The sequence below is a fragment of the Dasypus novemcinctus genome, chromosome 11 (assembly GCF_030445035.2).
Source record: "Dasypus novemcinctus isolate mDasNov1 chromosome 11, mDasNov1.1.hap2, whole genome shotgun sequence".
Lineage (NCBI taxonomy): Eukaryota > Metazoa > Chordata > Mammalia > Cingulata > Dasypodidae > Dasypus > Dasypus novemcinctus.
In genome coordinates this window covers 84,015,604-84,137,499 of record NC_080683.1, presented here as the reverse complement: position 1 = coordinate 84,137,499, position 121,896 = coordinate 84,015,604, and the positions used below count along the sequence as shown (strand labels likewise).

General features: G+C 42.5%; 2 protein-coding genes across 2 annotated transcripts; one reads left to right on the top strand and one right to left on the bottom strand.

The window, feature by feature from the left end:
- Positions 1–5,004: 5,004 nt before the first annotated feature.
- On the top strand, positions 5,005–67,189 carry SNX3 (sorting nexin 3). Its single transcript, XM_004468417.5, has 4 exons — positions 5,005–5,483; positions 54,426–54,521; positions 64,267–64,391; positions 66,424–67,189. Exons 1-4 carry the CDS (start codon positions 5,322–5,324, stop codon positions 66,527–66,529), a joined length of 489 nt encoding a protein of 162 aa, XP_004468474.1. The 5' UTR covers positions 5,005–5,321; the 3' UTR covers positions 66,530–67,189.
- Positions 67,190–95,747: 28,558 nt separating this feature from the next.
- On the bottom strand, positions 95,748–116,468 carry NR2E1 (nuclear receptor subfamily 2 group E member 1). Its single transcript, XM_004468420.3, has 9 exons — positions 115,764–116,468; positions 111,081–111,226; positions 107,788–107,875; positions 105,945–106,180; positions 104,469–104,615; positions 101,911–102,007; positions 101,374–101,523; positions 101,013–101,118; positions 95,748–97,225 (listed from the first exon to the last, which is right to left on the bottom strand). Exons 1-9 carry the CDS (start codon positions 115,786–115,788, stop codon positions 97,063–97,065), a joined length of 1,158 nt encoding a protein of 385 aa, XP_004468477.1. The 5' UTR covers positions 115,789–116,468; the 3' UTR covers positions 95,748–97,062.
- Positions 116,469–121,896: the final 5,428 nt, after the last annotated feature.

Sequence of the window (121,896 nt, the reverse complement as noted above, 5' to 3'; positions counted from 1 at the left end):
TAATGTATATTTGTCTCAGTTTCCCCATTTATAAAATGGAGCTAATGGTACGTACTCATAGGGTTTTATTATTTATCTTTCTTTTTTTAAAAAAAGATTTATTTATTTCTCTCCCCTTCTCCCCCCCCCCCCCCGCCCCCACTGGTTGTTTGTTCTCTGTGTCTATTTGCTGTGTCTTCTTTGTCAGCTTCTGTTGTTGTCAGCAGCACGGGAATTAGTGTTTCTTTTTGTTGCGTCACCTTGTGTCAGCTCTCTGTGTGTGCGGCACCATTCCTGGACAGGCTGCACTTTCTTTCGCGTTGGGCGGCTCTCCTTACGGGGCACACTCCTTGCGCGTGGGGCTCCCCTGCGCGTGGGGCTTCTCTACACGGGGGACACCCCTGCGTGGCAGGGCACTCCTTGCGCGCATCAGCACTGCACATGAGCCAGCTCCACATGGGTCAAGGAGGCCCGGAGTTTGAACCGCGGACCTCCCATGTGGTAGACAGACACCCTAACCACTGGGCCAAGTCCGCTGCCCCTCATACGGTTTTATGGAGAATTTGATAAGTTAATTAATTGAAAAGTACTTAGAACAGTACCTGTTCATATTCTTTGTCCATTTTTCAATTGGGTTGTGTTTTTCTTGTCAATTTATGGGAGTAGGAATAATAGAATTTTACTATTAGATGTGTTTCACATATATAGTTTCACAATCTTTTTTTATTATAGTCTTTTGCTATATAATTTTTATTAAAAATTTATGTATGTTAACTTTTTTTCTCTAAAGCTACTGCTTCCCATATTGTTTAGAGAGCTCTCCCCTACTTTAAGGTCATACAACTTTTCTCCTAAATTTTCTCTGAGTATTTTCATTTTTTTAAAGATTTATTTATTTTTAAATTTCTCTCTCCTTGCCCCCCTCCAGTGTCTGCTCTCTGCATCCGTTCACTGTGTGTTCTTCTGTGTCTGCTTGTATTCTTGTCAGCGGCACCAGGAATCTGTGTCTCTTTTTGTTGTGTCATCTTGCTGCATCAGCTCTCCATGTGTGTAGCACCACTCCTGAGCAGGCTGCACTTTTTACATGCGAGGCCACTCTCCTTATGCAGCGCACTCCTTGTGCGTGGGGCTCCCCTACGCAGGGGAACACCCCTGTGTGGCAGGGCACTCCTTGCGTGCATCAGCAAAGCTCATTACATAGGTCAGGAGGCCCTGGGTTTGAATCCTGGACCTCCCATGTGGTAGGCAGACACTCTATCAGTTGAGCCAAATCTGTTTCCCATGAATATTTTCATTTTTTAAAAACAAATCAATTTTATTGGTACATATTAATAAAGCATACAATTCATCCAAAATGTACAATCAATGGTATTTGGTATAATCACATAGTTGTGCACTTATCACTTTAGTCATTTATTAGAGCATTTTCATTATTTCAATAATAAAACTAATAAACAAAAAACAAACAAGCAAACAAACAAATTCTTCACCCTCAATCTCTCTATGCTGCCCCTGGTGTACATAGCTGCTATTTCTGGTTATTCTTGCATATTTATTTATTTAGCAGTTTTATTGAGATATATGCACATACCACATGATCTATCCAAAGTGTATAATCAATGGCTTTTAATATAATCACGATGTGTGTATTCATCACCATAAAAATTTTAGAACAATTTCATTACTCCAAAAAGAAAAACTCCATACTCCTTAGCAGTCCTTCCCCAGCCCTACATAACCACTAATCTAATTTCATCTTTATAAATTGATTTATATTTATATTTAATATAAACGGAATCATACAATATATAGTCCTTTGTATCTGGTTTCTTTTACTTGGCATAATTTTTTTTTTTTTGGTCTGATATTAATATCTTGTAGTATTAACATACTCTTATTCAGTTTCAAAGAAAAACAGTCTTATATATGCAATTTTACCCATATTCATTATTTTGCATGTGGTTTTACTATGCTATACAGCCAAAATGAAACACTTGTTTACAGTGGCTTTATAGTAAGTTTAATATTTGTTAAAGCAACTCCCTCTTTTTTTTTCACTTTTATAATCTTCCTAGCTATTCTCCAACATAGGAATTAAAAAAAAAAATCTTGTCCAAAACCACCCACCCACCCAAGGAGGGGGGCAAAGACAAATCCAACCACATTGGGATTCTGTTTATAATTGCATTTAATAATTAATTTTGGGTGGATTGACATTTTTCTATAAAGTACTACCATCCCAGAACATGGACTCTATTTGGTTAGGGTTTTTTTTTTTTAATTTTTAAGATTTATGTTTAAAAAATTTATTACCTCTCTCGTTTTTTTTTTTCCCATTTGCTGTGTGCTCTCTGTGTCTGCTAATCTAAGAAGCATGAGGAACCAAACCTGGGACCTCCCATGTGGGAGAGAGGTGCTCAGTCACTTGAGCCATCTCAGCTCCCTGCTTTGTTGTATCTCTCATTGTCCTTCCTCTTTGTGTCTCCTTGTTTAGTCAGCTCGCCATGCCTGCCCATTGTACCAGCTCACTGTCCTGCTCATCTTCTCCAGGAGGCACTGGGAACTGAACGCTGGACTGCCCATGTGGTAGGTAGGAGCCTAATCACTTGAACCACATCTGCTTCCCTATTTGATTAGGTTTAACAAAATTTCATCATTTTGTCCCTATAGGTCAAAATGTGTTTTCCTTGTTGAATTTATTCCTAGGTATTCTTTACTTTTGGTTGCTTTTTCAAATAGGGTATTTCCTCCATTTCCATTCTGACATTGCCTAGACAAAGGAAAGATATTACATTGTTTTCTTGTATCTAGCCACCAAATTCTCTTATTAGTTCTAATGGTTTATTCTTCTTGGAATTTTCTAGGAATACAATAAAATCTTCCGAAAATAAAGACAATTTTTATTTCTTACGTTTATTCCAGGAAGCTCTTCAACTGTGCGCTATCTTTTGTAGCCATTTTCCCAATTTGGGGAATTAGAATTGCTGCCTAACACCTCCAAGAAGTGATACAGAAGTTTTTGATGAGACTATCCTAGAATTGCTCTATTCTGGTGTCACAGATGAGAACACAACATAGTGGTTCCTGGTGCCTTAGCGCTTACTTAGCTCAATTCAAAAAGTCCTTTATACAGAGAGTGCTTGAGGTTCCCTGCTACTAGTCAAGAGACAGGTTCTGCAGGGAATCCTGTCTGGGAATACTTATCCTCATATCACCCTTACTTTTTGAGGATTTTTTTTTTTTTTGACTCTTACCAGTAGAGGAAATAACTTGGACTTTGGAAACTCCTAGGCTCCCATTTTGATTCTATCTACCCTAAACCTTTATAATGATTATTCCATTTTATTGTCATTATTTCAACTTAAATCTATAGAACAATGTCAAAAAATAACTGTCACAAAGACATACCATCTTGTTCATTATTTAATGGGTATGGCTCAGAGATGACTTTTCTGACCACTCCACTTCATGAGTTTGTCTCACTCACTCACATTATCCTCATAGCACCAACATACCAATATACCATAGCAGGTATTTATTGTTTGTTATCTGTTTCCCAAACTAGACTATACACTTGATGAGATCAGAGGATTCCAAAGTCTTACTCCCTGTATCTCCCTAGTACCTACAGTGAGAACACCTAGGCCTTCAATAAATATTTGTTGAATGAATGAGAGTTTTCTGTAAACTAATTTACAACGTGTTTAAGTAATTTCTTTCTATTCCAACTTTTAAGTATATTAGGAATGGTTTCTATTTATCTTCTGGAAAATCAGTTTAGGGGGATGGGTCAGATTATTTAAAGTGAATGGAGTTACTTAAGTTCAACATATTAAAAAACGCAGAAGTAGTTTTGGGACTACAACATCAAGGGGTAGAAATTTATTCTTCTACCATCCCTTTTACAAAAGTTTTACTACATGCAATAATATTCAAAAATCTGCATTTGCTGTTGACCCTTACAGAGGCTACGGCTCCCCCCAAAATCTACTTAATTTAGTCTTTTGTTTTTTAACTCTTACAATAATGAAGTTGGGCGATGATGGATTCCTCTAGTTTCCTGGCCCAGATGTAGGTGTGGGCTCCTCCAGGTAGAAAGCGCTGTTCTGGGCTTGGGGTACTATCTTTATTAAGCTATTACTTACTCCTACCTTTCATAATGTTGTAGAGGGGCCCCAGCTATTTGCTCTTCTGATTGGTTATTCCAGCCATCAGTTCCCCAGGGGGCCAATGGTGAGGCTCCTTGAGGATAGTCTGGGCTTTCCCTTGACCAAAAATGAGATCTTGTTCCCTTATCTTCCAAATGGGGTTCTCTTGGGGTCCTTCAAGCAGTCTTCTCAGTAGCAGTCTTTCCCTCAAGGGGTTTCCAGGTAGGGTTCTGTGGCCATGTGTTTCGCTGGCACGTTTTTCTGCCGGGTCTTAGACTCCTTTTCTACTTTCCTAAACTAACCTGCCTCAATAGCATAACTGAGTTCCATTTCAAGTGCTGTAGAGATGCGTTTACCTTTTTTTTTTTTTTACTTGCTGGAACTTTGTGTGAAATGAGGAGTAAAAGGTCACCCAGATCTAGAGTAGTCAAAGCAGGTTTCCGCCTGTCTACAATTCTTTTGTTGCAGATGGCCAAAGACAGGTCGACCTTACCACCCTAAATTTTATCAAGGCAGACATGGGTATGGTGAAACTCGCCGGTTTGTGTCAAATCATTATTTGAGGCATTAAAGGTTATCTACAAAGGCATTTTCAGTAATTCTTTGGTAAGACGGAGACCAGATCCGCAGTTAGCTCAAAGCAGTTTTGTTTCGAGTTGCAGCCAAACCTTCCTATTTTGCCGTCAAAGTTTTCTCCCGCAGCTTCCAATGCCACAAAAGCCGTTTCCGGCTTCCTGTCCGTCGCTAAAGGCAGCGGCCAATGCAGAAAGAGAGCGCCCGCCCTAGGGCCTCTCGGCCTCTCAGCTCCTCAGCCGCTGCTGGGCTGGGCGGCGCTCTCGCCCGGTGCATTGTGGACATTGTAGTCTGGCCGGAAGCTGATCGCTATTACGGGTCCCGTGACCCCGCCTACCTTAATACCCCACCGCTCAGTCCCCATCCCCTGCCTCCACTGGGCCTCCAGGGTCCGTGGCGCGTCGGAGCGAGTCAGCTGTTTCTCCCCCGGCCAAAGAGGCGGAAGCCGGAGGGGTGCGGGGAGGGGCTTCGCGCGCGGGGTGAGCGAGCGCCCTACGTGCTCGTTCTCCTCGCGTCGGCTGCGCGCGAGCCCGGTGTTCCAGCGGCGGGCGGCTGCGGCGGAGGTGGGACACGAAGGGGGCGGAGGGAGTCCGCGGCGGCCGCGGCAGCTGCAACAGCGAAATGGCGGAGACCGTGGCGGACACCCGGCGGCTGATTACCAAGCCGCAGAACCTGAATGATGCCTACGGGCCGCCCAGCAACTTCCTAGAGATCGATGTGAGCAACCCGCAGACGGTGGGGGTCGGCCGGGGCCGCTTCACCACCTACGAAATCAGGGTCAAGGTGAGGCCGTCTTTCCTTGCTCCCGAGAGCCCCCTCCCGCCGGTGTGGTCGCTCCTAACCCACCCAGGAGCGGATCCCCCAGGCAGCCTCGGCCGCCCAGGCCCAGAGCCGGTTGGCAGACTCGGCGGGGCAGCCCTGTCTATGGGCGGGGGTCGTGGGCCAGGACCGCCCTTCGTGGGGGTTTGTATGAGGCTGCAAGGGTGATCCCGGCGCTGGCACTTGGAGAAAGTGCCCGAAGAAGAGGGAGTGGATTGAGCGCAGCTGGCCCCTCAAGCCGCTGATCTGGGAATGACATTTAGGTTGTAATGGAGTAGATCTTTCGAGAACACAGCAGCCCTTCGCCGGGAAGTGAGACGTGACTGAGGGTTTGCGCAAAGTTGAAGTCTTCCCGGTTTTCTTTTCCTTGAGACACTTTTCCCAGAGGTGGCCAAACCAAAGCTGCTTGCTCCAGGCTCCGTTTGAACCACCAGAATAACCTAGGTTTTTACGCCTCCTAACAACTTAAAGGGAGTTGACACAAGCCTGACAAATTTGGTAGGGCTGAGCCAGGCGTAAACGGTGATTGAAAATGGTTTAGCTGTTGAGCAGGGCCTTAGCATTCTGGGCCACCCTCGTGCCATAGGTTTGGGTGGGGCGTGTTGCCTACCTCACAATCCAAAACTACAACTGCTTTAAGAAAAGCCTATTCATTTAGGGATTTTGCTTTCTAATTTCAAGATTTGCACTTCACTGAATGAAGGAATCAGCTGAAGTAGAAACACACACTTATAATTTCATAACTAGTATTTGTTGGCAATAAGTAATTCAGATGATTTGAAAGATGCTAATTGAGAATAGTGCTTCACTTTCACTCTTTAGCTCAGGATTAAAGAATTTGCCCATGTATAGCAGTAAGTATTTTAAAAAATTAATGACATAAAACTAATCCAGCTGTTAAAGACGGCAACAACAAATTACCTCATTAACAATTAAGCATAATAGGATTTTGGATTTAAAGTAACCAAAATTTACATATCAATTTACTATTAACATTTAAGTGGGGTATTTTCTCATTAACTTAAGCAGATTGTTAAAAAAACAAATTACTTGTAGTTTGTGTTGCTAAAAAAAAATTTCATCATGAAGCCTTAGTTTAAGATATGAAGCTAATGTTACAAGCCACCCTGTGTCCATATAAATGTGTAAAATTTGAGGGATCAGCAGTTTTGTTTTAGTGAAACTGAAAAATCCAGGCAACAGCATACCTAGTGAGTGTGTTTTTACATAAGCCTAGTGAAAAAATTAGTTTTCTGTTTTTTTTTTTTAAATTTTTGGGATAATTTGGATTGTAAACCTTTATGTATGTATAGTTCATTAAAAAGCACTTCCTCTTTTGCCTTTTTCCCTGCTTTTTTTTTTCCCTTGTGCTAAAACAGAACTTGGTATTCCTGTTTCTAAACTTCCATAGCTAGTACTTCCTGTCACACAATTGAATCTGAATCTCCTGCCTATACTTCCTTCATTTAATAACTGTGTCTTGCTGAGTGTATTACATTAAATGAATTCTGGTACAAAAATGTGATTCTTTTTTTATACATCTGATACCTTGTTACCAAATAGTTGATATGACACTTAACAGTAAATTGTGTTTTTAATGCTATCATTTGCATTTTAAAGAAAATAATCCTTTTTAAGAGTGATAATGGGTTAGGGAATTAACAAATTATACACCTATACTGGTTTGTGTTTTTATATAAACCAGGTTGTTGTGTGTTAGTGGTTGTTACAATCATAAATGCAGATGCCCTCTAAGAAAATAGAATTAAATTCCTAATGCTTATGAGATGCTGTTGGGCTTTCTCTTAGTATGTAATATGCTAATATCAAACTCAGGACCCATGTAGACATTTAAATATTTCAGCAGCATATGATTTTTGAGAGTGATTAGTCATGAATTAAGGTGAGATGAATAGGTTAATCATTTTGTAATTTTATGTATTACTGCCTTCCTAATCTGTCGCTCTTCTCCCTCCTGCCTGCCTTTACTTTTGAATTGGTCATGTGGAAAATCCTTATATATTTCAGAGTTTGGGTCCTTAAACTATTTTATAGTTATTCTCTAATTCTGGTCCTGAGAAAAATGTTCAATTTTGTAGCATCTGATTGAAATTACTCTAATTCACAGAATAATTTTATCTGGATGGTGGCACTTTAGAATGCAAGTTTTTCAATCTCCATTTATCTCTTTGGTTTGAGGATAGTTTTTAAGACTATTAGGATCACTTGATTAGTATCTCTGGGCTTTTGAAAATAATTGGCATAGTATTAATGTTTTTAAAAATTGTTCTAATGGGTGGATACAGCACAGAGTACCATAAATGATTAAAGGTTTAGGAAAGCTCAGGGTCTAGAATTATTTTTGCATATTAAAGAGAAGGCTGAAGGGGAAGTTCAGTCTCTGTTTATGAAGTTTGTGCTATAATGTAACTTTCAATTCCAAGAGATTTTAAATGAATTAAGATCTGCTTTTGTACATGGAGGCAACTATTTGAAACAGGAGTGGAGTTCAGGATCTTGAGCTCTCACATGGCCCTGGGTTCAAATAGAAGATTTATCACTCTCTAGCGGGGTATGGTGTACAAAATCTAAGCTCCGTTTTCACTCTGTAAAATAGGTATGCTAACAATAGTACCTATCTCATAGGACTAAATGAGATATACCTTTTTTTGGCATTAATTCACAGTTTACTAAAATTGTCAATATTTCCTTATCAAGAACTACTTGGCATGGATTTATACCTTCATTGAGGCAGGTGCAATGTGAAAAGAAGCCATCTTGTTTAGTAATTAACTAAATAGCCCTTTAAAGTTGAGGTATATTAAAACATGAAGCTAAATAGCAAAGTTGGCTGATAAAAATTTTGGCAAGGAAGGTGCCCAGTAAAAGCATTTTGGCAGTGTTTGCCATTCTGAACCTCTAAAGGTGATTTTTCTCTGGGTCAGTACTCTGTTCTTAATTGGGAGTTATTTATATCTAGATTTGAAGCTGAGAAATAATTATAGGATTTTATAAACACATATTATTAAAGGATCAAAAAGAATACTGTAAAGAATTAAGCATTTTGATGCCAAAGGGCATCTGCAGAATCTCTTTATGTAGCCCCATCAGTTGGCCACAAGATGTCCTGATGTCCATGTCTGCTGCCAGCTACAACTGACTTTGCCAGGAACTCCATCAGAGAGGGGCATATTAATGAGCAGTGAGGATTCTGCTCTTACCTGTAACCATCTCTTAAGATGGGATGGGTATAGGGCTGGGGTAGGGTGGAGTGGAAGGGTGGCGGTGGCAATTCAAAAGTCCCCCTGTTATTTGGATTATGAGGAACTCTAATTTGTTCATTTTAACAGATTTGAGAACTGTTTTAGTTTTCTAGTTGCTAAAACAATACCATACAATGGTGTTTTAGTTTCCTTGGCTGCCCAAGCAAATACAATGCAGTGGGTTTGCTTAAACAATGGGAATTTATTAGCTCATGGTTTTGAGGCTAAGAGATTCAAATCAAGGTATCATCAAGGCAGTGCTTTGATTCCAAAGACTGGCATTCAGGGACTGGCTTTTGGCAATCCTTGGTGCCTCTGTTACATGGCAATGCACATGGTGGCTTCTCCTGGCCTCTCTTCTCTTCTGGTTCCATTGACTTGAAGCTTCTTGGTTCTGTGGCTTTCCCTCATTCTGTTCTTTCTTTTTACTTTTAAAGGACTCCAGTAACAGGATTAAGACCTATCCTGATTAGGTTGGGCCACACCTTAACTGATGTAACCTCATCAAAAGGTCCCACTTACAATGGATTTGCACTCACAGGAATTAAGTTTAAGAACATGTTTGTCTACAGTACATACAGGTCCAAACCACCATAATTGGGCTGGCTTAAACAACAGGAATTTATTGACCCATAGCTTTGAGGCTAGGAGAAGTAAAAATAGAGGCGTTAGCAAGGCGATGCTTTCTCCCAGGAGACAGCAGCATTCTGGGACTGGCTGCTGGTGATCCTTGTTCCTTGATTTTTCTGTCACATGGCAGTACACATGGTGGGGTTTTCTCCTTTCTCTTCCAGATTCCATTATTTTCCAGCCTGTCAATTTTCTCTCCTGTCCAATTTCCTTTGCTTATAAGAACTTCAGCCATATTGGATTAAGGGCCATCTTCATTCATGTGGGGACACCTTAATAATATCTTTCAAAGGTCAATTTACAAATGGGATCTGAATGTGCCTTTTGTGGGGGACTTGATTCAGTCCCCAGTAGGAATCTAGGCATAAAAGGTTGTCTCTCATTCAAAATAAGTTATCTTACAAGTTATCTAATTAGTGTCAGAGCCAAGATTGGATTTGAAGTGTTCTGGTCTTGGTCCAGAATTGCTTCACAGCTGCAGCTAAGTTAATTAAAACCAGTACATTAAACGTGTTATCTACAGCCGAGTCTTGGGGTACTGTATTAGCCAGGGTTCTCTAGGGAAACAGAATCAACAAGAGATATCTGTAAATAGTATGTGATTTTATGAGTGTCTCTCACACAGCCATGGGAGTGCACAAGTCCAGGTTCTGCAGGCAGGCTGCAACCAGGGGCTCCAATGACAGTGAAAATTCTTTGGAAGAGGTAAAGATGAGCTCATTCAGTGCTGGAATCACTTCCCCTTTTAAGGCATTCAACTTATTGGATAAAGCATCACTCATTGCTGATGGCAATCTCCCTGTTGATGTAATTGTAATCAGCTATCTATGATATACCACTGCAGTAAAGTCAGTGGTGACTGAAGTCCATAAATGTCCCTGTATTAAAGTTAGCCCAGTGCTTGCTTGACCAAACCACTGGGCACAATTACCTGGCTGAGTTGACATATTAGCCTAACCATCACAGGTACCCGTAAGTGTCTGAACCCTTTGAGGAAAGCTCAGTGTTGGCACCCTTGAGACTTGGAAGTTGATTCTTCTGTAATCTTCAATAGGTAAGATACACCCAGGAAAAATAACAACTGAAAAAGCTTATTACTTTGATGTGTTATGAAATGACCTGAAGAAAAAGTGTTACACTTAGCTAGTGATGCTTATAAAAGGTGAGCTTTTTGTTGTGTATATTAAAGCTAGAAAAGTGTGCAAGGCATTGTGCTAGGTCCTTTGACACGCACATACATGCACATATGTTTCATTGGGTCCTTGAGATAACCTAGCAAAGGAGATAATATTCCTGTTTTGCGGATGAAGAAGTTGAGATCCCTTTTGAGCCTCATCTTTTTTTTTTTTTTTTTTTTTTAAAGATTTTATTTATTTAATTCCCCTCCCCTCCCCCGGTTGTCTTTTTTTTCCGTGTCTTTTTTTGCTGCGTCTTGTTTCTTTGTCCGCTTCTGTTGTCGTCAGCTGCACGGGAAGTGTGGGTGGCGCCATTCCTCCGCAGGCTGCTCCCTCCTTCGCGCTGGGCGGCTCTCCTTATGGGTGCACTCCTTGCGCGTGGGGCTCCCCTACGCGGGGGACACTCCTATGTGGCTCGGCACTCCTTGCGCGCATCAGCACTACGCGTGTGAGCCTCATCTTTTGTTACTTCCTCGTTCTCATTTTAGACTCTGTTCCTACTGAACTATTTGTACCTCCCAATTATATCCAAGCCATTATACACACTACCTGCTCGACTCAGAACAGCCTTCCTTTACCAGCCTCAAGTAGCTACCACTGCTTGTCCTACATACTTAGCCTTAATGTCACCTCTTTAGAGATTTTGCTGATCCCTTGAATCTAAACTGGATTTCCTTTCTGTGTGCTCTTGTTAGCCCTGTTAGAGCACTTTGCACTCATGATTGATTTATTGTGTCTTGTAGTTCCTATATCTTCCTCTCTGAATTCCTTGAGATCAGGGGCTGTCAGAATCATCCTTGTGCCTCAACACTCCTGGACACAAAGACACTTCAGAATGAATGAAGTTTAGGAAAGTTAAGTAACCTGTCTAAGGTCACAACTATTAAATTGCAGAACTGGGATTTGAATCTAGATTCTCTGTTCTTCAAAATCTATATTTTCTTCCACCTTCACTGAACATTCAAATCACTTGGGAAGCTTTTGAAACCATCAAGAGATTACTTACTAACTGGGTTGTGATGAAGCTTAGGCAGTGCTAGTTTAAAAAGCACCAGGGGAGTGGATGTAGCTCAGTGGTTGAGTGCCTCCTTCCTATGTGCAAGGTCCTGGGTTCCAAAAAAAACCATGCCAGCAGGGGTACTTTACTAATAGGCAACAAGGATAATCAGTATATACACGATGCTGACGGTCTCACTGAGGAATTGACAGGCAGCAAAGAAGTGTGAGAAAAATATATGGAGCCACAATTGTTGATAGCCTTAATGGGTTAAAAAAAAAAAAAAGATTTGACAGCAGAGAAGAAACAGTGACATTTGTCAAAGAGAGAAAATTCTTTTTTTTTTTTTTTTTTTTGTAGGGAGGCAAGCAGTTTCATGGCTGAAAGCATGCCAGTCTATAGCTTTTTGGGAAGAAGGGGAGGCAGGGCTACATTCAGCCAAGACACATCTTTTTTGCCCTTTCACACACCATCCACATCTGTATCCCTGTATAATTGTGAAAATAAACCAGATGTCATAAAAAGATCAAATATATATCCATTTTAAAAAGAAATCTTTGTATTTTGTAAATATTGCCATTCTAAAGCCTTAAAGTGGAATGTGTAAAAGTGCTTAACTTAGCTCTCCTGGTGATCCCATGTAATAGAGTTTTTCTTTGTGGGTTTTCTTTACCTTCTCACCCTCATAAATGTACATATAGAAAAAAGTAGTTATTATTACATACTATGATGTTTGTACCATATCATGCTATGCTTCCATCTAAGCAGAGCCAGCAATTTGTGAAACATCAGGTAAGATAGATGGTGTCGAAGAAAAGCAATACTATAATCTTGGTACTGCTGTTTACTGATTTGATTCCTTAGATAAATAGACTTAAAGCTTCCAGCCAAAGTTCTAATACTTTCAAGAAATATTTAACTTAGAACCTAGGACATTGGACATGATAGTAAAATTTGATGTATGCTGTAGCTTGCCAGAAAGATGCTATCAATTAGTAAACAGTTTGGGCTGTTCTAACAGAGACCTCAAAAATAAAGAAAAGAAGTTTTATTTTGTATTGTTTTTCATATGTAAAAAGTCTTGGGAGCAGTCTAGGGCAGGTATGGTGACTTTATTAGCAGATTACAACATCATAGCAACATAGGCACATTCCTGCCTTTGAACACTACCCAGAAGTTGTCTTTATCATTTCCATTCCTGCCCTGTTATCTGAAGGAAGCTGGGAAATTTAGTCTGTCTGGGCAGTCATATCATGAAGAACAGACATTGGGCAACTAAAAGGCAGCTAATACGCTTTGCTCCAAGTCTCAAGCAAGTGATTGGGTTTGACCGTTGTAGTATATGGCTGTAGCAACACTGATAATCTCTCTTTTATTCTTTCTTCTTTTTGCTGATGACAGAAATTTCAAAGTTTAGAGTAAACTTCATTTGATTTGCATGAAATAGAATGGAGGTCTTAGAAATTTGGACAGTCTTAAGTGTGGATTAATTCCTGAGAACTTATTTTGATAAATGAAAAAAGAGGAGAGCATGAAGACATAATGTATCTGAAAGGGGTATACCATGGGGTTGAGATGGGGTTAGAGGTACCTAAATTAAATGGAAACTTTTTTTGCCTTCAGTGGTTGTTTAAAACCAAGCAGTTTTATTTAGGACCAGTTTTGTAGCTGTTGACATTGGATGATGGGGTATGTGGTTGGTACCACCAAAATAAATGAGATCGGTGTTTCTGAACAGAGAATCATAGGCGGTCTTCACAGAATTTTTGTAAAATTGCTCTGTCTAAGCACTCTTGGAGTGGTTGCTTTCTAATTCTTTGGTCTCAAAACTTTAACTTATCACTGATATAGTACCTGGTGTGCATGGTTTTCCTAAAATTATTTCAGCACCTGCCAGTTATGGTTTCATTTCCCCCCGGCTTCTTTGTTCTGTAGTAAATTTGGGAATTCTAATCCATATAGAAGGACAAGGAATCTCCAAGTTCCCTTGCTTGCATTTAGTTCTCAGTATCTCACCCCTCCCTTGCTTTGATGTTACTGGATACCTTCCTTTAGCTGAAAACAGAGGTACATAAAAGTCTTGTTTCATAAGCATATGTACATGTTTAAATTTATACTCAGAGAATCCCTCAAACCATATAACCAAGGATGTTCTTATGACACTAATGGATCTAGAACAGGAGTCACCAAGTTGTAGACTATCAGTTTTTGTAAGTAAAGTTTATCTGAAGCCAGCCTCCCCCATTTGTTAACATAGTATCTTTTTTAAGAAAGATTTATTTTATTTATTTATTTCTCCCCACCCCCTCATTGTTTACACTCGCTGTGTCTGTTAGTCTTCTTTTATTTTTTTAGGAGGCATGGGGAACTGAACCTGGGACCTCGAATGGGAGGGAAGCACCTAATCGTTGTCACCTCTGTTCCCTGCTTCTGTTGTATTTCTCATTATGCTTTTTCTTTTTGTGTCTCTTGTTGCATCATCTTGTTGTATCAGCTTGCCACACCAGGAGGTACCAGGAACCGAAACACGGACCTCCCATGTGGTAGGCAGAAGCTCAATCACTTGAGCCATATCCGCCTCCAACATAGTGTCTTTTTGCAGTTGAATAGTGTGACAACCTAAAATATTTACTATTCCAGTAACATATATACAATCTAAAATTCCCCCCTTTAACCACATTCAAATATATAATTCAGTTATATTAATTACATTTAAAAAGTTGTGCTACCCTCACTATCCATTATTAAAACTTTTCCATCACTCTAAACAGAAACTCTATACCAATTAAGCATTACTTCTCCATTCCCTACCCGTACCCAAGCCCCTATTCTAGTTTCAAACTATGAATTTGCTTATTCTAATTGTCATATGGTGAGATCATACAATATTTGTAATTTTGTGTCTGACTTATTTTCAGTCAGTCCATGTTGTAGTATGTATCAGAACTTTGTTCATTTTTACAGTTGAATAATATTCCATTGTACGGGTATACCAAATTTTGTTCATCCATTCATCAGCTGATGGACACCTGGGTTTCCATCTTTTGGCCATTGTGAATAAAGCTGCTATGAACATCACTGTGCAAATGTCTGAGTCCCTGCTTTCGTTCTTTTGGATATATACCTAGAAGTGGGATTGCCAGGTCATATGGTAATTCTTATTTAACTTTCTGAGGATCCACCAACTATTATCCACAACACCTGCACCATTTTGCATTCATACCAACAATGAACGAGTGTTCCTATTTCTCCGACACTTGCTATTTTCTGTTTTTGGTGTTTTTTTTAAATAGTACTCATTCTATTGGGTGTGAAGTGGTATCATGGGGTTTTGATTTTCATTTCCCTATAGCTAATGATGTTGAGCCTCTTTTGGTATATTTTTTCGCCATTTGTATATCTTCTTTGGAAAAATGTCTATTCAATCTCTTTGCTCATTTGTGTTTTTTTTAAAGAGTTAAAAAATTTTTTTATTTCTCTCCTCTTCCTCCCTCCCCCTTGTCTGCTCTCTGTGTCCATTCATTGTGTGTTCTTCTTTGTCCACTTGCATTCTTGTCAGCGGTACCGGGAGTCTGTATCTCTTTTTGTTGTGTCATCTTGCTGCATTAGCTCTCCATGTTTGCAGTGCCACTCCTGGGCAAGCTGTGCTTTTTTTGCGCGGGGCAGCTCTCCTCGCGGGGTGCACTCCTTGCGCATGGGGCTCCCCTACATGGGGGACACCCCTGCGTAGCACGGCACTCCTTGCGCGCATCAGCACTACACGTGGGCCAGCTCACCACACGGGTCAGGAGGCCCTGGGTTTGAACCCTGGACCCCTCATATGGTAGGCCGGTGCTCTGTCAGTTGAGCCAAATCCACTTCCCTGCTCATTTGTTCTTAATATTTTAAAATTTATTTTTATATCAATGTTACAAGTTACTCAGTTACTGCAAAATAATAACTACAATAACAATAAATCTGCTTTAGTCAGCAGTTAGACTCCCCTCTTATTTTGTTCATTCCTCAGTCATTTATCTGTTGATAGACATTCCTTTTGCTTTTATCCTTTGGCAATTGTGAATAATGTCACTATGAACGTTGGTGCATATGTCTGTTCGTATCCCTGTTTTCAGTTCTGGATATATATCTAGCAGCAGGATTGCCAGATCATATGGCCTTTCTATACTTAGCTTCCTGAGGACCTGCCAAACTGTTTCCCACAGCAGCTGCACCATTCTACATTCCTACTAGCAGTGAATGAGTGTTCCTCTTTTTCCACATCCTTTCCAACACTTGTAGTTTTCTGCTTTTTCAGTAGTAACCAGTCTAATAGGTGTGAAATGGTATCTCATTGTGGTTTTGATTTGCATTTCCCTAGTCCTTTGCTCGTTTTTTTTTAGTTATTTGTCTTTTTGTTGTTGTGTTGTAGTTTGTTGAGTCATGTCAAGAGTTCAACAAAGTACAACTCAAGGGGAAGTGGATTTGGCTCAACTGATAGAGCATCTGCCTACCACATGGGAGGTCCAGGATTCAAACTCAGGGCCTCCTGACCCATGTGGTAAACTGGCCCATGTGCAGTCCTGATGTTTGCAAGGAGTGCTGTGCCACACAGGGGTGTCCCCCACATAGGGGAGTCCCATGTACAAGGAGTGCGCCCCGAAGGAGAGCCACCCCGCATGAAGAAAGCATAGTCTGCCCAGGAGTGGTGCCGCACACATGGAAAGCTAATGCAGTGATAATGATGCAACAAAAAGAGACACAGATTCCCAGTGCTGCTGACAAGAATACAAGTGGACACAGAAGAACACATAGCAAATGGACACAGAGAGCAGACAGCGGGGGTGGGGGGAGAAGGGGAGAAAAATAAATAGAAAAAGCACAAATCAAAAATAAAAAGTTGTCTGGGTTGTAGACAGAATTAAGTTAAGAATTGAGGAACTTTGAGATCATCTCTCTACATGGGACTATATAGTAAATTGATAAACTATCTTAGTTTAAAAGGTCAAATATACTTTCAGTTTGTATAAATTGCAATTTTCAGGCTTTTTGCTTAAATTTTTTATCTACAGTCCATTTACTAGACCAGTTCTGTTCTTTCCAGACTTCTAATCATTTTTTTTCTCTTAAATCTCTTATTAGATTTGTTAACATTTGAATAGCACTTGTGGACCAGCTGCTTTATTGAGCTCATGAAATGCTAAGTTTAATAAGATGTACCAACATGAAACAGTACTAGAAAGTTTTTTTCTGGTCAACTTTCCCCAAAACTGTAGGCCCAACAAATAAATATTTATGATCTGCCAACTACATACCAGATTCTGTGCTATATGCTTGGATACAGAGGTAAATAATATATACCTTGTCCTTAGACACTTACAGACTGTGTGTTGTTCTCTGTCTGCTTGCATTCTTGTCATCGGCACTGGGAATCTGTGTCTCTTTGTTGTGTCATCTTGCTGTGTCAGCATTCCATGTGTGCAGCACCACTCCTGGGCAGGCTGTGTTTTTTTTTGCACAGGGTGGCTCTCCTTACAGGGTGTACTCCTTGCATATGGGGCTGCCCTTGGGGGGACACCCTGGGACACCCTTGCATGGTACAGCACTCCTTGCGCACATCAGCGCTGCGCGTGGGCCAGCTCACCACACAGGTCAGGAGGCCTGGGTTTGAACCCTAGACCTCCCATATGGTAGGCGGGCACTCTATCAATTGAGCCAATTCTGCTTCTGTAATCTATTTTTAAGATGTCTACATCCATTTGTGGCAAGATAGATTTTAAAAATCCAATTTAAGATTATGAAGTATATTTAAAAAATTATCAAATATGTAAGGAGGCTAGGGCTTCTGTATGAAGAAAATTAATGTCAAAGCTAAGGGAACATTGTAGAATAGGAATTATAATTATATAGAATCTGATAAAAATATCAAAGTTATTTAAGGAAGGCTTTATAAATTAAAGTAGGCTGGCCATCAGTTATGAATATAGTTCTTCAGTGGATTATTTAGAAAAATAATAGTCATTGTAGTCGCACACCAGGTGCCACATGCAGTTAGAGACTCTACCATATATAATGGCACATGGTAGAGAACACTTCCATCGTTACAGTTTTGAACAAAACTGGAGAAGGTGCTGTTTGGTATCAAACAATTTTGTTTAAATTCTAGTTTTCAAATTGAGTTTGAATCCACTGCTGTTACAATAAAATCTCTGCATAAGAAACTAAGAAACAATAGACCTGATTATCATCTGTGCTCTAGTTCTACAAGTTGTTAGAATTGGGCCCTTTCTTCTCTAAAGGTGTGTTGTTTCCAGGAGGTAAGTGACTGAAGAGGGAGGTGAATAAAGGAGAAGAAACATATCCAAGGGAGATTCTTTGATGTAATTAGTAGTTTATAGATAGCCATGCATTTGAATATGCCCTCTTTAATTTGGGAGCTGGTAGAAGATTGATAACCCATAAATAATTGAGTGCCAGATATATACAGGCATGGTGGCTAATGAAGAGAATGACTATTTACCAGGTGCTAAAACTCAGTTATTCCAACAACTTGATATACATTTTCTCATTTGTTCTTTACATTTAGCTTTATTTAAAAAGAAGGAAATTGAGGTTTAGAGTGCCCAAATAAGTGGCCCAAGGTCACTCTGCTGGTAAACGGCAGAGCCAGGATTCACATCTGGTCTGTTTTACTCAGCAGCCTGGGCTCATAATCATTATGCTCTCTACTGCCTTAGGTCACAGTCCCAGCCCTTTTAAGTCTTTTTTTTTTTTTTAATTTATTTTTAATGTATTTATTTTTTAACATAAAAAGGCTTAAATGTATTAGTAAACAAAGAAAGGCAAATTAGGGAAAACTAGAGATACCATATTTCAACTGTATCCAATTGGAAATGACATTTTAAAAGAGACACTATTTTTTAGAACAGTTTTAGAGTGACAGAGAAATTAAGAAGCTATTATGGAGAGTTCCCATGTATTCCTCATGCACTTTCTCCTGTTCCATCTTACCTTATTACCATTTACCTAATCAAACAATATTGACACATTATTATTAACTGAAGTCCAGCCTTTTTTCTTATTTCCTTAGCTTTTGAAATAATATATTTTTTCAGGTCCAGGATCCTATCTAGGACAGCACATTACGTATAGTTGTCACGCTCTTCAGGCTCCTATTGATGATGACAATTTCATAGATTTCCTTGTTTTGACCTTAATTTTAAGTCCTTTTATGGTATAAGATGTTTATAGGTAAATGAATGAACACAATATATGTATGAACATTTCCTGGTCTCCTGATTGCTTCTAGGACTTACTTTAAAGATTTCCAAGATTAGCCCACCAGGTGTTATTCCTAAGGTCCCTTCTGCTCACAGCTCTTTTGTACTACATCCAGTACTGACGACAATATTTTGTTTGTCCTCTTTTAAGTAAACTGCAGAAGCCTGATTTTGACTGTCTCTAGATACAGATTGCTATTTCAGCCTACATTTCACTCATTTTCCTGTGTCTTATGGTAGTGATCTGATCTCCAAACTCAGTTCTGTGTTGTGTTTCATCTCTTGGATAGGTAGGATTGAGGGCCTCTCAGGGCAAAAATCCAAAAGTGATTTGCTTAAGTGTTAGACTCAAACTATCAGACATCTATTTCTTCACTTTTGTTGGAATTGAAGTTGGTTTGTTTGACTTGTCTTTAGTTGATTACAAGAGACTCTGTGGAATTTACAGGATGGCTTCTAATAAAAGGGGACCAGTGTATGCAGAGGGCCTTTTTTCTCCTGAGTTTCTTTGACCATTGGCCACATTTTATAGTGTTTCTGATGGTATGGTCACTGTTAAACGTGTGCTGAACTCCAGGTGTGCATTGATTTTATACACACCCCATTCTCTAGAGGAAAAAAAATTCTAATCTAACCAAAGGTTAGAGACTTATTTTCTTGATAGAAACATTTTATTATTAAATCAGGAATTGAACACAAGTTATTGGTTATAATTTAGTTAATATACCTTAACTAAAAGTGAATTGGAATGAGAATAAATGGTACTTTTTTGGAGTGTATATATCTTCTTTCTTTTCAGTTTTTCCAGGTTAGATGTTAAGGATGTGAAAATGTCTAGTCCCTGACACATTTCACTTGTATGAGTTTTCTAGTCTATTGAGCCATGGTCCCTCTACAGGATCTTTAGCTAAGGGCCCCTGAGGACATTTCCTGTTCTGCAACTGGTTTGGAACTCTTATAGGTATTTTGGTGACCCATGGAAGAGGAAGTGTCTCCCAAATTTTCTTCCTACCTCACTTCATGCCCCAGTTTATCAAAGGTTCTTTATAAAGGCCTTGAAACTTCTGTTAGATTGAAACATTGAATTCTTATGACTTATGTTCTCATATAGGCAAACTTAAGACAAATAACTGATGGGAATTAAATTTTACAAATTTTGTCCCTGAGTATACACATTAATACGTTCATTTCATAAGCACTGTAAATGGGTAAGGAGTCAGGGTTGGCCATCTTTAACAACCTGCAAAGTAAAAACAGCTTCAGCTGTGGTTGCATTGAAATGCCCTAGAGAGCTCCCATTTTTATTGTCTCCTAATTTCATTTCTTGGTTGTTGAACAGGTCACCTTGTGTAAAGATTATTTGAATTGTTACACTTTCTTAGGTGAGTTTTGATGGTTTGCTGTTCTGATTAGTGTTTGTCCTACTTTCACCTGACTTTATTTAAAGAATACAATTCCTTGTCAGTTATTATGTGGTTTCAGAGTTATCTTGGCAGTTTTTGATATTAGGATTGCTAGGAATTCTATATTCTATGCCAAAATCTATATGGGAATGTTATTATTTTACTTCATGGTTGCTATTATTTATTACTGTTAATTCCCACACTTGGCCCTGATATTACATTTTGTTTAGTTTTCCATTAGCCTCTGTATAGGGCTCCTATCCTTACCCCACCAACGGAAGACCTCACCCATGTCTCATTTTCTGGTTGGGTTTGACTGACTTCAAGGTTCCCTTTTGAAGAAACTAGCCTTTTCTAAAAACTCAATTGATCTCAGCGTTTGGGCCCCACTGGCGCCATATTTCTCTAGCCAATGATGGTAGAAAAGGACTAGAGGGGAGGCAGACTTCAGTATTATGGGGGGGGGAGGGATAGAGGTTTATGGCAGAAGGCTTGTAGGTTTATAGAAAAATCATGCGGAAAGTACAGAGTTCCCATATGTCTTTCTCTCTCACACATAGTTTTCCCTATAATTTTACATTTTGCACTGATGTGGTATGTTCATTACAATTGATGCAACATTATTATTACTATTGTACTATTAATGAGAGACCATACTTTACATTAGGGTTCAGTCTTTGTGTTTTACAATTCTGTGGATTTTTTTTTTTCTGATAACTATATTCAACCTGAAGTTTTTCATTTTATCCACCTTCAAATATACAATTCAGTGGTGTCGATATATTCACAAAGTTGTACCTCCATCACATCATCCATTGCCAAAGCATTTCCATCCCTCAGACAGAAACTCCATATCAATTAAACATTAACTCCCTATTTCCCACCCCTCTCTGGCCCCTGGTAATCTGTATTCCTGTTTCTGACTTTGTGAATTTGCATGTTCCGCATATTTCATATAAGTGAAATCATATAATAGTTGTCATTTTTGTGCCTGGTTTATTTCACTTAGCATGTTGTCTTCAAGGTTTATACATTTTGTACCATGTATTAGAACTGCATTCCTTTATATGGCTAAATAACTCTTCATTGTTTGCATAATAACACATTTTGTTTATCCATCATTTGACAGACACTTAAGTTTTTTTCCAGCTTTTTGCAGTTGAGAATAATGCCGTTATGAATATTGTTGTGCAAAATCTGTTTCAGTCTCTGCTTTTAATTGTATTGAGTATATACCTAGACAATGAGATATATGGTAATTCTATACTTTTTGAGGAACTGACAAACTGTTATCCACAAGGGCTGTACCGTTTTACATTACCAACAGTGAACAAGTGTTTCTGTTTCCAACATTTGTTATTTTCTGTTACTTAAAAAGTTTTTTTAAAAGATTGATTTATTTCTTTCCACCCCTGTTGTTTTGCACTTGCTGTCTGCTCTCTGTTCATTGTGTGCTCTCTGTGTCTGCTCATCTTTTTAGGAGGCACCAGGAATGTGGGAGGGAGGTGCCAGATGCTTGAACTACCTATGCTTCCTGCTTGTTGTATTTCTCGTTGTGTTTCCTCATTGTATCATCTTGTTGCTTCAGCTTGCTGTGCCACCCTGTCATGTCAGTTCACTGTGCCAGCCCTCTGTCTTGCATGTTTTCTTTAGGAGGCACCTGGGAACCGAACCTGGGCCCTCTCATGTGATAGGTGGGCGTCTAACTCCTTGAGCCACATCTGGTTCCCTGTTTTGTTTTGTTTTTAAATAGTAGCAATTCTAGTGGGTGTGAAATGGTACCTTGTGTTTTTGATTTGCATTTCCCTAAATGGCTAATTATGTTCAGCATCATTTCTTATGCTTACTGACCATTTGTTTATCTTCTTTGGAGAATGTCTATTCAAGTCCTTTGCCCATTTTTTAATTGGGTGGTTTATCTTTTTCGTTGAGTTGTAGGAATACTTTTTATATTCTGGACATTAAACACTTATTGAATATATGGTTTCCAAATATTTTCTCCCATTCTATGTAGTTCATCTTTTATTTTCATGAAGTCCTTTGATGCACAGAAGTTTTTTAATTTTGAAGAAGTCCTATTTATTTTTCCATTTATTGCTTGTGCTTTTGGTGTGAAGTCCAAGAATCCATTGCCTAATACAAGGTACTGAAGATGCTTCCTTGTGTTTTCATCTAGGAGTTTTATATTTTTAGTTCTTACATTTATGTCATTGATCCATTTTCAGTTATTTTTGTACAGGCATACCTCATTGCATTTTGCTTTATTGTATTTAACAGAAATCACGTTTTTTTACCAAATGAAGATCTGTGGCAGCCCTGCAATGAACATGTCTACGGGTGCCATTTTTCCAACAGCATATGCTCACTTTGTGTCTCTGTGTCACATTTTAATTCAAGTATTAAAGTGTGTGCATTTTTTATACATAATGTTGCACACTTAATAGCCTATTGTATAGTGTAAATATATCTTTTATATGCACTTAGAAAGCAAAAAGTTTGTGAGACCTGCTTTATTGCAATATTTACTTTACTGTGGTGGTCTGGAACTGAACCCACAATATATCTGAGTATGCCTATATATGGTGTGAGGTAGGGGTCTACTCTCATTCTTTGGCATGTGGATATCCAGTTTCCCCAGTACCATTTGTTTGTAGACACTATTCTTTTCCACTAAATAGACTTTGCACCCTTATAAAAAATCAGTTGGCCATAGATGTGAGGATTTATTTCTGAACTCTCAATTCTATTTCATTGGTCTATATTTCCATCCCTATTTCAGTAGCACACTGTTCTGATTATTGTAGCTTTGTAATAAGTTTTGAAATTAGGACATGTAAGAGTTCCAACATGATTCTTTTCCAAAATTGTTTTGGCTATTTGAGACCCCTTGCCTTTTCATATGAATTTTATGGTTGGCTTTTCACCATTTCTTCAAAGAAGGCTATTGAAATTTTGATTGGGATTGCTTTGAGTTGTGTGATAGGTTGGATTATGTGCTCCAAGGAACATTCTTAGTCCACATCCTTGTAGGTATGAACCAATTGTAAATAGGACCTTCCCCCCCTTCATCCACCTCCCCTCCCCTGCTGTTTTTGCTGTCTTTCCATTTGCTGTGTGATCTTCTGTATCTGTTTCTCTTTTTGTCTTCTCGTCTTTCTCCTCTAGGGTTCACCGGGATTTGATCCTAGGGACCTCTGATGTGGAGAGAGGTTTCCTGTCAATTGTGCCACCTAGTAATTTTGGACTGCTTCTAGCCTCAAAGTTAAGAGCCAGGGGAGCAGATGTAACTCAGGCAATTGAGTGCCCCTCTGCCACATGGGAGTCCCGGGTTCAGTTCCTGGTGCCTCCTAAAGAAGAAAAACAGTGAGCTGGCAAATTGATCAAAATCAGTGAGCAGACATTGAACAAAAACAGCAAGCAGACAATAAGCAAAAATAAACGAGCAAAAACAAATGAGCAGGGAGTGGATATGGCTCAAGCAGTTGAGTGCCGATCTCCCATATGGGAGGTCCCACGTTTTGTTCTTAGGGCCTTCTAAAGAAAAAACAGACAACGAGAAAAAACTAACAACAACAATGAGCAAAAACAACTAGCAAACACGTGAGGGAGCCCTGGGGGAGGAAGTATGAGCCCGTAAATTTCCATTGTTTAAATCAGCCCATTGTATGGTATTTGTAATAGCAACTGAGGCAAACTGACACAGGTAATCATCTTCATTTTTCAGCGATAGTTTGTTGAGTGTATTAGTTTTCTATTTTGCTGTGTAATAATTACCATAAACTTGGCAGCTTAAAACAATAGCAGATATTATCTCACCAGTTTATATAAGTCAGAAGCCTGGGAATGGTTTAGCTAGGACCTTTGCTCAAGATCTTACAAGGTCCACAGTCAAAGTATCAGCCAAGGTTGGGTCTTATCTGAGGCTCAGTGTCCTCTTCTGAGTTCATGTGGTCGTTGCATTTCCTTGCAGCTGTGAAACTTATGGGAGCTTTCCTTTTCAACACCAGTGGGAGAATCTCTTTGATCTCAGGAAAGGCTTAATGCCTCTTTTTTAAAAGCTCTGGCCTGATTATGTCAGACCACCCAGGATAATGTCCCTTTTGACTAACCCAAAGTCAAACTGATAAGGTACTTTTTTTTTAAAATTTTATTTATTTATTCTCCCTTTCATTGTTTGTGTTTGCTGTCTGCACAGTGTCCATTTGCTGTGTGCTCTGTGTCTGCTTATCTTCTCTTTTAGGAGGCACAGGGAACCAAACCTGGGACCTCCCACGTGGGAGAGAGAAGCTCAATCGTTTGAGTCACCTCCACTCCCTGTTTGTTGTGTCTCTCATTGTGTTTCCTCTTTGTGTCTACTTGTTGCATCATCTTGTACTGTCAGCTTACCACATCAGTGTGCCGCGTCAGCCCACTGGGCCAGCTCACTGCACCACCTTGCTGTCTTGCTCGTCTTCTCCAGGAGGCACCGGGAACCAAAGCCAGGACCTCCCATCTGGTAGTCAGGAGCTCAGTCACTTGAGCCACATCTGCTTCCAGATAAAAGACTTTAATTTCCTCTGCAAAATCCCTTTACCTTTGCCATATCATTTAACCTAATCATGGAGGTGATAGTCATCACATTCACAGATCCCATCCAAATTGAAGAAGAGGAGGTATTTATATAGAATCGAGAGGCATCTTTGAATTCTTCTTACCACACTGTATATAGAAATTTGGGGTGATTTTTTTTTTCCTTTCTGTTCTTTGAATATGCAGTCCCACTGCTTCTCATCACCATTGTTTCTGATAAGAAGTTAGCTGTTACATTTGTTGTAGGTCCCTTGCATATGATGAGTCATTTTTTTCTATTACTGTTTTCAAGATTTTCTGATGACTTTGGCTTTCATCCCTTCAACTACAGGGTGTGTAGGTGTTGATCTCTTTGTGTTTATCCTACTTGGAGTTCACTGAGCTTCTTGGATGTGTGTATTAAAGGTTTTCATCACATTTGGGGACTTTTCAATAATTATTCTTTCTTTCTCATTGTGGGACTCCCATTACATGTGTGGTAGGGTTGATGGTTTCCCACAGGTCTCTGAGGCGCTATTCTTTTTTTCTTTTTGTTCTTCATAGTGGACAATTTCTACTGATCTGTCTTCAAGTTTGCTAAATATTTTGCCTGCCAGTTCAAATCTGCTGTTGAGCTCCTCCAGTGACTTTTTCATTTCAGCTATTGTTTTAGTTTGCTAAAGCTTCCTATTTAGTATACCAGAAATGGGCTGACTTTTATAATGGGAATTTATTAGGTTAAAAGTTTATAGTTATGGGGAGTGGATGTGCCTTAGTGGTTGAGCACCTGCTTCCCATATATGAGATCCTGTGTTCAATCCCCGGTACTTCCAAAAAAAAAAGCTTAACAGTTCCTAGGCTGAGAAAAATGTCCGAATCAAGACATCAGGCAAAGCTCTCTTCCCAAAGGTCTTCCACTGGTGATCCTGGATTCCTCCCATGTTGCAAAACACAATGGCAGTTTTGTCAGTCTCTGCCTTCTCCTCTAGGCTCACATTCTCCCCCAGCTCAGTTGTGGGGCATCAGGCACATGGCACAGGGCATAATGATGGCATCTCTTATCTATCCCCTCTTCTGTAGGCCTTATTGCTAGTTCTGCTTTAGGCTGCTCCATCTGTGACTGTTTTCTCACTTCTGGAAGCTTCTGTCATTGCGACTTTTCCCCCATATCTATGGCTTTTTATTGCTTCATTTATAGAGGACCCCAGTAAGAGGATTAAGACCTACCCCGAGTCCCAAAATCTAGTCAGAGATCCTTAACTGAAGCAATTTAATAAAAAAAGTCCCACCCATGATAAGTTTACGTGCACAGGAATGGAATCACTTTAAGAGTAGGATTTTTGGGGGTCCACCCAGCTTCAAGCCACAGTTACAGTATTATTTAACTCCAGAATTCCAGTTGGTTCTTCTTTATGATCTCTTTCTATTTATTGATTTGCTCTATTCATGGAGTCATTGTCATCATACTTAATTCTTTTTTTAAAAATATTATTTATTTTTTAAATAAAACTTTTTAAGTTAAAGTTAATAGATCACATAGAACGTTACATTAAAAAAAATAAGAGGTTCCCGTATAACCGACCTCCATCATTTTTTGTAAATTGTGTTTTTTTAAAGATACATACATCACAAAAAAGGTTACATTATAAAAAACATAAGAGGTTCCTGTATACCCCCATCTCCCCACCCCACTCCTCCCACACCAGCAATCTCCCACACCATTGTGGCACACTCATTGCACTCAGTGAACACATTTTGGAGCAGTACTGCACCACGTGGATAATAGTTTACTCTGTAGTTCACACGCTCCCTGGTACGTTCAGTGGGTTATGACAGGATATACAGTGTCCAGCATCTGACCCTGCAATATCATTTAGGACAACTCCAAAGTCCCAAAAATGCCTCCTTATCACATCTTTTCTTCCCACTTCTGGCCCTCAGCAACTACTGCGGCCACTTTCTCCCTGTCAGTGACACAATTTCTTCTATTAGTAGTCACAAAAGTTTTATAGTAGAATATCAGTAAGTCCACTCTAATCCATATTTTATTCCTCCATCCTGTGGGCCCTGGGGTGGTGATACCCACTCCACCTCTATATTGAGAGGGGGCTTAGATTCCACATGGGTGATGGATGCAGTTCTCCTGCTTGCGATTGTAGGCACTCTCAGTTCCCTGGTGTGGTGATTGACCATCTTCACCTCCCTGTTAGATGACCTGCATAAGTCCAATGAAGCAGAGAGTAGGAATTGCAACTCTGCTGAGGCTCAGGGCCCAGCTGGTACATGGACAGTCCAGAGATTCAAGTCTCCTGAGTATACACCAATGCTAGCACCAACCAAAGGTTCATTAAAAGTGACAGAAGAGGCATGTGTAGAAAGGTCACATCTGAGTCCAACTCCATCACACTCAGGGACACATATTCCAAAGTAGGGCCCACTGACACGGTACTGAGCTCCAGAGCTATCTGCCATGACTATATCCCTGTGGTCTCCTTAGTCCTCGGGAGAACCAATACCTGGGGTTGTATCTACTTTGGCTGTTTCTGGGGTCCTCCTGAGGGGTGCATAAGCCTGACCCCTCTGATGACCTCCTGACTTTTTTTTGAAGACTCTTAGCCATATAAACTCATTTGATTTTTCCATTTCCCCCTTTTATTCAAGATCAAAAAGCAGTTTTTAACATATGATCCTGCATGTAGGCTGAGATATTCTGCTGGTCTGAGTTGATCCTTTTATTCATGGTCTTTTTCTATTTACATCACCAGCCGGTACTTGCTAGTAACCCCTCAGCATCAGGGAGGCTCATCCCTGGGGGTCATATCCCACGCTGGGGGGAATGTAATGCATTTACATGCTGAGTTTGGCTTAGAGAGTGGCCACATTTGAGCAACATGGAGATTCTCAGGAGGTAACTCTTAGGCATCTTGCAGCTCTAGGCCTAGTTGAAATTTCAAGCACACCAGCTCATAAGTGTAGCCTTTCAGACGACCAGGATGAAGTGGGAACTTTTCCAAGGCCACCATTACCGTCTTACTCTCTGGCTCTCCCTGCTATACTTCTGGCAGGTCTGCTGGTTTGTTCCTTGCCCCAACCAGTATCACAACTGTAGGGTGCTGCAAATACTGTAGGGTGCTGCAATGTTGCCCTTCTCTGATTGTTTGCCACCAGGATCCCTATTGTTTTTAACAGTGCCCGGGATATAAAGCTTTCTGCACTCTGCTCCTAACCATTCAGTCCCCTCTAGCTGTGTCGCTGGTTTTCATAGCTTGAATATGCATATGCTTATTTTTTATTTCTACCTTGATTATTCTAGTACTGGTTTCTGTCATTTCATCCAAACATTGAAGATCTGTACACTGTGCACTTGTAACTGCTACATGTATTAACTATTTGAAGAGTTTTCTGCCTGTTTTTTCCAAAATTCATGCTGTACATAGAACCTCTTGAGGAGAATGTCTTTTGAGATCCCTGTAGTTCACTGGTACCTGATACTGTATTGTACAAGTTTGGAATATACTTACTAAATAGAGTTTCTCAACTAATACTCTTTTACTGATTTCTACATCATAGTTTTATTTATAAAGACTGCATTACATTCCCAGTTTAGTGTTCTTATAGTGCTAGTTTCAACATCACTATCCTTTAGGAAGTAAAATATTATTCCTGTTTCAACCCAACTCCTGAAGGGCATGAGTTTGTGTGGCCATGAGACCCAAGAATGCACTGGGTAGAGAATCAGACATAAGCTTTATTGGGACTTACAAACAGAAGAGACTTCTTTGATGGCAGCCACTCAAAGAATGAATGAAATCAGCACTCCGCAAAGAGACAGAAAAATGAGGGGTGATAACAAGGACATTCCATAGCATATGAGAACAGAGTTCTTGCTAGAGTCCCATGATGACACACATGTGGTTTGGTGATATCACAGCAATGAAGTTTTACCACTCAGATTTCATTTAAGAAATTCTCTCCGCTTGGGGAGGGTTGGTAATAAGTGGCAGGCCTGCCATTGGAAAAGACTTTCATTTTCTAGTTTGACAGTAAAATTACACAACTCAGAAGGTAACCACCCCATGTCACTGATTCCCTCCTGTCATTCCATGCAAACAGAGCTATGCCATCTAGGGTGACAGACTCAGCTGTTAACCATCCTAGGCCATCATATACAGCATATCCCAATAAAGACCGGGGTTTATTTTCCTGTTCCCTTACAATGGAAAAACATAATTATGAATCTCACTGAAAGACGACAGTTGGATTACAGTCTTAGAAGGTCTTGTTCCAAACTTGTCAAAGGATCATATTCTGTCACACTGCCCCATTTGCAGAAGTTACAGTCCAAGGAAGGCCAGTAACACCTAAGGATGGTAAGTCTGTGCAAACCCAACATTGGGTTCAATTTTGGGTATGGGTTACTGCCAAAGCCCACTGTAGAAAGGTATTGGCCAGGGCGCTATGGACGAAAAGAAAGATGTTTATGGGGAACAATAAGGGGCAGATCATGCTGGTCCAGTAGTCTATGAGCAACGTTTCCATTAGTAGATAGCAAAGTACCAACTAGGGGAGTCCTATGAAGAGGCTACCAATACCATATATTTTCCCCTTCTAAATTTTCTGAGCTTTCTGTGGTGGTATCAAACACTAGTTTAGGCATAAGGAAGGTCCACATAGACATAGGGCCCTAGTGGAAATAGGAGACCCCACATTATTAATAAAGATTTTTACTGGCATTTTTGTAAAAGCTGTTGTTTTTTATCACAATGTTTTGGGGTGACTCCTATTCCCCAATGGTTTAAAATTCCCAACCAGCGAGGCTGCATAAACCAGTACCATGGCCAAAAGACTTCATTTTCCCCTGTTTGTATGGTTTGAGGCATAGGCAACAACAAATTATTATTACTTCCCCTTTTGGGCTGGCCCTTTAACTTGTATTCTCAATGCCTGCATTGGTCCTGCTGTTAGCGTTTCGACTGGATTAGCCCATTGTTGTAAAGATCCCTGATCGCCTTTTATTTAGTTCTTTAAAAGGCATTCATCCTTTTTATGAGGCCAGATTATAGGGCAGGTGGAAAGTCCAAACAATATCTTGGTTCATCATCCAAGACTGAGTGAGGTGACGGGTAAATGGAGTTCCTTTGGTCCCTGTCAATTTGGGCTTGCACCCCGTGTAGGGGCATATACCTTTTCGAGGCAGTGAATAACTGGCCTGCTGGTTGACCTTTCCTACTGGGAAGTCCAACAAGCATGGCATAGCTGTGTCTGCAGCAATGAAAGCATACCTTGCCCCTTCCAAGAGCAGGAGGAGACCAATGTAATCTACTTGCCATCATGTTACTATAGGGTCTGCGCTTGGCCAATATGTCCTATTTTATGAGGTAATTATCGCAGTCATTGTTGGAGCATGCATGATGGGCACTTGTGGGTAATGTCCCTGAGCTGCTGGCAAGAGGGTCTGGTAACCACCATGTCTGCTTTTCCTGTGGAGCCATTCTGTGCTTCTTGGCTCCAGACTTTCATGAGGGCATCTGCCTCAACAGTCCCAAGGGGTGTGTTAGAGGAGTGGGTAGGGATGTGACAGACAATTACCTGTGCTGCTTGCAGGCATCCCAGATGTCCTTCCATAGATCTCTCCTCCACAGAGGGTGGCCCATGACAGTCCATTGTTCTTGTTTCTAAGTTGCCATCCAGGTGGGAAGGCCTTTGTAGACTGCCCAACTATCAGTACAGATTATTAATGAATCTCTAGGCTCATGTACTATAACCATCCACATGGGTCTTAGCCTACTGACTGCTTTGCATGGTGCCTGTTTCTTGCCAAATAGTGTCAGTGCTGGGCTACACAGCCACAGCTGTCCACATGGGAGGTTCTCAACTAGCCAGACTGTCCGCATACCATACATTCTCTGGAACTGTACCCTTGCCTTCTTTAGTGGGCACTTCAACGGCCACCTTAGGAGTTGTAATTTGGGCTGAATAATCTTCCACATCAGACACTGGGCCTAGGATATCATACACTTCAGTACTTAAAGGGCTGGTTTTGAAGATACTTCGCTACAGCAAGTAAGCTTTCTACTTTGTTAAGCTATTTAATTGCATACTTCCAGAGCAGGGTTTGTTCCCAGTATCTGTGATCCACCAGATAAGGATGGCAGTCTTCAGAATGACCGGGCACTTTTGGGTTAAACCTTTTACTTGCAACAAGGTATTGTATGCTGCACATAGATGTTTCTTTAAGGGGTTATATCATAATTCAGTCCCTTTCCATAATTACAACCAAACTCAAGGGTACTTGCTTAGAATATTGCCTTTGCCACAAACCCCATCCATAGCTAATGTCAGTGCTTGCCACATCCAATTCACAGGGTCAGTCAGGGTCCATCCCCTCAGTGCTTGAGCCTGTGCCATTGCCTGTCCCCTTTGACTCTTCAAAAGCGGCCTGCTGGGAGTTCTCCTATGCCCATGGACGACCTTTTCTGATTAGCATATACAGTGGTTTCAATATTTGAGCTACATGAAGGATAAACAGTCTTCACCCCAACCCCAACAACCCCAGAAAGACCATTTTGTTTTGGAGTTTGTGGCATGGGAAAACATTGTTCTTTATCGATTATAGCAAAGGGTATAGCTTTTGTTTGACTTGACCAAACAACACCGAAGAATTTGACAGAACAGCCAGGGCTTTGCAACTTGTGACGATTGATTACCAATCCCCAGCTTTCAAGATGAGATACTATTATCTCTGATGCTTTTGATTCTGAAAAAATTACTGGTTAACATAATATCATCAATATAAAGCAGGAGGAGTGCATCCAGTATCCATGTGGAATCTAAGCCCCCACTTGACATAGATGTGCAATGGACACAACCAATCCAATGTCCACAGAGAAAATGTGGAATGGGTGTGGGAAGGGTAGCCATGGTGGCTGCTGGGTTTGGGGAATGGGAGGAAGAGTTGAGATGTGGAGGCGTTTTCGGGACGTGGAGCTGTCCTGGGTGGTGCTTCACGGACAATTACGGGACATTGTAGATCCCCCCAGGGCCCACTGGATGGAACGTGGGAGAGTGTGGGCTATGATGTGGACCGTTGACTATAGGGTGCAGTGATGCTCAGAGATGTACTTACCAGGTGCAATGGATGTGTCACGATGATGGGAGAGAGTGTTGCTGTGGGGGGAGTGGGGGGTGGGGGCGGTGGGGTTGAATGGGACCTCATATTTTTTTAATGTAATTTTTAAAAATAAATAAATATTTAAAAAATATATATATATATCATCAATATAATGAAATAGGATTATAGCCACAGGTTTCTTCCACTGGGCCAAATCCTTTGCCTGGAGGCCATGACAAATGACCGGGTTATGTATATAGCCTTAGGGAAGCACCAGAAAAGTCCTTTGTTGGCCTTCCCACATGCAGGCTGTACTCATCTAAGGAGCTACAAAGAAAGCATTAGCCAGATTCAAAACAAAGTGGTGGTGACATAACTGGGTACTAATTTCTTGCATTAAATGAGCAGTGTTTGGGACAGCTGTATACAGTGGTGGTGGTACTTATTTAATTCATGATAATCTACTGTCATGCATCATGTTCCATCAGGCTATCATACTGGCCATACAGGACTATTGAAGGAGCTATGGGTCATTATTATCCCTGCCCTTTCTAAGAATTCCTTAATTGTAGCAGTAATTTCCTGGTGTCCTCCTGGGAGTTTGTACTGTTTGGTTGCCACAATTTTTGGGGGTAAGGGCACCTTTACTAGGGACCATTTAGCTTGTCTCCTTAGCACTGCCTTTATTACTGTGCATCAGAATTCTCCTATAGTAGTCTGTAATGTGGCATTCTGGAGAATGTCCATTCCTAATATAAATTTGGGTATAGGAGAAATATACACTGGATATCTTTGGGGAGGTAATCTTCCAGTTTGTAAAACTAAACTTCGTTGCTTAGCGTAAATTGTTTCCCCCCCATAGCTGTCTATAGCCAGCAGTGGCCTATGGAATCATGCTACATTGCCATGAATTAAAGTAATTTCCTATGTCTATTAAGGATAATACTCTGTTGATTAGTACAGGACCAATAAATAGTTAACTGTACATGTGGCCTATGATCCCCAGGATCCCCAGTTACTTCTCTTCCCTGGGGATCTTGACCCCTCCCCTATGATAGGGGGAAGGGTGCCTGCCAGGCTTCTGAGAGGGGGGAGCAGAAGGTTCCCTGAGTTGGGGCAGCAGCTTTTTTTCCCTACTTTTCCTTCTTCTTCAGCAGTCTGAGGGGACATTTTCATGAATCTTTTGTCCTTAGGGAGCTTGCTCCGAAGTTTCACTAAAACTGTGTTGGGCTGCCTGTCAGTTTCTAGCTAGCTTGGTGCCGGTGGCAGGAAGGTCTGCCCACGTTTGCTTGCGGGACACATGATGAAGACCATCACATCCCTGGGGTGTCTTCCTTACTCCCTGGACCCCAGCCTCCTTTCTCTGCAACCTTTCTGATTCCCCTAAGTCTGCTATAACATGTACAGCTCGCAACACAGGTTGCCCCACTAGGGGGCTCAAGATTGGCACCAGAGGTCCATAATAATGGTTGGGAGCAATATGTAGCACAGTATCTGCCATTCCTGCAGTAGAAGCTCTGGTGTCAGGCCCATGAAATTGGCAGCATAAATGGCATGTTTTGTCCCCAGGCCCCGTAAAACATCCTGTAACTCTTCTATGACTTGCCAGTGAGGGCTGACATGAGGTATACCCCCTTCATTAGGCCATGTAGCCTTGTATCCATTAACAACTATACCAATACAGATGCTGTTTCTGTTCATCTAGAGGCAGTATATAAACGCTGATTGTAGAGAAGGGTGTACTAATTTCTACCCCAGATAGCACAACTCCTTCTGCTTCAGTGTCCCATAATCTTAGAAGCTAGTTAGGCGGGAGCTGTCTAGATCTCTGCCTGTACCTTTGCCCTAAATCACCCAATTCAGCAGCGGTATATTCCCTCATGGTTACAAGTAACTTCTGCTCTGAGGGTTGGAAGTGTTTGACCCAAGGGGTTTGGTCTTGTAATACCCCCACTTCTGTTGTATTATAGGGTACACCCTAGGGGGCTCCTTGTCTTCCATCTTCCATTCTTCCTCTTTCTCCTCATCTGAGAAGGAGTCCATAGGACCCCATGCCTTAGGGTCCCACCTGGGAGTGGTTAATACCCTCCAGATTCTAGGCAGCCTACGGCCCCTAACTTGAGCATATCTACAAGCCAGGGCATCAACTGGGTGCAGGCGATTGGTTAAACATTCTTTCATCTCTGCCTGTGCTAGGTGCAGCTCTCTTTCTAGTTTTAACTTTTCTTCTAAGCAGCTGCGCAGAGACCTTAGCCCCTTGTTCTGCCTCAGTGGCCATCTGCAAGGCTTCTAACAGGAGCCATGCAATAGGTGCCACTATCTGGTTGTCCCCATTTTTCTTATTAAGTACACCTGAGGGCATCCCCGTGTTCTCCCAGCGGCCCCCACTCAACCTGGAGGGCAGCCACCCCACCACCACCACCACCACCACATGGACTTTATAGGCCAGCCCAGAATTTCCCCTGTGGATTATCCTTTGTCTGAGCTCATTCCCGCAACTGCTTGTGGTCCTTTAGTCTCCTGGCTCATGCCTTGCCAGTTGTTCCAATCCAGCTCCTGAAAGATACAGAGTTGGTGTGGCCACGAGACCAAAGAACACACCAGGCAGACAATCAGATATAAGCTTTATTGGGACATTCCATAGGGGTGATAACAAGGATGTTCCATAGGATATGAGAATAGAGTTCCTGCTATGGTCCCAGTGAAGGTGCACATGGGGTTTGGGATTTGGTAATGTTATCACAGGAATGAAGTTTTACCACTCAGGAGATTTGATTTAAGACATTCTCTCCCCTCCGGGAAGGGTTGGTAGTCTTCCGTTTATGTCTAGGTCATGCAGGTCGCTACATGCTGAGGACTTAGTGGGGACCTGGGCCCTGGATCCATACAACTGCCCATATCTGTTCAGCTACACAAGAACCACTTGTTAATCATACAGATTCTTGAACCCTTACACTGTTTCACATTTAGTAGTCTAGAGGAGTGGTTCTGAACCCTCATTATCACCTAAAAATACTGATGTCAGAGATTCTATCCCAGACCAATTGAATAAGACACTCTAGGTGGTAGCACTCGTGTGTGCGAGTGTCTAAAACTCTCGAGGGGAAGCAGATGTGTCTCGAGCAGTTGGGCACCCACCTGGTACATGGGAGGTCCCAGGTTCAGTTCCCAGTGACTCCTAAAGAAGACAAACAAGACAGCAAGCTGGCACAAGAAGATGACACAAAAAGAGACACAGCAAGTAGGGATCGGATGTGGCTCAAGTGATTGGGCACCTCCCTCCCACCTGGGAAGTCCCACGTTCAGTTCCTGGTGCCTCCTAAAAAGAAGAGCAGACACAGAGAGTAGATAACAAGGGCAAACAATGGGAGGGGGGGGGGGGTGCGGCGTAAATCTTTAAAAAAAAAAATTCTGGAGGTGATTCCTATAAGGAGGCAAATTGGGAAGGCATAGAAAATAGTTTTATACTTTAAAAATGATCCAAGAAGGATCTGATTTTATTAATAGGCAGCTTTCTTTCAACATAAGTCTGTAGGATTATAAAAATGTTCATGAACGAATTTCCTCTCTAGTAGAATTATTACTGTGAAATTCCACTAAAAATTGCTTACTTAAAAGTTTACAGATGGGTCTTTCTGCCAATTCACAAATGAAGAATATAGACAGTAGGAACTGTATATGAATTTTCTTGGTTTATTCATTAAACCAGTCTTAGATAATTTCTTCTCTACTGTTTTATAAATTATACCATAAAGGATATTTCTTTAAACAAAACAAAGCAAAACAAAGCAAAAAACCCTGGGAATTGTATCACTGGCAGGCTATGTCCTTATTTAAAAAGAAAAGAAAGAAAAAAATATAAGAAACTAAACTAAATACTCTGGCTTAGTGACAATCTACATTTCAAAGGGTCTCCTGACTAAAAGCTTATTCTTCACTTAAATGACTTCTCCCCAGCCATATTTAGAGTTCATCTAGGTTATAAACCATATCTCTAGTTATTCATACTCTTCCAGATTGGGTAAAACAAGTATCAAAAGTATTGAAGGGTGAGGTAATTGCTTAAGCACTTCTCAGCTTATCCTTTATCTCTAGATGCAGATATTTGGAGAAATGCAACCATTCAATGAGAACTGTAGTGGGGCGTCCATTTACATCTCTTAGGACTGATTGAATAGAGTATGGCCTATTGAGTGTACTTTTGATGTCCTTGCCAGTCTCTTTTTTCAAATGTACACGTGATGCTATCTGAAGAAATACTAGAAACACCTAGTAAACATTTTTCTAATATCTATTGTTAAGCTATATTCAGGTGATCACATCTTGAGGCTTGGTTTTCTCCTTGGCTATCAGTGATAATCAGGTTACATATAGGGTATCTGTGAGCTGCTGACTTTAATAGGTCAGCCTATTAAAGGTCAGACCTGCCTTTTTGGAGGCCAATATGATGGTGGTTTCCTGTGTTAAAACTTGAAGGGAGCACTTGTTTTAGTGCTCTATACCGCAGTTTAAGAAAAACCTGTTCCTTAGTATGTAATGCCCATTTGGATTCCTGATGATCTTACCCTGCATGATTAGTAGGACTTTGTAGAAAATGGCTGGCTTCTCTTTTATATAAGTAGCTGTCAGGCATATAGACTTCTCTTATAACAATATTTCAGCCCTTTGGAGTTTTGATTTCTAGTATATTATTAGAACAAACAAACAGTAATAAAATAATATTGAACACTTCTTTCCAGGTTTTTAGTCTGGTTCTTTTCTAGTTTTCTGAATGCCCCAGGTATCTTACTGTAATTACTTCCTCACCTTAAGCTGGCAAAATATATTCTCATCTTGCAAAAGAAAAGACATGCCCTGAATTACTCCTAGAACAAGTACAATTATCATGACTTCATTCTAGCCAAGTGGACTATAAACCCTCTTCTTATTCTCTTTACTAAAATTAACAAATTCTGAACATATGTACTTACAGATCTACAAAATCACACTGCTATTTGGCAGGGAGTGAGGCTTTCTTAGAATAAACCAGTCTCTCTCCTGACAGTTACAGTGAGGCAAATAACTTCACCAAAAAATGGAATTCTCTAAGCAGAGTTCATTCTAGGCTCTGGCACTTCTGTAAATTTTTAATTTAGCAAATTTTAAATGGTGTGAAATTTTATTATGAAAGGCAGGTGCAAGAATAAGAAAAAATTATAAAATTAATTTAAAAGCTATTATAAAGTTATGTTTCTTCACATGGGAGAAATCTGGTTGACCTCTCCTTAACCAAGTGATCCAGTAATGGGACAAACTGATGTCATGTGCCTCCTGATGTGGTATACTGAGAAGGCTTCAACATCCCTTAGGCACATCCCTGCCCAAAATGCCTAACATGGAACTGGTCATGAGGAGAAGATCAAACAAACCCAATGTAGAAGGTCTCTCACACATATCTGACTTAGATTCTAAAAGTATCAATGTCTTGAATGACAAAAAGTCTGGGGGACTGTTCTTGATTGATATATACTAAAGAGACAACTGCATGCAGTGCTTGATACTTGATTGGCTTCTGGTTTATGAAAAGTCATAAAGGATACTTTTGGGACAACTTGTAAAGCTTGATTGTAGACTGTAAGGTCAATGTTAACTTTTCTATTTTTAGTTATTATATTGTGATTATATATGAGAACATCCTTTGTAGGAGATATACTTTGAAGTACTTACGGATAAAAGGTTGTGATGTCTGCTACTTATTCTCAAATGGTTCACCAAAAATAATTGTGTCAATTTACAAAGCAAATGTGGCAGAATAATAAAAATTGGTAAAAGTTTATTATATTGTTAAACTTTTTTATTGAAGAGTTTATTATATTAAAATTTTTGCTTAAGTTTAAAAGTTTAAAAAAAGCAAAATGAGTAATATAAGAAAAATAAAAATAAACTTAGACTTTGCAATTATTGTGTGCTAGGTACAGTTATAAGCATTTTATATGTATTACCTCATTTAATCACTGCAACAAACTATATGACACAGGATTACAAGAACATGGCCTTCCAATATTTCAAAGCTTATTTATTTATGAGCGGGCAGCAGACTTGGCCCAGTGGTTAGGGCGCCCGTCTACCACAGGGGAGGTCCGCGGTTCAAACCCCAGGCCTCCTTGACCCGTGTGGAGCTGGCCCATGTGCAGTGCTGATGCGCGCAAGGAGTGCCGTGCCACGCAGGGGTGTCCCCTGCGTAGGGGAGCCCCACGTGCAAGGAGTGCGCCCCTTAAGGAGAGCCGCCCAGTGCGAAAGAAAGCGCAGCCTGCCCAGGAATGGCGCCGCACACACGGAGAGCTGACACAACAAGATGATGCAACAAAAAGAAACACAGATTCCCGTGTCACTGACAACAACAGAAGCGGACAAAGAAGATGCAGCAAATAGACACAGAGAACAGGCAATGGAGGGGGGAGCGGTTAAATAAATAAATATTTTTTAAAAAATTTATGAGCAGTTATCCGGATTTCTGAAGTATGATTTCTGAAGTAGTAGAAAAGAAATCTTCTAGGTTAGTTTAACTTCTAAATCATCTAGTTCAATATACCTTCACACTTACCTTTGCTATAGTTGAGAAAACTGAGAAACAGAGAGGTTAACATGCCCAACCTGTAAATGGCATTGCTAGGATTTCAACCTGGATTGATAGATAACTGATCTCTTACCCAGTATTCTAATATTGAATATTAGGGATTATACACGACCCCCCCCCCCCCCCGCCACACACACACACACACACGCACGCACCTCCCTTGTCATTGTCAGCTTGTCTTCCTCAAGAGGCACCGGGAACCAAAGCTGTGACCTCCCATGTGGGAGGCGGGCACCCATTGCTTGAGCCACATCTGCTTCCAGGAAGTGTACACTTTTTTTAAGATTTCTTTTATTTATTTCTCTCCCCTTCCCCCTTCCCCCCATTGTCTGCTCTCCCGTGTCCATTTGCTGTGTGTTTTTCTGTGTCAGTGTGCATTCTCGGTGACACTGGGAATCTGTGTCTCTCTTTGTTCCATCACCTTGCTGTGTCAGCTCTCCATGTGTGCAGTGCCACTCCTGGGTGGGCTGCGCTTTTTTTTAATTCACGCAGGGTGGCTCTCCTTGTGTGGTGCACTCCTTGCACATGGGGCTCCCCTATGTGGGGGACACCCCTGCGTGGGATGGCACTCCTTGCACACAGTAGCACTGTATGTGGGCCAGCTTACCACACAGGCCAGAGGCCCTGGGTTCAAATCTTGTACCTCCTGTATGGTAGGTGGATGCTCTATATCAGTTGAGCCACATCTGCTTCCCTTATACTGAATGAATCGCTGTGAGATTTGAAGGTAAGAAAAAGAAGTAAGAGAATTAGTAGGGTTACTCACTTTTATTTTCTTCTTCCATAGAATTATTAGTGTGACTACATGTCAAAAACTTTGTAAAATGCAATTTTAAAAATAATCTGAAAAATGATGGAAATGTCCTGTTTCTTTGATTGAAAAGTTAAGGAGCTTTCTCTGTTTTTTTTTCTTTTTGCTATTTCATTTATTTTGACTCTGATCTTTTATTCCCTTCCTTCTCTGAGCTTTGGGTTTAGTTTGTTCTTTTTCTCATTTTCTAAGTTGGAAGTTTAGATTATTTGAGATCTTTTTTAACATAGGCATATACAGCTATAAATTTTCCTCTTAAACACTGCTTTAGCTGCTTGTGTGATCTTTTAAAGCAGTCAGATATGTGATATGGTAATAGTTTCTAAACCTTTTATGCATTAATCATTGGAGAATTTTTTAATGGGCCCCTTCCCCTAGAAATTCTGACTTGACCAGAGGTAGGTGTCAAGTGTTTTGTTTTAAGACTTCCCAGGTTGATATATGTAAACTAATTGACAGAAGTGAATGTTCTTGTGTTCTCAGCTTCTACCTTCCTTGATCATATAGGTGATATATTTTATAGTTTCCCAAAGAAACATTATTAAGTAATAGTAGCAAATTAACTAGGATATGGCTTAGAATAATTAACAAAGGCATAATTTGAGTGTGGAATAAAATAGTTTTTATTATAATTATCTGCTTTTCAAAATGTTAAGTTTAGGACTTAGCCCTGCAATAGCTTTAAATGTTCTTACTGGATTTCTTGTATAGATTCTGTACAAGAAGAATCTTGGTGAGAGCTACCCAGCTTATTTTAAAGCAGGGGTTCTTAACCTTTTTTGTTCCATGGACTCCTTTCCAGTCAGGTGAAAACCACAGACCCCTTACTAAAGTCTGTACTATACTATGTATTATTTAATAAATATATCACACCCACACCAACACGTCCCCACAATAATAATTTCTTTTTGAATTTCAATTCAGGCTCATGGACCTTGTTAAGAAGCCCTGTTTTAAAATTTTGAGTATTTGATAGAACTATTTATAGGAACCTCTTTTCTTCAGATGTGTACTGAGACATGATTTGAGATCTTTTATAACTCCATGAAATTGAATTGAATTGTCTAATTGAAGATTCTAAAGTTGACCAAGATTACTCATATTCAACCTGTTCAGCATTCTATATATACACTTGTAAGCACACATAAAAGACAAAGGCTGTGGCTCCCTTTGTGTTCCTTGCCTGATGATAAACTTTACTTTTGCTTGTTTCTGATCATTGTGACCATATTATCTGATATTTTGTCTTTTCCTACAAATAGCAGGTAAAATAAATATTTCCTACAAATGTTATTTCATACAAATGGCTGTGTTTGAGGCTTTTGTGTGTTAGGAGATAAAATGAACAGTAGCTAGGAGGAAATTAGTGGCATTTTAAGTGACAGCTAAAATAAAACATCTAAGGAATTTTTGCTATCATTTGTCTCAGTGGTTTGACTCTTATCTATATTCTTCAAGTAAATAAAGCTTAGAATTAGCCAAACCCATTTAGAATGAATGATCTTAATGCTGCCCCTCACACATAAATGTAGCTAATCTGTCCATTTCTGGGTCTTCTACTACTGTGCTAACTCTCTGTTCTGTCAACCTCCTTTGCTACAATTAGCCTAGAGTTCTGGGGCATCATTTTACAATTCAAAGATGTTTAGTTGCTACAGGCATATCTTGTTTTATTGTACTTCACTTTATTGCACTTAACAGATAATTTGCTTTTTACAAGTCAAAAATTTGTGGCAACGCAGCATGGAACAAGTCTTTCGGCATAATTTTTACAACAGCTTGTGCTCACTTTATGTCTCATTTTCATCAAGGTATGTACATTTTTTATGCATAATGCTTTTGCACACTTAATAGACTATGATGTAGTATAAACCTACTTTTATATGCACTGGAAAATGAAAAAGGCCCTGTGACTCACTTTATTGTAATATTTGCTTTATTGTGGTGATCTGGAACCAAACCCGCAATATCTCTGAGGAATGCCTGTACCGTTGTACAGATAGATACCTTTGCCAGATATTTAGGGCCCAGTTTAACCTTTTCAGTTTTATTTTCTATCATCTCCTATGCACAGAATATGAAGAAATACTTTATAAATATATCCTGTACTTACTGCCTCTCTACACTTAGTTCATGCTATTTTTCCATTTTCAACTGTCCTATAGTATGGCTGCCTGTATTAAAAGAATCCTAGCGTACTAATTGTCAATTTCTTTTGTGCTTTTTTTATTATACACATGGTTCATGCTATATATATATACAGACACACACAGAAACACACTTTCCTGAAGCTTCTTATACTTAAACATATCTTAGTTATATTTTTTAATTTTTTGCTTTGAAATACTTTTTAAACTTATAGGACAGTTACAGAATAATACAGACCCCATACAGACAACTTGAACATACCCCTATTCTTCCCAGATACCCAGATCCATCAGTTTTAACATTTTGCAACATTTGCCATGTCATCCTATCTCTCCATCTATTAATCATTCCATCTGTTCATCTACTATCTGTCCATCTATGTATTTATCAATTCATTTTCTGAATACTTGAGTGTAAGTTCTATACATCATGCTCCTTGCGCATTTAATACTGCCATGTACATTTCTTAAGATCAAGGATATCCACTTATGTAATTGTCTTAGATGCAGTTATCCAGTTCAAGGAACTTAGCACAGAAATAAAGCTTATCATCTATAATCTATATTCTAGTTTTCCCCCTATGTTCCAATAATGTCCTTGCACATGGGAAGCAGGTGCTCAACCATTGAGCTACATCTGCTCCCAGTGATAGGTGGGTTTTTTAGGAGGTACAAGGGATTGAACCCAGGACCTTTCACATGGGAAGCAGGTGGTCAACGACTTGACCTACATCTACTCCCTAATAGTGTACTTTTGAGCCATTTCTCCTCCCTTGTTAGATCCCATACATGTATTGGATTTAATTGTCATTGCCTCTTTAGTTACACTTTTATTTTCTTATTTTATATTATTTTGTTGTGGGAACATATATACAACATAAACATTCCCATCTCATCCACTTTCAAGCATATCATTCAATGGGATTAATTATATTACCTATATTAGAGTACCCTCACCACCTTCCTTTATTAAAACTTTCCTATATCCCCAAACAAACCCTATACCCATTATTCATTGACTTTGTATTCCCTGTCCCCATCCTCCAGCAATCTGTACTCTAATTTCTGTTTCTATTAGTTTGCATATTCTCCAATAATTTCTTTGTGGTTATTATTGGGTTTGATTTAACATCCTAAATGTATAGCAATCTTGTTTGCTTTTATACCAACTTAGCTTTCATAATATATACTGTGTTCCTATATCCCTCTGTCCCCACACCTTTATGTAGTTTTTGTCATAAGTTATATGTTTATACATGGCATCCAAATCCACTGATTTCTCATTACATTTTATGCATTTTCCTTTTAGATCACATAGGAAGCCAAAGGTAACTTACAAACCAAAAATACAATAGTACTGGCGTTTCTGTTTACCCAGGTCATTACCCTCATCAGAGATCTTTATTTCTTTATGCATGTTAGTTATCCTTTACTTTCAACCTGCAGAGCTCTCTTTAACATCTCTCCTAGGGCTTGTCTAGTGTTGATGAACTCCCTCAGCTTTTGTTTACCTGGAAATGTTTTAATTCCTCCCTCAATTTTGAAAGACTGTTTTGCCAAACATAGAACTATTGCTATTTTTTTGCTTTTAGCACTTTGTCTATGTCATCCCACTGCCTGCCTTCCTCTGTGGTTTTTGACAAGCAATCAGTACTTACTCTTATTGAGGTTCTCTTGTATGTGACATGTTGCTTCTCTCTTGCAGCTTTATCTTTCTCGTTGGCATTTGATATGATATGCTGCAGCATAGGTCTATTTGGGTTTATCCTCTTTGGAGTTTGTTGAGTGTTTTAGATATATATGTATATTCACATCCTCATTAAATTTGGGAAGCTTTCAGTAGTTATTTCTTTGAATATTCTTTTCTTCCCTTTTCTCACTTCTCCTTCAGTGATTCCCATAATGCATATATTGGTATACTTGATGCTATCCCACAGATTCCTCAGGCTCTTTTCACTTTTCTTTCCTGTCCTCAGACTAGATCGTTTCAATTGTCTTGTCTTCTTTTCTGACAACTTCAATCTGCTGTTGAACCTCCCTATGATTTTTAAGTCCTTAAATCCTTTTACCGTGGTCTTCAGCTGTTTGGTTCCCTTTCATAATTTCCACCTTTATTTTGGTATTCTCTTTGTGTTCATCTGTCCTTGTCCTTTTTTTTTTTTTTAGTTCTTTGTCTATATTTTCTTTTAGCTCTTTGGCATATTAGGATTTTTTAAAAGTCTTTGGTTTGTACCAAGTCTGGTCCTCATCATTGATAGTTTCTAATGCTTTAATCTTCTCCCTTGCCATGGCTATCACTTCCTGTTTTTTTGTTATGTCTTGTAATTTTTTTTTGTTACCTGAGCATTTTGATATTTCAATGTGTTAACCACTGGAATTTAGACTCTGAGGTGTCTGTCCTTAAACTTGTATCCAGCTAGTGTTGTTAGTGTTGTGACAGTTTTCCTTGCATGCCAGGAACTAGGAAAGAGAAAAAAAGGAAAGAAAGAAACAGGGGGTGGTGGGGGGAAGAAAACCCCTTTTCCAGTCTTTGCAGATTGACATGTGCAGGTGTTCTCCTTCAGGGCTTTCAAACAGATAAGTTTAGAGGATAGCTTAGGGACCTCCTTGATCCTTTCTGCACATGCATCTAGTATCTTGTCTTGGACGAGCATATCTGGCTCTAGAAACTCCCCCGATTACAGATACAAGTGTCTCCTTTTCCCTAGGAAACAGTTTCCTCATGATCCTGGGTACTGCACCATAAGTCCTATAGCCAGCAAGCAATCCCTTGCCCCCCAAGCAGCCACAACTTGTCTGCTCTCCTCCAGTGTTCTATTGGATAGCACTGTGAACTGCTTTTTATACACAGGGCAAGTTCTGGAATGGCGAGCCTATTCAATCCCTCAGGCTACCACCAGCCATATTGTGCTAAACATGCATGCTTGTGATATGTGCATGAGGATTATTCTGATCCTTCCAAACTAGGATCAGTGACCTGTGCTGGGAGTGCAGGCAGGCTCTATGCCAAGGTGGTGAGGGAATGGGGATGGGGCCAGCCAGGGTACCACAAGATCCAACCACTTTTTTAGGTATTCTTTTTCTTGATTTGGCACTTACTTTGTTACTGTGTGCCTTCAACAGTTTTCTAGAGCTTTGAGAAAAGTATTTCTGCCAGTTCTTCCTGGTTGTCCAAAGTTTCTCGGAGAGGACTACAGTGTCTTACTCCACCGTCTTGATCAGGACTGCTAAGTTATATTTTTGAAAACCTGTAGAGACAACCAGCAAGATGGTGGCGGAGTAAGGAGCTCTTAGAATCAGCCTCTGCTACAGGGCAGTTTGTAAACACCCACAGCTATCTGGAGGTAGCTGAAGCACCTGTTTAGGGGCTTCAGGAGACCAGAAGAGCATCCTGCAACATCCTTGAAGGAATGGAAGGAGGAGACTGCACATCTGCAGAGAAGATTCGTAAGTAGAACACGCCATGCCATAAAGGCCGGTGCCCGTCCTCCACTGGAGGCATAAGCTGCCTCAGGGGCTGTTCTGCAGCGGGAATTGAAAGCTCCACTTCCCAAAAACAGGAGAGGAGGAGTTGGTTGGATACCATTTTCAGCTATTGACAAGTAAATTCAGTGGGTTAAAGTGTAATCCTAAGAACAACTAAACTTTGAACATGTCCAAGTCAGAAAGAGGCTGATAGCCACTATCTTAACTCCACACCTGAGATGAGGGAAAGCAGGGTGGACTGAAAAATCACAGTGTTGGTGGGGACTGGTGTCTTTCTCTCTAGGTTAGATTGCAGCTCTAGCTTAAGCCCCAGCCCCACCTCTGGCAGGGAGGAACCTGGGGGACCTGCGTGAGCCTCTTCAGGAAATTACCAGCCAAGCTGCAGAGGCTGGTGATTATCCTACTTTGGCAATGCAAGCTTCCTGAAGAGCTATTCAGTGGCTGGAATTGGCAGCCCCATTTACCAAAAACAGGGGAGGAGGAAATGGTTGGCCACCAATTTTGGCTACTGATTAGTAGATTCAGCTGGCTAAGGTATAACCCTAGGAACAGCTAGGGTGTAAATCAGTCCAAGTTGGAAAAAGTCCGGTGGCTACCATTTTTACTCTACCCCAGTATAAGGGGAAGCTGGGCTGACTGAAAATCACAGTGATGGTAGGAACCGGTTTCTTTCACCCAGATCGGCCTGCAGCCCTGGGCTAGGCTTCTGCCCTACCTCTGGCAGGGAGGAGGCTGAAGAGCCCTGCACCAGCCTATCCAGGTAACTGCAGGTACCTTTGGCTGGAAAAGACTGAATAATCAGAAGTCTTCCAGGGCAACTGTGGTCATCTTGGACCTGTACTACATAGATTGCTACCCACACCTGCAGCTCCATCTCTGCCCCAGGCAGGGGAGAAAGGGGCATGAAGCTTCATCAGTCTCTCTGAGCAACTACAGTCTAGGCCTGAATGACTTGGATTATTCCACACAGCTGTGACTCTGTCCCTACCCCTGGCAAAGGAGAAAGTTGAGAGAAGCTTCATTGGTCCCTGGGGCAATAAGTGCAGCTGAGCCTCCACAGCTTATAGCACCAACTACATCCTTGGCTCCTTTTGCACAACCAGCAAGGGAGAAAGGGCGGGAAGCCCTAAACTAAAGAGAAGAACTATACCCAGAATAAATACTCTAGTAATCCAGATACCAAGACACCAACAAAAAATTACAATCCACAGCAAGAAACAGGAGGATATGGCCCAGTTAAAGAAACAAGTCTCCAGATGACATAAAGGAGTTGAGACAACTAATCATAGATATTCAAACAAATCTCCTTAATAAATTCAATGAGATGGCTGCTGAGACTAAGGATATTAAGACATTAGACAACCACAAAGAAGAATTTGAAAGCATACATAGAAAAATAGAAGATCTTATGGAAATGAAAGTGCAATAAATGAAATTTAAAAATCATTGGAATCATGTAATAGCGGATTTGAGGAGGCAGAAGAAAGGATTGGTGAGCTTGAAGAAATGGCCTCTGAAAGTGAGCATACGAAAGAACTGATGAAGAAAAGAATGAAAAAAATTGAATAAGGTCTCAGGGAACTAAATGAAACCAAAAGGTGTGCAAACATACATGTCATGGATTTCCCAGAAGGAGAAGAAAAGGGAAGAGGGGCAGAAGGAATATTTGAAGAAATAATGGTAGAAAATTTCCCAACCCTATTGAAGAAGCACAATGTACTCCCATCCAAAAAAATCTGAATGGACCAACTCTGAGACACATACTAATCAGAATGTCAAATGCCAAAGACAGAGAATTCTGAGAACAGCAAGAGAAAAGCAATGCGTAGCATATAAGGGATACCCTATAAGATTAAGTGCTGATTTCTCACCAGAAACCATGGAGGCAAGACGACAGTGGTATAATATATTTAACATACTACAAGAGAAAAAGTTCCAGCCAATAATCTTATATCCAGCAAGATTGTCTTTCAAAAATGAGGGTGAGTTTAGAGTATTCACAGATAAACAGAACTGAGAGAATTTCTAACCAAAAGTCCAGATTTTCAGAAAATTCTAAAGGGTGTGGTAGAGCCTGAAAAGAAAAGACAGGAGAGAGAGACCTGGAAGAGAGTCTAGAAATGAAATTATATTAATAAAAGTAACCAAAAGTGTCAAAAGAGTGGTAAAATAAAATATGGCAGATAAAACTCAAATAGGAATAAACTTAACCGACAATGCAAAGCACTTGTATTCAGTAAACTGCTACTCAGTGTTAAAAGTAATCAAAAAAGACTTAAATAAGTGGAAGAATATCCCATGCTCACGTATTGGAAGACTAAATATCATAAAGATGTCAATTATGGGAAAACGGACTTGGCCCAGTGGTTAGGGCGTCCGTCTACCATATGGGAGGTCCGCAGTTCAAACCCCGGGCCTCTTTGACCCGTATGGAGCTGGCCCATGCGCAGTGCTGATGCACACAAGGAGTGCTGTGCCACGCAGGGGTGTCCCCCACATAGGGGAGCCCCAAGCGCAAGGAGTGCGCCCCGTAAGGAGAGCCACCCAGCGCAAAAGAAAGTTCAGCCTGCCTAAGAATGGCTCCACCCACACAGAGAGCTCACACAACAAGATGATGCAATAGAAAAAGAGACACAGATTCCCATGCCGCTGACAACAGAAGCAGACAAAGAAACAAGATGCAGCAAATAGAAACAGAGAACAGACAACCAGGGTAGGGGGAGGGGAGAGAAATAAATAAATCTTTTTTAAAAATGCCAATTCTATTCAAATTGATGTAAAGATTCAATGCAATCCCAATAAAAATCCCACCAGCATTTTTTTAAAAATTGAAAACACAATTATGAAATTTATTTGGAAGGATAAGGGGTTCTGAATAGTAAAAACATCTTAAAAAGGAAAAGCAAACCTTCATCTCCAGACTTTAAATCATATTACCTAACTATAATGGAAAAACAGCATGGTACTGGCATAAAGACACACATAGACCAATGGAACCAAATTGATGATTCAGAAACAGACCCTCACATGTATGGTCAAGTGACACAGCTCAGGCAGAACAGTCCATTCAAGAAATGATACTGAAAGAACTGGATATCCAAATCCAAAAAAAAAAAAAAAAGGAAAGAGGACTCCTATCTCACATTTTTTCCAAAAATTAACTCAAAATGGATCAAAAACCTAAAAATAAAAGTAAGAACTATAAAGCTTCTAGAAGAAATTGTAGGAAAGTATCTTCAAGACCTGGTGGTAGGTGGTGGATTCTTAAAGGAGATAAGAGGAGGACTGAGATGGACTACTGATGTTTAATGTGTGTAGAAGTTTTAATTAGCTTACTGTAGAAGTGTGGAAATGTGTAGACTGGATGGTAACAAATAGTGAGTAACAGCTAGTTTGTAAATAGGGATGTGGCTGAAAAATGGTGGTCTAGGTATGCACATCTCAGTTGACAGAATGCTAGAGAATTATCTAGGAACTGAATAGCACAGTAAACCAAGAGGTGGATGAGAATTGTGGTTGATTATACAGATGCAAGTGTGTCCTTTGTGAGCTAGAGCAAATGTACATTGCTACTGCAGAGTCATGAGAATGTGGATAAACATGGGAAAAATACAACTGGAGTAACCTATGTGCTGTGGTTAGCAGTAATAATATTCTTGAATCTATGCCAAAGATGTACTGTGTTGATAATGAGGCAGTATGGAAAATATGTGCCAAATGTACACTATGGACATGGTAACAATGAGATGATTATATCTTACCTGTAACAAATGTCCCACCACAGTGTGGTGTGTTGATAGAGGGGTGTTATTCAGGAATTCTGCACATGTGCATGATTGTTTTCTAAGTTCACAACTTCTATCATAAAAAATACATTTAAAAAATAATAATAGGGTCAGTTGGGGAAAAATACAACAAATGTAGGATAAGGACTATAAGTAGTAGTAAGATTTTGACAATATTCTTTCATAATTTGTAATGAATGTCTCACAACAATGCAAGGTATTGGTGGAGGGTTGGTGTATGGAACCCCCAGTATGATGTTATGCATATTCGCTTTGTAAGTTCACAACTTTTACTATACACTTATTGTTTTTTTTTCCTCTAATGTTACATTCAAAAAATATGAGGTCCCCATAAACCCCCCACCCCCCTCACCCCACTCCTCCGCCCATAACAACAACCTCCTCCATCATCATGAGACATTCATTGCATTTGGTGAATACATCTCTGAGCACCGCTGCACCTCATGATCAATGGTCCACACCATAGTTCACACTCTCCCACAGTCCACCCAGTGGGCCATGGGAGGACATACAATGTCTGGTAACTGTTCCTGCAGCACCACCCAGGACAACTCCAACCCCCAAAAATGCCCCCACATCATGTCTCTTCCTCCCACTCCCTACCCCCAGCAGCCACCATGGCCACTTTCTCCACACCAATGCCACATTTTCTTCAATTACTAATCACAATAGTTCATGAACAGAATATCAGTAAGTCCCCTCTAAGCCATTCTCTATTCCTCTATCCTGTGGACCCTAGAATGGCCATGTCCACTCCACATCTATATCAAGAGGGTGCTTAGATTCCACATGGATGCTGGTTGCAATTCTTTGTATGTTCATATATAAAAAATGTAAAGATAATAATAGGGTGGGTTTGGGGGAAAATACTTTGGTTAATAGTAATATTTTGACAGTGTTCTTTATTAGTTAAAAATGTTTAACAATAATGCAAGGTATTGGTGGTAGGGTGAATTATGAGAGTCCTGCATGATGCTATATATGTTTGTTTTGTAAGTTCACAACTATTACTATACACTTATTGTTTATGTATGTTTATGTATGAGTGATATACTTCAATGAAATTTTTTAAAAAGCTGTAAAACTTCATTTTGTGCTTGTAATAATCAGTTGCTAGTTTTTTATTTTGTTTTGCTTTTGTTATTATAACAATACTAAAGTAAATTTCTATGTACTGCTACATTTCTGTACTTGTAAAAATATTTATAGGATTGATTCCTACTGGAATTGTTGGCTCAAAAAATTTGCATTTAAAATAGTGAATAGAGATCACCAGATGCCCTCATTAAAGGTTGTATGCATTTCGACTACCTTTGGCAAATTTTAAAAATGCTTTGGGAAGAGCTCATGTGGTTCAAGCTGCTGAGCTCTTGCTTCCCACATGGGAGGTCCTGGGTTCAGTTCCTAGAAACAAAAGACAAACAACAAGCAATCAAATGAAAAAAAACAACACAGGGAAGTCCTGGCTTCCCACTTACGAGATCCCGGGTTCAATCTTTGGCCATAGTACCTCAAAAAAATAATTTTAAAAAAGCTTTGCTTCTCTTTCTCCTATCAAGACCTGGTATTAAAAATTAATTCCTGCCTGTCTGGTAAATTAAAATGAGATCTTACTGTTTTAACTAACATTTCTTGTTTTTCTATCTGCCTCTTTTATTTGTCAGGTTATTCATCTTTATCTCATTGGTTCCTAAATTCTTTGTTATATGTTGTAAATGTTTTTCCTCAACTTTTTCTATGCTGTCAGCTTCATGGTTTATAGTATTTTTAACCATACAAATTTTACTTTTTATATATTTTTCTTCTAAACCTCCCTGTTACTGTTTACTTCATGTTATTCATCATTAGTTTCTTCACCCTACCTAGCACTTTTATAGATGCTATGTAAGTAATAGTTGAATGAATCCTTTCAAAACTGTAGGGAAAAAATAAGTAAATTCTACTTCTCCCCTCAGAAAACCAAAAGACAACATTTTACAAGGGCCAAATAAGTTGAAGGTGACCAACTAAAAGAGTTTGTAACCAACTGTGATAGTTAAGTGGCTTACACAAAAACCTTAGCATTTTTTAGGTGTTTATTTTGATCAAATATGTTGAAATTAAAATCTTTGTTATGCAGGAGGACACTAACAGGTAAGTTTAATGACTCTAAATGTAACGGGCAAATAATTAAAAAAATTTCTTGGTAAGACATTTTTAAAACTCTAAGGCAGGATAAATGAGGACTGAGAAGGACTCCTGATGCTTAATGTATGTAGAATTTTCAATTAGCTTGACTGTTAAAGTATGGAAATAGATAGAGTTGATGGTAGCATATTATAGTGAGTATTAACTAACACAACTGGTTTATAAATGGGATTGTGGCTGAAAGGGGTAGTCTAGGGATGTACACATCAGTTGAAGGCAGCTAGAGAATTAGCTAGGGACTGAATAACTTAATGGACCTGGAGGTGGGTGAGGGTAGTGGTTAATAGTCAAATACAAGAATATCTTCTATGAACTAGAACAAATGTACATCACTATTGCAAGGTGGTAAGAATGTAGTGATACATGGGAGAAATACAATTAATTTAACTTATGGACTATAATTAACAGAAATATTGTAGTATTCTTGCATCAGTATCAAAGAAGGTACTATATCAATGCTAAGGGTCAATAATAGAGGGTATGGTATTTTTCCTTTTGGACTAAGGATAACGTTCAAAGGTTTACTAGTGCGAGGACTGCACAGCTCTGTGATGAAAGTGAACACTACTGAGTATACATTTTGGATAGACTGTACAAGGCATGGGACTATAATACAGTGAACCATGTTGTAGAAGATGGACAGTGGTTAACAGTGCTATAACAAATGTACAGTGCTATTACATAGTGTTAATAATAGATGTATAGAAAAAATGTACCAAGTGTACACTATGGGCCATAGTTAGTGGTAATAGTCTGATAATGTTTTTTCATAATCTGTAACAAATGTTCCTCAACAATGTACAGTGTTGGTGCCAGGGTGATGTATGGGAATTCTGCACATTATGCAGGATTGTTTTGTAAGCTCACAACTTTTCTAATGTAAACAAACAAAAACCTCTAAGGCAGTTCTTGTACAAATCATGGCCAGCTCAGAAAGAATATATTAAAGAATTTTCTTAAAGTAAATCATAATCCTTTTATATATGTGTATGTGTATAGTTAGATAGATATAACCTATAAAACTATTAGCTAGTAATAGAAAGGAAAGGACTTTGTCTCCTTTCAACTTGCCTCAAAAAGGGTGGATCTACTTGCTCTATTATAGTCAGTCAGATATAATCATGATTGTGTCAAAAGTTCAAAAGGGAAAATGCAAGGTAAAATGAGCTGAATTGGCACTCTTTCCTCAACATTGTACCTGTAAGCTTGATATGTTGTTTCAGAGATTAACTTTATAGACTTCCGTACCCAGAAGTATGAAAATTCTTAGGGAACTCTTTTCACAAGCTTGATCTTAACATATTGAATAAAGAGAGCAGTTAATCCCTTTTGTAAAGTAATTTGAGAGGAGGGAATTCAAAATGTAAAATCTCACCTGCAGAAAACACTCAGTTCTGTAAAGACCTTTCTATCTTTAGACACTTACAAAGACTTAATATTTTAATGCGGAAGGGTGAACTTAGTTAAAAAGCCAATGGATGAAATTAGAGAGAAATAATCCAGTGCTTTCTTTCTGGGAATTATCATCCTGCTCTCCAGGGGACCTAATTTTATTCCCTGTGGGGGATGAGAATACACCCCTCAGAACAGCAAGCCAGTATCTCTAAATACAAGCTTGACTTTTAGTATAATAAGAGTCTTGTTAGGTGCAATTTTGCTCTTAGTCATTAATACAATGAACAAATGTTGTGGTTACCTGGGAAAGAAAATTTAAGTGCTTTTAAACCTCTTGTGAGATTTGGTTTCGTGCTTGAAACCTATACAGTGTTATGCCCCAATAGCACTGGTGGAAGATTCCAAGCTGTAAGATATACAGCATAGAAGTTAATACACTTTGCAAAAAATTGAGACCTCTACAAAATTGGTTTAAGATCCTGAATAAAAAGCTTTTATTTTGCTGTATGGCAATTACTTACCAGTGGCATTACGTTTAAGTAATGAACGGAATTTTCGTAGGAGTGAATTTTGTAAGATGTGTGCCTGTATCCAGAGTAGGAAGCCAGTTTTTCCTTCAGGCCGCATTAACTTTCTTTTCAGCTGTAAAACAGTTTATAGTTCTGTAAGCACAAAGACCTAATTAAGGACAAAATATAATGTAAGAAAATATATAGTATGAAATAAGCATTTTTCACAGGGTTTGATGTGAAATGTGGTAGGTAATTTCTGTCCCCTCTAAACTCTAAAGTGATATTATACACATTTTAAAAGCTGTTCTTGATAACAAAGTAGTGTTATTAAACTGTTTCTGCTAATAGCCCTTAATCAAAAGCCATTTTTATTGGATTTGGTAGCATATTTTCTCTTTAAGAAGGGATTCAGTACAAGGTAATAGAAATCTGTTACTTTTCTTTTTCTTTTCTTTTCTTTTCTTTTTTTTAGCATTAAAAAGTTCACAGAAATGACAAGTAAGTAGCCTTTGCAAACTTGTAAGGAACAAAGTCTCCAAGTTTTCTTTCCTTTCTATCTAACCTCAAAGTGCTAGACATTATGTTTCAGTTCTTGAACTTGCCCTCAGCCTATAAAGCTCTGGATCTGCGAACCTAATCTAATGTGTATGACTTGATTTCCTGTTAATGGTAAGATTGCAGACACTGCAACTTGTAGGTCTAATCTAGTCCTAATACCAAAAATATTTTGCATTTCATTTAAAATTTGTTAATGTCTCTTTTCCCTATGAGCATTGTATACTAAGATACTAACTAAAATGGATAGCACTCAGCTAGCATTTTCTCATTCCTGCTCAGTTAACTGTTTACAGCTCTTCAAAACTATAGAAAAATAACCTATATTTATGTAAATAACCTCAGGCAGAATGATTAACCAAAAGTTTATGTGCATACATGCATATTACAAGTTGTATTCCAGTGTAAATAATACACTGTTTAACAATTAGCAAAGTTTCTGTTTTGTTAGTGGTAAACAGATAGGAAAAAAACTTCAAGTTTTCTTATCTAAAAGTAACCAGTTTTGTCATATTGTTAATTTTACAGAGTTCCCTTTTTATGATTCCCTTAACTTGATAGTGCTTCAGCTCAGGAGTGATATCTTAGTTTGTTGCTGTAACAAAGTACCACAAACTGTGTGGCTTCAAACAACAGAACTTCACTGCCTCACAGTTTTGGAGGCTGGAAGCCTAAAATCCAGGTGTCAACAGGGCCATGCTTCTTCTCAAATCTGTAGGGGTCTGGTGGTCCAAGGCATTCTTTGGCTTGTGGCATAACTCACTGCCTTTATCACATGGCCGCTATTTCTCTCATTCTGTCTAAATTTCCTCTTCTTGTAGGGTCACCAGTAATATTGGATTTCAGGGCCCACCATGCTCCAATATGACCTTGTTTGAGTTTGCCTAATTCTGCCTTTAATGACCCTAACTCCAAATAAGGTCATATTCTGAGTTCCTGGGGTTTAGGACTTCACCATGTCTTTTTGGGGGTCACAATTCAATTTAACTAGTGACCTTTTTGTTTCAGACAAATCTTCCTATTTTCAAGCTAAAGGAATCTACCGTTAGAAGAAGATACAGTGACTTTGAATGGCTGCGAAGTGAATTAGAACGAGAGAGCAAGGTAAGAATTCTTTGCAATAGTACTTTCAAGCAAAAATATTTCCAAGTTTTAATGTTTAAGACCTCAAGAAAATGATCTTGAATAAAATGGGTTAAAACAAATATTTCTTTTTTTCAAATAGTTTGATTTCATCTTACGTCAAGGATATGGGAACAGTCTTTGTCATTTTTTCTTGGAACTCTTTTCTTTCTCTTGTCTGCTCTAATGACCCAGTTGAGACCTGTTACTTACACTTGGATTATAACACTTCTTAGAACTTGCTTTCTTACTTCCTTCTCTCATCTTCCTTTTCTGCCTCCCCCATCTCCCCCATGCCAGGTTTCTTTTAGTACATCTCATATGTCACTGCCAGTCTTTTACTGACAAATTCTTTCATCTCACACAATACATACAACAAACAACGTTTCATGAAACAGTACTTACTTTGTGATATATGCTGATATCCTCTTCAGATTAGCTTTTTTTTTTTTTAATTTTTAATTGTGACATGTATACAACATAACAGATTGGCTTTTTAAATGATGACCATTGGGAAGCAGACTTGGCCCAATGGATAGGGTATCCGCCTACCACATGGGAGGTCCGCAGTTCAAACCCCCGGCCTCCTTGACCCGTGTGGAGTTGGCCCATGCGCAGTGCTGATGCGTGTGAGGAGTGCCCTGCCTCGCAGGGGTGTCCCCCGTGTAAGGGATCCCCATGTGCAAGGAGTGCTCCCAATAAGGAGAACCGCCCAGCGCGAGAGAAAGTGCAGCCTGCCCAAGAATGGTGCGGCACACACAGAGAGCTGACACAGCAAGATGACACAACATAAAGAAACACAGATTCCCGGTGCCGCTGATAAGGATAGAAGCGGTCACAGAAGAACACACAGCGAAGGGACACAGAGAGCAGACAACTGGGGGGATGGGGGTAAGGGAAGAGAAATAAATAAAAAATAAATCTTTAAAAAATAAATAAATGATGACCATGATCTACTAATGGGTTGCTACCTGCAATTTGAAAGACACTGTTGTATGCCTTGATAAATGTTTTATGTTAGAAAAAAAATTGGTGGCTTGACTACAAAGTAAATCAGAGGAAGCAAGTTCTCACTAATGTCCCTCATTCTAGCCCTACATGAGAATGACATCAAAGGCATGGAGTCGTGAAAGTATGCTCACAATGTGAAAAGTTACTTGTGACTAGTAGGAAAGAAGTGAGTGTGGTAGAAGTCGTGAAGTGCCTTAGTAAGCTAGAAAGGGAAGGGAAACTTCCTAATCCGGTAAGTGTGTCTGGATATGAGAGCAACATCCACAAATCATAGTACTCCACCAAAAATGTAGAAAAACAGTCTTATTCAAAAGAGGATCAGAGTATAAAGTACTTATGAATAAAAAGTCCCCACTTTTATGATGTTTACATTCTATTGGATAAGTCAGGGTGGTAGTGAAGGGAAGGGAAAGCAGGAAAAAAATAGTAGAATATATAGTATGTCAGATGGTGATAAATTCTTAAAAAATTAAACTAAGGGGAAATAAGCAAAGTTAGTTTCATATAGTTTGGTCAAGGGAAGGCCTTACTTGCAGGTGGCATTTTAGTATAGATCTAAAGGAAATAACACAGTATCTCTTAATTTCAGAAATTCATAATTCTAATAGAAATTTTAGAGGGGTTCTTTATAAATTTGCAGATTTATATATGAGGTTCAGGATTTAAAAAGCTTCAATAATCAAAAATTATTTTGGGAAGCAGATGTTGCTCAAGGGGTTGAGCACCTGCTTCCCATGTATAAGGTCCTGGGTTCATTCCTGGTACCTCCTAAAAAAATTATTTTGAATAAATATTGAGCAGGTATTTGTTCTCTTAGACATCAGAACATATCATAGGGTTACAGTAATTAAAATAATTGATATTACTTTAGGGATGGGCAAATAAATTAATGGAATATAATTGAGAGTTTAGAAGCTATTTATAGGGAATTTAGTGTTAATAGAGATTAACGTTGCTCAATGGGTAAAGGAGTATATATTCAGTAAATGGGGTAGAAATATTTGACCATCTATTTGGAAATAAAAATTAAGAACACTGTATACAAATTGCAGATGGCTTAAAGATCTAAACGAAAAACAAATTAAGAGAGTTTTGTGCAACAAAGAATAACTTTTTTATCATCATGGGGAAATGCCTTGATAGGTTTTGAGCACATTGAGGTGTTTAGTAAATTTTTGCTGAATGTATAGTTTATTTTTTTAAAAACTGCATTACTGAGATACAATTCACATATACAATTTACCCATTTAAAGTGTACAATTCAATGGGTTTTCTTTTTTAGTATATTCACAGAGTTGTACAATTATCACTATTTTAGTTTTTGAACATTTTCATCACCCCAGAAAGAAACCTCTTACCCATCAGCAGTCACTCCCCGTTCTCCCCAGCAACCACTACTCTGCTCTCTCTCTCTCTAAATTTTCCTAGAATGGACATTTCATATAAATGGAATCATATATATATAAGTGACTTCTTTCACTTGGCACATCTTCAAGGTTCATCCATGCATTAATCAGGGATCTCTAGGGAAACAACCAAGAGGATGGATATATAATATATGAATATATTTCAGATTTATTATTGAGATTTATTATTATAGGAATTGTCTCGTGTAGCTGTTGGGATGGGCAAGTCCAGATTCCGTACTGCAGGCCTCAAGCTGGGAACTCCAATGAAGGTTTTTGATGAATTCCCCAGGAGAAGCTGGCTGGCTGAAGTAGAGATGGAAATTTTCCCTTCCTACTGCTGAAATCACCACTTCTTTTAAGGCCTTCAGATGATTGGATGAAACTTCCCTCATTGTTAAAGGCAGTCTCCTCAGTTGATTATAGATTTAGTCAACCATAGTAATAATTTAAACCCACAGAGTATCTTCACAGTAACAATCAGGCACCAGTGCTTGCTTGACAAAAAAAACTGGTTACCATAACCTAGCCAAGTTGACACATGAACTGTTGTAGCCTGAGTCCATACAGGCATACCTCGTTTTATTGTGCTTTGCTTTATCATGCTTTGCAGATACTGCATTTTTTATAAATTGAAGGTTTGAGGCAATCCTATATTGAGCAAGTACTTTGTCAGCACCATTTTACAACAGCATGTGCTTGCTTTGTGTTTTTGTCATATTTTAGACATAGAATTCAGTAAAGTATAAACATAACTTTTATATGTACTGGGAAACCAAAAATTTGTGTGATTTGCTTAATTGGAATATTTGCTTTTGTGGAACCAAACCCACATTATCTTTTATGTATACTTGTACATCATTTCTTTTTATTGCCAAATAATATTCTATTGTATGAATATACCACATCTTATTTATCCATTCATCAGTTGATGGATATTTGAGTTGTGTCTCCTTTTTTGGCTGTTAAGAATAATGCTGTGGGAAGCAGTTGTGGCTCAGCTGATAGATCATCTGCCTACTATATGGAGGGTCCAGGGTTCGATACCCAGGTCCTCCTGACCCATGTGGTGAGCTGGCCCACATGCAGTGCTGCTGCGCTCAAGGAGTGCCATGCCACGCAGGAGTGTCCCCCGCGTAGGGGTGCCCCACGTGCAAGGAGTGCACTCCACAAGGAGAGCTGCCCCACGCAAAGAAAGCACAGCCCGCCCAGGAGTGGCACCTCACACACGGAGAGCTGACGCAGCAAGATAATGCAACAAAAAAGGTGACAGTTTCCCAGTGCCGCGTGACAAGAATGCAAGCGGACATAGAAGAACACACAGCAAATGGACAGAGAGAGCAGACAACGGGGGGGAAGGGGAGAGAAATAAAATAAATCTTACAAAAAAAAAAAGAATACTGCTATGAACATTCGTGTCCAGGTTTTTGCATGTACATAAGTGTTTTCATTTCTCTTGGATATATACGTAGGAGTGGAATTGCTGGGTTATATGTAACTGTGTTTTAGGAGCTGCAGCAGCACCAGTTTACATTCCCAACAACAGTGTATGAGGGTTCTAATTTTACTCACCACCACTTGAGTCGATCTTTTTATTATAGCAGTCCTAGTGGATGTGAAGTGATATCTTACTCTGGTTTTGATTTGCATTTCCTTGATGGCTAATCTTTTTTTTTTCTTGTTTTTGTTGTCCATTTGTGTATCTTCTTTGGAGAAAGGTCTATTCAGATCCTTTGTCCATTTTCCAATTGGATTATTTGTCTATTATTAAATTGTCTCTAGACTATATTAAAAAAACTTACAAATTCTTTATCATAGATATGATTTGCAAAAATTTTTTCCCATTCTATTTTTTAAAATTCCCCTTTCTTAATGTTTCAATGTTAAATCAGTAAATATCTTGGGAGTTTGACCTGTTTGAAAGTTATACTCTATTATAGTATTGCTAAGAATATATATTCAAAAATTTTTGTTTATATATTAGCACTAGTTTTTAATTTAGGGATTAAGTTCTTTTTAATATATGTGTATATATATATATATATATATATATTTTTTTTAAATATATGTGGCAACAAGAGATACATGGAGGAAAACTTAATGAGATATACAGCAAAGCAGGGAGTGGAAGTGGCTCATTCAATTAGTCACTTCCCTCCCACATGGGAGGTCCCAGTTTTGGTACCCAGTGCCTCCTAAAGAAAAAGAAGACCAGCACACAACAGACAGACACAGCAAATGCAAACAACGTAGGGTGAGGAGAAATAAATAAAATAAATTTTTTTTTAAAAAAAGGCAATTCAGCTTCTGCCTCATTTGCTAGAATACTTGCTTGAAGCCTTCAGCTACCTGTAAGTAAATAGTTCATGAGGCTGCAGTGTTAGGAAGAAGCCTCATTTAATCCACATGGAGAACCACATAGAGAGGCTCTGAGCCTACATCAGACCCATCCATCATCTGAGTGTAGCACGAGAGACCCCAAGACAGAACTTCCTAGTTGAGCTTGTCTTAAATTTCTGAGCCAGAAAGCCTTTAGAAATAATAAAAGATTGTGGTTATTTTAAGCTACTAAATTCTGAGGTGTTTTGTTAAGCAGAATTTTAACTGGACCAACCCACAATTTCATATAGGTCAATTTTATAAATAAATGAAATGTCAAAGATAATTCAGTGTTAGAATCTAGTGGTGTATTTTTCATAATGATAGGTACTATAGAAATTGATCAATGTCAAAACGTACTACCTCAGTAGTTTAAGAAAAATATTCAATACAATTCAACAACTTAATTCTGACATTTGCATGAAAGATTATAGGTCTCATCTGTTGAAGACATTAATGAAAAAGCACAATTAGAGCTTTCCATTCTGTTTGTTTTTTTTTAAAAAAGATCTATTCCTCCGTCCCTCCCTTCCTCCCTCCCTCTCCCCACCCCCATTGTCTGTTCCCTGTGTCCATTCACTCTGTGTTCTTCTGTGTCTGCTTATATTCTCATTAGGCGGTTCCAGGAACCCATCCTGGGACCTTCTGGAGTGGGAGAGAGGCGATCACTCTTTTGTGCCACCTCAGCTCCCTGTTCTGCTGTGTCTTCTTATTATCTCTCCTCTGTGTCTCTTGGCATATCATCTTGCTGTGTCAACTGTCTGTGTTGGCTGGCACTCCTGTGCGGGGCGGCACTTCTGTGCGGGGTGGCACTCCTGCGTGGGCCAGCTCACCACATGGGCCAGCTTGCCCCTACCAGGAGGCCCTGGGCATTGAACCCTGGATCTCCTATATGGTAAACAGGAGCCCATCTGTTTGAGCCATATCTGTTTCTCTCCATGCTTGATATTAAGAGATTTTATAAAGCTATAATAATTTAAAACATATAGAGATAGGCAAACAGGTCAAAGGAACAGAATAGATAGTCCAGAAAGGGACTTTTGCACATATGAGAACTTGAAATAAAATAGAAATTATTTTACAAATATTGACAAATAGACTTTTAACTACTTGAGGTTAGGAAATTCCCTTCCCATGTGAATAAAATAAAATAAAATTAGATCAACATCTCAAACTACATACTCAGCACCCAGGCAGGAACTGTATATATACATGCACACACACAATTCAGAGAGATTAACACTTAACTGTCAGAAGCAAAGCTCTAGAACTATTAGAAGATAACATAAGGAAATATGTTACCAGGGAGGAGAAAGATTTCTTGACAAGACACTCAAAGCAGAAACAGTAAAGGAAAAGTTGGGTAAATCTTATGTCAAAATTAAGATTTATGAGATCAACAATTTTATAAACAAAGTTCAAAGACAAGGAATAGTAAAACTATTTAAAATGTATATTGTAGATTCGGGATTAGTGAATAATATTCTTTGAATTCTTTGAATCTGTTAGAGAAAAATAGCCCAACAGGAAATGGACAAAGGATATGGATTGATAGTTCATAGGTTAAAAACCCACATGGTCAAGAAATTTTTATAAAGATGTTCCACTTCAGTAGTGATCACTGTTACACAATATCTATATTTTCTGCATTTCTAATATTAGTCCAGTTTTAAAAATCTGATCATATCTTATTCCTAACTCCTCCTAGTGTTCCACTGTTAAGCAGCATGGATAAATGCTACATTTTTGTCATGTTAAGATAGCATATAAGTATTTCTACTTTATTTTTTTTCAGTATTATTTCTAGTAAAGAAGTTATAGGTTTACAGAAGAATCGTGCAGAAAATAGTTTCCATATACCCTCACCACACCCACAGTTTTCCCTGTTGTTAACAATTTGCTTTAGTGTAGTACTTTTGTTACAATTGATGAAAGAATATTATTATAATTGTACTATTAACTATAGTCCTAGTTTACATTAGGGTTCACTGTGTTGTACAATCCTATGTTTGTTTTTTTCATTCTACCAACAACGTATATATACCACCTAAAATTCCCCTTTTTAACCACATTCAAATATATAATTCAGCAGTGTTACTTACATTCAAGGGGAAAGTTTTCATAGTGGTATTACAACATTGTGTATAGATTATTACTCTGAACTAAGATCTATTAAATTAGGCTAGAAACTAAGTGATATTTATTGAGTTTAATCGTCATTGTGATTAAATCTTTTAACTTTTATTCTAGCTTGCTTTGGCTGTCAGTATATTATGCTGACCAAATTATCTTCCTGGCTCCTTCCTCCCACCATGTGCACACACATATCTTTAGATTCATGACTTTTAAATTCATATAAGAATTCCAGATCTTTTCACACTGTTTAAGCAAAACAATTTGATGTTGAAGAGGAACTTTGGGAATCTTAGCTGGATATGCCATTTGTGACTTTTGTAGAGTATTACCTCTGTGGACTACAACCTCACCATCCATTTCAGTGACTGTTTTGAATCTTATGTTAGGGAAGAATGTAGCTCTTGATAATCTGTAGTAATCTTTAATCTTAAATTTCATGTTCTACCCTTAATTAATTATGGTTATTTATTTAAAGCACTGGTTCTGGATTCCTTTTTTTTTTTTAATTCTTTTTTTTTTTTTTTTTTTAGCTTTGTAGAGACAGATGGTTTTTCCTGACCACCAGATTGGAACTCAGTTGATTCCCCATGATCTCTGTTTCTCACTTGGAATGTCCCTGCAGATTTTTGTTTTGTTTTGTTTTGTTTTTTTAAAGATTTATTTTATTTATTCATTTCTACCCACCCCCTCATTGTTTGCACTTGCTATGTGTGTTCATCTTCCTTGCTCTTTCGGAGCACCAGGAACCGAACCAGGGACCTCCCATGTGGTAGGTGGGAGCTCAGTCACTTGAGCCACATCTGCTTCCCTCCTGCAGATTTTAACTTTCAACTTGACAAATGCTAATATAGGGGAGACATTCTGGAATACTAAAGCAAACTTTGGAGACAAATCCTTAGATGTCTTAATCATTGGTCATCTGGGCAGAATGGATGGATCTAGGAAGAGATTATAAAGTTTATGTTGGACATTTGGTTTTCTGTTTTTTGCTTCGTTCTATGAAGTTGTATTGTTCTTTCCTTTTTTGCCATATTGAATTACTGTCTTAGGATGAAAGCCTAGTATAAGAACTCTTCATCAAAAGTTTAAAGTTTTAACTCTTTTAGAATATGTACAATTTGTATTACTAGTGAAAATGAGTACTTCCGTATGTATCAGTTTATTTTTCTCCTTATTTGAATGGTTTGTTTCTACTTTTTCTCTTTTTTGATATAAAATAAGTATCCAACTAAGTGGTTAGTCAGTTAATACATATTTGAGCTTCTATTGTATGCCCTGCTTTTCTTAAAATAACCATGAGAAGCCAGATGACACAGTCCTTACTTTGAAGGCACTAATAGGATAGATTTGTGGTTCTCCACCAGGGGCAGTTTTGCCTCTCAGGACATTTGGCAATGTTGCAATGTCTACAGACATTTTTTTTTTTTTGTCCCAACCTACGGGGTGCTACTACTGGCATTTAGTGGGTAGAGGTCAGATTGCTATGCAAAGAATTATCTGGTTCAAAATGTCAATAGTGCTGGGTTGAGAAACATTGGGATAGAGAAATCAGATTAACCTGTGAATTAAATAGTGTGGTGCTATTTAATTGAAACAAATATTTGAGCTAAGCTGATTTCCAGAAGGAAGAGATCAGTATAAGTTGACCCTGGAGAATAGGTAGACTTTGAAGGGAAGATTTGGGATTTTTCTGTAGTGTGGGAAGGAAGAAATGACAGGTCTTTCGGAAAAGATAGAAGGATAGGGGATGTGGGAGAAAGTTGCCATGCTTCTCAGCCTAGAAAATGGAAGAGTGTTGACAAGTAGGGTTGTTGATTATTTTGTCATCACCTCAGATTCAGTTAGAAAGACCTATATGCAGATGGCAAGATGTTGAAGAAATTGACCACAGAATTCTTATCTACCCATGTCAGAAAAGTGTTAACATTTCTTCGTATAATTGAGAGTCAATTTTGGGCTCTGCATTTCCATTGCAGTAAGGCATTGTCTTCCCCAAGTATCATCAGAGATATCTGAGTGGTATGGTAACCTTTATTTCAGTATTGCTTGAATGTTCCCCTTTTTTTTTTTTTTTAACATTATTTATTTATTTATTTATTTCTATCCCCTCCCCCTCCCCACCCCAGTTGTCTGTTCTTTGTGTCTATTTGCTGCGTGTTCTTCTTTGTCCACTTCTGTTGTCGTCAGCAGCACGGGAATCTGTGTTTCTTTTTGTTGTGTCATATTGTTGTGTCAGCTCTCCATGTGTGCAGCGCCATTCCTGGGCAGGTAGAACTTTCTTTCGCGCTGGGTGGCTCTCCTTATGGGGCGCACTCCTTGCGCGTGGGGCTCCCCTACGCGGGGACACCCCTGTGTGGCACGGCACTCCTTGCGCGCATCAGCACTGCACGTGGGCCAGCTCCACACGGGTCAAGGAGGCCCGGGGTTTGAACCGCGGACCTCCCATGTGGTAGGAGGACGCCCTAACCACTGGACCAACTCCGCTTCCCTGAATGTTCTCTTAGTATATGTGTGCTTTGATAAGGCTGGGAACAACATTTTAATTAAGTTATGGGCCTACCCTTGCGGAGCTTTTAGTTTGATGGACAATTCTACATTTGGTTGTTGTGCCTCCAGAATGTTGAGTCTTATTTCAGAGTGTTTTTCACTGAATCTCCTTCATATTTAAGCAAGTTTGAAAGTGATATGTCTCTCATAGTGAGGATGTACTCTGTCTTCCTGTTGTGTTCTATAAATTTTCACAACCCCATTAATAAGTCAAACCATCAAACTTTCTTCCCTAATGTCTTTTTTAGGTTGTAGTTCCCCCACTTCCTGGGAAAGCATTTTTGCGTCAGCTTCCTTTTAGAGGAGATGATGGAATATTTGATGATAATTTCATTGAGGAGAGAAAGCAAGGACTGGAGCAGTTTATAAACAAGTAAGTGCTTTTTATCCCTCAAGGTGTAAGAGCACACAGAATTCTGCAGTTACCTCATAGATTCACATTAGGGTAGCTATTAATAATTTAGATATTAACCTAAACTGTAATACCACTTTTCCTTTTGGCCATTATTTTCTATCTAACTTTTTGTATAGTTTAAACAAAGTGTTTAACAAATGGAATATCATGTGATATTAACACACTTGAGTGACTGAAATGAGTATCTTTGTGTTGACCTAAGTTTTATATTTGTTCTTCTTGGTTAATTTATGCAAATTACATTTAAAATTGCAGCATTTAAAAAATACAGTTTTACTTATGATTCTTTCTGATTTAAGGTATGTTCTAGCACGAACAATAAAACTTACAATACATTCGCAATCATTTTGTTTGATTGCAGATGGAGATGATAACAGCATGCCTTGTGTAAAGGTTCACAATTTTAATTTTCATGGTAAAATGTGTTCTTTTGAAAATGTAAAAAGATTTGGGACTGTCTTTTATGTTAGGAAATCTTAATAAGCTACAAACCAAAATTTCCAGCTTTCTATTTTATTCCCATTTGAAATATAGCTATTTTTTAAAAGCCAAACTAATAGGGAGAGTTATGGCAGGAAAAGGGCTCACTATAATTGTGCTCAGCCTTAAGTTTGATCAAATGAAGTCTCCTAGAGAGCATGCTTGTGTGAACTCACTTATTTTAGTGCACTTGACATTTTATCTGCTGATTTGAGACTCTGCAAGTAGTAAATAGAAAAAGGGAAAGGGTTATACAAAGCCTTTGCTCTTGCTTTCCTACAATAACATGAAACCTGCACCTGTCTTTTTATGACCATGCTTTTCCTTTTGGAGACAGCAGTGCTATAGTAGACTTTTTAAAAAGTCTGAAATAGAAATCTAGCTGCCCTGTTTGGTCTTGGTATAGCCTGTGATGGAAACTTAAAAGCAAGCAAATAAAAATATAAAACTTGGACACTTGTGCCCATATGTATCTGCTCTTTTTTTTAAAGGAATTCTTAGAATCAATGATATGTATCACTTTTTCTTTTCCCCCCACCCCTTCATTGTTTGTGCTCGCTGTGTGCCTGTCTTCTTTTTTTTAGAAGGCATCAGGAACTGAACCGGGACCTCCCATGTGGGAGCGAGGTGCCCAATCACTTGAGCCGCTCCATTCCCAGACATGTATCACTCTTAATGTTAAAAGTCGGTTAGGATATGGGAGGTCCGCGGTTCAAACCCCGGGCCTCCTTGACCCGTGTGGAGCTGGCCATGCGCAGTGCTGATGCGCGCAAGGAGTGCCGTGCCACGCAAGGGTGTCCCCCGCGTAGGGGAGCCCCACACGCAAGGAGTGCGCCCATGAGGAGAGCCGCCCAGCGTGAAAAGAAAGAGCAGCCTGCCCAGGAATGGCGCCACCCACACTTCCTGTGCCACTGACGACAACAGAAGCGGACAAAGAAACAAGACGCAGCAAATAGACACCAAGAACAGACAACCAGGGGAGGGGGGGAAATTAAATAAATAAATAAATCTTTAAAAAAAAAAAAAAAAAAGTCGGTTAGGGGGAGCAGAGGTGGCTCAAGTGGTTGAGCACCTGCTTCCCACATGGGAGGTTCCAGGTTCAATCCCCAGTACCTCCTAAGAAACACAACAAACAAACAAAAAACCAACCCAGGAAAGTCAGTGTGGCTCGGTGGTTGAGTGCCAGTTTCCCACATATGAGGTCCCAGGCTCAATCCCCAGCCTGGTACCTCAGAAAAAAAAAAGTCATTTAGGTTTCTTATGAACACAGCAGTTAACATCTAAAGAAGCTAATCTGGTATTAATGTTTTCTAAATTACTCTTGTGATCTAAAGGGAGGAAAAATGTACCATTAGTTGATAGAATGTAGCTTTATAGGCTGTCCAGAATAACACTTATTATTTCTGAATTGCACATGCTTCCTAACCTTAAAATACGTGTTTGACACCCCCCCACCCCACCTCCATCACTTGGGCTAAATACTCGACTAAATTTGTGTTTTTATTCCTAGGGTCGCTGGTCATCCTCTGGCACAGAATGAACGTTGTCTTCACATGTTTTTACAGGACGAAATAATCGATAAAAGCTACACTCCATCCAAAATAAGACATGCCTGAAATTTGATGAGAAGGGAGCAAAAAAACTTTCTGTGACTTGTAATGATTCATATGCACCAATGAAGTTCTAACTAACTTCTAGCATGCTGCACCAAAAATGGTATAACATGCCTTCAGCTACTAACACTCATGAAGCTCAGTTTGCTTGTTGTTTGTTTGTTTGTTTTGGCAGTTGACAAGAAGTTAATTTGCTGTAGTGAAAATCTCTCATTCCAGCCTTTCTCTAAGTAGCTCTTCCTTGCTGTTTTAATGTGGTGCACACTATTTTATAGCCTCACAAACCTGTTACTCCAGTATAATCTGCAGTGTCCTAACTAAAACTTCTGCCTTGGTCTTATTTGCACAATTTTATGTCATGTTTGCTTCCTGAATCTGATGAATTAGAATATTTCTCTTCTCCCCTTTTAATATGTAGTGTCACTCGTCCTGATTTACGTGTAGGAGCACTACACCACTGGTTTCCGGCCCCACACATATAAACTACACGTTTGTATGCAGAAAGTATCTTCCTTCAGGCTTGTTAAACCCTTCATATGGAAGATTAATGAAGGAAATCTTTATATTCTGTATAAAAACAAAATCAAATTTATATACTAAAATCATTTGTCTAAAAATTTAAGTTGTTTTCAAATAAAAACAAAAACGCATTTCTGAAATGCACTGATTGTGTTGCCTCTGGCTTTTCTTTTCTCCCTTCATGGTTTTACTACTTAACTCACTTGTTGAGAAGGATTATTTACTAATTATATACTTCTCATTCCTGTAACTCCATTCCTCTTTAAACAGTGGTGATATCAAATATGCTACCACCCTTTGAATGGGGTATTTTCTTTTAAACAACAAGAAAAGTGATGTACTAAAAAAAAAGCATTCCTTAAGGCTTATTGAGTCGTTCATGAAGCACTTTGTGCATTTGAAAAATGCTTTATAATCTCAAGTCACTCTTTAAAAGGGCTTTAAAGATAAGTCAATACCATGCCTCCTATTTTTCAAAAGAATTTTTTTTCCTAGTTCATCCAAGTGACTTGTTTAAACAAACTTAGCAAGAGTATAATAACCCTTTTCTTTGTCAGCAGATTCATACTTTCCCTTTAATTTGGCTTGGGGTAGCGGCAAACTTTTAGTATCTTTAACCAAGGAAGAAGCCTGACTTGTATAAGCAATAAAAGCCAGAAAATACATGACTCTGTACCTAACTTGTTTTGTGGCCAAACCTTTGCAGCCTGAGTGGGGTCCTCCTTTGAATCTGCACAACTTCGGATGGTGTTGCATTGTGACCTGGGGTTAAACCCCAAAGTAAGGAAAGTTTGTCTTCCCACTCCAGAAGCTTTCCTCAGACAGGTCCATCCATTTGAAGAAAAAGTTTAGATCTCGGCCAAACTGGGATGTCCACTAAGCAGGTTGAAAATCATAGCAAGTTATCACAGTTGCCTTGTCTTTTTTTGCTTAAATATTTCATAATTTCAGAATGCTAGATATTTCATTCACCGTGAATTAAGAAGGTACAAAGCTAAAAAACACGAATTTTATTTCAGTGAACTAGAGAAGTAAAATCAAAAGCTGTCAAGTTTTGATATGCAAAGCAGAATAATGGTAGCTCTGTTAAACTGAATAAGTCTTCCAATGCAGTGAGTCTTCACCAGATGCAATTTTGCCCTCCAGGGGACATTTGGAAAAATGGAGACATTTTTCCTGGTCACATCTAGGGAATGCTATGGGATTTAGTGGGTAAAAGTCAGAAGATGCTGGGAAGCGGATGTGGCTCAAGAGATTGGGCTTCTGCCTACCATATGGGAGGACCTGGGTTCCATCCCTGGGACCTCCTGATAAAGGCGTGCCTGCATGGCAAGCCAGGCCTATGTGGTGAGCCAAGGGCCCGGGCAAGTGAGTCATGTAGCAAGATGATGACGCAACAAAAGAGAGAAGGGGAGAGTCAAGGCGAGGTGCAACAGCAACCAGGAACTGAGGTGGCACAAGTGATAGGGAACCTTTCTTCACATCAGAGGTCCCCAGGATCAAATCCTGGTGAATCCTAGAGGAGAAAGACAAGAAGACAAGAGAAATAGACACAGACAGGAAAAACAGTAGGGTGGGGGAGGGGAGAAAGATGCTGCTAAACATCCTACAATGCACAAGTTAACAGCATTTTAAAACCTGAAGCCCAGAAAATCTATAAAGGACTAAAGACAAGTTACAAATTAGCCAGTGACTAGTTCATCATTTATTAACTGAAACTTTTAAATGAATATTTTAATTTCAAGCATTATACTCATCATATTACCTTTCTACTCTTCCCCTAATGCAATTACATGTTGAAAATTGAGCCATATGGCAAACTGTTACTTAAATATTCTATCTAGAAGAGTTATTACCTATTTTAATATTAGGTTTCACTTACATCTCTTTTTTACTATAATTTATAAGGCTCAAAAATGCAAACAAAACAAAAGCCATATATTGAAGTCTTAAACTTGCATGTCCTTCCACCATGATTTTCCTACTTAATAGGTAACTTTTTAAATTTCCTTCCAATGTTTCATTACACAAATTCAAGCACATATGACCCATTCTTATTTCTACTTTTTAATAGATGTTCTGTACACTATTCTGTACCTTGCTTCCCCTCCCCCACTTTTCTATGTCAGAACTTGGAAATCTCTCTTTTCAGAGATGCATTGTATTCCATTATGTGGCTCTACCATTGTTTTTAATTCATCAACCTTTATACCATTGTTTAAGAATAAAATTTAGAATCTGAGTATCAGAGTATACAATGGAACAAAGAAGTTTGTATATAACATGTCCAAAAATAAACTGACAAATCTCTGGAAGCTTAAAATACTAATTAAGCAGTAGTTAGGAAATGCTGCCAGAAGTAAAATGAGATTTTTTTAAATACTGAGATTACATTTGAAATGGATAATGCAGGAAGAGAGAGCAGAAGACTAAAGATATAGCTGTTTTCTTGGAGTAATGCTGTCCATCAAGGTGGAGCTCTTAAGGTGTGGGCACTTTTTTGATAACAGAGTACTCCGTAAGTCTCTTCTCCCATCCTTCCACATGTAGCTTAAACTCTCATCAAAGCATCCTCCTTCCCACATTTTTGCCCTTAACTACTCGTTAGTCTTAGGTTTGAAATACATATTTTCATGGAGTGAACTGAATTCACCTAGGGATAAACAACTTTTAAAATCCTTTGTCTTGGGGGTTTGGGGAGTGGGGTATATGGGAACCTCATGTTTTTTAATGTAATGTTATGTGTGATCTGTCTATCTTCTTAAACAAAAAAGGAAGGGAAATAATTCTTGGTCTTATACATCCTTCAAAAGAAAACGTTTGTGGAGAGCAGGTGTATCAGTGGTTGAGTGTAGGCTTTGTGTCTTTGAGGTCCCAGTTGAATCCCTGGTACCTCCCTAAAAATTAATAATACTTTCTCCAGCACTTAAAAGACTTAATAAGTTTGCAAGTGAATATAGTAGAGCCTAAACTTTAACCTAGAATTCTTAATTGAACCCTGAGTTTTCCATCATCCAATACTGCCATTTCTATCCATGCCAGTTTCAAAACTAGACCCTAAGTATGACTAGATTTCTAAGTGAAGGAAGTTAAAACCTTTTCCATTACAGTGACATTACTTCTGTGTTGGAAGTGGAGGATTAGCATCAGGGGAGAGAAAATTTATTATTTGTACAAAAGCACATGGGTACGTGTTTTCTCCTTCTCTCAAGTTCTAAAAATAATGGTTGAAAAAATTTCTCATAGATAGCATGTATGTCCACAGTCTTTGCTGTAACGGTTTATTCACCTCGTGACCTCAGTTAAGCCTCTGCAGTTCTCAGAAACTGCTGTAACTCAGGAGTCTTAACCAGGGGGTCTGTGAGCTTGAATTGAAAAAAAAAAAATCAACTTGTTATCTTTATTTTCTCTGACCTCTAACTGAAATCTAGCATTCCCTTCACTTAAGAACGCATGCAATAAATTAGAATGATATTCTTTTCACCTGGCTAGCAAAGGGGTCCATGGAACAAAAAAGGTTAAGAGCCTCTGCTCTAACTCCTTTTAGCCCAAATAGATTGGAATTTCTGACTTTCCCTAGTTGTGTAACCCTATCCTGTTTTCTTTCCTTTCTGCCCGCTATGGATTACTTTGATTTTGATCATTTATAGTCAAGGGAATGATGTGGTTTGTGACTGGATGAACTGACCTGCCTTTTAACTTCCACTACAGATGGAGGATAGGCATGCGTTTGGGCAGCTGAAGGATTTAAATTTGGCTGAGAAGTTGCTTATTCCAGGTTTAACAAGTTTTTGCCTAATGTAGGAAAGTACTGCTCAGTGTGGTCTGTGAGGTCATTGAGATCATAGGCTATGGTAAAACCATACTTTCAGCCCTCTAAAGTGAAAATGCAGGTACTGTGAACTCTAACCAGAAAGGAGGAGGTTCTAGAAGCCCATAAGAATCTTGCTAAAAGAACAGAAGTTAGTCAGTGAGTTATGCAGCAGCTGATGGGCAGTTCTAAGGAGGCTCAGGCTCTATGTTCACTCAGTACTTGCCTTGAGTCAACTACTGTCAGTTGAGACAAGGGTCAACATCAGTGGTAGCTTTAGTAACTTAGAGATGGTGAGAAATAAAATGTAAAATCCATAGGACAGTGTTGTCTGAGCTATCTAAAGTCTTCATAATGGTTATCCAATGGCTGTGATAGTTGTAGATAGTAGTAGTAGCAAATGTACCACCAAACCCTGTTAAAATGGCCTTTTACCCATTTGCCATGTCAGGTTTATCTGGTATTCAGTTTCTTGCTTGGAGGTTCAGCCATCAAGACCTCAGTAGTGATTCTGACCTCTGGGGGAAGGGGGAACATCTTTTTATTACATCCTGTGGCTTTTCAACTAACCCTCTTATAATGGTCCCTCAGTTAAAAGTCTGTCCTGTTGCTTCAGCTTGCTTAGGGTATTTTTGGTTATAGAAGGAGTGAGGGTGAAATTTTCAGCCAATAAAAGAGGAGGCTGCTGGCCATGAGGCCTATATAGATAAAATTTGAGGTCTGGATGCACAGATAGTTTAGCATACTGCCTGTCTTATCAGTGGGTTGTAGCTACTGTTACTACAACATGTGAGTGTTTGGACTGGGAAGGGATTTAGAAACCATTTTAGGAGCATTAAAAACATGTCCCCCTCAATATTTCCTTTGTAATATCTCACAGAAATTCCCTATGAAGTAGGCAATATTCTCCTTTACAGATGAGAAGACTGGGGCTCTGAAAGTTTAAGTAGCATGCTCAAGACTCCCCCGGACATGATGGCACTGGATTTAAACTGCAAGGTTGCCTGGCTCTAAAGGCCTTGTCTGGGTGTACTGCCTCCTGGACAGGGTCTGTGGTACCCAGTCCTTACTGGTTCTCAATAAATTTATTGAACAAATGAGTTAACATTTCCTGTGTCCTCTAACTAGGTGGAACATGAGTGAATGAATAGGTTATGTTTTGTTTTTTCTGTTTTGATTTTAAGCTTGAATGCAAATAGCTCTTTTGGACTTAAAGAGCTTACCTTTTGGAAATATCTTGCTTTCCTGTCCTTAACTATGCACTGCAATTATACTTTAAGACTGGATCCAGGTTTTTTCTTTGATGGTTGGTTGATTGGTTTTACAGCTTCCCATGTAATTCTGAAACAGCCATTTATTGGGCATTTATTTCACAGGCCTTTTGATTTTCAGGAATTTGGTCAGATTTAATCTTATCTGGCTACCAAAGCTATTACAAAAAGAAATCAGGAAATTGAGAAAAAGGACTTACCAGATCTTGAGAAATTTCTTTTGTAAACATCTTGATTTACAGAAAGTGAAGATTGCCTTATTTCAACCTTTGTATGAAATAAGACCTTAACTTGGAGGACAGAAAAAATTAATTCAAAAGCACAAAAGGAAATTTAGAGGATGCTGGGTGTATTAAGTCAAAGGTGCTGATACAAGGTACCAGAAATCTGTTGGCTTTTATAAGGTGTATCTATTTGGGGTAGAGGCTTAGCGTCACAAGGACCTAAAGAGTCCAACTCAAGATACCATAAGACTTACTTTCTCAAAGTCAGTTGCCATGTGTTGAAGAAAGATGGCAGGCCATGCATGTGAGGATTCAGCCTTCCTTCTTTCTCTTATGGCTCTGTCATCCCAGCTTCTTCTGATCTCAGCTGTAGGCTGGCATAAGGGTCATCTCTCAGGACTTGTCAGCTGCTCTGTTCTCTTCAGTTGCAAACTATCTGGCTTGTCTCTTCTAGGGACTTCTGTGTGTCTATGAAGCTCTCTTCCTCTGTGTTCTTCTCTGTTTATTTACTTCTGTGTACTTGCTTGAGTGTCCATTTATACAGCCCACCAAGGGGGTCGGGACTCAACCCTGCACGCCCTAATGTCATAGTTGAATCAAAGCCCTAATCTTGATTTAATAAAGTAAAAGTGAAGCCTCTGAATCTCATACAATCAAAGGAGTATCACCAGAGGAACAGACCAGTTTACAAACATAATCAATACCTCTTTTTGGAATTCTTAAATAATATCCAAACTGCCACACTGGGTAACACCTGATCACAGCTGCTCTTTATTACCTGAGTGTCATAAATGCAAGTGCCCAACAAAATCATCCAGCAACACTAAGAACTTTATAGGTACAAAGTTAATGTAGGCACAGGGAGTAGGTAAAAGAAGTCAAACACTGGTCCTTTTCTCAAGTAGTTCACATTCTTTTTAGGATGCTGTCATGAAAAGATTCATTAATAACGAACCAGACAGGAGAGATGTGGCAAATGTGAAGACAAGAAGGGACATAGTTCAGCTGGAGTTATGGAAATGGCCATCCAAAGTGAAATAAAAGGAACTTCCAATTTCAGCTCCAACATGTGAAGTCCTTGGAAATTGTCACTCTTGCCCTTACAACAAGAAAAACTCAACAAACTGAAAATCAATTACTTTTCTTGGACCCATCAGAGAACTGCAGTTGCAAGACAAACCACCACCCCAAAATTTGGAGAGACAGGCTTATCCTGTGGACATAGCTGAGATCTGTTTTGCTGGAGCAGAAGCCACGAGCGACATAACTACTAGGAACACTTAAATGGTAATATTGGTGAGTTGCTGAAGGCTGAGTATGTGCTGTTGTGAGATTGAGACACCTCTGGGATGACAGTCTTAGAGGGGCTTGACCTCTAGGAACCCACCAGATTCTCACAGTGAAGACCCCAGAAAGAGCACCTTCTGTCTCTGGCAGGGGAGGGGAAGAGTAATCATTGAGAAATATATCCAGAGCCTTCTTAGGAAAGCCTGCTCTCCAGGAAGAAAGACTGCTAGGGCCATACCCCAGTTGGGGGTATGGCATTCATCCCACTTCTGTCCCATCTAGACTTCCTGTCTCATCTAAGGGGTTAGGGCTTCAGGGAGATAGACTGGGATTGCTGCAGCCAGGGAAGGGAGTGGAGGTCAGAAGAAAAAAGCTATCTCACTGGAGAAGCACTTTTAAAGGTCACAGTCCCAAGACATAACCCAACTAACAGATTTAATCAGGAGATTATAGAATACCCCCCTCTCTCACACCTTACCACCACACTACCAGGGCTCTGGTAAAATAGCAGATTTGGTTGAACAAAACTGCAAGACATAATTTCTGAGGAGGAGGAGTTAAGGAAACTCAAGTCAAGATGAGAAAGAAAAACAAGGGCATGAAGAATTTAGAAGCTTCTGGTACCCACTGCTACAGCAAACATTAAACATAAACATAGCCGATCTCCTAGCCAATACACATAAAACTTCACAGTAAATACCTATTTATCTCAGTTCTTACTACCCAATACAATATGTCTGACTTTCAGCAAAAAATTAGAAGGCATGCCAATGGGCAGGAAAGATATAATGCAGTCATCAGAACAAGAGTCAGGTGTGACACAGATGTTGGAATTATCAGAGAATTTAAAATAACCGATTAATGGAAAAAGTAAGCAACATGCAAAATGGATGGATAACGTAAGCAGAGAGATGGGAACTAAGAAAAAAAGGGAAACGGACTTGGCCCAGTGGTTAGGGCGTCCGTCTACCACATGGGAGGTCCGCAGTTCAAACCCCGGGCCTCCTTGACCCGTGTGGAGCTGGCCCATGCGCAGTGCTGATGCGCGCAAGGAGTGCCGTGCCACGCAGGGGTGTCCCCCGCGTAGGGGAGCCCCACGCGCAAGGAGTGCGCCCCGTAAGGAGAGCTGCCCAGCGTGAAAAGAAAGAGCAGCCTGCCCAGGAATGGCGCCTCCCACACTTCCCGTGCCGCTGATGACAACAGAAGCGGACAAAGAAACAAGACGCAGCAAATAGACACAGAGAACAGACAACCGGGGGAGGGGGGAATTAAATAAATAAATCTTAAAAAAAAAAAATCAGGAGGAAATGCTAGAAATAAAAAACACTGTAATAGAAACAAAATGTCTGTGATGGATTCATCAGTAGACTTGACACAGAATCCATAAAATTGAAGATGTCAATAGAAATTTTCCAAACTGAAATACAAAAGGAAAAAAAGAATGAATTTTAAAAAAACACAACAGAATACCCTAAAGCCATACGATAATTTCAAAAGGTATAACAAATGTGTAATTGGAATACCAAAGGAAGAAGAAAGAATAGAGCAGAAGAACTATTTGAAGTAATAATGGCTGAGAACTTTCACAATTAATGACAGAAACCAAATCACAAATCCAGGAAGTTCAGAAAACACCAAGCAGGATATATACCAAAAATACTGAACCTAGGCATACTCAAACTGCAAAAAAAACAGAGACTATGAGAAAATCTTGAAAGAAGCCAGAGGAAAAAATGTAAAATAAAGGGGCACTGGCTTGATGGTTTCAAATGCCATTTTTTAAAAAGACTAATTTACTTCCCCCCTTGTTATTTGCGCTCACTGTCTGCTCTCTGTGTCTGCTCATCTTCTCTGGGAACTGAACCCAGGACCTCCCATATGGGAGGGAGGCACTCAATCCCTTGAACCACCTCAGCTCCCTGCTTGTTGTGTCTCTCACTGTGTCTCCTTCTTGCATGATCTCATTGCACCATCCCATTGCACCAGCGTGCCCCACCAGACTGTCATGTCAGCTTGCTATCTTGCTTGTTTTCCTTAGGAGGCACCAGAAACCAAACCTGGGACCTTCCATGTGGTAGGCAGGTGCTCAGCTGCTTGAGCCACATCTGATTCCCTCAAATACCTTTTTTCTTTAAAGATTTTTATTTTTTGTTTATTTCTTGCCCACCCCCCCACCCCCCCCCCCCCCGCCTTTGTCTGTTCTTTGTGTCTATTCGCTGTGTGTTCTTCTGTGTCTGCTTGTATTCTTGTCAGCAGCACTGGCTATCTGTGTCTCTCTTTGTTGCATCATCTTACTGTATCAGCTCTCCGTGTATGCAGTGCCACTCCTGGGCAGGCTGCACTTTTTTCCTGCAGGGCAGCTCTTCTTACAGGGCACATTCCTTGCGCATGGGGCACCCTGCGTGGCACAGGACTCCTTAAACATGCATCAGCACTGCGCATGGGTCAGCTCACCACACAGGCCAGGAAGCCCTGGGTTTGAACCCTGGACCTCCCATGTGGTAGGCAGATGCTCTATCAGTTGAGCCAAATCCATTTCCCTCAAATACCTTTTAATCAGTAATCTTGAAGACAATAGTGGTGCTGCTTTGTAATGCCTGAGTACTTAGCCTGGGTTCTGAGTTTGGATGGGAAAAAAAGCTACATCTTTATATTTAGCGTTCTTTAATTGAAATTTAGCATTTCTTTCCATTATGAATATAGGAACAAACCACAGTGATATTGTACGTTGATCTTGTGACTGCCACCAATACAAAAATGTAAATATTTTCTATCACATTTGTTGTTACAGATCTTGAAATAACATTTACATTGATCACTACTGGAAATTTATGTTAGTTATGAGACCCACTCCAAGATCCCATTTAATGTGCTAAAAGAGAAGCACACACATGATTTTATCATGAGTTTTAAAAAAAAAATACTTTAATAAATGTATTTTTATATAATTGGCTTCCTTTGTAATCCTATAAGTTTTATTTGTAAAATTTAAAATTTAAAAGCATCTAAATGAGATCTTTGGCACAAAAAAAAAAAAAAAAAGATTAAGAACCTCTGATGCGAAAACCCTGAACCCTCTTATCACCGAGTAAGACTGCTGGTGCCCTGAGTCAGCGTGATGTGGAACAGGCTCTCGGCGACAGGGTGTGCTTGATGGGGAGGGAGAGATTGGAAACAACCTACCTAGCATATATTGAATGCTTAGCTTTCAGCCTAAGCTCTTTATGTGTCTTATTTAATTCTCTCAATAGCCCAATTAAGTGGACATTATAATCAAGTTTACCGAAAGAAAACTTGAAGAGAGACTATTTAAGACATTTACCAACCAAGGTCACAGAGCCAGAAAGAAGTGAAACTGAGATTGCAGTCCAGGTCTTTCTGATTCTAAAGCCTTCCGCGTGGCATGCCACCTCCACTGTGGAGAGCCCAGACTGGAGTTAGGCAGGGCCTGCCCAGAACAGCCGCCCTGGCCCCTGGGGCCTGGGGACTCTGAGTGCCGGGCCTCCAGCCTCCTGGGCATCGTGCCCCAGTTGCTTGCACAGTTGCCTTGATACCAGACGTGCTACCATGAGCAGAGACTCTTACTATCTCGAATTTGGTTATAAAACAGCAATGGCCATCCTTGCTGCAAACACTGCAGCTTTGTCATTACTTAGCTTTCTTGGTACATTTCATTTCCTTGCTAGGTAGATTATACTTTAATCCAGTTGTTTTCATGTTCAGTAAATCCAAACCATGTTTTACCGGTTTATTCACTAGAGTGTCTCTGAGGTGAAGAAAGTTTTGTCCTTTCAGCTGCAAACTGGGGATTTGCTGTCTTCTTTCTGCAAAGGGATTTTCCTGGACTTGTAATCTGAACACTTTGACCTGTGGTTTGGTTGTTTTTTGTGGGGGGTTTTTGCCCCTACTCTGAGGAAATTTGTGAAACTTGACCCTTCGTGTGCTGTGGAGCAGAGACAATACCCTTCTGTGAATGTTTTCTCCTCTTGGGGACAGTAGGAATTGATTTGGGAAATGTTACTCATTTGGCTATCCCTTCTTCACAGCCTTGTCACTCCCTGCCACTGCAGCCATCTCCCCTCTTTCCTCTGCTACCTGCTTGAGAATAGACCCACCATTCGGTGACAGCATTCTGGAGAGGTTTATTCATCATCATTTTGAAAATTGGCAGTCTGACTAAACTGAAGTATATGAATTGATTTCTCGGTTAACAGTCTCTGTCAGTGAGAATATAGGAAAACAGGTCCTCCTATATATACATTTTTCGGGGAGAGGATAAATTGGTACTACTTCCAGGGAAGGAAATTTGGCAATAACTATCGAGACTATAAACCTGGGAATTCTACTTCTAGCAAGTTATCACGCAAATATACTTTCCGCTTTGAGAAATAGTATTTATAGAACAGAAATCTTTTCTTTGAGTATTGTTGGGGATTCAATCCTGTGCTCCATCCAGGGGTGTCAACCCATTTGTAAATAGCATCTTGGAATATGTCACTGTGAGTTAGGGTAGGGATGTGAACCCATTAGTCAAAAGGAAATTTGAAGTTCCTCTTTAGATGAGGGCAAATTCAATCAGGATTGACCTTACTCCGTGTGGTTATTGGCCTTATCAGGCAGACAGGATTCGGGCACAGTTAGCCAGATGAAGCCAGAAGTCAGCAGAAATGAGAGGAGCAGATACAAGGAGAGATCACCATGTAAGGGAGGACCACCAGGATCACTGCAGACTCCGGGAGAAGCCAAGCCCTGGCCCACGTTAGCCCCCAAAACCACAAGACAATAAATTCTTGTTCCTTAAATCAGTCCATCGTGTGGTATTTATCATAGCATCCCTGGCAAACTGATACAAGTATTAATAGAATACCTCTGAAAGAATCCATAAGAATGTGGTAACAAGGTAACATTGGTTACCCAGGAACAGAGGTGAGAGGAAAACATTTCAACTCTATACCCTTGTTTAAAAAGTAAGACTTGGGAAACGGACTTTGGCCCAGTGGTTAGGGCGTCCGTCTACCACATGGGAGGTCCACGGTTCAAACCCCGGGCCTCCTTGACCCGTGTGGAGCTGGCCATGCGCAGTGCTGATGCGTGCAAGGAGTGCCGTGCCACGCAAGGGTGTCCCCTGTGTAGGGGAGCCCCACGCGCAAGGAGTGCGCCCCGTAAGGAGAGCCGCCCAGCGTGAAAAGAAAGAGCAGCCTGCCCAGGAATGGTGCCGCCCTCACTTCCCGTGCCGCTGACGACAACAGAAGCGGACAAAGAAACAAGATGCAGCAAATAGACACCAAGAACAGACAACCGTGGGGGGGGGGGGGAATTAAATAAATAAATCTTTAAAAAAAAAAAAAGTAAGACTTTATTTTGGAATAATTATATTAATAGCTACACAGTAAAGGTGTGAGGATAATGCAGGGAGTTCCCATATACCCTCTCCCCCCCAAAAAAACACCCCTTACCCAGTTTCCCCTAATATTTATGTCTTACATTACCATAGCACATTAGTTAAAACTAAGATACCGGGATTGGTACATTCTTATTAACTACACTCCAGACTTTATTCTGTTGCAGGATCCCATCCATGGGCCCACACTGCATTCAGTTGTCATGTATACTTAGTCTCCTCTTGTCTGTGACATGTATACCCTTTCAAATTTCTTGAATTTTGTATCAAGTGACTATTAACTACACAAAAATAAGCATATTTTTAAAAAAGAAATAGACTCAGAGTCACAGGATGTTAGAACTGTAAGGAATCATACAAGCAACCCAATTCAAGTGTCTCATTTTACTAACAGGGAAAATGACTTGGAAAGAGACTCATACCCAGATTGCAGACCCAGAGCTCAGACTAGGAACCAAGGGGCAGGGACAAGGGAGTCAGGGGCCCCTGGGAATAGTAGAAAGAGCATAGGCTTTGAAGTCATCCAGACCTGGGTTCAAATCCCATCTCTGCATCCTTGGGCCTGTAGACACAATTTTTTGTGTGTGGTCTGCCTTCTTTGGCTCAACATAATATTGGAGAAGTCACTCAACTCAGGTGGGAAAATGATAGGGTGAACAACCCATCTCTAAATTCTCTTCTGTCTCTTGCTATTTTTTCTCTTCCCCACTCCCACTCATGCCCTCTTTGCAGCCTCCACACTCTTGTGTTTCTTGTAGATATTAATGAGACACTGTGTAGGTAGATTTGACCTTCCAAGAAGGCAGGAACCTCTGTGTAACCATCCAGTCTGCTTGTATCTCCATAGACCCTCCAGCTGCTTCAGCTTTGCACATTTTAAATAAATTTCTTTTTAACGATGAAAATAAAAATTGAATAATATATGTGCTAAATAAATATGGTAGCAAGCTATTATAAATAATATAAGGAATAAAACCACGTAAAGTTTTGTTTGGAAAATAGATTTTTATAAAATTGTGCGGGACGAAGTGTAAACTGTAATGTAAACTGTCACCTATGGTTAGTAGCAAGGCTCCAAAATGTGTTCATCAATTGTAACAGATGTACTACACTAATGAAGGGTGTTGTTAACGTGGGAAACTGTGGGAGGGGGAGAGAGTAAGGCATACGGGAATCCCTTATATTTTTTATGTAACATTTATGTAATCTAAAGCTTCTTTAAAAATAAAAAATAATGTAATTATAAAAAAAAAACTCACTCATATACCCACCATTTTCTCCTATGTAAATTTCATGTTGCTCTAGTATGCCAACAATAATCTTATAGCAATAACAATAAATGTGTGTGAGGGGGTGAGTCATGCCACATTCTAAAATTGGTCATTCGTGTTGTTTCCAATTTTTTAATATTATAAACAACACTGTGGTGAGTGTGATGGTTAGGCTATTGTGTCAACCTGGCCAGGTAATTGTGCCCAGTTGTTTGGTCAAGCAAGCACTGGGCTAACTGTAATACAAGGGCATTTATGGACTTTAGTCACCATTGACTTTACTGCAGCGGTAAATCATAGATAGCTGATTACAATAACATCAGTCAGGGAGATTGCCATCAGCAATGAGTGACGCTTAACCCAATCAGTTGAATGCCTTAAAAGGGAAAGTGATACCAGCATTGAGAGTGAATTTCCCAGCTCATCTGTGAACAGCCAACTACTCCCAGAACTCATCAAGAACCTTCACTGGGCTTTCGGTGGAGCTCCTAGTTGCAGCCTGCCTGTGGAACCTGGACTTGTGCATCCCCACGGCTCCATGAGAGGCTCTTAGAAAATCGCATACTATTGACAGGTATCTCTTGTTAATTCTGTTTTCCCAGAGAACCCTGACTAATACAGTGCCTAAGACTTTTGCTATATTTTAGGTTTTTCTTGAGCCTGAGTTTCAGAAGTACATCCATTGATATGTCAACATCTTTGGCTTGTGACACAAGCTGCTAAATTGATTTTCCCAAGTGTTTATACCAATCTGTAAAAATGCTTAATTCATTGTGCCACCCCTTAATTTGGGTAAGATGCCTTATTGGCAGGTGTATCCTTCTTCTTCCATCATACTCAAAACTAGAAAGAAAGGAGTTTTCCTTTCACTTTCCCCCTTTACTTCAATCTTCAAGCAGTGCGTCCATAGCTTCATAGTCACAGGCCAAAGGAGAATTTCTCTCACTATAGAACTCTGTAAATTCAGTTCACTAGGCTGTACCTTTGAAAAAGGAGAAAGAATTAGAGATTTTGGAAATTCAAAATAATAGCCTGGGTCAGAGTCTCTTAAGACTGAATATACCACACAAGTATTAAATGATTAAAATAAAATGGTTCTTCTGTCAAAAAAAAAAAAGTCTGGCTTGCAGTGTTGTTGTTTAAATCTATTTTTCGTATCAGAAGTCAAATCTTCTCCATTCCCTCCCCCATTCTCTCCTCCTAGTCCCCCTCCCCCATCCTTCCGAGCTCCTCCATCTTCCCCTTTCCCTTCCTCTCCCCTCCTCCTCCCCTTCTTTTTCTTCTTCTTACTATTGTTATTCTTCTATAACAAATCCTGATCTTTCTCTTAGGCAATGGATACTGCAAAGAGCAAATGCTCAAAAAGTCATGCACACACAAAATGTCATGGAATCATTTTCAAAATATTATTCATATCAATTGAATCTCCAGTAGGAAGGAGCTGGCACGCTCAAATTGTATAATTTGAACAGTTTTTAAAGGGCTGCCTGCAAAGATGAGGGCAAGGAGTGGAGAAGGCGCAAGGGCTAGTGCAGCAACGTGAGGCTGTACTGGGAGCCATAGCGCCCCTAGGGTGGAAGGGCGTGTTCCCGGGGAACGCTCTGTGGAGAGGGCTGCCTGGCAGGAGCTGCGGCCTGCAGCCAACACGTGTTCCCCAAAAGAAGGAAGTCACCTTCCTCCAATCTCCTTCTCATTCTCTTCATTGGCCAAACCCAGGCAGAAGCTGGAAACCAAAGGAACCTGTTGATACCCTCCCTAGAGGTCCGTCTTCAGCAGACAGAGCAGGGTGGAGAAGCGGGGAGTGTGGATCCCGAGGGACAAAACTAAAGTGGCCTAATCTAGTATGGCTTAACCCTAGCAGTGGATATTTGCACTCTGAACGAGAAATGTATTAATTCAAATGAACTTGGAGCAGGGCAAGTGCGTGGAACCCTTCCTACCCAGTTTCTAAGAGAAAAGGAAAGGGCTAGGTTGATCCTAGAAAAAAATTCAAATTGGTCAGACCTTGTCTTGGGGGCTACCTGAGCTCCCTGACAGCATCTGTTTCCCAGGAGGGGGTACCAGCAAAGTGGGAGGGCCAACCTCCCCAGAGACTGGAGGCCAGACAGAGCCTTCCTTCTCCTTTCAGCCTCTCTCTCCAAAGATGGGCAGCACTTCTTAGAAAGAGCGAATGTTGTGAGCAGTATGAATCATTATCCAAAGCAAATGGATATTTAGCAAAGTTATCACTAAAATTGCCTTTGGGAATCTTTTTTGAAATGAAGGACCTTGGCTCCAGAAAAAAAAAAATCCATTGATTTCTCAAGGAAAATATCTCTAGTTACATGGTCTCAAATTTGATAGCGTACTTCATCATTGTATTCCTCCTCTCAATGGACTGACACTGCATTAATAAGGCAGGTGAGAATAAAACTAAAATTAAATGAAAATGAAGACTGGATGAGGGATATGAAAGTGACTAGAAAATGTCTATAAGCTGATTTTATTGCTTCAGAAACCAGGCAATATGTATTTCAAGGTCATTATAGGGAAGCTGATGTGGCTTAAGTGATTGAGCTCTCGCCTACCACTTGGGAAGTTTCGGTTTCTGGTACCTCCTAAAGAAGACCAGCAAGACAGTGAGCTGGCACGATGGGCTGGCTGGCAAGCTGATGCAACAAGGAGCCATAAAGAGGAAACACAATGAGAGACACAACAAAGCAGGGAGCTGAGGTGGCTCAAACGACTGAGGGTCTCTCTCCCACATGGAAGTGCCTCCTAAAAGAGAAGATGAGCAGATACAGAGAGCACACAGTTGAATGGACACAGAGCAGACAGGGGTGCAAAACAATGAGAGGGAGGGGAATAAATAAAATAAATCTTAAAAAAAAATAAAATTCATTAATTACTTTACTCATCATTTAAAAATATTTGCCTGGCTTTTATTAAACTGAAGGCAAAGCCAAGGCTAAAGTCATGCCATAGCCCTGACAAAACTCCTGATAGGATGGGGGGCGGGTGATCACTGACTTGATTTCAGTGGTTACCAAAGGAAGAGGAGCTGTCCCTCCCTTTCTGCAGGCAGATACTCGGTGGGTCCCTAAGCAACCACTCCCGGTGGTCACCACAGTCTAGTCATTGCACTTCTGCAGCTTTCCAGAGCCTTTTTCATAAGGGGGCCCTCATTCCAGGGATCCTGCCCTGCTCAGCCTCTCTGCTTATGGTGGGCCAAGCCTAGATGGGTGGGTGGGGGTGTGTATAGCAGTTTGATATTCTTGGTGAATTCCAAAAAGAAATATTGGGTTATGTTTGTAAACATCTTTTCCTCTGGGCATATGAGATTATATTGGATTCAGAGGTTAACTTGATTACTTAATGGCAGATTACTTAAGTAATCAACTAAACCTCTTGTGTCAGTAGGGCGTTGAGTCCCCGCCCTTTCGGTGGGTGGGGACTCACAGATAAAAGACAAGGCAAAAGACAGAGTTGGAGGGCTTTTAATGTTGGAGTTTGATGCCAAAGCCTTAAGCTGGAGCCCCAGGAAGTAAGCTCACAGAGGAAAGAGAAGCAAGCCCTGCGAAGAGAGGAGCCCAGGAAGCGTGAACCCTCACAGACATCGGCAGCTGTCTTGCTCCAACACATGGAAATAGACTTTGGTGAGGGAAGTAACTTATGTTCTATGGCCCGGTATCTATAAGCTCCTACCCCAAACAAATACCCTTTATGAAAACCAACCAATTTCTGGTACTTTGCATCAGCACCCCTTTGACTGACTAATACAGGGGAATTGAAGCAAACAAGTGGAAAGCAAAGCATGCATGTTCTCTCTTCTGGGTAATTCTGTACCATCAAGATGTGATAGTGAGGAAAGAGAACAGTTTGAGGCAAGTGTGGGATGTGTTTGGCCTAGGGAGAAGGGAAGGCTGAGCAGGAGATCGTGCAGGGGTCGTGGGGAGAGGCTCAGATGCCTACAGCAATGGTGACCCACACAGTGACCGGAACCATCCCTCACTGACCCCCCTCGACAGACAGACTGCTCAGCTCTCCCCGCTTCCCTGCACTGCCTGAGCAGGCAGGTCCCATCCACTCACCCATCAGCCCCATATTGGGTTCCGGGAACAAAGGAGCCAGGATTAGCACTCTCGGGTTCCTGCTGTGTGGCAAGGGGCCCCCAGTGCTGACTCATTGTCAGGCCCTGCCTTCCTGGCCTCCCATAGAGGTTGCCGGGAGAACCAATTGCCCAGCAAATACCCGTGAAGAGCCAGGCAGGGTAGAAGTTCTAGTGCAGGGAAACGGACTTGGCCCAGTGGTTAGGGCGTCCGTCTACCACATGGGAGGTCTGCAGTTCAAACCCCAGGCCTCCTTGACCCGTGTGGAGCTGGCGCATGCGCAGTGCTGATGCGTGCAAGGAGTGCCCTGCCATGCAGGGGTGTCCCACGCGCAAGGAGTGTGCCCTGTAAGGAGAGCCACCCAGCACGAAAGGAAGTGCAGCCTGCCCAGGAATGGCGCCGCCCACACTTCCCTCCGCTGACGACAACAGAAGCGGATAAAGAAACAAGACGCAGCAAATAGACACAGAGAACAGACAGCCGGGAGAGGGGGGGAATTGAATAAATAAATAAAATCTTTAAAAAAAAAAAAAAAGAAGTCCTAGTGCGACCCAGGCTTATTGAAGAGACCTTCAATTCCTATCTTGTGTCCAAAAGTGGTGCCAACTGGAAGAACCCAAGATGAAAGCAATTGCCCTTGGTGTCTCTGCAGCCAAACTACTCTCTTTGGTGGCTACTGAAGAACAGTTGGGGCAAGCCCCAAGGCAGTGTTAAGGGAAGTATGGTCTGTGATTAGTTGCACAGGACAGTTGGAACGCAGTTGCCTAGGCCTCACCTCACACTCGCTGAATCCCAATCTCAGGAAGTGGGGCCCAGGAATCTACATTTTTAACCATGGATATTCATGCTGGTCCATATGCTATGAATGTATTTTATTAGCCATTTTCGTTGAGCCTAATTATCCAAAGAGGGACTAACAGGTACATTATGGCACACCAAGTAACAAAATGATTATTTACATACCAAAAAGAATTCTGAGACTTCATAACTACAAATAAAAACTACCAATGAGGGAAGCGGACTTGGCCCAGTGGTTAGGGCATCCGTCTACCACGTGGGAGGTCCGCAGTTCAAACCCCGGGCCTCCTTGACCCGTATGGAGCTGGCGCATGCGCACAAGGAGTGCCCTGCCACGCAGGAGCCACATAGAGGAGTCCCACACGCAAGGAGTGTGCCCCGTAAGGAGAGCCGCCCAGCGCGAAAGAAAGTGCAGGAATGGCGCCTCCCTCATGGAGAGCTGACGCAGCAAGATGACAACAAAAAGAAACACAGATTCCCATGCCGCTGATAAGGATAGAAGCAGTCACAGAAGAACACACAGTGAATGGACACGAAGGGCAGACAGCTGGGGGGGCAGGGAGGGAAGGGGAGAGAAATAAAAAATAAATCTTTAAAAAAACAAAACAAAAAAAGCTACCAATGATAGGACATTAAAGGGGCCACCAAAATGCAAATAATATGTTCACTGTGATACAACAATGTTAAAATACATGTACATGGGCAAGAATTGGACCTAATAGGCAAAAATGAAAACAGTTGTGTTAGAGAAATGGAATTTTAGATGATTTTTCCCTCCAGATTTCCCTATAGTGTTAAGAAAGAAAATTGCTTTTAATGTTGTTATATTGTTATTTGAAATAAAATGACTACCCCTTCACCTCTGGCCCAAATGCCACCTACCAGATATGTATAAAGTTTTCCACTACACACCATTTGTGCTAGAAATGGAATCAGACAGTCCAGCCCTCCCGGGAGGGAAAACCCTGCCTATTAGCCCTGGGGCCCCTGATCTGAGCTGTGTGTGTGTGTGTGTGTGTGTGTGTTTTGGCAGGGAGGGCTTGTCCCCATGGGACCCAAAAGACACATGGCTCTGGGCTGGGCTGCTGTTTCCCAGAGGAATGGACCACTTCCTTGTACCTAACCCTTCTGAACTTCACCCCACTCCTTTTTTTTTTTTTAAGATTTATTTTTATTCATTTCCACCCCACCCCTTCTCCCCTTTGTCTGCTCTTTGTGTCCATTTACTGTGTGTTCTTCTGTGCCTGCTTGTGTTCTCACTAGGTGGCTCCGGGAACCCATCCTGGGAACTTCCGGAGTGGGAGAGAGGCGATTACTCTCTTGCGCCACCTCAAGTCTCCTGTTCTGTTACGTCTTCTTATTTTCTCTCCTCTGTCTCTTGTTATGTCATCTTGCTGTGCCAGCTCTCCGCATTGGCTGGCGCTCCTGCACAGGGTGGCTTTCCCGTGTGGAGCCGCATTCTTGCATGGGCCGGCACTCTGCGTGGGCCAGCTTGCCCTCACCAGGAAGCCCTGGGCATGGAACCCTGAACCTCCTATATGGTAGGCGGGAGCCCAACTGCTTGAGCCACATCCGTTTCCTCTTCACCCCACTTCTGAACTGGTAATCTGGACCCCTACCCTTACCAGAGCTGAGTCCCCAGTACCTAAAGAACCCGCTGATCTTCTCTGTCTCGGGATGCTGACGAGAGCTTCTTTTCCATGGCAGAGAGCCTGGAGTGGGCACAGGATGGCCTCAAGTGCTGTAGGCAAGAATGGACTTCCTCGTCCTGAGGTTCAGAGACGATGAAGACAAGAGCCCGGCCAGACTCTGGGTTTGGGGGCTTTGCTCCCAAAGAGCTTTGGGAGTCTGCTCAAGGGGGCACAGCCCCTCCCTGCACCCCAGATCTCCCCTCCCCCGGCCTCCCCACGGACCCTGGTTGCCATGCTCCAAATCACAGGCTGCTGCCAATTACAAAAGGACCCTTAACTCTGTTTCACATCCCCTTGATTGATAGCACTGGTGAGTGAAATTATAAGCCTTAATGATCACGTTAATTTCTGGGGAAAGGGAAGCGGTCAGAAGAGGTTCTCAATCATAAGTGCCACAATCAGCTGGGTGAGTTCAATGACAGGCCAGAGCAGAAGAGGGGAAAGAATTAACTTTTTTAAAGGTCACCAGAGAGTAAGGGGAAAGCAAATGGACCCGAGGAACGAGGTGCACAGAGGATCCCGGCGCTGAAAAATGAAGCCTCTTCCCAGGCTCCTTGACTGAGGTTGCGGCTGCCGCACTCTGGGATCACGTGGGTAGCGTTAGGAACACTGATGCCTGGGCCTGCCCCCAGAGAATTGCCCTGGGGTGTCGCCTGGGGTTTTAGAAGCTCCCCAGGTGATTCTACGCACAGCCAACATCAAGCGTGCCTTGTCTAAATGAAAGCATTTTGTGGGCAAATAGCCGAGGTCAAGCACATTTGGAAATGCATTTAATCCAATTAGTTCTTGTCAGGAGAATTTCTTCTGGGGAATCTCCTGGCCACATTTAAAGAGAACAACCATGAGATGTTAGAAGAGGAAGAAGGGAAACTGGGTACCACTGAGTCCAGTGCTCCCTTTTACAGGTGAAAACACTGAGGGGCCCAGAGATTAACTCACTTGCCCAAGGTCACACGGACCTAACGAAAGCCCCAACCCTTTCTCCCTGCTCAGTGACCCTTCCACCCGGCTGCTTGCCGGGCCAGTCTTTTCATGTACAAAGACGCTCTGCACAGGCAGTCAGTAGAACAGGAGCTGAGAGCTGTTTTCTACCCTCGATGGTAGAGGGGCCCAGGCCTTGCCTGACTGCTCGGGGTCCTGGGGCATAAAGGCCACCGAACTCACTTTAGGATCAAACCTGTGACCTCGGCCCCTCAAGACTTTGACTCTACTCACAGTTTCCTGACACAGCATTAGAACATTTTGGCATGTCATGAAGATGCCCAGGATATGTGGCAACATCCTGGTTTCTCCATCAGAGAGCCTGCCCGTAGCTACAATGCTGACCGAGCTCAGCTGGAGGCTCTGATGACTGTCCGTAATGGTCTAGCCTCAGGCCAGCAGTATTTGGGGGGAAAAGTCACTTCACAGTGCTAAATGAGTTTCCAAAGTCTAAAAAACATTATTAAAAATAAAGTGCAGACTACATGGGAAATAAAACATCTTGTCGTTTTTTGCCAAGGTAGTGGAGTTACTCAGCTACAGAGAATTGCTGTTTTTCAATTTCCAGAAGTGATTATTAAAAAAAGGTTACTGTAAAATGAGTGGCTTGAGATGCTTAGAGCAGCAGAAATTGTCCATCAAACTGCTTCTACATTTTAATTTATCCACTTTCTCTCTACTTTTGTGGATATTCCCAAAAGTTCACAGAAATGGCATGGACTGAAAAGTATGGGGAACCAAGCTCCAATCCTGAGGACAGGGTGGGCCCTGCTTAACCAGCCGGTAAGCATTTTTGCAGAAGCATATTCAAAATAGAAATATATGCATTCTCTGTATTTTTATAACAGCTTCTGAAGTGTTCATCAAGCCAGTGTCTGATTAAGCACTTTTAAATTCTGAGCAATGAAATGGGCCCTCTCATACCCTCTTAGCAGGAGTGCAAATTGATACAACCCTTTTAAAGAGCCATTTGGCTGTATCTTTCAAAATTAAAAATGCATATAATCTTTGACTCAGAAACTCCACTTTGAAGAATTTATCCTACCGAAATACTACCACAGGTCCACATAAGTGTACATAGAAGGGTGGTTCTTTGTAGTTTCACTTATTGCAGTGAAAAACTGCAAACAACCCAAGTTCATCAATAAGGAATTAGATAAACTGTAGTCCATCCACCAAACGGAATACTACACAGATGTTAAGAGGAATGGGGTAGATCCATGTGTACACACCAGAAGCAGAGCCACAAAAAATAAGTTACAGAAAAGTAGAATGTTCCCATTTTATAAACATTTTTCAGTCAAGCACTGAGCACGTCTGTGGCTAATGGATTCAGTTCTTGGCCGCCTAGACTGGACTAAAAATCTTGAAGTATAAGTGAGAAAAATTTGGGAGTCTCAATTCAGTCCTAAACTCCTCCCCTGTTCTCTCTCTTCCCTTGTGTCAAAGAACAACTAAAATCCACTCAAACACAAACGTAGGACTCAGTACCTAATTGTCAGAGTTTATAAAAAATACTTTTGAAAAGTGACCCTCCCAGCATTCAAACATCCATTTGTCAAAGGAGAAACACCAAAACTGGTTTCTGATGGCAATAACTACCTGACTGGACTCAGCTACTCTCACTTGTACATTCAAAGACTCTTCCCTACAACACCAGCCATCGGATGATTTAAGAATGTCTGTCTTAAAAACCCCTGCCGGCAGCCCCAAAAAGCCACAAAAAAGGAACAAAGTTGGATGACTCACACTTCCTGATGTTGCAACTTACGACAGGGAGCAGATCTGGCTCAAGGGGTTGTGCACCTGCTTCCTACATGGGAGGTTCCAGGTTCAGTCCCTGGTGCCTTCTAAAAAAAACAAACAACAAGCAAACAAATGAAAAGGGGAGCCAGTGTGGCTCAGTGGTTGAGTGCCGCTTCCTACATACAAGGTATGGGTTTCAATCCCCAGCCCAGGAACCTAAAAAAAACAAAAAACATCTACAAACCTATAGTAATTAAAACAATGTGATGCTGGCATAAGGAGAGATACATAGACCACTGGAATAGAATTGAGAGTCCAGAGTTAAATCCATATATCTATGGGCAATTGATTTTCCCCAAATCCATTCAGTGTGGGAAAGAAGAGTCTCTTCAACAAATGATTTTGACACAACTGGAAATTCACATGAATGTGGACCTCTACCTCTACCATACACAAAAATTAATTCAAAATGCATCAGTGGCCTAAATATAAAGAGCTAATACTGTAAAACTTTTATAAGAAAGCACAGGGAGGGAAACGGACTTTGGCCCAGTGGTTAGGGCGTCCGTCTACCACATGGGAGGTCCGCGGTTCCAGCCCCGGGCCTCCTTGACCCGTGTAGAGCTGGCCAGGCGCAGTGCTGATGCACGCAGGGAGTGCCCTGCCACGCAGGGGTGTCCCCCGCGTGGGGGAGCCCCACGCGCAAGGAGTGCACCTGTGAGGAGAGCCGCCCAGCATGAAAAGAGAGTGCAGCCTGCCCAGGAATGGCGCCACCCACACTTCCCATGCCGCTGACGACAACAGGAGCGGACAAAGAAACAAGACGCAGCAAATAGACACCGAGAACAGACAACCAGGGGAGGGGGGGAAATTAAATAAATAAATAAATCTTTAAAAAAAAAAAAAAAAAAGAAAGCACAGGGAAAGATCTTCAGGATCTTGCAACACGCAATGGATTTTTAGATTTTACAACAAAAGCACAAGCAAGAAAAGAAAAAAATAGATAAAATGGACTTCATCAAAATTAAAACTTGTGCATCAAAAGCTGCTATCAAGAAAGTGAAAAGACAATCTATAGAATGGGAGAAAATATTTGGAAACCATATATCTTGGGAAGTGGATTTGGACCAAAGGATAGGGCGTCCGTCTACCACATGGGAGGTCCGCGGTTCAAACCCCGGGCCTCCTGACCCGTGTGGAGCTGGCCATGCGCAGTGCTGATGCGCGCAAGGAGTGCCGCGCCACGCAAGGGTGTCCCCACATAGGGGAGCCCCACGCGCAAGGAGTGCCCTGCCACACAGGGTGTCCCCACATAGGGGAGCCCCACGCGCAAGGAGTGCCCTGCCACACAGGGTGTCCCCACATAGGGGAGCCCCACGCGCAAGGAGTGCGCCCCGTAAGGAGAGCCGCCCAGCGTGAAAGAAAGTGCAGCCTGCCTAGGAAAGGCACCGCACACACGGAGAGCTGGCGCAGCAAAAAAATGACGCAAGAAAAAAGAGACATAGATTCTGTGTGCCGCTAAAAAGAATCAGGCGGACACAGAACACGCAGCGAATGGACACAGAGAGCAGACAACTGGGTGGGGGGGGGCAGGGAAGGGGAGAGAAATAAATTAAAAATAAATCTTTAAAAAAAGAAAAAAGATGGAGTCGGATTTGGCCCAGTGGTTAGGGCGTCCGTCTACCACATGGGAGGTCCGCGGTTCAAACCCCAGGCCTCCTTGACCCGTGTGGAGCTGGCCCATGTGCAGTGCTGATGCGTGCAAGGAGTGCCCTGCCACGCAGGGGTGTCCCCACATAGGGGAGCCCCACGCGCAAGGAGTGCGCCCCGTAAGGAGAGCTGCCCAGCGCGAAAGAAAGTGCAGCCTGCCCAGGAATGGCGCCGCACACACAGAGAGCTGACGCACCAAGATGACGCAACAAAAAGAAACACAGATTCCTGTGCCCGCAGACAAAGAAGAAAGATGCAGCAAACAGACACAGAGAACAGACAACCAGGGTGGGGGCGGGGAGGGGAGGGAAATAAATAAATCTTTAAAAAAAAATAAAAAAGATAAAAGAAAAGAAACCATATATCTAATAAGTTTATTTGTTTGTTTTTTAGGAGGTAGTGGGGATTGAACCCAGGAACTCATACATGGGAAGCAGGACTCAACCACTTGAACTACATCCCCTCTATTAAAGTTTAATATCTAGGACATATGAAGAACTCTTACAACTCAACAAGACAAAGACAACCTAATTAAGAAAAGGGCCAAGGATTTGAATACACATTTCTCCAAAGAAGATATTCAAGCGGTCAATAAGTATATGCAAATGTGCTCAACATTATTAGCTACTAAAGAAATACAAATCAGAACCACAGTGATATCCCTTCACACCCACTAGAATGGCTATTATTTTAAAAACTGAAAACAAGTGTCGAAGAGGATATGAAGAAATAGGAACCTTTGTGCATGTTGGTGGCAATGTAAAATGGTGCAGCCACTGTAGAAAATAGTTTAGTGACTCCTCAGAAAATTAAACATAGAATTATCATAAATACCCCACAATCCCAATCACAGATATATAACCAGAAGACTTGGAAGCAAGGACTCAAACACTGTACACCAATATTCATCACAGCATTAGTCACAACAACTAAAAGGTGGAAGCAAGTGCCCATCAACCTGTGAATGGATAAACAAAATGTGGTATATCCATGCAATGGAATAGTATTCAGCCATAAAAAGAAGCAAAGTGCCGGTACATGCTACAACATGGATAAAACTCAAAGACACCATGTTGACTGAAATAAACAAGACACAAAAGGACAAATATTGTATGATTTCTTTTAGATGAAAACCTTAGAATAAGCCAAGTTATAGGGACAGAAACCAGAAGAGTGGTTACCAGGCATGGGAGGAGCAGGGAATGGGGAGTTATAGCTAAATGGGTATGAAATTTTTTTTTGTAGGGTATGAGTTTTGTATCAGGGTGGTGAAAATAGTCTGGAAATAGATATGGGTGAAAGTTACACAGTACTGTCAATGTACTTAATGTCAAAGAACTGTCCACTTAAAATGGTTAAAAAATTTTAAATGTTATTTTTTTTACCACAATTAAAAAATAATAAAAATATGGGAAATACATTTGTTTATAATCTAACTGATTGATTAATTTGTTATTTTTAAAAACCCATGCAAGCAATAAGGGTCTTACAGTACCCAAGAGAATCCATCCTGAGGCTGCATCCACAGGGATCCTACGATCGCAGGAGAGCCTGGCGCCTCTGAGCTTTTAAGTCTGGGCTTTTTCAAATGTTGGTAATGGTAGAGATGACCAAAACAAAGACAATCGCCCTGGAATCAGTAATCTGTGACTTGTCGTGGGAATCTTACCTGTGAAATATTTAATTTTTATTTTATTGAGACTATTTTAAACAGATCGTGATTGTGATGGCTTTTATTAGAGTTCAGTGAATAGTTTCCTCTCTTCCCCCTTCATGTTGGACTTGGCCATGTGTCTGGATTTGGCCAGTGGAAAGTGACAATGCGATATGAGCTGCGGTTTGAATGTGTCTGCATGGTTTGGCTCACCCTCTTGCAACTGCCTTGAGAAGAACATGTTTCAGGAAGCTGCTAATCCAGAATGAGGAGACGCTGGAGCAGAATGGAACCCCTATTGCAGCCTGGAGGTGGGCCCTGCTGATCAGCCAACCCCTGCAGAGCCACAGGGGACTGAGAAGAAACGTCTGTTCTTGGAAGATTTGGGGGTTGCCTGTTATTCGGTATACTGAAGCAAAATCCAGATTAGCAAACACTCTTGGGCCCATTACCCAGCTTTCTAAATTTTGGCATTTATCTCATTTGTTTCAGATTCTTTTTTCACCAGAAATAAGATATTACAGAAACATTTGCACTCCTGTCCCCCTCGGTACCCTTCACCAATCCCATCCTTTCCCAGAGGAAGCCACTATCATGCAGTTTGTGTTTATCATACTCATGCTAGTTCTTATCCTTCTGCTATATATTTATGTATTTTTTCCATAAAAGTTATTTAGTATTGCTCTATAGATTACAAAAACTTTACATAAATGGCACCAGACAGTATGCATACTTCTGCCAATTGGCTTTCCTTCCTTCAACACTGCATTTCAGATTTACCCACTGTGGTAGGTTGAATCACATACCCCAACAAAAGACATGTTCCTAATCTTAATCCATGTTCCGGTGGGCATGAACTCACGTTTAGTAGGACCCTTTGAAGATGTAGTATGAGTTAAGATGTGGACTCACGCAGTAGGGGGGGATTAATCTGTATTACTGGCGACCTTTGAAGAGAAGCCAAAATTCAGAGAAAGCCTCGGGAGGAGACCAAGGGCATCGCCCTGTAACAGAAGACTGCCAGCACCAGAATTCTTCTGACCCCAGGAAAAAGCACGACCTTGCTAATGCCTTGATTTTGGACTTTTGGCCTCCCAAACTATGAGTCAATAAAGTTCTGTTGTTATGCCAAACTATTTTGCAGTATTTGTCTTAGCTATGGCAAACTAAGATACTCGTGTTGAAACAGGGGCTGTAGTTCACATCATAAGCATATACCACAATGTATCTAAGCTCTGTTGATGGGCATTTCAGTTGTTCAAAACATGAATTATAGGAAGCGGATTTGCCTCAACTGATAGAGCATCTGCCTACTATATGGGAGGTCCAGGGTTCAAACCCAGGGCCTCCTGACCCGTGTGATGAGCTGGCCCACATGCAGTGCCAATGCATGCAAGGAGTGCCATGCCACGCAGGGGTATCCCCCATGTAGGACAGCCCCACAAGCAAGGAGCATGCCCCGTAAGGAGAGCCGCCCATGCTAAAAAAGTGCAGCCTGCCCAGGAGTGGTGTCACACTCATGGAGAGCTGACGCAGCAAAGTGACACAACAAAAAGAGACACAGATTCCTGGTGCCACTAACAAGAATGCAGGCAGACACAGAAGAACAACGAATGGACACAGAGAGCAGACAACTGGGAGGGGAAAGAGAGAGAAATAAAAAATATATAGGGAAACGGACTTTGGCCCAGTGGTTAGGGCGTCCGTCTACCACATGGGAGGCCCGCTGTTCAAGCCCCGGGCCTCCTTGACCCGTGTGGAGCTGGCCATGCGCAGTGCTGATGCGCGCAAGGAGTGCCGTGCCACACAGCGGTGTCCCCCGCGTAGGGGAGCCCCACGCGCAAGGAGTGCACCCATAAGGAGAGCTGCCCAGCGCGAAGGAGGGAGCAGCCTGCCGAGGAATGGCGCCGCCCACACTTCCCGTGCCGCTGACGACAACAGAAGCGGACAAAGAAACAAGACGCAGCAAAAAGACACAGAAAACAGACAACCGGGGGAGGGGAGGGGAATTAAATAAATAAAAAATAAATCTAAAAAAAAAAATAATATATATATATATATATGACTTGTGCTGCAGTGAATGTTCTTGTACATATTTTTGAGCCCCTTGCTTTTCAGACCAACTTCTTGTTTTCTGTGGAATTAGTAGTCAAGAATGCATGGTTGGTTGAACTACACATGCAACCTGCCAGGTCATCTTAGCCGAGAGCTGCCTGTGCCTCTGCTCCAGGCACTTGCCAGAGCTGTGGCCCAGGAGGAGCCCCCTGCACAGTGGCCTCTGACACCACTGATTTCTACCATCCATCTCTGGCTATGAGGCCAGTCCCTGAGGTTTGCTGGGTACCTCTGGATGCCCTCTTTATGGCCTCTTCCACAACTTACTCACTACTATAGTTCTTTGTGCCATATTTTTCTAACGGTTCAATGATTTCAAGTTCCTGGTCAGAACTGAAATGTTAGCAAGAGAGAAACAGAGAAGTGAATGAAGACTCTGTTAATCGGTCTCTTTCTTCCTCACACAGCAATTTTTTCTAACAGATGCAATTACATTGGAGAGTTGTAGAGAACGGAGTCTTATGTTTTATTTCTTTATTCATCATTTTACAAATGGGATTCGCTCTAAAAAGGAAATTGCCTTTGTAGTTTCGTTCCTCAGGCTCTGGGTGGAGTGCTCTGAGCTTCAGTTTTAATACCAGCTGCGGCCACCACCTTGATTCTGGGGGGTGAGAACCAGCCAGGAAGAGAGGCTGAGAAATCAGGCAAAGCTCATTTAAATTCAATATATTTTTATTCTTTGTAAATACAATGAGTACAACTTTTAAACTTCACAGATCAGTTAATTCACTTTGTACAAGAAAAGTTTTACTCATCCTATGATAGGTCCAAGTGCTGAATATTTTCTCTCAGTGCTAGTACCTAATAAATCAAAATGTGAAAAGTACAGCAGCTATTTCAAAATGTTTGTTTCTACATTTCCATAAGTACAGATTCATACCAAAGGAGCAGCTCAGAGTGTTGATGGTGCGTGTGCGTGTGTGTCTGTGTGTGTTCAAGGCTTTACTAGAAACCAGAGTTTTCTGAAAGGCATTGAAGAGTCTCACTGTAAGCAATGGCCTAACCAAGAAACCGTTTAGCATTCATCTCCTTGAAGTTCCTTCTGGCAAATGTCTGTGTTCATTTACTATCCAGTGTGACTCACTGAACCACGAGTTTGGACTCCCATTGCCTTTGGTTTCAGCACTATGTTAATGGGACAGCAATCTGCCTTACTCAATCACTCATGTCCACTTTATTTGGTTTCGCTGTTTGTATTTCTTCCTTGACTTCCATTCTTTTAGTAAAGCTCTTCTATTTTTGAGATGGTATCTATCCTGAAGTCCTGGTGAGAATCTCATTTTCTTCCAATTCTTTTGACAAGGTTGCCTGGCCTGTGGTATTAAAGAAAAGAAGGAAGGAAAGAAGGGAGGGAGGGAGAGGGGAGGCAGGAATGGGGTGAGGGCGGGAGGGAAAGGAAAGAAAAATGATAGAGAAGAAGCAAGTCACATGGCATAAGCTACTTTTCACTTATTAACTCAGTTCTGAAGGCCACTTAATGCTGTATTACAATAGAAGGGAAACTTTTGATAAAATGATTTAAAACCTAACCATTATTTTAAAAATAAATGCTCCAACATAAGGTAGTTCTGAAGGCCGCTGTATGATACAGAGCGATGTTTGGTTACCAACTATGTACGCTAAAAGGGGAAAGAAATCGCTACTTGTGTTTCAGCTTTTGAAAGTTCAGCCCAGTCTTCCAGGTAGGAGGCAGGATGGCACAGCCTGCGGCAATCCCCGATTCGGTCCCCTGCCAGGCGTCGCGGCAGTGGGTTCTCCTGCTCTGGTGGCTCTGTGGTCCCGCCTGGCCTTCCAGGCCACCCTACCCTGGTTGAGGCAGCAGGTCATAGCTACTGGAACTGTTCTGCGTCGATGGGCTACACGTTCCCAAGTTTATGCTTCCTGAAGGATAAGTTAGTTGAGGCTTGTTCTCCAAGGGTAGAAGTTCATCCGATACTGTCCCATCCTGAAAAGTGGGTACTTTCAGAACTTAGATATCACTGGATTTGTACATATCTGAAAGCAGTCTTGTAATTGGCACATTGCCAATGGTTTTTTTGAAAAACACTTCTTCTATAGTTGACGGGCTAATAGAACGTAAAGCTGGCAAAAGCAACAGGAGTTTTCCGAAGCGACAGGGTTGAGTGGGATATCTAGAATATGAGAAAGTAAAGCCGGAGTCCATTACTCACGGTAATTAATATCTTGTAAGTGAACACACATCATCTGCAACATAGTTGCTTGTTTTGTGCCTCTTAACTAACACACTAAATCTGCAACAGAGTCCTAGACAGTTGCTATTCTCCCTGTTTTGCACGTAGAATAATTGAGGCATGGAGGACGTAAGTGATGTGGCTAAAAGCACAAAGTGATTCTTTCTATTAGCAAAGGAGTTGCATTTTGTTTGGAGAAAAAGCAATTTTAAGAAACAGTATAGATAACAGCCATGATGTTGACAATGAAACTGGCATTAGAATCCACATTTTCTAATTCTCTGGATTCCTTTACACGGCTGTTTCCCTGAAATAAAATGGCTCCTTTTATGAAGCAGTTCTCCACATTATTATTCAGGCATTATACTTACTCACTCTCAGGAATAATTCTATCCTTATTACACTGCAAATTAAAGACTATGTTCTGTTGGGTGGCAGTGCCACCCAACTTTCATGTCAATGAAATTGGCATATAATTAAAGATGTGAGAAATTGCTTAACAATTTCCTCTCTTGATGTCCAACATATATCTGTGCTCAGATGTGCAAGTTCAATATTCTGCTGCCTTTGGATGCCTGTAAGCCACTCCCCTCACCGCAGCCCTGATACTTCTTCAGCCAATAGCTTGGAATCAGGTAGCAATGCATACCACAAGGAGAGCTCACTTCACTGAAACCAACCACCTAAAAAAGTGAGCCCCAGGGCAACATATTTGTGACTAAACCTGCTTAAGCCCATGGCCACAAGGTGCTGGGAACCGAGGGATATCAAATTTCTCCAAAAGAATTAGGTAGCTGAATACTGCTTTCAACTGACACTCCACCCTGCAAATTGAGTCCAAGAGAGCAACTTTGATGCTTGTGTCAGCTTTGGTCCATACGAGTCCCTCTCCTCAACCTAATATTAGGCTGGTAATTCATTCTGAGCCTCTGAGGACCTCATTTGGTTCTTCCACTATCTAGCCTCAGGACCACCCAAGGATGAGGACCACCAGGGCATATTTAATAACGTGGTACGGAAATGGTGAAGCTTGTCTGCCTTTGGAAACAATGCCTAAATCCCACCACTTGTTCTCCTTGCTGAATGTGTCTCCTACATTCCGGGGAATGTGATCCCAACACCCTTGTCTCCCTTATGCCCTGGCCACACCCTCTTTTCAGCAGCTGTATATGGGCCTTCAAAGGTTCAGGTGGAGGAGAAATGACTCTGCTGTGTTACAGGCAGTGGTGACCTAGACAAATCCAGGTCTGCAGCAGCCACCCAAAATACAGAATAGTTTCCACCGTGAGACGCTACTGTGGGAAATAATTACTTTGGAAAGGGTGGATTTGGGAGTACCTATAAACAATTAACTCTTAATTTTCTGTGAGTAGATTATTCACTCATTTACTTACCCACTTATTTTCTCCTCTGGATGGAAAGGGGCAGGTTAGTCAGTCAAGAATTAATTGTCTATTACGTGTGGAGTATTGTATTGTACCCAGAATCAATGGGTATGGTGGGGGCTGACAGATGGTGTTTCTAACTGCTCAAAACTATAGATTAGAATATTTATGCCACTATTGAGGAAAAAAAAGAATATCTATGCCCCTGATTCTATCCATTAGTATGAATAATTAGAAGGTTTCTCTTCAGGTATGCGTGATTTCATCACAGACTCATGTATTTGATCTTTAGTTAAAATAAATAGTTTGTGTGATACGCTGAATACATGCTCATTCCTACCCTTCTCTTTATGTCCTAGATAATGAGAGAAATGGCTTACAGAGCTGTAACATACAAGTAATTCAGTTTTCATATTAACTTTTCATATCCAGATTTTACTTTTCAGGACAGAAAAGTGCTGCCAGAGGAAAGAGTAGTCGGTGATTTGAAGGAGCTAAGAAATAAGGCATGATCAGTTTGTCACATGTATGATGCTAGATATTCATATTAAATTATAGTAGCGGTAGCTGATAGCATGAAATATGAACTCCATGTTGAGGTAGATGTGTTCCTCCCACTAATAATTTCTTTGTTTTTGGGGATAGTTGGTGGGTGGAGACAGGGCATACTTGCCTATTTCTGAAATATTTTTTGTTACTTTCATGTTTAATTCTCTCTGACCACGCTCAAAACTGCTCCTTCAGATCATACCAGGCTCCCCCAGACTCCAGCTTCCTACCTCGCCTCTCCAGCACCCCCCACAGCACCTCTACCAGCCCATCCTAAGAACTGGCTCTTGTTGCACCCCTTTTCCCTTTCTGAATTATTTCCTACCATTTAAGGACCAATTTACACAGCATCTCCTCCATCCAGCCTTTCCAGATTTCCTCTCTTCCTCGTTCCCTTCACTAGAACTCCCCTCTCCCACTCCTGACTTTGCTTTTTTCTTTTCTATGGTCTGATCAGGGTAACATCTCTGCCTATGTCACATGATGATGGGGGATGCTGTCTCGTCCTTCTGATTCCCCATAATGCCCACCAAAAGCTCTGTATTTAGTGGGCACTTGGGAAAGGATGGACTGAATCAGTAACCAGATCTCATCTTCCTTGTGATTTTTATACGGTAGTTGTTCCAAATGTCAAAGGTCAGTTATGAAATACAGTGAAGAAAATGTGCCTAAATTTTGTGCTGTACCATTTTGTAATTCGGGTCAAATATTAAGTATCTCCTATATATATTCTGAAATTCAATGTAAATTTTAATTACAAAACAATGGCACTCTAATTTGGAATAACATATACACAAAAACTGGCACTCAACACAGTTGCTGTGATATTCCATAGACAGGGAGCAGTTTATTCATTTGGAACTCAAAAGAGGATTTATAATAGAAATAAGCACATCCTAGCAGAAGTGTTATCACCCCAAATGTATACAATTGGCTAGGGGTTTTCTGACCCTGTAGATGAGAACTCATTAAAGGCTATAAGCATTTCAGTTAGTTCATCCAAGCACAGAGCCTGTGGGTGGTGTTGAGGTGATGGAGATGGGCTTCCACAGGCTCCCCTTCATGACTAATCTAGAGAATAAACAACAACAGCAACTATCTTCTAACCTCAGCTCTACCAGGGTCCTACTTGGTAATCTAGAGGATTCCACTGCTCTTTCAAATGACTTGCAATTTTCATTGGAAGAATGGAGTTGTGAGTCCTATACCTCATAGTGAACTTGCCCAATGGTGGGCTGGGAGGAGAATGGCTGGAGCCCCCCATGGCCAAGAGTTTCAATGAACAGCCAAGACAAGCATCCCCCCAGTGGGCTCTGCTTGACCTGAAGCAGCCTGGTGCTGTGACTCAAAATAACTCCACAGGTAAGTCACCAGAGCCGAACAGCAGTCACGACGGGGAAATTTGGCCTCTCTGGACAGCCCTCTGGTCCTTCTATTTTGGAATTGGCATCTGAAGAAAGCCACCGCCTTTTATATCAACCATAGCACTTTGACATTCACTTCTGGACCTTCCCGTATCTGGGCCCATTCACACAAATGAATTCAACTATTTTGATGAATCAACTTGTTCAACCAACACCAGCTCTAATGTGTTTGGCAATGCTTTCACTTTGATAATATAATTTGATTTGTTCTTTTCACCCATCCTGAGAGATAGATGAGGGTAAAGATTCTAAGTTAACTAGGTCGCAACAGGATAGTCACAATGTTTGAATTGGCTTTTTACTGCCGGCTCACACATTCACAATGAAAGCAATTTTCTTAAGTACATGTTCAAGGCAAATGAGGGTCACCTGGTATGGATGTAGCTGTTGAGCGTTAGCTGAGCCTCGTCTTGAAGAGCGGCAATGGCGGCAGCATTCCGGAAACTCCTCAGTTCAGAACCACTGTGTGTAGGAACTAGAAATGAAGACCAAGAAACTGGGATATGCAGCAGAGAAAATGCAGGCAGGGAAAGCACCTCTCTGAAAATGGATGGCCAGTGAGGAGAACAAGCAGCACCCCAGGGCTATCGGAAAGGGGGCCAGACCAACAATATCTGCTCCCTTGACCATGATGATCTCTTTTTGCAAGGGCTAGTCTGGACTTTGAGGTGGCTGGATTGAAGTGACCAAATTGCAGAAGGAGAAGAGACAGGGGTTTGGGGCTGCTTACCAGCTTTGAAAGTGACAATGCATTTTAGACAGGCAAATTCAGTAGCATCTAATCGGAGTTGTCTAAATCGAGCCACCACCTCTTGCAAAGCCTGTATTTCAGATATGATCTTGTTCAGCTTCTGGGAATCTGTGTTGTCACCATTCATGCCTAGAATGAAAATATGGAATAAATGCTCTAATATGAAGGCATTTTCATGATTTAATATTGATTTTTGACAAAATCCTGCATATCAACATCTATTCAATTGTCACTCTAAGATATCTGATTCCATGTAAACTGGCTATATTGTATGAAAGTTAATATAAAATCTTCTCTTGGATGATAACAAACACAGTAATTTGCATTTAAATAACAATGCAAGCAGTCATGAATACAACAAAACAACATTATTTGCATTTAAATATAGATTTATAAATGACAGGTATACTCTATTGTTCAGCAGGAATTTGTTATTCTTTACATGTTGTTCTTTTTTCAGTAATGTATTTTTATGGTAATTTCTACAACAAAGTCATTAAATTGTGCAATTCTTACCAGATACAGCCAGTAGAGTGTTAGCATCAACCGGAATGGCCCATTGTGCTATTCCTAGAACAAACAGTTCTCTCCAAGCATCTTCCAAAAGCATCAGCTGTCATACAATAGATGTATAATATAATAAAGTGTGTAATTTATAAATTTATAAACAATTTCAATATGTAAATTTCTATTATTTTAAAAAGTGCTTTAAATGCCTGTCTTGGTAATTTTTTTCTGAATATTCTAGCTTTCCCTTTATTTTTTTTGAAAAGGTGCCTATAGATAAGCACATACATCTGACAGCCAGCCATACCAATTCCCCAAAGTTAGCTCTCTTGGGGAAAGGATTTACCCCTCTTGTCCTTGCATCCACTCATTACTGACCAACCAGAAATTTCTCCTGGGATCCAGATCTGTTAAGTGCCCCCAGCAGCTCATCGGGCCAAACCCCTCATATAAAATGCTGACGGTATCAGGGTTGAGAGGTCCTGACTAAGCCTCCAGATCTGGGCCCCCATCTTCCTGGGGGGCTGAGGTGGCTGGGTGATGAGAAAGAGAGAGAGAGAGAATGAGAGAGATTGAGAGAGAGAGAGAGAGAGAGAATGAGAAAGAATGAGAGGGGGAGAGAGGGGGAGGAGGGTAGAGGCAGACAGAGAGAGAGAGAGAGAGAGAGAGAGAGAGAGAGAGAGAGAGAGAGAGAGAGAGAGAGAGAGATCTAATTCCCAAGAGGCCTGCAGGGAAATCAGGGTATAATTATGTTAATAGGGTTTTGCTGAGTTTACCTCTTCTCACTGCCTGATTTTTCTGAGAATCATAAGTGGACAGCATCAAGGTGCCTGTCATTTCCATTCTAATAAAAAGTGCTACTGAATATTTAAAATGAAAATCTGTCTCCTCTTCCAAGTTAATATACTGGATCCCACTTTCCTGCAGTTTGCTTGTTGCTAAAGAGTTTCTTCCAAAAGGCTAAGTGGCAGGCAGTAAGTAAATTTTATTTGGATTGAAGAGCGTACAAATACTTGTTTTGAAGGGAAACAAACAAAAAAGCAATTTACACACACACACACAGAGCAAATGGTTAGAGCCAGCCAGTAAACGAAGTCAAAGATGGGACCTAACCACCTTGAAAAATCTCCATTTAAAAAAATCCCTCAAAAAAATCAGTCAATTTTGGAAGATTTGTGTGAAAGGATTTCTTTTTGGGAGCTAAGAGCTGAACTGTGAGTCTTATAACCAAAATCACAATTAGACCCAAAGGCTTAATTTTCAAAATCCTTTAGTTTTAGTTTTATTGATTCAAGTACAGGAAGCAATGATTTAAAAATTCAAGGTAAAAAATTATCTAACTCTGGCTGTCTGTAAAAGTCCAGGCCATGAAAAAAGAACATCCAAAGCTAGAAGATTAAATGTTTTTAGCTCATTGCCAGATCTCTCTGTAGGAAATGTACTTCATATTAAGGGGCACTATTATGCCTTAATTAGGTATGAAATGAATTAAAGAAATAAACCCTAGCATTTAGAACTAGTTATTAGTCTTTTGTAGAATTTGTCATTAATTTCTGTGAAGGCATGGAAAATCACCAATGGTTGTAAACACTTCATTTTCTTTCTTTCCCTTAAGGTTAGAAAAAATACTGGCAGGGACCATTTCTGATATTCCTAACAACAAAATTTCTGGGGCAATTTTTAGCAGCAGCGCCTATTTTTCCTCCCTCTGGATGTCATTTATGACCACAGAATTATGCAAAATGCCTATTTGTTTACAAAATCTTTCAAAGCACTTAAAGAATCAAGTGAGATCCCAGTACATAAGAGATGTCAATCTGATTCTACCAGCTGAAAAATTAGTGGCCAAATCTATAACACAATAGAGACTATAAAGCTGAGAATACAAAATAATGACTAGATCCAAAAATCTCACAAGAAAGTACTCTCATCCTTTATATCTCTCAGTGCTAATGTTCTTAAGAAAGCATTGTTTTATCAATAATTTTTAAATTCCTTGATACAATTTTATCTGCAATTAAGTTTGATGTTTCATCAAGGAGCATGATTTATATACAGCCTACTCTCAACTCTTTGACATAGTTATAAATAAGTAGAAAGATAAATGAATGGAAAGATAGAATGACACAGGAAATGTGGCAAAATGTTAAAATTGGTGGATACGGGTACCAGGGGTGGGGATATGTTGGAGTTCTCTGTGTGGGTTTTGTATTATTTTTGCTACTGCCCTGTCAGTTTGAAATTATTTCAAAATAAACATTTTAAGAAAAAATTGTGATGTTTCAATTAAACTTAAAAAAAAAACCCGATAACATTTCTATACTTTTTTTTGGTAGACCAGATCCAACTTTCCTAAAACACACAATTACATTTCATACTAAGGATTCTGTAGCTGTATATTTTGAAGTCATACAAAGAAGCTGGTAAAATAAATATTCTTCATTTCCATTAAGGTCTGATGCTTGGCAGTGGTGCTTTATCCAGGTAACCTTGGAAAGGGTGGCTGCCTCTCTCCCCCACCTCCCATGCCTCCCGCCTCCCAAGACCTCAGTGCCCATTATTGGTACCTGATCTTGCAAAGACAGTGTGGAGAAAGCTGGTACACTCTTGGCCCACTTGATACTCATAAAGAGAAGCCTGGCAGCTGATTCACATACAGACTCTGTGGCCACCTCATACAGATACATTGGGGTCCCGTTCACTTCATGGGGGTACTGGGAGGGGGAAAGAGAAATACCTGAAAGTGAGGAAACCACAGCTTTGCAAGAAAAGCCAACCTTTTAATTTTCTAATTGCAAAAAGGAAGGAAATGAAATGAAATTTCAAAGTTCTGCATAAATGTGTAATTGCCATGGGTGGGGAAAAAAACAAACATCCGTAGCTAGATAATTTGGAAAATAATTGTTGGGAGAGGCCCATTTCCACTCTTTGGGGGTCCTGTGCCTTCAAGAGGGGCATCTGGCTTTTTCTATCCCCTGCAGCAAATTTTCCTTGGACTGAGCCAAGTGTCAGGCCTGCCTCCCAATTTAGACAAGAGCTGCTTTGTATTTGTGTAAATAAAAATAGATGTGAAAAAAGTATAAATTAATAGGCATCCCAAACACAAATATGCATATGAGTATTTTTAGAAAGGATTAGTATATTATGGAAATATTTCAATTAGACATCTTAATCATTCACAGAGCATTCCCATTCATAACTGACAACATATTCATAACACTACTTTCCCGAGCTTATTATACACATCAAGGGTAAGAAAGCAATATTAAATATTGTGCGTGTGCATGTGCCCAGGTGTTTGGCTTCCCTGCAGTGTGGGCTGCAGCTGGCCCTCCTCTAGGAGAGATCCTGGGCCCTCTCGGCCTGCAGTGGGGGCCTATGGAGAACGGAAGGCAGTCCCTAGGTGGCAGCCTTTTCAGGTAGTTCTGGCTGTGGCCCTGCTACTAGGGGTTCAGTCTGGTGTATATCCACATGGCTCAGAAGCGAGTGAGGGGTGAATGGAAATCAAGCCAAGTCCCTCAAACTGTCCTAACAGTGTGAGCTCCACATTGCTCTCTTGCATTAGGGACCCATGGCTCTGATCATGATAACAGATGCCTGCAGTTTGCAAGTCAGGGGTGCCTGCCCACCACCTGTGGTCGGCTTCTTTCACCTAAAAACAAACATCTGTTCTTCTAGCCTTGAGAATCACCTAAGGCTGCCTTCTTCACTGGCCACCCCGGGATGGAGGGTGTTTCCTAAGGGTGCAGGTCCCTGGACATGCCCGCCCCCCGCCCCCGAACTTGCTGAAACCAAATCTCTAGGGGCTGGGCCTCAGAGTCTACCTTTTTACCCAGCTCAAGGAGTGACTATATTGCACAGTAATGTTCGAGCATCCCTGGCTTAACAGCTTCTGGAAGGAAAGAGCATAGAATCCCCTGAAGGGCAGCACACTGTGGGAATACCTAGCCAGGCCCCTTTATCTTTAGCCTGACTTCATCCTAGCCAGGAGGAAATAGGCTTGCCCGGGTACCACTGCCCTTGGGCCCAGCAAGGCCACTGACCTTGGGCGTGGGCTGAGCCAGGCTCACGAGGGTCTGCCTCTCCGGGGTGGCGGACACGGCGGCCAGCTCCAGGCCGTGCGGCTCCAGCTGTGTGACCGCGGTGAAGAAGGCCGGCGCGGGCAGCGCGGCGGAGGGGAAGTGCGTGGCCGCCCCGTTCTCCTCCTTGTGCCCGCGGAAGTAGAGGGCCACCTGTTTGCGGATGGTGGACGTCCGAGGCCCCCGCTCGTGCTGCACAGCTGTAGAGACAGAGGGACAGACGCACGCCCCGGGATCAGAGACGCGGTGACCATTAGCCTCGGACGCGCTCCAGGGCCGAACGCCACGTCTGGGCAGGCAAGGTCTCCCAGGAGGTGAAAAGAGGGAGGGACAGGGGATGTGCGGGCCGAGGACACTCTGAGATCGTCTAATCCATGCATCGTATGGACGAGGGCGCGGAGGCTGAGGACAGGAGCAGCGGCGCAAGGTCCCATCAGAACGGCCGAGCCTCACGCTCGACTAGGTCCTCTGTCCGTCTGGGCTCCTCCCAACCCGGGGCGGGGTGGGTGTGTGTGTGTGTGTGTGGAGGGGTGGGGGTGGCAGGAAAGCCAGAAACTTTCGGGGCAAGAAGAGCCCAGGATCTCCGTATCCTCGCCCTGAGTTCAGTAGCTCCTGTACCCTCCTTCCCATCCAAGGGAAAAGGAAGCCATGAGCACCGTCAAGTTCCAGACTACTCGCGCTCGGCTCCAGGACGACCCCTCTCTTTAGCCCCCGCGGCGAAAATGGCTTTTGGCTTCCGAGGGCCCTAGGAGAAAAGGGTCCAATTCCCGGGGACTCTGGGGGATGGGACGAAGGAGAGCCCGTCTCGGAGCGCGCTGGAGGAAGGCAGGGGAGATGTGACAATTACCACCAACAGTTTAAACAAACAAATTAATTCAGGGCAATATTCCGCCCGCCGGGCTTGACAACTTGTCAATACACAAGTTCAACAGGTTGGATGTTCCCTCCTGCTTCCTGAGCCGCGGAGGAAGGCGCTCTGCTCACCGGCGCCGAGCTCGGGGGAGTACTGCTGGGTCCCGGCTGCCTCCGAGGTCCAACCCACTCCGCACCCGGGTTCCGAGACCCGATTCCGAGCTGCCAGCCCATTACCCTGGCCGCACTGCCCGGCCAGGGGCGCCCTCGCCAGGCCACGTCGCGAGACGCAGCTTGGACTGCGCTCTGGCCCGGGAGCAGGCAAGGGCTTGCCTGCGCGTCTAAGGACCCGCGGGAGCTGGGTGTCAGAAACACCTACGGCATTTACCTGCTTCCCCGACCCCTTTTCTCTCCTTTCTGTGGAACCTGGAGAAGGCTAATCCCTGGAAAAGCCCAAATCGGCACAAGCGCCGTGCTGATTTTGGCATCTTGGTAAATTTGCAAACAAGAGCTCAAAATTCTGTTGAGTCTCTACACCCTCTCATCCACATCTGGTCCCTACTATGCGCTCCCAGGGAAATTGTCCAGGCTTGGAGAGGCCGGAGGAGTCTAACAGAAGGGCTGCAGGGGGAGGCAAGAAGAAGGGTTAGGGCACCGGCAGGCAATATCGCCTGTGGAGTGGGGGTCCCCGGCAGCGCTGCCTTCGCTGTGGTGGTTTTGGGGCACACATCTCCTATGTGAGAAAGGGCCTTGCCGTGGGCAGATCAAGGTAGTCGGAAGAGGGATCATGTAGAGAGACGGGAAGGATATGACTGAAAGCCAGAGGACAATTCCCAGCATCTGGAAAGAAGTACTGGGAGATGATTTACATGCAAAGGAGTGCTGTGCATTTTCTGTACATATAATTTACTTACTACTCAATCAGCATTAGAAGAATAAAGAGAGTACTGATTACCATCTTTGTTCATGTTGACTTCCAAACACTTCTTCAGCCGACACGCCCTGCACTGGTTTCTGTGCGTCTTATCCACGGGGCAGCCTCCCTGGAACAGAGCGCAGGTGGTCAGCGGTCCCCAGGTCTTTGGGCCGGGCCGGGGAAGCCGGCGCTGCGCGGCGTAGGGCGCAGCCGCGTGGAGGCGGCACTGGCCCCGCCGCACACCCCGCAGCGGCGAGCCTCGGGTCGGTGAAACGCGAGGCGCCAGCTAGAGAAAGAGTTGGGGTTGCCGGGCTGCTTCAAAAGGGCCAGCACCCCCGCAATACGAAAGCGGACAAGGAGAAAGGTCCTTCTCCAAGCAGGCAAACGGTCAGAGGACCTGGTTTGCCAGCCCCTTATGGGACCAGAAGAGAAGCTCTCGAGGGGAGCTTCTGTCACCAGCAGTGGGGGGCCGGACCGGGCCGTTTCAGGACCGAAGACAGCGACCTGGCCCCAAAGAGGAGGCCTCTGAGCTGGGAACCCGCTGGTGCGTCGGGATGGCGCTCCTCTCCAACCCCACTCGCCCCGTACCCACCCTCTCCTCTGCCGCCAACTTTTCCCTCCGCTTTCAGGTCTTGCGTCTACCTCTTTCTGTCACTTTCTGGGTGAGCCCGCTTATCCGTCAGGTTTCCTCCTATTTATTCTTCACTCCCTTGTTTCCTTACTTTTGTCCCAACCCTTTGTAATTGAAATGATCCTTATAACCAGCATATTGAGAGCTGTCTTAAAAGACTAGCTTCAGCGTGGACTGAGGGAAATGCAGCCATTCCCGGAAGGTGAGGCAAAGGCCAGAGTGGTTAGGATGGCAAGGCCTACAGAAGGAGAGGGAGGGGGAGGGAAGAAGTCAAAATCTAGAAATGCCCATTCTATAAATGTGACCTGGAAGATACTGTGATGGACTGTCTGCCAGATGCTAGAATGCACTGTTTTATGAAATCACACCTCTCCAATTAAAAATGTGTTTATTTTATTTAAAATGAAAATATGCACTGAGAATATCAACACAACTGAAGAAAGGTAGCCACTGCTTTAGACACATTCATCTAAGATGCATGAGAAAAGAAATGTTTTACCTAATGCAATTTTTTTTCCTGTAAAGATATTGGCTGTTTAAAAGAGGAAATTTACAGAAATGATTTCTTAGGAATTCAGTGTTAGGTGTCATTATTGAGGGAACAGATATATAGATACATAGAGAGTGATACATCTATTTTGTACACAGAAAATAATACATAAATTGCTACCGTTACATTTGTAATGGGCAGAAAAATAATAGAATAAACTTTATTTTTATTTTGCTTCATGGTCTCAAAAATTCACATGCACTGGACTTGGGGTAAGTATATTTCCCTTCTCTGAAATATCCCTTAAGGGGAAAAGTTACATGTTAGAATGCACTGTTTTATGAAATCACACCCCTCCAATTTAAAAAAGTCTTGATTTATTTAAAAGAAAGGTGGGGCAGAGTTTCACAGCAACTTCTAAATATCATTACTGTTAGTAATAAATTAGCATATTACTTACCTAATCCTAGAACGAAAGAGGGAAAGCAAATAGTTTTTGGTCCCTATGTGAATTCTTCAGAGCATCTTTGCTAACCTGCATAATAGCTCGATGGAAAGAGGTCTGAAGAGCTGTTATTAAATGTAATCATAGGTCTATCCCCAAATGGTATCCCTTCGGTATTCTGATACACATTCTAACACAAAATGGAAGTCCTCATTAATTCTTAAGTGTGTTTTTTCAAGTCATATCAAATGTATATAAATATGTGGAACCTGAGAGAAGGATAAAGGCCTCAGCTCAGCCCATTTATTCTCTCTGCAAGGAAAGGAACAGACCTGATGAGTCTATTATTATGACTCCACAACTCTTTGGACTGACATGAATATGTGGGATTGATAGCCATCCCTCTCTAAAACATCAAACCTAACACCTGGGGTTTTGCTTCCCCTTCTCTGGAGATTCAGTAAATGATCATTTAAGTAGAAGCCTCCTCAAACGTGATGGCCCACAGTCAGCTCACATTTTCATGGAGCTACTGGGATACAGTCCTGTGTGTGCAGAATGTGGTGTGTCCAGATGGAGAAACTGGACACCGATTAGGAACTCCTGGCCCATGTAGAGTTCCTGGTAGAGGGGCTGGAGAACTCAAAATAGCTTGCCCACATGCAAATGTCTTCCTGTTTTTGTGGCTAATTCTAATCTATCAGAGATCGATATGAGCAGTCACAGCTTCAGAAAAAGATATCAGAATAATTCACTAGCACCAGACAATGTGTGTAATAGATATATAAATTAGTGGAAGTGTTTTACCACTTGTTACCAAAGGACCACTTCTGACTAAGGCACTCTCTGGGATCTTCTTGGGGTGATGGGGGAGGCCTCTATGCTGAGGGGCTGTGTCTGTGGTTAAGGAGAGGAATGTGGAACCAGAAGCTGTTCTCCTATGTTGAAGTACATCTATGACTCAGTTGGAAACTGCTCATTCTTTCTAGAACCCTTGAGTTACATTCAGTCCTGACTCTCATCTCTTTAAGGCAAGCCTGCCTGCTTAAGATCAAAACACAACCAGAAAATCTTCAAGAAGAGAAGAAGGAAGGAGATACAGAAACCTTGGGAAGGGTCTTGGTTGCGCCTTCCTTGGACCCTTGTCTTGCTCACCTAGACTTTTTCTGACAAGGTCTAGCCAAGGCCCCGTGGATGCTGAAGGCCCCCTGCTCGTTTCCAGACCAGCCCTGCTTCTCGGGAGTTAAAGGGCACAGGCCCTCACAGAGCATGTTCTCTGCTGGGTCTCAGATAAAGTTGACAGTGACCGTGACCTTGACTCGGATGCCAGTTGCCTTTACTTCTGCCTTCCCAGGTAAGGATCAGGAGACGGGGCTTGGATGTTGCCAGGAATGGGGGTGGGAAGCCAGGGTGTCACAGCCCCTCCTCCTGCTTGCTACTTGTGTTTTAGACCCTAAAGCTCCCTGGGCCCCCTAGGTGGGCTTCATAACCACTAGGTGTGGGCTTTACTCAGTGTCAAAATCTTTCCCAGATTTAAAAGGGTGTAGGTAGGCGCTGGGATTTCAGACTTTCTCCTGCAAACTCAACTGTCTTCCCTTCCCTCTTCTTGCCCTTGGCAAGCGAAAGAGCCTCTGAGAGTTGAGGCAGGAAAGAGGGGAGAAGAGAGGAGAGGTCAGGGCAGCGGTGTGGAGGATCAGAGGAGGCTTTGGCACAAAGGGGAAGAGGCAGCAGAGGGGGGCCCGGCAGTGCTGCTCTGGCTAAGGTACCTGGTTTCCAGATTTGCAGACATACGTCCTATTCCTTCGGATGCTCCGTTTGAAAAACCCCGAGCAGCCGTCGCAGGCGTAGACCCCGTAGTGTTTCCCGGAGCTGCGGTCGCCACACACTTTACAGGGGATATCTAAAATGCGGCCTGAAATCGCAGGAAAGAGGAAAGGGGTAAGGGCGGAGAGGGAGAGGAGGGCGGAGAAGAGGGAGGAAAGGGGAGAAGGAGAGAGAGATGCTAAGCAATCTGACCTCTGAAGGGATTAGCACCGAAGCTGCGGTAAAAGCAAATAATGAAGTGATTTTATAGCCAAACTTTTTTTCCTTGAGCAAGTGTCAGTTTCCTACAATGAGCATTATTCATGCACCGCTACATGTATTTGGGTCTCCTCTAATCGCCGAGACCCATTTTGGAATAAAAGATTACAGCAGGCCCAGGCGGCAGCACGGCCCGCCGCTGCCTTTCTGCTCAGCGGAAAGTTTGGCCGCTTCCCTCCCCCGCTCTTGCATTTAACAGGGAAAGTTGTTAGTGAGCGCGCCGAGGAGACAAACTTGAAATGTAAAAGGGAAAAGAAGAAAAACAAACACGGCTGGAACCTGGGATGGCAGCTGGAAGGCAATCGAGTTTTCTCTGAGCTCCGCCGGGCGGTTGTTATTATTGGGATTATTATTGTAATGCTAATACTTGGATTATTAATGATAATAAGGGTAGTGGTAATTGCCCAACTTTCTCTTTACCTATTTAAAAATAAATGCTTAGGGGATCTTTTTTTTTTTTTTTTTTTTTTAGAAATCATTTCTTTTAGGAAGAAATTCTTTTCTCCCCAAAGTAACTAGCACGGGGCTAGACCAGTAAGAGGGGAAGGATAGAAGTGTGCGGATTCTTTCTTCCCTCACTACCCCAACTTCTTTCTCCTTAAAAAAACCTGCCTCTTCACACTACGGCCTGCGGTTTATTGGAAAACCGTCCAAACCACTTTTTCTTTCCTATTTTTGATGTCACTGCCAGTGGCCGATTTTTAAGCATCTGATTTCTCTAGACTGCACACACACACCGGCCTCGAGAGACTCCCGGCTTGAGAGAATTTTCCTTGGAATCTCCTCATGTCCAGGAGCCTGGGGTGGCCGCGGACCCTGGAGTTTTAAGAAGGCGGTGATATGCGGAAATTCGGAAAGGAGAGTTATTTTTCTCTAAGACTCAGGAGTCCAACCAGTGCCTGGAGCGGTTTATAACGATTTAGGAATCTTTCCTCCTGTAAACAAAGCGGCCATTAAAGTGTTAACAGTGATCTTTTTCCGTTGCAACCCTCCGGGTCGGACCCGGCCGGTCGCGGGGCCTCGATTTAAGTCGACAGGTGCCCCCCAGGGCGCAGCCTGCCGGAAGGCGACTGGGCTGGGGGTGGGGGAGGCATGGATGAGAACCACCCGGCAAGCGGGAGAGGAGGCGAGGGCGCGACGCGGGGAGGGCCCGGGACACATCCAACATGGAAAGCCTGCTCCTGCACCCGAGGCGCGCACCCCGGGAGGACAGCCACGGTCACGCCGCTCGGGTTTTGGGGGGAAAAAGGAGGAGGGACAGGCGGAGAGGGGCGGGGGAGCCGGTAACCACCGGGCTTGCCCGGGTAATTACAACCCCGCCGCGGCACCTGCCTATAGAGCCACCAGTGACCCGTCAAAAAGAGTAGCATGGGAATTCGGACGGCGACAAAGGCCGCGGGGAGGCGCGAGGCGCGGCGGCCACCGCCTGGGCGCCCCCTCTCCCGCAGGGCGGGAGGGGAGGTGGTGCTGGGGGGAGGGAGGTCTTGAGAGAGAGGCAAGGCCGCAGAGGGTCTGGTCCCCCACCCCCTTGGGCTTGTCCCGGCTGCTGGGAGCCGGGGGCACGATGCTGCTCCGCGCTCCCGCTGGAAGCTGTGAACTTGGCTTCCGTAAGTTGTTATCATGCTCCTCTGCAACACACGCCCGCCGCCCGCGCTGGGGTCGGGGACTACTGTCGCCCCCCGCTGTCTTCCTCTTCCCTGTAGATCTCGTGATGAGGACAAAATGAGTGCATGGAAGTAGTTTGTGAGTGTGTGTGTGTGTGTGGGGGGGGGGGTGTCCTTTGCCTCTCTTCTTCGGACAGAGGCCAGGGACACACACTTCTGGACTCTGGTGGTAGTCGAGGGAGGACCAGCGGAGGATGGGTGACCCTCCTCGGGTTTCGCGGGCCCGGGGTCCTCGACGGTCGCCTCGGGGACCGCGGTGGCCCTGGCCGGCCCTGCCTAGACTTCGGGAGCCGCGGCTCGCGGGCCGATCAGAGACACGCCACCCGGCTGGGGCGGGGCCCAGGAGGGCGGGTCGCCAAAAGGCCGGGGCCTGGCCTCAGACTCCACCACCCAGCCACGTTAGGGTGACTGCGGGTCACGAGACAAGTTGGTTGACCCCGTTGCAAATCTCCTCTCATTTAGCAAGACCAGCGAGCTCCGATGTGAGTTTGCTGAGGCTGGAAAACCGTCCCTAACTTCCCTCGCCAGGAGGTCCCCCGGGGCTTTTTGTGTGGTATAATTGCCTAAAGATATATGGCAGCTTCGATTACTGTAATTACCATCAGAGGCTGTTGAAAGAAGTTAGTCCCGGCTTCAGGGGTGACTGGCCTGGGGCTTGTTACCACCCAGACGGGGCGCCCGCGTGACATCGCTCTGCTCTCCGGCGGCGCGAAGCCGAGCGCGACGGGACCGCAGACCCCCGCGTCCCGCCCCGCCCCGGCCCGCTGCGCGCTCGCCTCCCCGCCGCCGGGGGCCCGGGCACCGGCCGTTCGGAGCCCAGCTGCCGCCACCCCGCTGGAGAGCCTAGAGGGCGCGGCGCGGCCGGCGGGGGCCGCTGCCCTGCGGGCCCGAGAACACTCGGCGGCCGCCTCCCGACCCGCGCGGGGCTCGAGGCGTCCACGGCCGAACTCGGGCTCCTGGGAAGTTGGAAAGCTCCAAAGTTCCCCGTCACGTGCGCTGTGCCTTTTCCCCGCAAAGTCCGGCGCGTCCTCCTGCGTCTCCGTCCCCTGCGCGCCGGCGGCCCCCAGTCGGCCAAGCTTCGTGCCCGCCCTCTCCTTCGCCTGAGTGGCCCCACTTTCAAGGCCGTCGGCGGCTCTGCACCCCAAGTGGGAGAAAGAGCCCGAGGCTCCTTACTTCCAGGGAAGGAGGCGAGGGCCCGCCGCAGTCCGAGTTGGTTAGGAGTCCGCAGAGGGCCAGGGCTTCAATTTTTGCAACGGAGGCTCAGAAGGCGACAAGAAAAGCCTCCTTCCGAGCTTCCTGGAAAGGACACTCATACCCGGGAACATGCGCGACAAAAAGCAAGTTTGCTTCGCCTCCCCGAGATCCCAACGACGAGCGGCCAGCAGGCCCGAGGCTAGCGGGCAACGCTGGCCAGCTCTCGGCGAGGGCTCTCCGCATTCGGGCCACGGGGAAGCTTCCTTCTCACCTCCCTCTGCCCTCGTTCCAAACATTTTTCCTTTTCTCTTGTTGTCTATGTTCACTTCGCTCTAATATTTTACAACGGCAGCACCAAAACCGAAACAAACTAAATGAAAACACAGCTAACTTCTTTGCGGGGGTGGCGGAGGCAACTGCAGGCCAGTGGGCCTCCTTACCAGTCCTTAAAAGTATCTCGGACTCTCCCAACTTTCAAAGACCCAGGACAATGAGGACGAGTCAGGGGAGGGGAGTGAATGTTACAGGCGAAAAGAACAAGGTCAGCAGGAGACCTCGGGGATGTGGGGACGGCGTCGGGGCCGTCCCAGGCTAGGACCCCGGAAACGGCAGCCCCGGGCCGCGGGAAGGCGGGAACCCAAATGCCCCGGGGAAAGCCGAGCACTACAGCGGCGCCCTCCCAGCGTCGGCTCGGGCCTGCACACTCGCGGGTTCTGCAGGCACCATACGCTCAAACGGCCTGGCCCCCACACCTAGTCCTGCACTTCGGCCTCTGGGTGGGGTTAAGAGGTCAGCCGCCGGCTGGCGTTCCGTGGAAGAACCACCAGCCAAGGAAGTTTGAGGAAGGAGCGAAGCGCGCGAAGGAACAGGCCGCGTACTCCCGCCTCTGCTGAGCTCTGGTTCGAAAAATCCTTGGGATTAGGAATTTGGCCTTCTCTTTCCTAGAGCAGTTCGCCATACTTTAAATTCCCCACTTAGGACCTACGCGGATTTAGGATTAAGGAAAATGTGACTTTTAAATGGTTTCTGCTTTTCAGTTTGCAGGATTATTTGCAACAGCCAGAAACGAGGCGCAAAGCATTCCATTCAAAATGCGCTTTGCGCAGAGTTGCTTTTGCGCGCTGGAATAGGAGTTTGGAGCGAGTGTATTGTTGTTCCGCGGCCTGGAGCTGCGGCCCAGTTCCCGCCCCCGCCGCACCGCCCCCCACCCTCCCAGCACCCCGAGCCTAACTGGGGGAAACACTCCGCAAAGGTGGGGTGCGTGGGTCGCAACCTTCCCAGCACACCAGAAAGGGGGAAATCAAGCAATCCAGAAGCAACGAAATTGCTCTCCCCTCACCACGAAACGCTCCGACTCATGGTCTGCAAGGAGCTGGGCCAAAGCGCCCACGCCCGCTGGAGTCCCTCTCGCCGGCTCCGAACCGCAGCGTCCGGGGCAGAACCTCCCTGGCCTCCCCGCCCGCCCCAGGCTGCGCGCCTGGGCCCCGCGGCGGCCCGAGAAGTACCCACTTGTTGATCCGGCCGGTTTGCTCATGCTGACGGTCCCGGGGCGGAGCGGTTGGTGGGCGCTGCCCGTGTCCCGGCCGGCAGCGCCCGCCTCGCCGCCCGGCGCCGCCGCTCTCCAGCCGCCCTCCAGCCTGCGAGGCTCCCGGGCCGCACAGGTGGGTGTCGGTCGCGCGCTGCGCTGCTCCCCGGGCGCTCAGAATTCGTTCCACCGTGGAAATTTAAGCATCCTTGAGTTTCTTCCCTGCTCTTGCACAGCTGCAGCTGCTAGGAATGTTGCTTGATACGGACATACGCATGGGCAGACAGACAGAAAGACGGACAGGCAGACAGAGGAAGAAGACAGCACGGGAGGGGTGTTGAAGGACAGAGATGGAGACACGCAAACGGTCTTTCTATGGAGCAAAAAGGACGAAATCCCTCTCTTTCCCCATTCCTGTCTCAGTCTTCAAGCTCGCCCTCTACTCTGGCGCGCAGAGCGTGGGCAGATCTCTACAGACCGCGGATCTTCTAAGGGAAGGAGGAGCACACACAACCGCAGGCTCGCAGGCGGAGGGGTTCCGCGTGGCCGGCACCCGAGCGCCAAGTGGGAAAACTAGACTGTGGGCACGTCTTCCCGGAGAAGAGGCGGCGAGGTCCGGGCTTCCGGGGAGAGCCGCGCAGGCAGCGGCAAAGGGTCCCCGAAGTTCATTACCCCGTGACTTTGTGTCTGTCGCCGAGGGCTGGGTCCCCTGTAATATCTCCAGAAGCGCTCTGACAGGCAGCCGCGGGGAGGGGAACAAGGCGTCCCTGGCCCACTTAGCTTTTCCCCCAACTCCTGGCGGGGTCTGACGTCAGCCATGTGCGGGGAGGGGATGGGAAGAGGGAGGGGGTTAAATGCTAATGATATTAATGAACCTCCAAGCGGCTCCCGAAGAAAATGCAGACGCTCTCCGAGCCGACGACTTAGAGAGTGTGAATATGGGAGTGTGGCTCTGTGCGCGCGTGATGGTGAGGACGGTGCCGCTCTTGTAATAAAAATGAATTATTTTATTTCATGGCAAATGAGAAGGGGAGGGGAGCATGTCCCCCTTCTCTCCAGAGTGCCAGAAAGATAGAGGCGTGGAAGAAACTGGGTGGTTGTGTGTCTGTGGGTGATTGCGTGCGCCGGACAGGGCCTGTGAATTGGTTCATTCTTGGTCCCGTACCCCCTTCTGTTGAGTTAAAATTTGGATCTGGCCCGAGGTGAGTAATTATTCCTTTTGCAACGACCTCGAGCAAGTTAGAGCTGAGGAGGCTGGGTGCGGGAGGCGCGGCGTTCCTGCGGCCTGCCCCTGGCCGGCCTGGGCGCCCGTCTCGCGGAGGACGCCGCCTGCTTCCCAAAACAAGGACGGCCCCTGCGGAGCAGGGCGAAGCTCCTGTCGCCTCCATTATCTGCCCTGGAGGGGCTTTGTGGAGGCCGGAGCTTTCTCTCTGCGCCCCGTCCCCAGAGGGCATCACTGGCTGCTTTTTCCGGCCGAGGGATTCTGGAAATTCACACACTCCCCACCACACACACCCACACACCCGGACCCGCTTCCCCGCCATCCCTGAGCTGCGAGAGCGCACGCCGAGGGAGCGGCGATCGCACATCTCTAAGAGATTAATTCTTATTTAAGCTCCCCTGGCTGCTTGAACTTGTCCAACGAGAGAGCTTGCAGCCTCTCCTCAGGTCGCAGTTCAGGGGTCACACCTGCCCTCGCGCCCGCCGCGCCGCGTTGCGGGGGAGCCGCACCGAGGCCGGCCCTCCGCAATTCCACCCACCCACGCCGGGCCTCGCTTTTTTCCAGACCCGGCCTTGCCCCGGGCTTTCGATCGGACTGCGGAGGTATGCCAGCCAGCGCTCGAGTTCCCCAAAGCCCTCCGGGGGCGCAGCAGCAATTCGACCCGGCGTCCCAGGGGGCGCAAGCTGCGCGCTCCTGCCCGCGGCCGCAGCACGTGACCGCAACTTTCTGCCGCAGCCCGGGCTTGGGCCGGCGCGGGGGCCGCGCACCGCACACCCCAGAGCCGCGCAGAGGGGAAGAGTCCCGACGCCGCGAAAGAGCGAGAAGGGGGATGACTATCACCCAAGTTACGTCCCGATCCTCAGGTTTTCGGATTGGAATGAGAGGAGGGACTTCTGGGACCAAGCCGTAAACCTGAGGGGCTTTTTCAGGTGTCAGGACGAGAATTCGACATTTTTGACAGCCAGATTGGGCAGACGCATGAGCTGCGGGTATGGCCCGCCCTGTGGTGCAAATTCGAACTCCGCGCCCGGAATGCGGAGGGGTTTCCAGGCGGGATTTGGGAAAGTTAACGTCCAAGGCTCGCTTTTGGGGATTCGGCTTCTGGCTCCTACCAGAAATCCACTTTCCCCACCACCATCATGGCCAAGGTGGCCACCAGGAGGGGGCCCTTGGTTAAGGACAAAGAGAGTCGAAGTAATTTCGGGCAAGATGAGAGCCGGGGCCTCTTTCCAGGGTAAGGTTTTAGTGGGTCTGTGGCGAGGTGAAGAACCAGGATTAGCTTCGCGGGCCCAGGGGCTTTCAGGCTGGAGAACTACTTTGACTCTCTACCGCTCCAAACTATCCCTTCCCCTGCCTCTCCACACTAGTTTGTAGGCCCCAAAACTAATGGAAAATACTCCCGAGACTCATCAAATTGTCTCAAAATCTAAATGGGAATGCTCCCTCTTTCTGCTCCCCCAGCTCCTAATCAAGCTGGAAGGCAGGGTGTCAAGAAGTCCACTGAATAGAAACACACACAACCATGCGAAAAAGCACAACGCGCGCGCACACACACGCAGCATGTGCGTACTGTGTTCTGCGCGCCCGGCTGTAATTATCCGCGCGCTTTGCATAAATCACAATGCAGTCTTGAAATGATGGTGATGACTTTCTGGCATGATTGGTTCCATGCAACGGCGGCGACCAGCGCCGGGGTGGGCGGGAGGCTGTAACTGCGCCCCCCTCCCCCCCCCCCCGCCCCCGGGTGCCAGGTCCGGGCTGAGCTTGAAGCAGGAGTGTCTGCCGGCCTCTGCCTGCTCCAAGCTGCTGCAGGCCACAGGGGCCTCGAACCCAAGGTGTGGAAACTCGGGGCTCTCGTAGGTGCAGCTCAGAGAAGAAAGCATCTTGAGGGCAGGGACTGTGATTTTTTTGTCTTCATAATCAATGGTCCCAGCACACTGTCTGGCTCATAGTAGCTGCTGAATAAAGTTTGCGTGAACAAATGGAGGAAAGTCGCCTGCAGATTTCCTGAGAGGCTGATGGAGGCACAGAAAGGCTCACCTCTTGGCCAGGGAGGTTGGGGGTGGGCCGAGTCTGAGATTCACAGTGATTCAGACCCTGCCCCTATTAGCTGTGTAGCCTTGGTCAAGTGACTGGATCTTTCTGGGCCCCGTATTGTTGTTACCTGTAAAATGACTCTGTCTTCCTTCAACCTTAACTGTCTTTAAAAAAAAAAAAGATTTCTCACCACCCTCACCCTCCCTTTGTCTGCTCTCTGTGTCCAGCTCTTTGCATTCTTCTGTGTCTGCTTGTCTTCTCTTTAGGTGGCACTGGAAACAGATCCAGCTCTCCGCTTGGACCAGCCAGCTTGCCTTGACCAGGAGGACCCTGGACCTCCCGTATGGTGGTGGTGGTGGTGGTGGTGGGGGGGGATCGCTTCAGCCACATCCGCTTCCCCAACCTTAACTTTCAAAAACCTATTTTCTTGTGAGTCCACTATGGCAAATGCCACCTGTCTCAGGAATACTTTTAAACAGAGACAGGACCTTAAGCAGATAAGGATAAGTTTATAACATTGAGTGGTGGGGATTGAGGAGAGGACAGGGGCGAAGCCACACGCCCAGTGTTCTGAAGCCCTCCCACCACGTGAACCAGAGCCCCTAACTTCCTCTCTAGCCTCTTGTGAATTCACCTCTCAACCAAAAGCCAAAACACAGGGAAAGTATCTTACCACCCCCCCCATCCCGACTGCAGGATGGTTTTCATTTTGATCCAGGAAATAAGAAACAACTGTATGAGAAGGACAATAGGATGATTGGGTCTCTCTGTCCATTTATCAACCCACGCATTCATCAAGTAGCTGTTATGTGGCAGACCCCGGGGGAGATAGGAGATAAACGACATGATCCTTGCTCAAGGAGTCTACAGGGGGAGCAGACACTTAAAAGGCTTCATTGCCAACTGTTCTGATTGGAATAAAACATAGGAAGCCCTGGAAAAATATACAAGGACCCTAAAGTAATATGGAGTGGGATGGAGCATCAGGCCAGCTGCCCCCAGTGGAGAAGCTGACCTGAGGACAGGGGATCTACTGCCTCTGAGACCCATCTTGTGTTATAGCTCACTCTTTGGCTAATACCCCTCCCCATCAGTGTAAGAAGGAAAGTAAAGTCCTGTGAGCTGGGTTGTAAGAGATAGGCAGTGGCTCAGGGCATCCCTCTAGCATCTTACTGAGTTTGACCCATTTACTAGGTTCTCTAAAAGTAGTGTCATTTCCCCATTAGTACCACCCACCTCCATTCTTCTAAATTAAAACACCAAAGGAGAAAGGCCCAGTAAACAGAGCTGATGAAGTGGGGGTGGAGGAGAGAACCCCTGCCCCCAAACATGATCAGCCCCCGCCCTGAGGCCATTCTCCTCTAGGGATCCATTCCTTTTTAAATGCCCTTCACCTCACTGACAAGCAGAGCTGAGAAATATTCAGAAGCAGAAGATGCCTGGGGAAAACCTCCTAATTGAGTTTGGCTGAGGCTTGATAAACAGTCTCCAAAAGATATTTTGATGTAAGTTTTTGCTTGTTCCTTTAAGTGAAGGAGAATGTTGATTTTTATTTGTCTCCAAGTCATAATTCAATCTATGGTTGCTGCTTGCCCAATGGACACTGAGTGAGAGAGGACAGGTGATGGAACAGGGTCTGGCACACAGTAGGTGCTCAGTAAGGGCATGCTACTTCACAGAATGAAAGAAACAGTGTGGTCAGGCTTGCCTCTGCTTCTATGTATTCGGCTCTACTCAGAAAAAAAACACAGGAAACAGTCGAGAAAAGTTCTGGGTGTTCCAGAACCCACGGGGGACAAGTTGTGGGTCTTTTTCCTTGGCCCTTTCCAGGACTGTGTTAGTTAAGAGCTGTATGTTTCTCAAGGGCAGTGCAAAGATGAACACCCACTGCTAACAGCAACAGCAATGAGACAATGCTCTGGGTGAGAAGCTCCTTTTTGTTTTTTAAACAAATAATTCATGTCTCTGCATTTACTCACAGCCGTGCTCATAGTCACATCAGCAGAAGAAATTGAATTCGAGGGTCAAGCTGAGGCTTAGAGTCTTCTATTATTAAGATCCCACTGCACCTCGATATTCTTTTTGCCCCAAGGATACTCAAATAGAAACATCTCACCCACCGCTCCCTGTCTCTTACCCTACTTTGCTACATAAAAGATTTTATTTATACCCTGTTTTGTTCCAGGAAGAATTATTATGACTCCCCTGTCAAATTGCTTTAATTTGGGACCTGGTCTCCCTTTCCTATAAGATGACTCACCTGAGATGTATTTGAAACAAAACAACCAGAGATGTTACCAGGACCAAAGGAGCAAGAAAATAGTGCAGCGCCCTCTTCTTTCCCCAGGAAGATAGCCTAACAGAGACAAGGCTACCTGTTTCTTATTTCCTAGTGGCAAGAGTACAGCGTTCAGAGGAGACATTAAGGTGCACGCTGCTCTCTAACTAGGCAAGGAGCTCCTAGAGGGCAGAGACAACCACACTCACCTTTGGATTGCCAGCCCCTAGCACTCTGGCACGTAGTGGCGCTTTATACACGTGTGAACGTATATGCATCTGCCTAAAAGTTATCACAATGAACCTTGTGGCTGGGCAGGGAGCCCTGTTTGCCTTCGCTCAGTCCCTGCAGGTGGGGATGGGGAGTAAAGGGAGTAAGGACAGGTCTGCTAGATCACCAATCCATGGAGCATAGTGCATGCCAGTTTTTGGGCTTTCTAAAATAAAAACCTAGTTGAGAAGCAAGAAAGCAGACTGCACCCAGGGAGAGATGGGCCGCCAAGCTTGCTTCAGTCTCTTAGTATCCTGCTGACTAATACAGTTAATTTGGCCTCCATTTTCCCCAGAATCTCAGAGCAGAT

Coding starts and splice junctions, on each gene's coding strand:
- SNX3 (XM_004468417.5), top strand. CDS start 5,322: ATGGCGGAGACCGTGGCGGACACCCGGCGGCTGATTACCAAGCCGCAG. Junction 5,484..54,425: donor CCTACGAAATCAGGGTCAAG/GTGAGGCCGTCT, acceptor TTTTTGTTTCAG/ACAAATCTTCCTATTTTCAA. Junction 54,522..64,266: donor AATTAGAACGAGAGAGCAAG/GTAAGAATTCTT, acceptor TGTCTTTTTTAG/GTTGTAGTTCCCCCACTTCC.
- NR2E1 (XM_004468420.3), bottom strand. CDS start 115,788: ATGAGCAAACCGGCCGGATCAACAA. Junction 111,227..115,763: donor CAAACCGGCCGGATCAACAA/GTGGGTACTTCT, acceptor CTGCGATTTCAG/GCCGCATTTTAGATATCCCC. Junction 101,524..101,910: donor CACTCTACTGGCTGTATCTG/GTAAGAATTGCA, acceptor TTTTCATTCTAG/GCATGAATGGTGACAACACA.